At 31.9% G+C, this 124,583-nt stretch overlaps 2 protein-coding genes and 1 long non-coding RNA gene across 10 annotated transcripts; 2 read left to right on the top strand and 1 right to left on the bottom strand.

Moving 5' to 3' along the window:
* Positions 1 to 3,689: 3,689 nt before the first annotated feature.
* Positions 3,690 to 21,344, top strand: LOC132722068 (uncharacterized). Its single transcript, XR_009624570.1, has 3 exons — positions 3,690 to 3,772; positions 20,433 to 20,541; positions 20,834 to 21,344. It is a non-coding gene; the product is annotated as an uncharacterized LOC132722068 (long non-coding RNA).
* A 4,239-nt stretch (positions 21,345 to 25,583) lies between these two features.
* LOC132722070 (rho GTPase-activating protein 10-like) lies at positions 25,584 to 106,746 on the top strand. 8 transcript variants are annotated; one of them, XM_060706492.1, is made up of 30 exons: positions 25,584 to 25,847; positions 36,441 to 36,536; positions 48,329 to 48,390; positions 50,911 to 50,982; positions 52,192 to 52,293; positions 55,286 to 55,396; positions 57,429 to 57,471; positions 58,132 to 58,193; positions 59,812 to 59,886; positions 64,398 to 64,460; positions 67,811 to 67,840; positions 70,625 to 70,697; positions 71,203 to 71,300; positions 72,815 to 72,912; positions 73,848 to 73,926; positions 74,367 to 74,400; positions 75,270 to 75,332; positions 76,223 to 76,385; positions 77,124 to 77,182; positions 78,125 to 78,230; positions 79,384 to 79,543; positions 81,076 to 81,099; positions 83,686 to 83,974; positions 84,401 to 84,580; positions 85,190 to 85,240; positions 88,578 to 88,617; positions 93,613 to 93,660; positions 97,544 to 97,663; positions 99,054 to 99,133; positions 100,145 to 106,746. In XM_060706492.1, the coding sequence occupies exons 1-30, from the start codon at positions 25,694 to 25,696 to the stop codon at positions 100,234 to 100,236; spliced, it is 2,727 nt and encodes a 908-aa protein (XP_060562475.1). In that variant the 5' UTR covers positions 25,584 to 25,693; the 3' UTR covers positions 100,237 to 106,746. The 8 variants fall into 8 exon arrangements, with proteins under 8 accessions (XP_060562475.1, XP_060562480.1, XP_060562477.1 ...); XM_060706497.1 differs by lacking the exon at positions 64,398 to 64,460; XM_060706494.1 differs by lacking the exon at positions 67,811 to 67,840.
* Positions 106,747 to 116,478: 9,732 nt separating this feature from the next.
* LOC132722067 (uncharacterized) lies at positions 116,479 to 124,188 on the bottom strand. Its single transcript, XM_060706490.1, has 4 exons — positions 123,837 to 124,188; positions 120,601 to 120,691; positions 117,734 to 117,907; positions 116,479 to 117,142 (listed from the first exon to the last, which is right to left on the bottom strand). Exons 1-4 carry the CDS (start codon positions 124,158 to 124,160, stop codon positions 116,940 to 116,942), a joined length of 792 nt encoding a protein of 263 aa, XP_060562473.1. The 5' UTR covers positions 124,161 to 124,188; the 3' UTR covers positions 116,479 to 116,939.
* Between the last annotated feature and the right edge of the window lie 395 nt (positions 124,189 to 124,583).

Genomic DNA, 124,583 nt, shown 5'->3' with positions numbered 1-124,583 from the left:
CCTTATTGCTATGGATAAGCAGGCTAATTTTCACAAGAATATCTTGAAATGTGTTATATACAACTATAGTAACGCAAACCAATCGGGTTATCAGTTTTCGACTTTTGAAGTCCGCTATGAAATTTTAGCCAGATCTTATGTATTTATTTTGGAAAAAATTGAGTCTACAGTGTTTTCTACTTTTCATTCTTTGTAAATAACAAAATTATCTTATTTTTGGAAAACATGAAAGTTTTATATGCATTAAACATGGGAGATAATATTTCACACTTTGTTTGCAAATATTAACCTGGGGGCATATTTGCCAGTTTTCTATATTCGACTGATCCTACCTGTAATAGAATAGGTAATATGAGATGCAAGAAAAAAATAGATTAAACTAGAGAAGCCGACAATTCTGACGATGGCAAGACTGTACATGTTAACAAGCATTTTCTTAAAGGCCGCCGATTATGCCTCAGAAATGCTTTTACTTTTATTTCTCAAATGCTCTTTATTTTTTGTACACTTTTATAGTTTCCAAAAAGTTACTCATTTGCCAAATGCCTGAAACATCTTTATCATCTTCTGTTGTTGTTGTTGTTGTTGTTTTAATCTGTTGTTTTTTGTTGTTGTTTTTTTTTTCAATTGATAAGTTATAGTGATTTAGTATTTTGTATGGAAGTCAAAATACTACTTTGTTTACATTTTGCTACTTTCATTACAAATAAGTTCACATTTATCGCTACTTTCTTCATGTTATAAGCATCTAATATTCTCTAAAATTTAAAGAACAAATGTTTGCCCTTTCTAAAGAAGTAAAAAAATATTTATTTCTGAGGCAAAATGTGCCTATAACCTGCTGAATTTGTAAAATACTTCAGAAATACATTTCGGCATACAAAGGCAACATTTTCACTTCGGATGCCTTTAAATTTCTCCATAAAGACACAATTGGTTGATATTTTGCATTAGTGACCTAAAGTGATGATGACATGAATGAAGAGTTGCACAGACTTCAGTTATTCGAACCCGTATTGAGCCGCCTCCTATGATCATGCAGGGATAAACGGTGGCTGCCATAAGGGGCAGATAATCGCAACATGTAATGTACAGTCTATTGGCAGTAGAATATAAAGGCCCATTAAGCCCATGAACTGCTATCTTTTTTTTTTCAAAACCTTTTTATTTTTTAGTATCTTACTACAGTTTCAAAACAAAAACTCATTGGTAATATAGATTAACTATCTTTCGCTTCTTTTGGTCTTTGGCAACTGGTATAAGTATAGGGGGTAGTACCGGTAATTAGTATGGAAGTCAAAATACTGCTTTGTTTACATTTTCCTTCATTTACAACACATAACTGCACATTCAACACTACTTTCTGCCGTTGTTTAACATCTAAAATATATTAAAATATTTAGAAACGCATATCAGACCTTTCAAGGGAAATAAAAAAGTATTGATTTCAGGGGTATAATGTGCCTCTAGCTGTGTACAGTCATCTTGCGCTGGAAACAATATTGTACGTAAGGCAAATGGCGTGGCAGTATGACCGAGTGGTTCACATGTTGGACTAGTATTCTAAGGATCTCTAGCCGCTATGTTCGAACCCACTAAGGAACAAGCTGTTTCGCTCATTGTTCAGTACTTGTTGGTTCCAGGAACGGGTTCGAGAGTGTCTATAAACTTATAGTTTCCTATACAATAGAACTAAAATTTCTTCTGTGTAAACTAACGGTAAAATACATATGTACTGTAGTACAAATCAATCACATTTGCTTCATTACTCATATTCCGAGTATACTAAAATGATTTTTGTGTCATAGGACAATTAATATTATATTAAATTATAATATAAAAACAGAAAGAATAAATCGACGTAGCGGCTAACGCCCCACCCCACTCCGCCTTTACCATGCTGCAATCTGGCGGCCCTGTTTCTAAAGCTAGCATCATGCATTTCAAATTCAAATTGACGACAGCCTTCAAGCTGTTGCACGGAGTAAGCCGCAACGTACATGTATGTGTCAATGAGGGTGAGAGATAGTGTACTTTTAACGAAACTACGTGAAATTCACCTACTAGCAGACGAGATCGCTACAAAAGTCATAAAGACTTTAAGAAATCGCGGGCTTCTAGTGGCCATTGTTTCTTTGCGGAACTCCTTCATTTAATCACGTTTAAAAGAAACTTTTAATGTTTACTGTTTATTCGACCATTTGCTATATCAGGGGGGGCGGGGTTTCGGAAAACTGTGCTGTTTGCGAAACGTCGCAGATTTCATCTAAATAAAAAGACAATCTGCACTGACTATTGCAACATCCATGACTTGCAAGCACCTGGCACTTCTCTTGGGTTTGAGCTTTGCACAATATGTTGTCAGAAAAACGAGTCTCCAAACCACTGCATTGCCACGAATTCATAATTCGCTACGCTCAAATGTAAAAAAAATATCTATCTCATAAAGAAAGAACAACAAATACAAATGTACATATCACTTTCTGAATTGCACACACCTTATTAATGGTGCCATTGATGATAGATAGTTGCAGAACTGACAAAAATCTAATATTTGCTGCTTACGATAAGTAGTTTATAAACTTGAGGGGGTATTTTTATGCAAATATTGTTAATTTTATCAGGTAATTTCGGACTTGTTTTCTGACTTCATAAGATATTTTGAACGGGTTAAAAATGGCAGGTTCTTAAGCAAAATCTGCGAAAATGATTGTTATTGCTCAAAATAGCTTAAGTTTGAAATAAATAGAGGTGTTTCGTGTTTCTTTTATTGTTTTTTTTTTTCGTATCGTACGTTTATCCGCACTTCAGACTTTAAACTATCATTTGTAATATTTTTCTCATGACAGAAGAGATATTTATGCGGTGAAGATGCATCAAAATCTTTGTATTGACACACAGAAATTTACAGGACACAATAAATAAAGCAATTAAGATGAAAACATTTAATTTCCTGTGTATGCAAGTAAGCTTTATCTGTTATGTCACTCTTTGCTGAGTTTATAAACATAGGGTCATTCTTTATGTTTTTATGTAAATAAATGCAGAATTGCTTTGAATTGCACTCCGTTTCATTTAAATTACGTTTATTGCGTATCTTTTAAAAGTGTTTCTACGACGCACCTGTCGTTATTGTTACTGTAGCATCAGCCTTTAAACTTTCATTTGTAAATCTTTAAAGATGGAAGAGTTATCAATGAGATATGTGTATCGAAAATAATCGTTTGAATGGTACACTGTAGACGTAATTTAAAAATCAATCAAATATAAATTAACATTACAATGTATGGAGATAAGCAAACACCTGACGTTGTTTCGACGTTGTTTCAACGTTGGATCAAAGTTGGATTTATGTCATGACGTCAAAATCCTAAATACAACGTTGATACAACGTTGCATTTGCGACGTCGTATCAACGTGTTGGAATTACGTCGATAGGACGTCGGATTTCAGTGTAATCCAACATAGTAGTCTTGATTGAGTTACTTCCCTTTGTTCTGATTTATAAACCCGATAGGTGGCTCTAATTTCAGGTCAAGATAATCATTCGAATTTTGTTATTCATTTTTTTCACATCCATTGTATTAAAAAAAACATTTTTTTGTTATACTAGACCATAAAAAGGAACAATATTAGTATTTCAATTAAATAAACTGAAAAAAAATAATGGAAACTTGATGAATTTCAAAACGAGGCTACAACAACAATTTGTTTTCAAACAAAGACAAAAGGACATTATACACATCATAGAAGACAACTCGCATAGTGAAAAGTAAGTGATATTTTTGAAGGTAGATTACTATTAAACTTACTGCATGCATAGTATAATAACTATAAAAATATTAGTTACATTAGGAATATAATTATATTTTCATGATATTCAATTATCTCTGTTCTAAACCAGTTAATTAATGCAGCCTGATTCGCCCTCATTTAACTCGTACTTTGGGATTCGATTGATATATAAATTGTATGAAAATTCTGTCAAACATTTTGTTTTATTTGTGTTGTCATTTTAAGCCAAGATCCCTACATGACCTTAATCTCTAATTCGATTTATCAGATTAGTAGACCAGGGTTCTCGGGGACGCTTATTTCGGCGTCCCGGTACGCATGTTTATTACAGCTGGACGCAAATATTTCAGAGCAAGGATTCCACGTACGCTTAATTTTGCCTGGGGACGCATAAACATTACCGATTGTTTACAACCAGAAATACACAAATGCGTCAGCGCGTGTCAGTCTATAGGTAGGCGGTCCTATGCACACCGACCCGTGAAGCGATTAGCCAATCAGCGATAACGCTTACGATCAATATTACGCAATAGTGATCAGACTAATGTACATGTAATTACCAGATATAACACGAGGTGATAATTTTATATCTTTGATCAACAGTTGATTGGAAATTAGCAAATTTTACCGACAAAAGGAGAAAATTATCGACTATTTACGCCGCAAGTTTAAAGACTGTTTTCTCAAATTACAAATGAATGTAATTTTGAATGATTGTCGAATATTTTCGGCATTTTCTAGGCACAATTTTGCTTTAGTTTTATTCTTGCAAAAACTTTCGATAAGACTATTAAGAATTTAGGATATTGTGCCGAAATGCCAGGACAACAAACCAAAATACACATACGCTTTTCTTTGATATTTAGATTCTATCCGAAAATTGATCCCGAACATCGGCGATTTCACGTTCGCCAGAAACCCTAAAATTTCGCAAAAATTCTCGGTTTCCAAGCCAAACATGCGAATGAATTGTTCCTTTATTATTTAATCAACATTAAATCTTTAAATATCGATCTTCAATTTGCCCCCTTTTGAAGATATTTGCTAAAATAATTGTCGATCGGATGAATCTCTTACACACTGTTTGAAGCTGTACACGATTTTCCTATTCATTCCGCTAAACGCTGCCTATATACATTTACGTTTTTTTTACAAATATAAACTTTTTGTCTTTAGAGTGGACTTATTTAACCAGAATAAAATTTGATATGGTATAAAAGTGGAGAAAAAAAACGATTTCCATGTGTTGATGCATTATAATGAAATAATTTCATAATAAATATCAACAACAAAACAATAATTATACTATGTAGTTCAGAGTTTCTTTTGAATAACTATAAACTTTGGAAGTCTCTTGAAGATTCAAAATATCAGCAATGCTACTGTGAGCATTGAATGACTAATCTGTAAACATATTAATTACGGCGCGCTTTTGGACTCCAACTTTTTCAGGGTTGGGAGTCCATGGACTCCATGTTTTAAAGTCCTAGTGAGAACCCTGCGGGTATCTTAAGATTGTCCTAAGTCAAAACCGCTCCAAAATCAAACAACTTTTTGTTGAATTTTGTTTTGAAAACTATAATCTAGAAAAATAGATAATGGTCTAAGTAACAAAATAAATCCGAACACCAATAACTTTAATTCAGTCATTAACGCTGTACAGACGTTTAAAGAGTTGTTTACATGACGTCACAATGTAGCGCCAAATATCGCGTGCAAAACAAGACGCATCTATAAATAATAATATTACTGCGCGCTGTACAATTGCAGTTGCGTAGCAAGCAAGGGGGTTTGTAACAATTTTTTTACTATGAAATTAAATAAAACGGTTATTTTATCGTTTTTCGTGAAATATGGTATATATTTTCACTCACCATGATAAGAGGGCAATACATTACTTTTTATACTTGCTATAATCAATTACATAGTAAATCCAATCCGGGATTAAGCGCGTGCCATTGCATTTTGTAACTTTTTTCAGGAGAGTGAATTGGTCATAAGTCTTAAGTTTAAGACAAAAGATAGGACAGTTACTTGAAACGGTCTTAAGTGCAAAAACTTTTTCTCCTAAAGTTGGTCATAAGTCCTAGGATTTAGGATAAACTTAGGACTCTCCATGAAACGCAGCCCTGGTTCATGCACGCGTCACGGCTTCTCATAGTGGTGAACATTTGTATGAAGTTTATTAGAATCCCTCCATATGTGTAGGAGGTATGCTCTGGACAAAATCTCTAGTGACCTTGACAACCATCTTTAGTGACCTTGACCTTGCATTTATTAACCTAATAAATGTTTAACGCGGTAACTTTTTACGAGAATGTCTTTAAAAACAAAGTCACTTTTAAAAGTAATTGATTAATTACAAGGCACATTATAAATGTTTAGGACTTTGAATTTTAGTTGATTTAAACTTCTGATCATCATTTATTGCTCTATTAATCTTAACTTCACATGGGAGTAATCCTTTCATATGCACTTACATATGAGCCACATCACAACAAAACCAACATAGTGTGTTTGCGACCTGCATGGATCCAGACCAGCCTGCACATCCGCACAGTCTGATCAGGATCCATGCTGTTCTCTTGCAAACCCTATAACAAGTAGAGAAACTGATAGCAAACAGCATGGATCCTGATCAGACTGCGCGGATGCGCAGGCTGGTCTGTTTTATGCTAGTCGCAAACCCATTATGTTGGTTTTGTCATGGCGCGGCTCATATTTTAAATAACATATAGTATTCAGATGCTTGTCAGGAATGTGCTCATGCTCTACAAACATGCTTATGCCAATGGAAAACAAAACATTCAGGATTACAATTTTTATATATTGACTGCATCAAAAATGAAAAAAAAAAGTATTCAACGTACATATATATGTATTTGCTGCGGGAGGGCTTTTATCCGCCCTGTTATTTTCAGGGGAGGGCTTTTGTCTGCCCAGTCATTTTCAAGGGAGGGCTTAATTGGTCCACCCAGTCATTTTCACTGGAGGGCTTTTGTCCGCCTTTTGGACGAGAGGGCTAAGTATGTCTGGGAGGGCTTTTGTCCTACACTCAAAATAATTGAACAAATTATGAGAAATATACCTGACAATTATGGATTTGCTTACTTTTTGTGTTTCACAATGAAAAAATGTATTGACTTATTTTTCTTCCAATTATTTTACATTTGAATGAACATTGAAATGTTTGGAATAAAATAAGAACATTGCTAATGAAATATTATAAAATAATCCTTGTTTCCAGATAATGCATTAACACTGTGTTAAAGAAAGAATGTCATACCAATGGTACCATTCTTTACATGAAATCATGTACAAAATACTTTAGTTATATAATAAGATTTTTCTTTGAAAAAGATATGATACAGTGTGAAGTAAATAAGAAGTTTTCATATTGAAACATGATGCAGGCTTGAATTTCTCATTACTGAATACATAAATTATACACAATTAAAAATTTCATTAAAAATTATAAGTATTTAGTACTATCGATTTGATGAAATTTTATGTAAAATTATGTGGAATGTTACAGGAATCCTAATCATATCCTTTACTTACAAGTTTCTTGTAAGTAATAATTAAATGGGTCAAATTGTATGAAAATTTGCTGGAATTAATTGTTTGAGGAAAAAACAATTTTAATCAGGATGTCAAATTATATTTCTTTATTTGTTTATTTTTCATTGACTACATCTTTAGCCTAAAAAGTTTTGAAGTTCAATAAATCCTTTGACTTAATTGATCTACAGCTTACTGAATGACAGGCCTGGTAGTCCACTGTGTATATCACCCTTAATTGGCACCCCTACTGTTTTGTAATATATCTATAACCTACAGCTCCCAATATACAGCTCGTTAACTTCCAATAAAGTGCCTTCCCATTCCCTGTGTATAATAGTTGGGATCCATATGCCACTGTTTTATGAGGGACAGGGATACATGATTTGTTAACTATTTAAGGCTAAGAATTTGTTTTAACAATTGATATATAATCAGTTCAATAAAAACAAACGCTTTTCTTAAGCTTTCGACGTTTAGTTTTCTTCAGACAAAAATGGAGGTTTATAAAATAACAAATGACACATTGTCCGTTTAACTATACGCTAAACAGAACATGACGTTAACGCGGGAATAAAAACTTTGTCAAATAAATACAGAATTGTTCATGAATATAAATACAGCAGTATACAATAAATTACACATATAATATGGATCTGCACATGTGATACAAAAATTCTCATAATAATTATTAATTATTAATTAATTTTTTTTTTTTTTTAACAATTGACCAATTTTAATTACAAAGATACTTTCAACATCTCTACCATATGCACCCCTTTCTATATATCCTGTTTTGGATTTTGTGTTTGTTTCTTCTAGTTCTTTTTTTTTTTAAATATTCAAAATTGGGGTTTTGTCCACTATGTAAAATTGAAGGTGTGGGGTTTTGTCCACTCTTTAAAATTTTGGTGTGGGGTTTTGTCCACTCTATAAAATTTTGAGGTGTGGGGTTTTAACTGGTGGGGTTTTGTCCGTCTTCCGTTTTTTGCATATGTTGACCACTTTTTGGTAATTTTCTTGGATTGTAAGTGCTGATAACAATATGTAAATTGTTTGATTTGTTCATCTCACAATATTTTACTTTAAAATGCATTTCCAAAATTTTCATGAAAATTAACATGAATCTGGAGGCTTTAATGAAACTTGGCACAAATGTTCACTATTGTGAGCGCATAATCCAGGTACCTGCTACCAAAGTAAAGGTCACATAGAGTTGTCAGAATTAAGATAGAAACAGAAGATGAGTACAGGGACTATTTAGTCACTTTTATTGATGGATTGTATGACAAATGATAACTATCATAATTATGTCTACAAGTGTGACACATGTAATTTAGGTTAAAGATATACTGTACTCATTCTTGAGTAAAATATTGTAATCATAGGATTCATTGAAATCTACAGAATTCTTTATATGAATAAGATAATGGATAAACTGTGTATGGAAAGCTGTGTTCCCTACTATGGGACAAGTAATGGTGGTTCTTTCTTACAAAAACTTCCAGTTTTTTAATGACACTTAATATTCATATTGTGAATTATTGACTATTTGATTCAAATTGAAGAATAGGGGAGCTACTTTACTCAACCAGGTGTCACACTTTGGTTAAATTAATATCTTCAAAACCAAAGAAAGGAATTGGTTGAAACTTCATGCATTTACTTGAGAGCATAATATGTCACTTGCCAAAGCCAATAACTCTAGCATGAACTTTAAATTGAAAAATAAAAATTGTGACCTTTTCTAGCAATGAATCTCAGGTGAGCAATCCAGGGCAATTGAAAGATCAATGTTGCACATTTAGCAATACTTCAACCAAAAATTGTCTAAATTCACAAAGGGCCATAACTTAGTCAAAATCCATTTCAGAGGGATTGGCCTTGGATTATAAAGTGACCCCTAGTTATGATCACAAAAACATCTATTAAGTTTCAAGTGATAACCTACAATAGTTAAAAAGTTTCAAAGTTTTAAAAGGGCCATTATTCAGTCAAAATCAATACTAGAGTTATGGAATGAATAATGACCTCTAATTAGGATCACAAAGATATCTATTAACATTCAAATAAATACTTTTAGTAGTTGAGTATACAGGCCTCGACATTAGCGGTGGTCCGTTGGTCCCAGACCACCTGATTTTGGCAAGGACCACCTAATTTTAAAATGCACTGGTCCGTCGGACCAATTGAATTTTCTTGTTTGTGCAAGGCTCATTTGGGAGAATGGCGATTTGGTCAAAAATGTTATATACATTTTGTTTAAAACCATTTGTCCTAGCTATGAACATGTATAATTATGGTTCATTAATAGATTAATCTGATTAGAAGGTCTTAAATCATCAATAACTTTCATTTTAAATCGCTAAAATTTTGTCTTTGCAAGTTAAAAGAGTTAAGCTACGGTCTCACTTACTCCTGGCAGAGCCCAGGACCATCCCGGTAAGTTACCGGGACAATCCGGGGTGAAATTAATGTTGCCGTCACACCTACCCTGGCAGCACTACGGTAGTTCCCAACTAACCACCCAGGATGCGCTCCCGATCATCCAGGCAGGGCCCAGGTGAAGCTACGGTTCATGCCGGTGCTTCCACGGTCGTACCCGGATGACGCCAGAAGAGCCCCGGTCGATCCAGGCAGAGCCCCGGCAGAGCCCAGGACGATTCAGGCAGAGCCCCGGTGGATTAAAAACTCCCGAAAATGATAACATTGATACATAATTTTTATTTAATATAATATCTATTGTTCCAGAATAGTAATTCATGATGATTTTCTGAAAAATCCGTATGCATACTGGATAGAAGGGAAATGGGAAGGGTTTTAATACAAACAAGTGCAATCATCGCAAATTGTCGTTATTTTTTTTTTTAATGATCCGGGCTTTGCCGGGGCTCTACCGGGATCAACCGTAGCTCTACCTTTATCCTCCGGGGCTCTGCCTGTAGTCACCGGGGCTCTGTCGGCATATACCGGGGCTCTACCGTACGTAGCTCTACCGGCAATATCATACCCCGTATCATCCAGGACCAGCCCGGTGATATTAAATATTTTATTCCATCCGGTGCCGGATGTTCCCGGATCATCCCGGACGTTGCCGGCAGAGTTACGGTTGTACTCTGATTGTTCCCGGATCATCCCGGTAGACAATTCCCGGATCATCCCGGACGTCTACCGGGGCTCTGCCGGGATGTAAGTGAGACTGTAGCTTTAAGAATTTGTGATATTAAGCTAGGTACAAATTGCATTCAAATAATGCTAGTAATGATGCATAGTCTGATTACCACAGCGGAACCTTTAACATTTATGTTATGTTACATGTTAATCACACGTGGGTATCTGACGATGGTAATTATGATATTGTATGGGATACCATATGAACTTTAAATTTCATATACATGAATAATGGCAGCAAACTAAAGGAACTGGAAAAAAGACATCTAGTAATTCTTTGCTTAAGTTATCTTCACGATAAGAGATCCATTTCTTCCAGAGTTAAAATTTCTTTTTTTTTTTAAATAAAAGGTTAAAAATACTCATTGTAAAAAAAAAATATCAACCAACAAGCAACAAGGCGGTAAAAATTCTGTACTCATAATAAAACTGTGAGAAAAATAAGCTAAACTATAGTAATATATATAAATTTGTTTTTATTTTTTATCCTTTAGATGTTTCCTTGTTTTAAGATAATTGATTAGTTTTTATTAAAAATGTTAATCTATAAAAGATACATGTAATTATCATGATTATAAGACATACCACGTATCAGCAATAAATATTTGAATAACAGTAAGAAAAAAACCCAGACACAAATGGTTTCACTATTCCCTAACTTGAGTTGAGGGAGAAATCACTTCAATATAAAAGTTAACACAAATATTAGAGCCCTGTTGTGTATTTTTGAATGAGCTATGAAAAATAACTTCACGACAGAATACCTACTAACTTGCTCTCCTTAATTTATGATTAGATAAAAATATTATATCTAAAATGTCTGTTTTCTTTAAAGGTTAATAATACATCTTTGTCATTAATTTTAAGCATACCTTTTTCTAAACTTGCAGTAAACTGATATAATAATAATTGACCACTTGACTTCTGGAAGGACCACCTTAATTTCAAATCTAGTGGTCCGGCTTACCACCTGATAAAAAAGTTAATGTCGAGGCCTGGTATACATTATGATAATAAAGAAAAGGGAGGAAATTTTTTACTATGACAGAGAATTTGTTAAACTTTGCATGATTAACCACCAATTAATTGAAAAATAAATTGATGAAAAAATTGTGGTGGGGGGAGGTGTCTGGCCCATACTATATTATTGCCTTTGAAATGAAGGCGTGCATATGTCCAAAACCATATGAGAAATTTTGTTGAAATTGTGCCCTGAAGAGGAAAAATTGCCACCTAAAGAAAACATGTAACCTTTTTTTCAAATTGTCTTTTTCAGAAGTGCAAAGAAAAAGTGGAAGAAAAACTCAGGAATTACATTCTTGCATTATTATGATGATATGAGCAATTTAGTCAGATTGACAACTGTATGTGAAGATCTGCAATCGCCTGGCCAATATGTAAACAACGACTAGAAAGAAAAATAGGCTACACATATTAATCCAAAGGACAATTTTGTCAAAATGTGAACTGTCCAAACAGAGTACTTCAAGACAATGAAAAACTGTCAATTAACACTTTGGTAGCAGAGCAAGACTAGTGTTCACATGGCTGAGTCACTTCAAATATATTGTCCACAGTAGTTGACACAGACTCCTCCAAAGAATATGAAAATGGAAGAAAAATTACTCTACATTGTGTTAAGAGTTGAGAGTTTATTTTCTTAATCTTAAACATGGTCAACTTTTTACATGCCAATTTTCAAGGCACTACTCGAAAAATCGCAAAGAGTCACATTCTACTTTAAAAGTGAAATATTGTGAAGTAAACAAATAAATTAATTACAAACTGCAAGTGGAAGCGGGCCATGATGACTCTAATATCACCCACCTGAATGTAATTTTTCTCCATGACTTTAGGAACAAGTGATATTATAAACTATAAGCAAAAGCAGATAGATATCTATAAGTGTATATAACAAGAGCTGACACAGAAGACAGCGAAGCTCGACTTATAAAATACTGGACTCAGTAAGGAAGACAAAATTAGGAAAGAAAAATCAACTATGTACAATTATGTATTAAGTTACAGTAAAAAAAATAACATTTGTTAACATAAATTCCAAGTTCAAGGGGGAATAATTCTGGAAATTGTCATGCTAGAGATAGAACCTTGTCTCACAACATGTGTATCATGATAAGTAATATGTATTTGAAGTTTGAAGTAGATACCTTAAAAACTAAAGAAGTTATTTAAAGAAAATTGTAAGTTCAAAGAGAGCTTAATCTGAAAATCTGAAAATATTTCTTCCAGAGTTATGAACCTTGGAATAAGTATTTGAAGTTTGAGGTAGATCGTTACCGTTGAAACTAAAGAAGTTATAGTAAAAAATAACATTTTTCAAGTAAAATAATCTAAGTTTATGGGGAGATAATTCTAGCAATATTGATGCTAGAGTTATGAACATTGTCACATTAGATATGGTTTATGATAAGGAACACATACATGTATTTTAAGTATGAAGTATTTGAAGTTGATTCCTTAAGAAATAAATAAGTAACAGTATAAAATAATATTTTTTAAGGAAAATTCTTAGTTCAAGGGGAGATAAATCTAAAAATATTGGTGCTAGAGTTATGAACCTTGTCACATAAGATGTGGTTGATGATAAGGGACATATATTTGAAGTATGAAGTTGATATCTTAAGAAATAAAGAAGTAACAGTAAAAATTAGTATTTTTTAAGGAAAATTCTAAGTTCAAGGGGAGATAAATCTGAAAATATTGGTGCTAGAGTTATGAACCTTGTCACATAAGGTGTGGTTGATGATAAGGAACATATATTTGAAGTTTGAAGTTGATACCTTGAGAAATGAAAATGGTGGCCAGTCAATGGCTGCTATGAAGTCACTGGTTGCTATGGAAACTAAGGTTTAGTTTTTGTAGATAAAAAAGGAGTTGTTTTTTAAGTTTTTACTATAGACATATCTATGTTCCCCCGGGGCAAGGCAATTTGACCCGATCGAGTGCTTTTATTATAACAATTTTTGTAGAGGTCCAGCAGACAATGTTTCATATCAAAATTAAGGGTCCGTCTGGGCTCCTTGCCACTGGTTCTTGTTGCTGGGTCGTATGGGGGTTGTGTTCATTGAACGCCGCCTTTCCTTGTTGATCTTGTTTATCATATTTTATAGTCATGGTGGCATTCCCCTTGCCGTCAACAACTTTGTTCACGCGAAATGTCTGGAATTTTTATTTCACTAACTTTTCGACTTTCGAAAATATCCACATATACATCAGTTGCAGTAACAATGTAATTTTGAAATGGATTGTCTTCAAACTTGAACACAACAATCTTTAAGGATAGACCTTTAAGATAACTAGATACAATTGACCTTCACTCATAAAATTTGAATGACCTTAACCTTAAAGGTCGAATTTTTAATTCTGTCTGTCTGTCTGTCCATACATTTGTCCAGTTGTCCATCCGTCCCTCAGCCTTCACAGGTCAAACTACTGGTGGGATTTCAACCAAACTTTACAGAAGTGATCAGTACCATCCCTAGTTTTGTTACTGGCATGTTTTTGCTTCAATGCACAAAATTGCCGTCACAGTTATAAATAGAAAAATCTTGTCCATCTTTCACAGGTCACGGATTTACTTCATTTTTAAAGGAACATTCTTTAGGATAAGATCGTCATGAAAATAAAACTCAAATTGACCTGGGCTTTTGGATTTACTTTATTTTTTTAAAAGAACATTCTTTAGTATAAGATCATCATGAAAATAAAAACTCAAATTGACCTGGTGTCTTTAATGACCATGACCTTGAAGGTTAAATTATTGAATTTTACTGATATTTGCTATAATTGACTGTAACTTGAGAATTAATAAATAGGTTATCTTCATACTTTGACAAAACAACATTTTGGACAAGACGTTTTAAAAGGTTTGACTGACCTTGACCTTTCAATGATGTTGACTGTCAAGGTTCAATTATCGAATTTTGGTTAAATTGTCAATGATATTTATGTATGGATTTGATTCTAAAGTGGACAAAACAAACAGACATATGGAATAATTTAGATATGATCTTGACCTTGAAATGATCTGGACAATCAAATGATTGAATTTTTATTATATTTTCTTAACTTTGTCATTTATTTATGGAAAGGATTCATACTTAGACAAAACGAGAAGTGTGACTAGACATCCTATTGAAATTAAAAGAAGAAAACACTTTTTAGTCCCCTACTGATTTAACCGGAAGGGGACTTTAGGTTTACCCTCCGTCCGTCTGTCCGTCCCTCTGTCTGTCCTTCAGTCAGTCCACAAAACTGGATCCCGCGATAACGCAAAAAGTACTAAAAATATTTTTATGAAACTTGATATATGGATAGATGGCAGTATGGAGATTATGCACATCTTTTTTTTCTTCCTATGTTGAATATTCTGGTTCCTATGGCAACAAATAGTCTGAAAATATGGCAAATTTAACCCAGTGATAACTGAAAAAGTACTGAAAATATTTTTATGAAACTTGAAATGTGGGTAGATGGCAGTCTGGAGATTATGCACATCTTTATTTTCTTCCTATGTTGAATATTCTGGTTCCTATGGCAACAAATAGTCTGAAAATGTGGCAAATTTAACCCAGTGATGACTGAAAAAGTACTAAAAATATTTTTATGAAACTTGAAATATGGATAGATGGCAGTATGGAGATTATGCACATCTTTTTTTTCTTCCTATGTTGAATATTCTGGTTCCTATGGCAACAAATAGTCTGAAAATATGGCAAATTTAACCCAGTGATAACTGAAAAAGTACTGAAAATATTTTTATGAAACTTGAAATATGGGTAGATGGCAGTCTGGAGATTATGCACATCTTTATTTTCTTCCTATGCAGTGTTTTTTTTTTTTCTTTATATAACTACTACCCTAAAACAGTACTGTTCCCAATAGAAAATAGACATTAAAATTCCCAATTTCCAATGTTTAAATTCCCAAAATGGTTATTCAAAATTCCCACAAGGCCAAGAAATTTCTCTGAAATCATTTAAATCCAACATATTCATATAAATCACCACTTCATAGTTCCAACTTGACAGTGGAAGCTGTTAGCTTTCTTTATTCATGATGATTAATCTTATTTGTAGCTGAAAAAATGCATTAAAAAATATTCCCACTTTAAGTCAAAATAACGCATTTTTTCCTAATCAGTCTGGTACCGGCACCATTCCCAAAGTAGAGAAAAAAAACTCTGCTATGTTGAAAATTCTGGTTGCTATGGCAACAAATAGCCTGAATTTCAAGATTTCTGATTTAAATTTTTTCAGCTTTTTCACTATAAGTTCTTTATTTCTTAAGGTGTTAACTTCAAACTTTAAATATAAGTTTCTGGTCATCAACCACATCATATGTGACAAGGTTTACAACTCTAGCACAAAAATTATCAGTATTACCTCCCTTGAACTTAGAATTTTTATGGAAAAAAAATGTTGTCTTTTTTAAATAACTTCTTATTATTTCCTAATGTATCTACTTCAAACTTCATATATATGTTTCTTATTATCACTCAACATTTTTGAGAAGGTTAAATACTCTAGCAAGACTATTTCCAGAATTATGTCCCCCTTGAACTTAGGTTTTTTTCGAGAAATTGGTATTTCATTACACCAACTTCTTCATTCCTTATAGGATTTACTTTAAAATCCCACATCGTAATAATATGACAAGGTTGTATAAACATGATTTCCTTACTAGGCAGGAAAACTTAACACATTACTGTGATATAGACAAACTTAGAACTTTAAAGATTTAAGTTCATTCATGTCATTCATTCACTGGTAAAATTGAATGGCCAATGGCCCATCAGAATGTTGCTGGGGTTCTAAACGGTAGGGGACTTATGGATTGCTTGCAATACAATGATAATTGCTTGTTTTCTTTAATTTCTTTTAAAGATTTGTTAAATCTGTTTATTTGTTTACTTTTAGAAATGTAAGTAAGTAAAGTCTTTTATTGCCATCGGGAAGTGGCTCTCATTTAACAACCAATACACTCTTATTAATATATATCTCCATACATGTCTTTTGGGGAAAATACATAAAATCTATACCAATGTTATAAAAATCACTATTGTTATAATAAATCTTGCTTTAAACATTTTATGACCAATGTATATTTTTTTAACTAAATTTTCTTCCTAATGGTGTATTTTAGAGCTGTGATGAACATTTACAATGCTACAAAACTTTACTAATTTACATCAACTTAGCTACTTTTCAGATGATTTAATGTAAAATCTTCTATATCTTATTAAATTTCATATTATGATTTGTAACAAATTAATTAATATAATGTTAGAATGCAAATTTTGTTAATTTTATCATATATGGTAAACATTAAATTTAAACTGACAAGGAGCTTTGGATTAGTCAAGACTCAAAACTAAGGGGCGATTACACACACCATAACATAATTATATATGGTCACAAATCAGTGCCACCAATCATCCTTGATTGGTTTGTTTTGACAGCTGTGCTATACAGAATAAACAGTATGCCATCCTGTTTACCCCCAAGGTAATTTGCATTAATCAACAGGGTGTTAAGTCTATATATTTTTGTCAACATCATCTAATTCAAATTACATAATCATTTCCAATGTCATGCAGGAATTTATTATGTACTTTGAGTATGTAAAGCAAAATTAATCTAAGTTTGGGAAATTATTCTAGTACTCTAAAGGTACTCTTTTACTAAGAAATATCGAATTTAAAAACATTTTTAACTAGAAACATTTTGTAAGATGATGAATGCCCCTGCATGCAGCCAAAATTTCAAATGTTATAAAAATATTTATGGTAGTTAAAAATTTGTTTGTACAAACCATTTTTTCATTCTAAGTTCAAGTTGTTATATGTTGTTTGATTTAATCAAGTGTATATATAACTGTTAATAATAACACATATAAAATATGAAATATCTACAGAATTTGTTGTTTTTTATGATATAATTGTCTCCAGGATGTTGAACTGAACACTAAACATTAATGGTAATGATAATGTTTTTACTCTATCCTTCGGTCTTATTCATGGAATTATTTTGAATTTCCTGTAAGACCATTTGAAATGGACCGAAATTTAAAGAACCCCCACCCCAAACAAAAACCAAGTATATTCTAAAATGTACAAAATAATCCTGTATCCCTCTGTATGACCCTTGTGGTATTGTGTGTCCCCTGTATGACTGTATGACTCTCTGAGATTGACTAAAATGTACAAAATATTCCTGTATCCCTCTGTATGACCCTTGTGGTATTATGTGTCCCCTGTATGACTGTATGACTCTCTGAGATTGACTAAAATGTACAAAATATTCCTGTATCCCTCTGTATGACCCTTGTGGTATTATGTGTCCCCTGTATGACTGTATGACTCTCTGAGATGGACTAAAATGGTCAAAATATTCCTGTATCCCTCTGTATGACCCTTGTGGTATTATGTGTCCCCTGTATGACTGTATGACTCTCTGAGATTGACTAAAATAAACAAAATATTCCTGTATCCCTCTGTATGACCCTTGTGGTATTGTGTGTCCCCTGTATGACTGTATGACTCTCTGAGATTGACTAAAATAAACAAAATATTCCTGTATCCCTCTGTATGACCCTTGTGGTATTGTGTGTCCCCTGTATGACTGTATGACTCTCTGAGATGGACTACAAGAGCTGTCCGTAAGACAGCGCGCTCGACTTTTTTATTGCTTGCCAATAAAAAAAGTTTTTGCAGTAAAAGGCAATACAAGAATCTCTGTATTTTTAAAGTGAACAATGGCCATGAGCATTAAGATATTTAGTGAAGAATTATTTTACTGAATTGTGTGATACCCTTGAACACTGCAGGTTCAGTGGATAGGAATGAATTTTTTTAGATTTTTTAAGTTTTTTAGTGCTTGCCTATAATACAAAACATTGACAGTTAAGGGCCATAATTCAAATAAAATCTTTGACAGAATTACCTTCTCCTGGACATGTTTGGGAATCATGATTGTAAACAAGTATTCCAACTTTCAAATTAATATCTCAAACAGTTCAGTCAAAAAGTGGACTGGTACTAAAAACTTAACCAAGATTCTAAGTCGATAAAAGGCCTTAATTTTTAAAACAAATCCTTGACAGAGTTACCTTCTCTTGCGTACAGATGGGGGTAATGATGTGAAATAGCATTAAAAGTTTTCAAAGCAATATCTCAAAGGGTTAAGGCAATAGAGAATTTTACCCATATTCAATGTATTTTCTAAGTCAAAAAGGGGCATAATTCTGTCAAAAACCTTGACAGAGTTATGTCCTCTTGTCTGTTGATGAAGGTCGTGATGGTAAACAAGTATGGTCAGTTTCAAAGCAATACCTCCAATGGTTTTGAAATAAAGTGAGGTGGTACAAAAAACTTAACCAAGCTCAATACACTTTCTAAGTCAAAAAAGGGCCATAATTCTGTCAAAAACCTTGACAGAGTTTATGTACTCTTGTCTGTAGATGGAGGTTATGATGGTGAACAAGTATGGTAAGTTTCAAAGCCATACTTGTAATACTTCTGAAATAAAGTGGGGTGGTACGAAAAACTTAACCAAGGTGTGACGCCGACGCCAAAATTAAAACAAGCTTTTAAGAAGTCCTTCAAAATAGAAAAGCAAAAAGCACTTGGAAATACTGATAAGGCAGTAAAAGACCTTAATTCAACACCTGATCATTTAATTTTGTTCTAAATTCTATGGGAAATTTCAAGACTGGGGAATTTTGAGGACCAAACTGGGGAAAAAGAGGCTAGTTTGGTTGGGGAAGCAGCCTATATTCGGCCTCTACAAAGTAGGTTTTTTTTGGCCCTGCCGCCATTTTAACTTGTTAATTTTCAACTTTTCGCTTGTTGATGAGATGCACAACTAGACATGATATTGATCATTCCTGTAAAGTTTTGATGAAATTGCACAAGTAGTTTCTTAGAAGTAGTCCAAACAAGCTTTTGTGTAGCTGGCAGCACAAAGAACTACCTTTTATTATAGAAGGGCTATAACTCAGCCAAAAATCATTCAACCGGAAAACCTATGTAATATGCGCAAGTACTGGAGCTTCCATTCAATCTTGAAAAAAAATTAATTAAAATTGCATTAGTGGTATAAGATAACAATCATTAATAACTCTGACAACAAGAGCTGTTGGAGGACAGCAACTCTGACGACTATTGAAAAAAATGTCAAGGGTGTTTCATTGAGTATATTAATGCTTACCTATAATTATGAAAACATAAAATTGTCCAAAAATGTACAAAGGCTTGTTACTAAGATGTTTTATGGAGTAAATCATTGCTTGATTATTATGAATGCATAAAATTGTCGCAAAAAAAGGCACAAACTTTGACCCCTATGTGTGACCTTGGCCGCAGAGACCTAAATTTTGCACACAACATTCCGCCTCACAAAAGTGAACATTTGTGCCAAGTTATTATATAAAACCCCTTTATGCATGTAGAAGTTTTGCTTCGAACAAGCATTTTTCTGTGACCTCTTAAGTGTGACCTTGACCTTTGACCTAGAGGCCTGGGCTGCGTTTCATGGAGAGTCCTAAGTCTTAAGTTTGTCTTAAGATAAAAATTGTGACAATTTTGCGTTTCAAAGAAAGTCTTAAAAAAGGTCCTAACTTATGACTCCTATACTTATGACCAAAAACAGTCCTAAGTCTAGGAGTGTTTTAAAGGTATGATGTAGACTAGATAACAATAGGTATTTCACCACAACGTATTTGTTAACAAAGGGACACCTGTCAATATTTCAGATTTAATCTAGTGTTATTCAAATAGATCTACATGTAAAAGGTCAAAGTAGGGATCTATCAATACATAAGTATACTGTCAAAGTAAATTTATAACTTTTTGTCAATAATTATTGGTTTTGTTTTTTTTATAGACTGACACTTGTATGTGATGACAATTAGCTGATAAGATTGTATACAGGAAAAACAGTCGACATAAAACACCATTTGGACATAAAAGAATGATAAGGGCATCAAATTAAGGTAATATATGGATTTCGATTTTGCTATGTACTGTAATTTCTGTTTTGTCATAATTAACTGTTAATCAAAAGTAAAATAATTACGTGAAATGTCTTTAAAGTGCACCTTTACATGTTACTGTTTTGCAAATAACATATATTTGAAGTTACAGTTTTTGAGTGTTCTACATCATCAATCGACATGTGATTTTAATTTATGATATGCTAGTGTAATCTATGGGTAATAATATTTTAATTTAATTGACCATTTTGTTTGTTATGTACACCTATTTATTTCTGTTTCTTTTTTGCAGTTTCAAGGGGAAAAAAACAAGTTGAACCTCAAAACAAGTTTTTACATGATTATTTGACACAGTGTCTTCGTAGATGAAACTAATCAGGATCCAGTGGTGGATGTTTAGTGTACCAGAAATATTCACATGGAGGAGTATATCTCCAAATTCAATACTTTAAAGTTAGTTTTGAAAGAATAAAGATAAAAAATTACTTACCTTTTTTTAAGTGAAAACACATAATTTTGACAGAAAGGAATATTTTCCCTCACTTATCCGATTTTATTACTGATGAAATCAACTGCAAAAGAAAGCTTTATTTTCCATGATTTCCATTTTCTATGAGTTATTTATAAGAAAACCTTTTTAAGCATGGTGTAAACATGAATACTTGACATATATTGTAATAGTTAATGTATACTGTAGACCTTTAAATGAAAATGATTTGTTGATTGTTGAATTTTATAATTTAGGATTACACAATGTGTATTATTGTATTGACTGAAAGAGGTCTGCTAAATGTTGAACTTCAATTTTGAAAAGACATGTAGCTCTTATTTTTTTATATACAATTTATAAATGTCAAAATCAAACTTTATTTTATTATCACTATAAATGATTAAAAGTGAGTCTTTTTTGTGATGTTATACAAATGTTTTGGCAATATATATTTACTTTATATTAAGTTTTACGTGAATAGATAAATCAGAAACTGTGTTGTTTTATTTTGTTTTATTGTTTTTATGATAATTTTCTTAAATTAATAAAATAACCTTTCGAGTACAGAAAGTTTTGTATTTTCTCTTAATTTGGGAATTATTTAATGAAAACGGGTCAGATTTATGTTGGGAATTGGTTGGAATTACGTTGGAAACTAGTTGGTATTACGTAACTAACTGGTTGGAATCATGTTGGAAACTGGTTGGATTCACGTTGGAAATAGGTTGGAAAGTAGTTGTATATACGTTGAATAGAGGTTGGATTTATGTCATTTTATGACGTTGGATTGACGTCGGATTCTGACGTCTAAAAAACTTTCATATACAACTAAATTCCAACGTCTATCCAACGTCGAACTCTAACGTCTGAGCAACGTTGAAACAACGTCATGTGTTTGCTGGGAAATGTCTATGAACTTGAACAGTGTGTGACACACCGATCAAATGTCTTGCTTCGGATTTTCAAGTTTTATCTATTTTTTCTTGCAGCCCATCACATTATCTTTGCTAATATTGTTCAGAAATAAAATGCGTATTTTTACAAAAATGTCCCCTGGATAATATTTGCAATTAAATTGTGAAATTTATCTGCCATATTTAATCTATATAAAACGTTTTAGAAACGTTCATAAAAAGAATAACTAAATAAAACATTAGAATTTTGTTACTTTTGTATGTTTTTTTTTAATTCTCCTACATACGAATAACAAGTTCCTAATTAGGCTATACTTTAATTAAGGATTAATATTTTCAAAAAAAAAAAACAACAAACAAACAAATTTAAATAAACTATAAAGAAACTCACTCATAATAAAGAGTTTGTTTATATCATGTGGCTACCAAACCTAATACGAATTAGTTTAAAAGTCAAGTTAGGGTTTTTTCTATTAACCATCGCAAATATACCGGTCCAGAAAGTTGCGGTTTGCGAAGCATTCTACGGTATTGTCCTGGCGACATTTTATAATGTTCTACAAAAAAGGATAACTCATATACGTAGGAGATAAAAAAATGCCTAACAGAAGTCTATATCTCCTACGTAGGAGTTAATATGAACTCCTAATCTATTTTTTATCTCTTACGTAGGAGTTATAAAGTCCTGCGTAGTATATTATGAACTCATAATTAGGCTTTCTGGCCTTTTGATAGAACATTATAAATTGGCACCAGGTCGCTTTCATAATAATAATATTTAATACTCTTGATAAGTACTTTGTTTAGAAAGACCTAGACAAGGGAAGGAACTGTAAAGACTTAATGAACCACAAACAAGGACTAACTTACTCCGAAATACAATACGACCTGTTTAATATGCTTTATTTCTTTTTCTTATCAGGGCCTTACCGTTTATTGCCCAACGTTTTTGAAGAAATGGGTTCCTTCCGTCTGTTCGTCCGTCACACTTTTGTATCCGGTTCATAATTTTTTCATTGTTCAAGGGATTTTGAAATTACTTGGCACAAATTTTCACAATAATGTGATGACATGTCATGCAGAACACCCGAACCTTCAAGGTCAATGTCACACTTGGAGGTCAAAGCTAAACATGGTTTGTTATAAGACATATTTTGTGTCCGGTCCATAACTTGTTTTCACCAATCAAGGGATTTTGAAACAACTTATCCCAAATGTTCACAATAATAACAACATGTCATGCACAAGACACAGGCCCCTACCTGAAAGGTCAATGTCACGCTTGGAAATCAAAGCCATGGTATGTTACAGGGTAAAATGCCAAGTCAAGCCTTAGCAAATAAAATGTCGTTGGTGAATCGCCCACATACTTTGATTGGTGAAAAAGTTACGGACCGGACACGAAATATGTCCTGAAACAGACAATACTCAATCTTTTCAAATTTTTGTGTTTCATGTTAGGCGTTGGTAGCTCTATTAGAAATTCCTGTTAGTATAAAATTAATGCTTTTAATGTCGTTTATGCGAAACTGATTGCCAGGTATGTTCAAATTTAGATTTTTTGATTGGGCTAAAAAGCAATGAATACAGTTTTCGCCAGCATGAATGCTTTGCTTTCTTTTCTCCCGACACCCCCCCCCCCCTCATGTCTAAAACATTGCTACAACTTGTGCTGATAATTTGTTAAAAACCTCAAACTTAGGGAAGTACTATTTTGAATATTGTTTCAGTTTTTTGTACAATCCGGTTTTACCACCCAAAAACGATAAAGAAGCAAAGATGAAAATGGTAAAATATATTCTACAAATTATGAAGAATTGGAGCAAAAAATAAAAAGTATCCCGTTGATAACTACTTGAGACATTAATTCTTTCTTTAAATCACAATTATTTTGTAGGATTTTTAAGGTTATAAAAGTAAATATGTGCACTATTTTACAACAGTGGATTAGCATGCCTAACTGTTACTCCATTGGTGCAGTGAGTTCGATGTCAAGTAAATGAGCGCCAATGTTTTGTTCTTGGGTGATACAATAGAGGAAAGAAGAATTCCTAAAGAACATTCAAAGCGGCAAAATTGAAAATGTGACAGGCTCGGTTTGATTGGACCTGTTCCTTGGCGGTACTGGACATTGGAAGCTACCATCAAGCCCCAAAGCATTGGCTTAAAGTTATTTCAACATTTAACATGTATAGTAACATTTTGAACATAGAAGCATCCGCAGAAGTGTTCATACTGCGGTTATGATGGAACCTCAATATCACATGTGCGACAGCAAATCATTAAAAACGCTTTGACTTGACGTTGACACGCTAATGAGCTTAATGACGCTGTAATATTAACGTGCGAACCTTGTGCAGTCGTGTGCGGACATCACACTGACATACTTCACTTGGAGTTGTCTCTGTTGAAAATGTTTAAAAATGTTGACCGCTCAATGGATAAACTAAAAAATACAATTTTTACACCGACTTATTGCTTATGCCATTCGTACATCTGCGGTCATGCTTCTTAACGATCAGCAGCCTTCATGTTCCCGAGACATGTTCATTATTTACTTTTCAACCTTATGCATCCATGGGAAACACAGAGTGTATACATTGTATCTCTCAAATGATAGCTTTGGTTAGTACATAGATTTTATTTGTTAATTTACAAATGATTGAGGAATCAATTTTTTTTTTTAAAATCTATGGACAAATTCTTACACGTTTGCTCACGCCCTACAAACACCCACTAAATCTTTTTGTCAAGATTTTGAACGGATGCATTAAAATAACAATATATTTTCTTCTTTTCCCAGCATAACAACCTTAAATTATGCCGTATGTCATAAACCTACGTATTTGTCATATCGCTCCAAGATCTTTTCTCCTGTTGTAGCTATAGACTGCCTAAATTTCCCAAATACAAAACGATTTGGTAATCCAGTTCACTAAACATGGTTAAAAAACATGGTTAGCAAATATACATAACGAGGCTTTCTTGGTATGCGAGAAAACCGTTGAAAAAGAAATATACTGTATAGATATCATACAAAATGTGTCCGTTATGTATGCTGTCAAAATCACTTTCGCACGAAATATTTGGCACATTTTTTTTGGAATCACGTACAATTTCTTGTGTTTAAACCTGTACTATGAACAGTAAGCTAATTTATGAGTATAGATCTCAATATAATGATAAAACGCTAACAAATATTAGAGTTCTGCAGTACGCATTTAAAAATGGGTTGAATTCCATATCTCATGCGTTTTACCACGGATTTATATTACATCCGTGGTTTTACTACTGTTGTAAACTATTTAAGTTCTGTGAAATATATGTTGTTGCATGCTGTTATTAACTTTGAAATCTTTAAACAGCAGTGTAATCTGTAAATAATCGGACACAATATATTTTCAGGAAGGTCAATGATGAAGAGCAAGAAATGTAATAATTTACAAGTTTTCAGCATATGCAAGGTGTTACTGGTGTCCCCAGTACATCACATTTTATAATTTAGTGCTTTTTACTATGAATTTGTTTATTTTATATAATTATGCTATATGCCTGGTACATAATGTAATTATGATAATAAACCAAATATTTGTTCTCATTTTAAGGCTTCTGAAGAAACGCAAAGTGTATAAACGAATGACGCATGCGCAGTGTCATAACTTAAAATGAGCAGGAAGAGAGATTTGTCATAATAATTTTTGTAAACATTTCTATTTTCTGCAAATTTGGTTGGATTAAGCGATGTAAAATGGGACTGGATCCACTAGAGTTTTCGGACTGTCTTACGGACAGTCCGATTTTTAGAACGAAATTGCACGAGCATGAAAAAGAATTGGAAAGAACAAGCAAATCTATCAAAACATTAATCAACGATGGAAAGGATTTGTTAAGTGCATCTAAACGTAAGCGTTTGGCATTTTATAAATATTTAGATATTGCAAATATGATATAAACTCTGCTTATATTGTTAGGCAAAACATTATATGATATTTATAGTCTTATAGAGCAGAACATGTAGAAATTGTTGAAAAGTTGAACTGCAAAAATTTCAAAAAGGGTTGACAGATCTTTCTTAGATTTTATGTTTAAACTCATTCATCTCATAATTACATTATTTTTTCACAACCTTGGATTGCAAATTAAGGATTATGATGTTGTTTGCACTGTAATTTGTATATATCTGTACTGGTCGGAGAGATAACTCCGACGCATAGATAACCCCGACACTTGATAAATATAATTGTTTTAGCTTTGTTTTTCAAAAAATATGCACATGCTCACCTAACAGTATAGGAACAGGACAGAATGTGATGATTTGTTATAATATTAATTTGGTAGACTTTTTATTGTTTTTCAAATAACCTAAACTTTTTGTAGGCAAAAACTGCTTCAAAACGTTCTTTTTACTAAATTACATTAAGGTAGTTAGAAATGTATTGACCACAGGCCACTGACTTGGGAAAGATTTTTGAAAAATTGTTTAAATATTTACAAAAAATAGATAAACCATATAAGATGTAAAAATAAATTATTGATGCTGATTTTCCAGTCTTTTTTTACTTAAAAATTTAAGTGTCGACTTTATCTACTGTTGTGGGGTAAAAAGACCATGTTTTGTATACCTCATTCAAGACCTTAAAGAAGTACCAGATTCCATTTTCATACATAGTTTTTGTGGTGTAATGTAAAGTCTTTGAACTGAACTTTGTTTAGGTGGTTCAATATTTAAAATATACTGGAAGATAATTAAAATATTGCAAAAAATATGTGATTTTGTGTCGGAGTTATCTCTCCAACCAGTAGTCTAGAGAAATAACTTATAAATAGCAGGGCTTTTTTTCACAGGTTGGGAAAGCAGCCCAGCCCTTAATTTTGGGGAAAAAATACACGGTATATTTGCAAAAGGGGAAGAAAAAACTTGATGTAAATTCAATTTTTGGGGAAAACTGCATGATTTTAAAGAATTTTTCTTTGGGGAAGCAGCCCTATACCGGCCCCTGCTATAGAAGAAAAAAAAGCCCTGAATAGTCTACACCGACGAGGGTTTAACTGGTAACTTTCAGTTTCAGGTTGGGATTCAGCTATCTCTCGATTTGAATCTCGATAATTGCTGTATGATTCATTGTAATAATTTTGATAATTCTGGCTTAGTCCAACTAATTGTGCTGCCCGACGAGATATTGTGCTATTTTCGTGTCTGGGCAATATCTCGCCTCTACAAAAGTGATATTCTGCCTATAAATATTATATATATACAAATGCTGATCCCGATATTCACACTGTTACCCAGCTTCGCTCACTCCTTACTATACGAAACAGTGTACACATCTGATTCAGGTATTATATCCGGGTCAGCATTTGTATACATGTACAACTACAAGTCGGGAAATTTAAAAAGTTAGTGCAAATAACTACTGAAAGTGCCTACCTAAAAAATAATTTATAAGTGAAAATTTAAAAAATAAGTGGGCGTGGTCATGTACATGTATACTATCCAAACCATGCACCGACTGCTTTTGTCTTAAACAACATGTTTTGGTGTTTACTTTATAAACATTTTTGAGTAGATAAGTAAGAACGGGTAACTGATGGAAGAAATTGCTTAATATGATCAGAAAGGAGATATTTTGATTACAAGTAATTGAATTGAAAAATGACATAAGAAATCAAGATTCAGAATTGAATAGTTGGCTCTGAATTCCTGTTCAGCATATTCCCGGACTACTGTATACCAAGTCGAAGACAAGTATTACTTCTTCCTCAAGTTCCTGTCCTTCAGCAGGTTAAATGTACAAATGTATTAATTTTCCATTAATGAGACATGTCAATTATTGTGCATTAGAAAGTACTGGAATTGGATAACTTGCATGCATTGTCAGATATGTTTTAGATTACAATACATGTATTTCATCAGGTATTTTTTGTCATAAATTATGTCGATTAGTGACTTACCATCAATTCGTGATATAAATAAACTTCTTGTTCAAGTGCTTGTGCAACAAGTACATCATCAGAAAACTACTTAAGATTTAGAGGACACTTATTGGACAATATTATCTAATCAAAATGCATAATCATGCAGGTGTAAATCTAACCCTACAATCAATTTGATGATCTACTTGCTTTGTTATGTTGAATGTTGATTTAAAATCCAACCTAGTAGCATAAAATATTCTGCAAAAATTTACTCAAGATTCTGAAATATATATTGATCATGTCTGACAGAAAAAAACCTAGTCTAACACCTATATCTTGTTGATGTCACTGTGAATCGGATCTCATGAATTTAATGGTAGGTGACCGTGTCCAGCTGAGTTTGAATGCAGTCATTGTTTACATGTTGAACAGTACACATGTATGCTGTTCTTTGAATGTTTGTTTTTAAGAAAAACATAATTGATATTATTATGTAATTAAAAGTTTATGAAATCAACATATTGAATTTATTTAACAAAGCATATTAAATTGTTTTGTATATTTGAAAATAATCGAAAGGTGACCCAAATTAATATAATGATCTGTATGTGACAAAAAGTGTGCAGACTTTATAAGCGTGGCCTTGACACTGATAAAAGGAACACACTGTCACCTTAGTGCAGTAATGGGTTAACTCCAATCAAGAATTGAAAAGAAAAATGTATACATACATTTGTTAATAGAAAACTATGAAAAGAAGAGAAAAGTAACTTGATTTGGAAATTTTGTATTGTATAAGTTTTCTGTAGTTTGAAGTAGTACTAACTGTACATGTAGTAAATTCTTCTTACATATACTTGAAAAAACTTGCATTGTAGCCGGACATTTCCCATAAGTGTGCAAGCATAAATTCTACTGAATGAATTACATATGTAAACCTCTACTTATAAAGTTCAAAATGTCAACTCATAATTATAGTAAGAAAATTTATTTCCTGGTAAAAGGTTGTTATCAATTGAAAATCTGGCTGCTGACTTGACCTTTTCAGATTTAAAAGTACCCTAAATTGAGGGAGTAAAATAGTTTCTAATTTTGCTTGACTGATTAGTATCAAATTTATAATCTACAGGAAAGATGAAAAAAAGTTGCTACATGTATAGGTATTTTATTGTCATTAGACTTCAGTGCTGCTGGTTGTCTTTTGTTGTTGTTTTTTCAGTCATTTTAGAATGGGTTCCAGCATGACCGCTTAATCTTTTATGTAAAAAATATATGAAGGTTGACGTCTGTGTCATAAGTTGAAAGGAGGAGAAAAAATACTGGCTCTCTAGTGTTTCTACACCCCCCCCCCCGCCCCAATATTTTACATCGGAATAAAGGCTGATTCCCCTAGCCTAAAATTATAGGGGTCATTTGAGAAAAAAGGGGGCCCACACTTAAAATGAACATCAAATTCAAATAAGGTATTGTATCTTTTAAGTTACTTGTTCACGTACCATATTTAGACCAAAAACGGTTGCAAAATTCCAAAACAACTCAACTAAAAAAATGACATTAGCATTGATACAGACTCAATTTTAAGAACTGATTGGAAAAGAAACGCGATGACATAATGTTCAAAGAAAAGTATTAATCTTATTTTAATGTTACCAGGGATATTTGATAATGTTCAGTTTTTTAATCAGCGCCCGATATATAAAGGAAAATCATATTTTGAAATTAGCTTTGTTTATGAATAATATAAACTTACAATAGTCGCTAAAAACATTTACCCTTCTCAATGTATCCAAGCGAAAAGCAAAGTGTCAACAGGTGCTAAGACACTGTATATTGACATACCGGTACCTTTGATCTTTTGTCAGGGCAGCAGTTTTTACGTCACGCTTAAGATGTCTGTGTTGATTAATGATATGCACAATGTTTTAGCGCCGACCAGCCAAAGACCAATCAAAGTTAATTTACTTAATTGTCAGACACTCCCTAGCCAATCGTGTTTGATTGCTCCATCTTTAAGACTTTTTTAATTGGATGGAGGCGTGTTCGTAATAATTTATGCACACTTCTCTATAATTAACTCGCACTTTTCACAAATATATATATATTTTTTTTCCTTTGGAAAGTTATTACATATTTATTTGTTTTGACCGTGAAAAAACTATAACTACACGCAGGTATTGGATTATCTGTGACGATTTGTTTTGCTTATAAGAACTGTGACTCAAAAGTAAGTAATAGTTACGGTACGAAGAACAAGTCTACATAGTATTTACAGACGCGGACCGAGAGAGCGTAGCGATAAAGGTTTTAAATGGGTTCCCGAGTGCGGTAAACTATCTTACCAACATGCTCTTGTTTTTCACTACAAACTTCAGTTATTAATATTATTCACAAGAAACTTCTTTTATGTACTTAATCAGGTTTAAGAAAGCATTCTAATGTCATTTAGGGCATTTTCTATGAGTGCGCCCGTTGGGCCCACAGTTGATTTTGTTTTGCGCCGGCGGCCTTTTCAGGGGGTCAATGGCGCAATGGCGCGCTCTAGATTGAACACTGCATTCTTCACCATAGAACCGCAGACTTAACAGCAGCAGACTTATACCTGAAATACAGTCTAAAGTTGTCCTTATAGATAGCCTCTATGTACCAATGGTCCTTTCATGTTCAATTGAATTGAAATTGAAAAATTTTATGAAATTTTGGGGTAAATTCAATAAAAAATTTTGGGAATTTGATTTCAGGTTTACCCCATTTTCTGATTTATCGTGTTTTACATGTATTTCCCCTTCAGAAAGCCATATAAGTTGTTCTGAAAATTGAAAAAACAAATCACTGCTCTCAACTTAATGCAAATACATGACAAACATGTATAATGATAAATAATATATGACAAGATATCTGTCACAAGTTTAAAGTGAATTAATTACTAATAACTTGATTAACCACTAATTGATTTATGTAACTTTGAATACATACATGTACATAGTTTACAGCATATTACTCTCCTGATGTAATAAATAGTTAAGTACATATTATTAGCCAACATGGATAGTTAATAAGCTACGTTTTAAAGCAGGGTGCCTGCAAATTTAAACTGATTTTCATGAAAATATTAAAAATGTATTTTAAAAGTAAAATATTGTGAAGTGAACAAAGAAAGTTATTTAAACATTACAAACGGCACTTACAATCCACGTGAAAAACAAAGTTTAAAGCAGCACGCCTCCTGATTCATACTAATTTTAATGAATATTTTAAAATGTATTTAAAAGTAAAATATTGTGAAGTTGACAAAGAAACTTGCTTAAATTTACACATTGCAAGCAGCATTTACAGTCCATGTTAAGCACCCAAAAGAGGTCAAAATATGCAAAAACACCCCTTTTTAGCTCAACTATTCGATAAGAATAAGTACATGTAGAGCTATTGTAGTCACCCGAGCGTCAGCGTCGGCGTCTGCGTCGGCGTAACCACTTATGTTAAAGTTTTTGTAATAGTTTTAATATTTTCAAAGTCCATTGACATATGGCTTTGAAACTTTGCACACTTGTTCACCATCATTACCCCAACCTATAGACAGGAGGAGGTAACTCTATCAAGCATTTTGACAGAATTATGCCCCTTTTTCGACTTAGAATTTACGTTAAAGTTTTTGTAATAGTTCAAATATTTTCAAAGTCCATTGACATATGGCTTTGAAACTTTGCACACTTGTTCACCATCATTACCCCAACCTGTAACAGGAGGAGGTAACTGTATCAAGCATTTTGACAGAATTATGCCCCTTTTTTGACTTAGAATTTACGTTAAAGTTTTTGTAATACTTCAAATATTTTCAAAGTCCATTGACATATGGCTTTGAAACTTTGCACACTTGTTCACCATCATTACCCCAACCTGTAACAGGAGGAGGTAACTGTATCAAGCATTTTTTTTTACTAAGCACTAAGAATAGTCGAGCGTTGCTGTCCTACCGACAGCTCTTGTTAGTCCCTACCGGTTTACCGGAGGGGACTTTAGGTTTACCGTCTGTCTGTCTGTCAGTCCGTCCGTCCACAAAACTGGATCCCGCGATAACTTGAAAAGTACTGAAAATATTTTTATGAAACTTGATATTTGGATAGATGGCAGTATGGAGATCATGCACGTCATTTTGTTTTCTTCCTATGTTGAATATTCTGGTTGCTATGGCAACAAATAGGCTTAAAATATGGCCAATTTTACACATAAACTGGATCCAGTGATAACGCAAAAAGTACTGGAAATATTTTTATGAAACTTGAAATATGGGTAGATGGCAGTCTGGAGATTATGCATGTCTTTTTTTTTCTTCCTATGTTGAAAATTCTGGTTGCTATGGCAACAAATATACTGAAAATATGGCAAATTTTACACATAAACTGGATCCTGTGTTAACGCAAAAAGTAATAAGAATATTTTTATGAAACTTGTAATATGGGTAGATGGCAGTCTGGAGATTATGCACGTCTTTTTCTTTTCTTCCTATGTTGAAAATTCTGGTTGCTATGGCAACACATAGACTGAAAATATGGCAAATTTTACACATACACTGAATCCAGTGATAACTCAAAAAGTACTGGAAATATTTTTATGAAACTATAAATATGGGTAGATGGCAGTCTTGAGATTATGCATGTCTTATCTGTTCTCCCTATTTTGAAAAAATATTGGTTGCCTTGGCAACAAATAGGCTTAAAACATGGCAAATATAACATTATTTGTGATTAGTCAAAAAGAGCTAAAATTTTTTTATGAAATTGCATCTTTAATTCAAGAGTTATCTCCTCTTTAAGAATTTTGCTTTTAAAAATGTTTTATTTTGGTAACAGGGATGTTTCAAATATTAACTTTAGAGTGTCCTTCAGTCCGTCTGTCTGTCTATTCATAAAAACTGTTTCCTGTGATCACTTTTAAAGAATTTTTCCAACTAATTTACTTAAAATATAGAAAAATTGAAACATTAGTGAATGGCCAATGGCCCATCAGAATGTTGATGGGGTTCTAACCGGTAGGGGACTTATGGATTGCTTGCAATACTATGATAATTGCTTGTTGCTTTAGTCATACATACATGTATAAATATGATGATAAATACTGAAAAATAAGTCATTAATCACACAAAACTTATTAATTATTACATGAACCATGAATTGTTTTACTTTTCTTAAAGTTTTAAAACATTTTTGTCAAGTTTAAGTTCCTTGAAATTTTTTTCTAATCTGGAGGCATAAAGCTTTAAATTTGGTCTTAAAATTGAGCCTAACAGTGTTGTTTTTTTTGTTTAATCTGAGTTCAAGCTATCAGATATTTTAAGTTAAAATGTTAAGTAATTAATTAACATAAATTCCACAATTATATACTGGTGAAAGAATAGGTACTAGGGAAATTTGCATTTTGAAGGAAATAAAAAGTGACCCTTTTAAACTTCAACCTTAATTACTTTGTACTTTAGTAGTTCAGTATCATAAAAACATTCAGTAAATAAATTAAACGTGATGACAGGCACCTTTTGAATTAAATTATGATTGCCACCAGAATGAATAGTTAAAATATCTGTAAAATCCCCATTGTGGCTGAGGGGTTGCCTTAAAAAGTTAAACATTTCAGTCAACGTTTATTCCTGACAGATCATGAAAGACGCGACTAAATAGACTTGAATTACTGGAGTCCTAAAATGCATCTCTTAGCTCATGCGGATGAGGTGATTTTGACCTCTGATGTTGATTTAAGTTTGTAACACCCGAGGTTAGCCGAAATCACCTTTCCTGTTTCAATGGCAATAATAAGCTAAATTGTATTGATGCACTGCTGTAAAACCAATAAAACATACAAACAAAGATGCTTTGATGTTTGTAGATAATTCTTCTGATTATGAAACTGTTTTGCTATACCATTCAGTCTTGGTAATACTCAGTATACCCATAACCCAACAGTTACATCTTGGTTAAACCATTCATTGCTGTATCCTATTACACCAGTCATTTTGTATTAACTAGTGCCTACACTCTCCTCCTTTTATACAAAAAAATACATGACATGATTTGTTCATAGTGGCAAAAAAATAGTATATTATGTTTTAATTTGAGAAAAAAAGTAACAAAAAAAACCCTAAAATAAACAAAATCAAGAGCACAACACATAAGAACTCAAGATGTGGAACTATGCAAACTCAAATTTATCCTATTTATGGATGCTCAATTGCCAAATAATGGAACACATTGATCTGACATCACAGGAGACTATAAGTGAATAAGTCTGTTATCATTTATATTAATTATTAATGGTTTATATTAATTTTTAATACAATACTATTATGCAATTACATACTAAAGTATATGTATATACAGCAGATATCAATCAGCCATGGGAGTAATTGATAATTATAAAAATATTTTTATTTTTCTCTGACCTTTGGTTGCAACATTTTCAGACTAACATGACACAGATAAAAAATTTTTTTATCTGGTTTATTGTCAGCTTCAGTTTATTGTCTGCTTCATGGTTGCTTTAAATTGGTCTAGATGAATTAATGTACCCCAAAATTAACATCTTTAGGTTCCAAGTTCAAAGCCAGATCAACCATAGAACTGATGTCTTGGAATAGTAATGGGGAAAATTTACAAGGAGTGCTATATGTTTAAGAGATAGTGTATGCAACTGTTCAAGCTTTATTTAAAGTCTTTAATATATATATATATAGATATGTAGTATTTATATATATTGTAAATAGGAAATTACTTTGAATAATTAAAGGACTTTTGTCGGATGAAATTGCTTACCAATTAATAGACAGGAAAGACAAACTCACTACAGATTTTATCTGAGCTTTAAGTCAAATGACTGTGTGAGAGTGTACTACATTGTATGTTCATGGCCAGATATACATTTTAAATTATAATATTATTTGTTTCCAGGGACTTTTGTCATTGACTGGGGTTGTCATTAAATGTTTTCTGGGATGGTCTATTTTGAATTTGAAGCATCAGATTTTGTTTTATTAAATGTAGAAACCAGAGTGTTTTCAAATTCTTATGGTGGCTCAAAATGCATTTGAAATTGGTATTTTGGCCTTAATTGGTTACATGTACTTATGACAAGCCCCTGCTTTCCTAGCTGTTTCTGTGGTCCATCATTCGTACATTGTATACAGTACGTGAAATTATAAATGCGGTAATGTGAAGGTAGCAGCTGCCTGAATTATTGCCTATTGACTAACAGTGGCTTTAATATTATGCCATATTGCACAAATAAAGTGAGCATGGATTTTTCAGATGGAAAACTAAAATGTTGCCCAATGACCTCTGGATCACAGGTTTTAATCATTTAAGAGCCATTGTACAAACATTACACTTAAAATTTTATGTGATGAAATTAGAGCCTGCAGGACTGGTGAGTTTAAGCAAGAGGCCCAAATGAGGAATGGCATAATGTGACTTCTGGAAGTGACAGAGTGTGGCTTATAAATATTAAGAAACTATATTAAGAATTAATGATTGTTGCCAGAAACAAACAATATTTTAATATTTATCAACCAATTCTTGGCCATTGTGATGTACAATGTGAATGGTATAATGTACACTGTATATATTATAAGTAGATAAGTGAGAGGTAGGTGTTTGATAGGGTCATCACAGCACTTAATATCATTTCCGCCTCTAATCGTCACTGTATCTTTATGTGTACATGTACAGATCATATTGTTCTGAGGACTTGACTTCCACTTTCTTAGTATTGGCCTTGAACAGACTATTAATTATCGCCACCTAAGCCCTTGTAGTGCACTAGCGTGTTAACTCTAGTATTTAATCTCTTACTGCACTAAGGTGACAATATAATGTTATCTATGTTATCTGGTAAAAAATTCTATTTTGCTGTTGAAAAAGATATGTTCAATTAGTTCATATAAAATTATAGTTTAGATTATTCTAAAACTTACTGTAAAGTAAACCTGTCTGTAGATTAGATTAGCAAAGTAAATATTTTGTTAAGTGCACTCACATTTCTTATATCAGTAAGATTGAATTTAAAATTCCATGCCAAGATTATCTTGAGATAACTGTTTTTTGTTGTTGTTCTTTTTTTCTTTGTAAAATCCAATTCAGTCCAAAATGTATTCTTTATGAGTTCAGCTGCTTGTTGTTAGGATAGTCAAAATGTGTTGACTTGCAACACCTAGATTCAGAGATACTTTTGCTGAGGGTCAGAAATTATCTCCCTTTTAGAGGGGAGTACATGGAGAATAAATTTTGGACAGAATGGGCGACCAGAGTTCCATTCACAGGGCGGCAGGCCACTTTCGTTTCCTTTCTATGGTCGTTTGCACTCAGTACCTCTGCTCTGGCATGTACAGAAGTTATCAGTTCCTTGAGAAATTGAGATAAACTGCTTGACAGCCTGCACAGAAACAATTGAACGACTATACCATGCTCTGAACTAAACTAAACTACCAGCACTCAGTGCTGAGATTAAAATAAATTATAACTGGTGTTTTAAAATTTTAGAAACCATCAATTATGACTTGATGACTTCACATTATAGTCATTTATGTTTGTATATTTCAGATCTGGCAAAGGCTCAGAAACAGTTTTCCAACAGTTTAATGGATTTTAATTTTGAATGTATTGGACAGCAACAGACAGACGATGAAAGATTAATTTGTAAGTTAAAAATATTTCTGAACCGATATTTGGTTACATATTCTACACAATTAATTGCATTGGTATGTACTTATAATAATATTTTGGATTATAATTTAAGGTCACCCATTTTTAGCTCGACTTAACGAAGTATATGGAGAGCTGTCCCTCTCGCCCCGGCGTCCGCATCCAGATTTCAGATAAAAGTTTTGGTGCAGTAAAATATTTTTTACTATAAATTTTTCATTTCTTAAGGTATCAACTTCAAATATATGTTCCTAATATCATCAACCACATCTAATGTGACAAGGTTCATAACTCTAGCACCAATATTTTCAGATTTATCTTCCTTTGAACTTAGAATTTTCCTAAAAAATATTATATTTTTACTGTTGCCTCTTTTTTTTGAAGCGATCAACTTAATACCTTCAATATAATTATGTTCCTTATCATCAACCACATCTTATGTGACAAGGTTCATAACTCTAGCACCAAGAATTATCTCCCCATTAACTTAGATATTTTTTACTTGAAAAATGTTATTTTTTACTATAACTTCTTTAGTTTTAAAGGTATCTACTTCAAAGTTCAAATACGCATTCTTTATTATCAACCAGATCTTATGTGACAAGGTTCATAACTCTTGAAGCAATATTTTCAGATTTATCTCCCTTTGAACTTAAAATTTTCTATTTAATTAGTGGAGCTTCGCTGTCTCCTTTGACAGCTCTTGTTATGTAAGTTATTCATCTTAGAAATTGTGATCTGACAACAGCCCTCCTTGACAGAAGCAGTGTTTTCAAGTGACAACTTGTTAAGAGTCGAGTGCAAATCTAAAAGTTTATCAGTTATTAGTCACTTTATAATAATAGTAAAGGAAGAAATGAACTAGGTTAAACAACATGTCAACTACATTGTAATAGGTTAAATTAATATTAATGTACTATTTTCTATCATGATCTGCAATGATCTTCACAAGGAAAATAAGAAATGTTAAGTTGAAGGGCCGGTTAATGCTATTTTTGAGAACTTTCATTAATTATGCTAATCCAATATACTGCATGACTAACAAAGAAACACAGGTACAATATTTTTTGACCACATTTCCGTACCTCAATAATACGGTATTTTCATCGATTTTTTTTTTTTTTTTTTTTTTTTAGGACTAGAAAAAAACGGTAGGGTCGGCGTATATTATTAGGTAGGGTCGGGTGACCCGATCCAAAAAAAATTTTTTTTTTAGGCCCAATGAAGACAGTCATTATGCCATATAATATATTATTCAACCAGGAGTGATGTGTGAATTAAACTCAGTTATTGTGAAAATCAGCTAAATTTTGTATTCTTTGTAGAGGGTTGTAATAGAATGCGAAATGGACTCCATTTCGCGAAATGAACTTACCGCCTACGAAATGGACATTTGTTTGTTTAACCATGATGAGTAATATTATTTTTTATTAATTTATGTTTAACATATGACATAAAACTACAGATTGAACCAGTTAAAATTACTATTTTCCTATTTTATAGTCATATTTCTGAAAATAATCTGGCCTCTACGAAATGGAGTTTTCGGCCACGAAATGGAGTTTTTGCTTACGGAATGGACATTTGCTTTACAAATTATGGTGTAACTGACATGTCACAAAGGGTATCTTTTCTATTCACTTACGTTTATTCTGGGACGACAAAAATATTTTTGTCCCAGGTTAAACATATGATATAATATAAAACAGAATCTTTCTATTTGAAAGACCATGTATAAAACACTGAACTATGTGGCATTATTATACGATTATTTTCAAATGTAAAAGCATAAATAATGAAAAAAATATTAACAAAATTGTTTAAATCGTAATTATATGTCATATATCACTTGTTCATTATTAAAAATGATATTAAATAGTACACTTAAACCAAAATTAAAGAGACAAATGTCCATTTCGTAGTCGAAAAGTTCATTTCGCGAAATGGAGTCCATTTCGCATTCTATTACTACCGCTTTGTAGATATATCTTGGCATTTTAATTTCTCAGCTGGAAAAATAAAGCTTTAAAAATAGAAAGCGAGCCGAGTGCAATGCTATTATATTAAAAGTTCAATGGAAAATCTCTTCTAATTCTGGCATCGTTCTAATCGTCTTGCATTTTCTTCGATACCTGTTTTTTTGCATTTTCATGCTGTATTCACTGAAAATAGACAGCTCAAGCTGTGCATAGTGAAACTTGAATGCACATTAAAACTGTATAAAGATAACGCCTGAAAGAATAATGCATGCTGGGATATTAATCACATATCTTACGTACAGCATTGTCGGAAATAAATTCAAAATTTTACACTAACTGATAAAGACTGAGATGTAGTAAGCATTTTCATAAAATACAAATATATTTCCCATTTCTGTAAAGTTTCTCTTTGATTCAGATTTTTTTTATCAATCAGTGTGATGTTAATGCATTTAGATAAGAAAAGAAAGTGAAAGTTTAAAAGAATGATACTGTAAATAAGGATTCTGAAAGGTGTTCTTTGTAATTGTCTTTCTTTTTTCTCTCTAGTTGTTACTGGTGGTAGGCTGAGTGTTTGTTCTGACAGGTTTAAGTGTCTGTTGAAATGTGTTACTGTAAATTGTTTGAGTCTGTTTGCCAGATGTCAGATTTTAGCAGAAAATGTAATTATTTATTTGAACTTTTTAGAAAAAAAAAAAATTTTTTCTGTGTGGCTTAAATTTTATGTTGTTTTAAAATTTTATTTACCAGTACATCACAATATTGTAAAGAAGAACATTTTTCTGTACTATAGTTAATATGAACTCGAATGATATTTGAAAATGAAATTAAATGTAAATATATTTTCTCCTTTATTTAATGCAACTTTTAACAAAGACTTAAAGAGTCCTGCCTGTGCCACAAGTTCCTTTTTTTGTCTGCATAAATCAGGGGCTTAATGTATGGGGTTAATAATGATTTGTACATTTACTGACAAAACTGTTAAGATTTCCATTTTCTAAAAAAAAAAAGAAAAAAAAAAATTTTTTAAATTTTCACAATTCTTTTATGGCTGCATAATAAATGTACCTGACCAAAATTTTAATTTTAAAAGCAAGGAATGTTGCAAAAAAATAAAAGAAAATCACAATTGTGAGAAAAAAAATGCACGGGAATTTAATTATACCCCGACCAGCAGTGTATAGAATATGCTCAGAAAATTTATAGGTGTATTAAATTATGCAATAGGTAAAAAGAGAATTAAAATTCAAGTTTTGATGAAATATACCATTAAGTTTGAATTGTAATACAACAATGCAATTGATAACTTATAAAATGTTCAAAATACCTTAAAATGCATCATAAAGATAAGGATAATTGCATGATAATAATATTTTTAGTAGAATTCTAACGTTATTAAGATTTACTTTATCAGTCTTATTATCATAAATCTTTGGCAATGAAGATGTAACAAATACAGAGGAATGAAATTGAGAAACATTTTAATATATGTGTTGCATTTTAGCTCACAGCTTACTTATATACAGTGAACTTAAAATTCTTAAATCGATAAAAAATTAAAAGCAGTTCTTAGGGTTGTTTACATGTAAATAACTTGTAAATTTAGATTTACCCAGCAAGATTTGTGATAAATAGTCTGGAAGGTGTTTTCTCTGTTAATTTTATAGATTTCAGTTTTAAAATGCTGAAATAGTTTTGAAACAATTAAAGCTAGTCATTTAGTTTCGGAGGAGAAGAGTAAATAGTATGAACTCAGGTTCAATCTTACTCCATTTAGTATCCACCAGTACAGTGAGTCAGGTCTGAGCTGAAATGATTGAATAAACTTTTTACTGTATGGAGTCAGGTCCGATAAAAAATACTTGATTGAGTAGCCATCTGTATAGAGTCAGGCCAGAAATTACAAGATTGACTAACCCAGCCACAAATACAGTACGTTTTAGGTACAATAGAAAAACCTATAAAGCCCCACAATATAGTATCAATAGGGTACCTGCTTCTAGTGTACTTTATTTTATGGAGCAAAATTTAACATTCACTCAAACAGGGGGAAGTACACTTAAATTGCAAGTCAGAAGGGGATTAAGTTACGACCATTATTTAAAAATACAGATTCAGTTTAAAAGCTACTCAATTGAGAAGCCATTATAGTAAGAAGTCTAGTTAGAAATCGGATATGTGTTTAAATGACCAAGAATTTACTTCGGGTAGTAAGGAATCAATCAGGTCAGATAGCGTGGTAGAGGAATATATTATAATGATATATTGTTGTTGAAAATAAACTTTCATGTATTAATTTTATATCTCTGGAGAAGATATTTTACTATTAATATTTCAGACCATACATTCTGTTGCTCTAGTGATAACTTGTATAATTGCCTTGCTGGAAGTGGATAAATATCCCTGGGAATGCCAAGCTTTACTTAACCCCAGTGATTTCTTGATTAAATCTTTTGAAAATCCATTTTATCAGATTATTGTAAGCAGATAATAAACATCATAGAGCTTCGAAAACTTGAGAAAAAAATATATATATCGGTCAATGTTTGATAATCTGAAATGGTTTGGAACTGTTCAAACAACACAGATAACAGAAATATGGATGGTGCTTTTGAGACTTCACAGGTTGTGAAGTATTCTAAGACTTGTTTGTGTTATAGGAAAATATTTAGAAGAGATTTTCGAAGAATTTTCATGAATTTTGTTTTTCCAATAACCAGCACAGCTAGACTAAAACTGTTGGACTTTGCCAAGTTTTATTTTGACTAGATTTTGAGATGTGATGCTATTAAAGCTGTATTCTTTCTGAATAACAATGGAGGTCAGAGTTGGCCTCATGGTTATTTATAGTGTCCCCCTCCGTCTCAACCGAGGAATCATTGGTTTGAGCCGTAAGAGCACATCAAGCATTAGAAGACGTAGGAGTGGCTTAAATAAGTCACATAATATGATTCCTTTGAAATCAAACTATATTTAAGAAATAATATCAGTCTTTAAAGCGGTGTTTATCGGCTATTTAACACAGGTTTGGAGTTTTGATGCGTAGGAATTGATACAAGTAGTCCCTTAAACCAGTGTTTATTGGCAGTTTAACACCAGTTTTTTTCCTTCTTTGTCTATAGTGACAAAATCACGTGGAGTGTTAGGATATATATTAACTTTTACTATATGCTAAATAAACTTATTTAGAATTGAAAACATCTCACATGTAAGCAACATTTGACTGGATTTTAATTAACATAATAGAATGTTTAATGATTGTAAGTAAAGCACTTCATGGGCTGACGGCAAGTTTTCTTGATATCTAGAATTACACAATGTAACACATTATATTTACCATTAGTCAGGATAATGCTTCACCAGCCTTGAAAGTATGATATAAAAATCTGAATTTAGTCGATTATGATTCAAAAAGATTCTTTTTGACATATTTTATGTCATTATGAAATTAACTTGATAAAATTTTGCTTTGTGGCTGGTTATAAAATAACTTGAACATTTATGTAAAATTTCTTTGCAATCAAACATCATTAAAGACATTTGAGGCATGAGTTGAAAATTTCTTGCACATTTTAATTTTACAATGCTGCCTAATAGCTGGATGGTATCTGATTGCAAGAATATGGATCCTATGTTCCCAAAATATTGAAATAAAAACCCCTGCTAAGTCTGCCAGTTTGCAAAGAATTCAGGTTGTAAAAACGAGTAATGGGAAAAAAAATTGCATTTAGAATAATTATCGGATGAATTTACCCCGGATATAACATATATATACTTATGTTCTTCCAAGACAACTGGATTAGGAAAGCTGCCCAGTTCTTACATGACTGAAACACGGACAAATACAAGAATATACCTTGTAAACAAAGTCCAACGGTTGCAATGTTTAATAAGTTCATGTCACAGGACGATAAATTGTATACTTGTTTAATAATGCATGAATAAAGAATTATGAATATTAGAACAAGTGTCATTGTATTGGAAATCAAACAATTATGCAACAAACATGAAATATCATGTTATGTAAAAGTAGCAGAAAAAAAAGTCAATTTTCATTAAAAGTCAAAGCTACCATTGGCAAGGACGTAAATAATTATTTGAAGTTTTATTGTTCATTTTAAACCTCAGATATTAGCGGAAGAATTGACCCATGCACCCTTTGCAGATGACTTTAAATCTGTACTGCAATGTTCACTTAAATCATTGACACTCCAATGTTCCCTAAAAATGATAATTTAAAATGATTTTGTCCTGGTTGAAAGATTAGACCAGTGAGTCCAATTAAGATAATTAGCTGGGTACCATTATAGAAAAAGACTGCAACTAAGTGCTGGATGATGACAAATTTTTAATGGCAGGGGAGATAATTGAACGTCATCTCCATTAGGGTGCTCCAAACAGACTTCCTTTATATTGACACAGTAACTCACAGTGTCAATTTTTAACAAGAAGTACCAAATGTTGTTTTTTTATGGAGACCCTAGTCTAACACTAAAACATGCATGAAGAACTTAATAAGAACCTTGTTAACATAAAACAATACACGTACTGTATGGAATGGTATTAAACATGTTATTTTAGTGATTTGTAAGAAATGGTTTACAAAGTAGTTCCATGTGTTTGGCAGGAGGTATGAAATGTTGCGTCTAGGTCATGATAGTATAACATCGGCACTTGCCGCCTTACAGAAAACTGTTAACAGGTTGCGTAGGGAAAACAAAAAATGGGTTATAATTATTCGCAAGCATTATTTAATGTGTTTACCATTACATCATTACGTAACAGGTAGGAAAGGGGAGTGTACATTTGTGTTATGAATATTTGAGTTATGTGATAATGTTGTGGAGGAGGCAACAGACTAGTGGAATGAAGATGTTGTTATTATCTGGAAAATTTTTATGCAATGAAAAGTTGTTAATTGAGAGCTGAGGGTGTTGACACCAAATTTGCATTTGTGCACTATGCATGTAGAGTGCCTAGCTGATCCGTTACACTAAACTGTCAAAATGTACAATGAAAACGGGACCCTTAATAGCACAAATGTTTGCCATGTTGAAGTTAGAAGAAATATTGTTAACCTTTGGTATATTTGTGTTCAGTTCAGTTCAGGTTGCTTTTGTGAGGGGGCATTTTTTTTGTGTTAACCAGGCATCCTTGTTGTCATTACAAAATAATACTTGTTTAAAATATCAGGAAAGAGATGCTATCATTTGGTACAGAATGTTGCATTATGTAACAAATTAATATATCAAAAGAAAAAAAAACAAAACAGTAATTGTTACTACAATTGCCAATATATAAACACCGGTCTTCTACTTGGTGCTCTCGTCTTCCTTTTTACACTCTATTCCCCACCATCCGCCTGCCCCCTCCCCCCAAAAAACAACAACAAAACAACAACAACAGAAACAAAACAACAACAAAAAAAACCCCAAAAATATAAAATTCTTAAATGTGTAAAATAGTTTGGTATCTTCTTTTAAAAATTTGTTATAGAATTATAGGATAAAATTATAAAATGATTTTCTCCTGTGTTGGTGGCCAGTTATATGGCATCCAGCTGTAGAGCGATATCAGCTGAAGGTTTTAATTTGTCTGAGAGGAATTTGATAACTATACTTCAAAGGTGCCTAAAGCCTGTAGATTTATATTGAATTATAAATACATAGATCTTTCCTCTATGCTGGTTATATCATATTGAAGTTATATAGAGTAATGATATAAACGATTTTGTTTGTGAGACCATGGGTATGATGATGATATATTACATGATGTATTACAGTGTACAATACCGATACAAATGTAGGTTTATTTACAAAATATGTTTGACCTATATTATTATGTTATATATCTATATTAAATTGAGATTTACTTTCCCTGTCTGAAGTGTGGGGGGTTATAGATCACTTTTAAATAGAGTGACCACAAAATTAAGACTCTGTGATAGAGTTCACTACTGTTCTGTCTCGTTGATGATGAAACCATGATTTTGGCTGGCGTGACAAACTCTAAATAATTGATAACAAATATTGCCAAAAATGGAAGTCCATTTACAACATATATTGTAATTGTAAGGTTATGGTAAGGTTAATTTCAGCAGATATTAGCTAAGAATCATGTAATTAGAGCTGCAATTTATTTGATAATTAATTACTCCTGCATGCTGAGCTTTTAAAAGCGATATACATGTATACTTGAAGATTATTGGATAATCAATTCACTTTTAAAGAATAGTATCATTAATTAACTTAAATCAGGTTACTATTTGTATTAATATTTATGAATCTTATTATTTTATAATCATCATGTATGCTTGCATAAAATCTTGTTCCTTATTTCAAGGGCCGCAATTTTTATCTCCCATACGGAAATTTCATTAAAAATGAAATATATGAAAATTATGAGATAGGTGAGTGTGCTAAAGGCCTCAACAGACGGTAGGATTTTGAAGTACAACACCAATTAAAACTAAGATGTACAGATAAATCTTAATGTGTGAAGGCTACTATTTTTTGATTTCGGAAACCTTATGTCTAGATGTAAGGGATAGGACATGTTCTATTTTGAAAATCTTGTCCTACCGATTTTTATAGACCTCCCACAATGACAAGTAACAGATAAGCAAATTATCTCCTGATAATGGGTGTTATGAATGAAATTCCAGAACAATTAGGGCTAAAAGGTAAACATAGTAGTAAGATGGGGTAAAAATGATGTTGAAAAACTCTTCAGGAGACCCAAAGTTGTGTTATGTTTGAATCCCAAATTATTCCGAAAATGATTATGTCACGGTATTGAATTGTTCTCTAATTAGGGGAGGGGAGGTAGTTTGTAGGCGGCCAGATAGCTTAGTCAGCAGAGCCGCAGTACGGTATTCTGAGGGTCCCAGGTTTGAGTCTCGGTCAGGCTTCACATTAAAATTTTTTTTTTTTAAATGGATGTCTTTCAATCATTACTCATGGCGAAAAAAGTATTTAGTGAGTAAATGTATGTAAAGGATCAATGTAAAGGGGTCCTTTTTAGGGGAAACCTCAGATGATTCTTACAGTGTAGAATTACCGTCTGAATGCAAGTGTTGTATAGCTTTGAAAATTGTACATCTTTTCTCTAATTAGTGCTGTACAACTAAATCCTACCGTCTGTTGAGGCCTTAAGTCACCTTTTTTTATGAAAATTACGATAACCTCAGTTGTTTGATTGTACTCAGCGTTTAACTATACTATTTTCAAAACTAATGTCACGAGAGAACGACAAATCTACTTCACATGTTATCTCAGTCACGATAACTGTATTGACATTTGGTTCACAAAGTGTTTGTTTTAAATGATCTCATTGTATTTTTATGATCTTCGATCATGATCTTATGAAACAAGTCTTCAAAAATTGGTATGTGTGAGGAAATTTTTCTAAGAGAAAGAATTGATCATAATTTTAAGTTGCAGCTTTTACCATACATCATCATCCATAGTAATCTTATTTTTTCGGAAAAAAAGAAATTTAAGCAGATGGAGAAAGAACTAGATGTTATCAATGTATAACTGATAATTCTCTAATGGTTTGTCCAGCTATGAATTTTGAATTTTAATTGGTCCATTATGATTATGTAAAAATGAATTAAGGGGTTTTCATATTGAAGACAGTGCTGAAATTGTGGAGTTTCTTAGCATACTTTTAGTATTAGCTGGGTTAACTGGAATGACACTACAGAAATAAATATATCTTGTCTTGTTTCTCTTAAAAGTTAAAACTTTCATGCTTGAAATTTTCATTATGTTGACAAAAGAAAACAAAATGTAATTTCACCCCTTCTTGGCTGCCATCCCCATTTACAGAAAAAAAAATGCAAATTTCAAGCATGGAAGCTTAAGCTTGTAACTTGAGTTCAGGCTTAACCTGTACTGTTAGGGAGTCGAACCGGTGTTGCCCAGTTCGCATTCCAAAGTTTTACCTATTAAGCTAACTCAGGATGGTACACTGACAATTGCAGGGCTCAGAAGAGCTCCCTTTATGGTGCTGATATTGGGCAAGACATCCCCTAAGTTAACCAAAATTTGCAAATTGGCATTTTCTAAGAGTTACGAGTTTTAGTTGTTACCATTCTAATCTTGTGTTGGAAAAAGAAATTCAGGCTGTACTTCAGCATGTACAGAAATGATCAGTTCCATGGTAAAGTTAAGGCAACCAGTACTCAGGTAAACTGCTTGACAGCCTGCCCAGGAACGATGCTGACTGGATGAACTGTGCTCTGGTAAATTCAACGTTGCTTACTTCCATGATCTGGAGGGTAAACACTAAACTACCACAGCAATAATTGTTACTTCAATTGTTATTATGAAGATATGAAAGCATATGATTTTGGTTATTATATGCTCTGGGATGGTACTGAAAAGCAAGTGGGTTATAGCAAATCAATATAGGCCTATTTTCTGGGGAAATTTGACCTATCAATGATTGTGAAGAGGAAATGAAACAGTGTTGGTGCAATTTCCATTATATTTATTTCGATTAATAATAAGTTATGGCAATCAAACCATATTTTCTCCACAGACTTGTTGTATATTGCAATAATATTCATTAAAGTCAAGTGTATGCTTTTTGCTGAGTCTGTAACATATATAATATAAAATGTATTCTTTTGATCAACCTTTTAATCTGCTAAATTTTGCATAAAAGTCTTTTATAGTCTATCCCCCTGCTTATAAAGAATGGATCCCTTGTTTGTTGATCTAAGAGATTTCAATATCAAAATGTATAAAGATATATATATATATATCTCATATATATATATCTTTGCTGCATGCAGTTTACAAAATATAATGCCAAAATGCATAATTTTATTGTTTTTAAATTCTATTAAAATGTTTCATACATGATTGTAGCTTTATACAATTTAAACTTTTAGGATTTAATCTTAAACAGCCAACATTAAAAAAATATCCCCCCCCCCAAAAAAAAAAAAACAAAAAAAAACAAAAACAAAACAACCCCATATGATTTGTATTCATATATGTTATTAAATAAATGAAAAATTCATATATGTTATTAAATAAATGAAAATCTTTTAGTTATTAAATTGCCATTGCCCTGCTAAGTTTATATAGTCTATGATTGTATTAGTTTAAATAAGTTGAGTTAGTACTGCAGTTTGAATTTGGACCTGATCTTTGTTGATTATTATACTCATACAGTACTAAAAATTATAATTAATGCAAAGACAGAAAAAGGTAATGCCACATAGATATGCAGGTTGCTATAGGCTTAATTGCTGTGCATTCTAATGGTGTGCGTTCACACATATTAGCTGCCAGAGAGTTAAAAGATTGCATCAAAAGAAGGGAAAAAATGAGAAGGCAGATTCATGTTTTCATGAAAATTTTTAAACATACATGTATTTAAAAATAAAATATTGTGAACTGAACAAAGAAAATAGTATACACATGGCACAAAGCACTTGCAATCTATGTAAAGTATCAAAAAGACATCAAAATAAGCAAAAAAAGCCATTACCCTTACTGTGTTAGTCACACAGTAGAAATATACTGATAAATACTACAAATTCAGTCCTTAATTACACATAACTTGTAAATTATTTCATGAAATTATTTCTTGATTCTTATTTCTTGAATCTTAGTGCATTTTTCCATAAAATTTTAATTTTGTCATGATTATTTTTTAAAATATTTTCGCTCATCTTGAGGCATGCAGCCTTAAAGTATAACAAAATACCTAAATATTTATTAATGAGTTCAGTAGATATTAAATAATGATTGATGATAAATAAACAACTGAAGTTTGTCTTTATTTCAGCGGGAGCATTAAAAGAATTTGGTTCATTGATGAGCAGAATAGAAGATGAAAGAGAAAGAATGGTAAGTCAAGTAACCACATGTATAGATTTATAAATATTATATTCTGTTCCTATAGTAACACTGACATGTTGATTAACCTGCGCACTACTAAATTTTGTGTAATGGATTTGTCCTGCTTTGAATTTGGAACAGTCCATTGTGAGTTTAGGGTTTTTTTTGGATCAAATATAGAAACTTAAAGCAGCACAGTAACAAGTGTAGTGACGGTTCAAGCATTCTTGCATATGCATTCTTGCATATCGGACAGGATTATCTACAGGTTATATAGACTGGTGCTTAGGTAAAACCTGTCTTAGTTACACAAGGGGAAAGCCTGTCTTACCCTGGGGGAAAACCTGCCTTACACAAAGGGAAAACCTGTCCTGAACACCCCATAGATAAGACAAAACTGCATGCGTTAAATGATCATTTCATAACTGCAAACCTTTTAATTATGAATTGCTGCATTCTGGGGATGACATCATTTTGCCGTTTATAGATGAAGTTGTGAATTTCAACACTTTCCTATAAGAAAAAAGTGTTAAATGAAAATTTAAGTTTTCATAATTTCTGTCTGAGATCTGATTTGTAAGTAAATAAGCAAGAAAAAGAATCAAACACAAGCTGTCGTCACAGACAGGGATATCTAACTCTTGGGTAACTAGATATCCAGTGCTTTAAAGCTTATAATCTGGTGAGCTCATTATGTAGAGCTTTGGACTGTGAATCGGGTCGACCTGGGTTTGATTCCTGGAAGGTGCAGGTCACTTTCGTTGTGATTGATCATGAAATCTTTCTACGGTCATTTGCACTGTACCTCTGCTCTAGTATGTACAAAAGTTCCAGTTCCTTGCGAAAGTGAAGGCAACTAGTACTAGGGTAAACTTCTTGACAGCCTGCCCTTAGGAATGATTCGGTGGTTAAACTGTGCTCTGGAAAATTCAATGTGGCTTGATTCGGAGTGAAAACTACCAACACCACCACCACTCCAGTGCTTTTCAACTAAAGATTCTAAGCAGCTTTAACAATATAAGAATCTTATTCTACGGAGAAATTAAACATCTAGTACTTGTCCAGATAACAAACAGTTGTTTATTGGTATCCTGCTTGACTCATTGTCATTATTTAAGTTGATTAAGGAAACAATCTATTTCCTTGAAGCTGACCTTTAAACAATATTTTGTTTACTATAATCATTTCATTAACATAAGATAAATATGATTTGAGTAGGAAGCTAAAAAAACCTTTTTTTTTAACAATCTCTTTGAAGTTATTGTTAGACATAAGTAGTAATTGACTAACTCACAGTGATCACATGATATATTTATTATCATGTCCGTGTGTGTAAAAAGAAGTCAATTATCCAAACATGAACAATGACAAATCGTTATCATTTTAATATAATTTTCTGTTTGTATTTTGCACAATGATAAGTCACGGTTATTATGTTGATTTTAACCCTAAAAGGTCAATTTGTCAATGATAATATTCATGTATGCCACGACTACTATTCATTATAAAAGTAAGGTCAGCTGAATAAATATATTTGTACTTTTACTGAGCAACCTAATATAATTTTTTGGCGTACGTGGCCAAGTGGTTATGGTCTTTGACTTTAAACATCTTGCGTCTCTCTGCAATGGGTTGAAATGCCGACAGGGAACTTTGGATTCTTTTATGCGAGGAAGCCTTCCAATTAGTTTATGGAACGTTGGTAGTTCTACTGACAGGTGGGTGTTCGTGCCTGAAATAATGCAAGAAAGGGCACCTAAGATCTTCCTCCACAAGTATTAATAGTAGGAAAGTTGCCCTATGACTTTAACTGTGTTGATGTGACGTAAAACCAAAAAATAAAAAAAATCTTTTTATAATTGGTCGAAATTAGACCTTCCATATGAAAGGGAAGGCAAGTATATTTCAAGATTTTAGTAAGATAATGTGTCCAGCACCTTGTTCAACGTGTATATCCTGAAGGCCGGACCTGATATTTGGTTTAAGAGTTTAGGGACCTGTTAAGTTAGATAAAGTAAGGGACTTCAATATCAAACGTGAAACAATATTACAGTCGACAGTGAGTTTACATACTGTATATACAGACTGGCTTGTCTTTATACTGGTTACATAGTCAAACTTTTATTATCCAAGTTTCTTAAAAATTGAGGCTTAAATTTCATTTGTGCATATGAGATAATGTCCCACAACTGAAACTATCTTTTATGAGAAATTTGCATTCTTTTACTGAGAATCATCATTTATTAATGACATAATCTTAGTTCTCAATGCAAAGAATGTTAATTCAGTTATTTTATAATGCATCAACAATTCTCAAATGTGCATACAGGAGAAGGCACTTACGTTGTTACAAAGTTTTGCTAATAGTTCTTGATGTTGTAATTTTGTGGAGAGTTACTCAAAAGTAGAGAATGTCTAGTATACATGTTTAATTATGTTTTCTCAGGAAAATATCCAAACTAAATGTTGTAGGTAGAATTTTGAAGAAAAAATAAAATTTTGTTTATTTATTTATTATATATTTTTCAGCTTGAGAAAGCAAATGAGCAGTTCATCAAACCGTTGGAACATTTTAGAAAGCAACACATTGTTCAAGCAAAGGTTTGTTTTAGGTTTTATATACAGAATGATTTATTTCACCCTCAGTATTAATAGAACTATGGCAATGTTTTTTTTTGTCCAGTCTTTCTATATGTTTGTTAATGTCTGAAGACATCTTGGATATTGGCAACAGCATAGCAGAACTTTCCATTCTTATGCTGAGAAAAACATTACTGCAAAAGGAATTCATTTAGATTATTGAATTTTGACCTTGACTTCAATTTGACCTTGACCTTTGAGGTCAAGATTTCAAAATTTAATTTTATACTGACACTGTTATTATGTGTTTGTTTGTTTCATTTTACGCCTTTTCCAAACAGTATTTCAGTCATATAGGTGGGTAGTTTCCTAATCATCGTTCCTGGAGAGTTACACCAGTACTAGACTACCTTCCTCTGCCCTTAACTACCAAAGCATCTCCCGGGAATGGAACCCACCCCAGAGAGGTAACTGGATAAGAGGTCATCGACTCTAACCCCTCGACCATGGAGGCGGTTGACGCTGTTATTGTCATATGGTGACATTACATTTTAACTGGTGGCGGAAACAATTTTTTGTATGCCATAATTATGCCCCTATGAACATTACTTAAGGCAAAACAGCAAGTACACAAGTTCTATGATTGAGTTCTTTGCCTTTGAATAACTCACTTCTAAGTTTTGTACCCTTAGGTTGAAAATCGCCAATATTATTTCTTTTTGGGGGGACGGCGGGGGGGAGAGATTGTAAGGCCTTCTATTGTGTCCGCATGTGTCTGAAATAATGCCTGAATTTATAAGATTCATAGGACTTCTATTATGAATAAAAGCTGGTTTTATGTGCTACCCAAAAGTGTGGGGATATAATATCTGATAATTGATTTATTTTTTTTCATGCAGGTGTTGACCTTTAAATACATGTATATTTTTTATAATACATAAAGAAAATAAAAATAATCATCTTCTATAAGATTTCTGTAATTCCTAAGAAATATTTCTAAGAACATACAATGTAATTATATGATTTAGGCTTTGGCAGAGAAAAGAATTTTAAATTGGGAAGATACACAAATATATGTCAATCTGTGAGAGAGATATACTTATAATAACCCCGTTATAACGCTCATGTTTGTGTCCAAGGTGTTTTGAGCGTTATACCTGAGGTTAACGTTGCAACAAGGTAGAATCGTACAATGTATTATGATTCATGTTTCGTTGTATTATATTACAGGAAGGTAAGAAGGCCTTTGACAAGCAGACACAGAAATTCTGTGCATCATTAGACCGTTACTTGAGTTTAAAAACCAAAGTTCCAGATTCACAGTTACAAGAGGTGAGTGTTTTGAAAATTTCTTGAAAGTCCTCCGATTTCCTGATTACGACAGTCTCTTCATATAGCTGTTTTTCTATTGGACTGTTGATGGACATTAGTTTCAGTGTCTATTCTAGGATTTGAAAAACCGGGGGGATTTTTATTGAAAAGTGAGAATTTACTACATTTGTTGATTTTTGTGCCCCCACGTTAGTGGCGGGCATTTAGATTTACCCTTGTCCGTCCGTCCGTCCTTCCGTCCGTCCGTTCACTTTTGTGTCGCATGTAACTCAAAAAGTATTTGACCTAGAGTCATGAAACTTTACAGGAATGTTGATCAGCATGTGTAGTTGTGCACCTGGGTATTTTCATCTGGATATTTTTAGTATTTTCAGAGTAATTGCCCTTGACTTAGTAAAATTTTGCAATTTTCAACTTGTGTCGCATGTAACTCAAAAAGTATTTGACCTAGAGTCATGAAACTTTACAGGAATGTTGATCAGCATGTGTAGTTGTGCACCTGGGTATTTTCGTGTGGATATTTTAAGTATTTTCAGAGTTATTGCCCTTGACTTAGTAAAATTTTGCAATTTTCAACTTGTGTCGCACGTAACTCGAAAAGAATTTTACCTAGAGTCATGAAACTTTACAGGAATGTTGATCAGCATATGTAGTTGTGCATCTGGGTATTTTCATGTGGATATTTTTAGTATTTTCAGAGTTATTGCCCTTGACTTAGTAAAATTTGGCAATTTTCAACATGTGTCGCACGTAACTCAAAAAGTATTTGACCTAGAGTCATGTTACTTTACAGAAATATTGATCAGCATGTGCAGTTGTGCACTAGGTATTTTCGTCTGGATGTATTTAGTATTTTTAGAGTTATTGCCCTTCACTTAGAAAATTTTTGCAATTTTCAACTTGGATTTGACATAGTCATTAAACCTTATGGGCAGGTTGCTCAGCATATTTTAGATTTGCACCTGGGGTTTCGCTTGTGGATTTATCAAATATTTGTAGAGTTATTTCCCTTAACTTAGTAAAAAGATTGACAGAACAGTGACGCAGTGGGGGCACCCGTGTCCTATGGACACATTTCTAGTTTTCTTCTTTCTCTATGTAAAATTTTCCCCCTGTTTCTGAAAAAATAGGGAGGAATTCTCAAAAATATGAGTGAATCCCCCATCCTAGAATAGACACTAGTTTACTCAGGCAATGTTTTCAATTTCTTGCTCAGCCCCCTTTGCTCAATAGAAGGAACGTTGGATTTGTAAGGCGTAGGTAGCAAGTTTGATCCTCGGTTGAGGCTAAATTTCTCTGTGACAATCTATTTCAGATATAAATTGAGTCTTCTTGTCATTTGTTACTCACTCCTAATTCAGAAATCACGCAAGATTGATAGTCCAAGAAAATCGTAATTCATGGTTTAGTTTGTTAGTTATCCAGGAAAGCTGGTTTGGTTGACTAACTACAAAGGTTATGACTAAAATCGTTTTAAAATTGGCGTAAAAACTAAACACTTACACAATTTCATGTTTAATTTACCAGAAATTCAAGTTATTAGTATGGTTGAAACCAATTAATATTTAATGAACGAAAGAAAATTAATTATCTTAATTGGTTTTGATTGTAAGGAAAGGAAATTATTGGCATTAAATATGTATCTGTGCCGGTGAAATAAAATGATACATGATAATGTTTTCTCTTTCTTTTATTATGTATAATGAAATCAAGGATGGAGGTCATCAAAGACATTAGTAAAGCAGCATGCCTTCAGATTCAGGCTAATTTCGTGAATATTTTGAAAATGACTAAATATTATGTATCTAAGTAAAATGTTGTGAAGTGAACAAAGGAGGTAATATACATGATGCAAAATGTCACTTACAGTCCATCTACAGACCAAAAAGAGGTCAAAATAAGCAAAAATACCCTGTAATGAATAAGTCAAACTGTAGAAATATGGTGATAAATACTGCAAAATCAGTCATTATTCACACATAACATTGAATCTTTTTACTTCTCTTACAGTTTTATTTAAGTTTGTAACATCCAAGGTAGGTCAAAATCATCTTTCCTGTTTTGGAATCATATGACCTAAATTGTGTTGGTAAGCCATAAAACCAACCAACCAAACAAACAAACAAACAAAATAGTACATTTTCCTCAAGTTTGATTTTCTTGAAATATTTTAGCTCATCTGCAGGCACACGGCTTTGAAAGATTTTGTCAATTTGTTAAACAATCTGCACTCGTATCTGGGATGAAATTTTGTTATAATCCAATTATACCAACAAGTAAATGATAAATAAGTTCAAATATGATATACAATAATTTTTCATCCTCTCATACCTATTAAGGGGTGAGAAAATGGGAATACCCGGTTGGGGTCTCAAAAAAAGAAAGTATAAAAAAAGTTTTCTAGTATTAACTTCTTAACATATAACAAGAAATTGGTGTTGATGGTGCAAAATATAGGTAACCATATATGCCCTTCTGAATACATGTTATATATTCATTTGTATAAATTATATCTCATATATTTGCCCCACTCATTGAAGCGCAAAGGTTATATAAACATCAATATTGTCAAATGAAAATTATGTATGAAACATAAGCATTATGTTTATATATTTATATTTAAATAAATTTATGTCCACTCATCATTATAGGTAAAGCATCAAATTTGTAATTCATGGTTTGCCAGTTTAAACTTTGACTCTCAGGCGAGGGGAAATTCCTCACTGATTATTGTTATTGGACATTTAGTCTTTTGGCCATAATTATGTCCCTCACTCCTGATTGAGAAATTATTTTGAATAAGTAGTTTGTAACTTGTGGAGAAATTAATAATGACTAGTTAGTTATCCAGAGAGGCCGGTCTGGTGGAGGATCCATTGCTGAGATATGGCCAAAAATTGTGTTAAAGTCAACATGAAATGATGAACAAACAAACAGTTTAAATGATGAAAATTTTTATAATTATTAACACTGTATGTTTTTTTTTCAACAGAATGATGCTCAGTTAGAACTGGAAAGACGAGGGTTTTATGAACAGTCTATGAAATATGTGTTACAGTTACAAGAGGTGCAGGAGAGGAAAAAATTTGAATTTGTTGAAATAGTAAGTAGCGGGGACTTCATAAGAGATATGCATGGGAATGAGGGACTTTACAAGGTGATGTGCCTTTAGTCACTGTGGGTTCAACTCCTGACTGGGCCTTTTGGGCCTCTATGTGTGGAGGATACCAGCTGGTTAAGGGATGTCAGTGGTTCTACCTTGAAATAATGCATATCAGGTCTGCCTCCTGTACAAGTAGAAATTTTTCACTAAAATGCATCTTTCACTTTGTTGAGGCTTGTATTAGTGCACAAATTTGTCCTTAGCAGACATTCATAGAACTAATACTGCTTAATGTCAGGAGATTTAGTAGTAGTAGATGCTGAAATCCCTTCAAGTTTTAATGGACTGCTCCAGATTTGAAAACGAATTAGTCCATTTCACAAAGTCTGCAGGGTAAAGGTTCAAAATATGATTCCTGCCAGACATAAGTGAACATTACAATGAAATTTTGCAAGTTAATTAAGGCAGTAATCATGGCTTTATTTGAAGTATTTGAAAACATAGTAAATAAGTATTGTTTTAAATCTTGCATAAGTCTTGGAATAAGTGTATTTAATACTAAATAGATTTGCCCTGATTTAAAGATAGATCTTTAAATCTGGACAAAACCATTAATCATTTTTTGTGTCGCCTCTACGGAGTAGTGGCGACATATAGGGATCACTTCTCCGTCGTCTGTCTGTCCGTCTGTCCGTCTGTCTGTCTGTCTGTCCATCCGTCCATCACAAAACTTGTCCGGACTACTCCTCATAAACTACTGGTGCAATTTCATCCAAACTTTACAGGAATGATCAGTACCAAGTCTAGTTGTGCATATTGTCAGCATTTTCCGGTTCAATGATTTTTGTCAGAGTTATGGCCCTTTAATATTTTTTCATTTAAAAGTTTGTCCGGACTACTTCTCTTATACCACTAATGCAATTTCAATGAAACTTTACAGGATTGATCTGTAGCTCAAGTCCTTGCGCATATTGCAAGGGTTTTCCGGTTGAATGATTTTTGGCCGAGTTATGGCCCTTTGATAAAAAGGTTTCTTTTTCTGTGTGTTGCCAGATACACAAAAGCTTGTCCGGACTACTTCTCATAAACTACAGGTGCAATTTCATCCAAACTTTACAGGAATGATCAGTACCAAGTCTAGTTGTGCATATTGTCAGCATTTTCCGGTTCAATGATTTTTGTTTGAGTTATGGCCCTTTAATAATTTTTATTTTTAAAGTTTGTCCGGACTACTTCTCTTATACCACTAATGCAATTTCAATGAAACTTAACAGGATTGATCTGTAGCTCAAGTCCTTGCGCATATTGCACGGGTTTTCCGGTTGAATGATTTTTGGCTGAGTTATGGCCCTTTGATAAAAAGGTGTTTTTTTTCTGTGTGTTGCCAGATACGCAAAAGCTTGTCCGGACTACTCCTCATAAACTACTGGTGCAATTTTATCCAAACTTTACAGGAATGATCAGTACCAAGTCTAGTTGTGCACTGTCCGTCTGTCTGTCTGTCCGTCTGTCACAAAATTTGTCCAAACATGAAATTGGCCATCATGAGGCGACACATGTGATTACTGATCGCTCTTGTTGTGTGGATGATTTCAAAATGAGTACAGACTGAAAAGCGATCAGTGCAGACCATGATCCATGGCACAGACCTTATGGTTGGTTTAAACATATTTATTTAAGCTTGATTGTGAAAACAAGCAACTTATATTTATCACTTCCTGGAACCGACTAGTAATAGTGTCATATGAAGAAACATGGTCGTGACCCAATAAGGGGTTCAAACCCATGATCCCTGGGTTGAGAGGCAGACACCTTAACCACTAGGCCACCGCTCCCCTTTAACCTAATGGTTAAAACCAGTTACCATTAGCAGGCATAAAATAGATCTTTTAGAATAACTCACATTATCTGTATAAATCACATTATCTGTATAAAGTCTTGCTCATTTCTGGTGGCATTAAAGATATTTTCTCCTATAATCACTATTACTGATCAAGGAGTAAAGGAATATTTTAACTCTATTTCATTTCAGCTTCTTGTGTTCATGTACAGTTTGCTTACATTTTATCATGAAGGTAAGTGCTAAATTTTTATATCTTTTTCAAAGATTTTCATCAAGAATGTGAAATGACTAATATTATTTTGCAAATACTTGTTACCTACCCATGTTTATGTTTCCTTTGCAACAACAGGTCCCTTTATAATGTTTATATTTTCATCTTGTAAATTTCCTTATAGTTCAATGGGGCATCTGTGACCAAGTGGTTAAGGTTGTTGACTTCAAACCACTTGCCCCTCACTGCTGTGGGTTTGAATCCCAACAGGGACTCTGGATTCTTTCATGTGAGGAAGCTTTCCAGCTAGCTCACAGAATGTTGGTGGTTCTACTCAGGTGCCCGTTCATGCCTGAAATAATGCATTGGAGGGCACTTGAGGTCTTCCTCCACCAATAAAGCTGGAACGTTGCCACATGACCTAAACTTTGTTGGTGTGGCGTAAAACCCAATCAAACAAAGCAAACAAACTAAAGTTCAAATTCTATCCTTGTCTTCCGAGGTAAATATTTCATTATTCATTGCTAAATTGTTAGTGTTTCAACCACAGATAACAGTTTTCTTCACATGGTAAATGTTCACTGCCAAGTTAATATTATGTTTCTTTGCTCATGTTTTTGTTTCCCTCCTATGGTTTTTGATTCCCTCCTATGGTTTAATGTTTACATTGTCTTATTTCAGGTCATGAAACAGCTGCTGATAGTAAACCATATTTAGCCACCCTTCAACATACATTACAAAAGGTAAGTACACTACTGGACATGTGGTTTTGTCACAAAGAACATTTTCATGGGTACTTAAATTTGAGCACTGTTAATTTTTCCAAAAGGTAAAATGTAAATAATGTGATGCAAAATAATCTTACAGCAGACGAAATATAATTTCCTTGGAACTTAGATTCGTGACTTGACCTATCAACGAAAACCATGAAAATTAGTGCCCCATGAATAATGATGTTTTTGCAGAATTACATTAATTTTCTTTAGACAAAAAATAAATAAATAAATAAATATCCAGGTTTTAGATCAAATCAATAGTATAGCTTATAAAAAGTACTTACACAAAATAAAGTGAAAAAAAACCCCTTCTACTTGAGGTTTATAGACAGGGGAGGCTTCTCATACAGTTGCTCAACTCATCAAAATTGATTTGATGGTACATATAGAAGCTGGTTTTGTCCTACATTCTTCTCCTCCTTCTGTAACACTTCATTTCAGTTTATCATACACCTTATTCTGCTATCCTGGCATGGTTTCTGGTTGGTTGATTGGTTGGTCAAGATCACTTATACCCAACTTAATAAAAGACAGGCCTTCTTTTTCTCTTAGAAAAGGAATGCTTTTAGCTTGGACAATACAATATCTAAAGCATCCAGCACTGAGCAGTGAGCAGTGTCCTTGTTTTCAAATTATACCATATTCTGACAATTTCTAATCCAAATCAAATACAATGAATTGATTTATGATCTGATTTAACCTGAAATATTGACACAATATTATTCACCCATAATATTGTTATTATAGAACTGGTATAATTGAGTGATAATATTATGTCACTGTGAAAGAAGCAGACCTCTTCTTCAAAAAGCCCTCATTTTGTCACTGTAAAAGACCTATATTTGCCAAATCCAGTCTCTCCTTCAAAAGCTCTAAAATTGCTTGAAACATGAGATTAGTCTTAAGACGATAATGTGACCACTTTTATACCATGCATGTTGGATACACTTACAGAGTTTAATTTCCTCTCAAAACTTATTGATTTTGTAATGTACACCTTTTATTCCTCATGAATATTTCATAAAGCACATAAAGATGTCACTAATTGGTGTAATATTTATAAGATTTTCTGTGTTTGTACAGAGAGTTCTTGTCATGCATTCGGTAAAGATTTTTTATGACCTGCTTCAAGGAGCTATGATGTGAATAATACAGTTTTCACTTGGCATAGAGAGCTTAACTTATACGTTGGTAACAATGTCAAACTATAACAATCAGTGGCCAGTTTGTTAAGGTTGTTGACCCCAAATCACATGCATTTTACTGCTATGGGTTCGAATCCCATTAAGGACTTTGGACTCTTCCATATAAGGAAGCTAGCCAGCTAGCTTACAGAAAATTGGTGCTCTCTTACAACTGAAATAGTGCACAAAAAATACCTGAAGTATTGCTCTATCATTAAATCCTGAAAGTTTCCACATGGCCTTTGCATTGTTGCTGTGTCTTTAACCCAACAGCATTGATTCTGAAAATGTTTAAGTAGGCAGTCCATTTGGCAAGGCTCTTGGCACAGTTTGTTGTCACCTTTACATTGAATATAAACTTAAATTTCATAACAAAATTTTGTATGATTATTGTTTTATAGACACGGAACAATTTTGAGACAACAAGGGAACAGGCAGAGAGTCTGATGTTGAAAATGTTGGATTGCCGTGGCAACGTAAGTATCCAGTCAGATGTCCAGAATTTGTTGCAGGCTCAACTTCCTATTAAATCTTCTCAAGTTGGGAATAATTTTCCTAGGGAGGGGTAAACTTTTAAAATGTTACGCTTCAGATGATTTGAATTTAAAAGTTATTTTTATTTTGTGGTGATTTATTTTTTTGTTATATATTCAATGCCAGTGCACAGGTGTTAAAATTCTGTTTTATGGATAACATTTTTTTCAAAAACTTGTGCCTTTTACAGGTTAAAACTGTTGTGTAACAAAAGGTTTATATGTATCAGATATAAAAAATCAAAAGCGGTTTTCGTACACCATCTAACCAAAGTCATATGTGCCATGAAACCTGGGCTAAAGAATTGAAACTGTAAGAAATTAATCTCATATTTGAGAAGTTATATGGATGAGTTGAGCTTGCATTATCTACTGGCCTAGCATTACATATGTCTATCTGAAATATATATCCAAGAAGGAATTGAGTCATTTCAGTTAAAAAGGTTAGTTTATGCTAGTCCTGGATTGACGTGTAATTAAGATGTAACCTCCATATAAAATTGCTAGTATACTGCTTTGCTGTTTATATGGGTAGAATCATATAATTTTCATGGGTAGAATTATATAATTTTATATGTATTTAAAATCATGTAAAATTGTTGAAATTAGCTTTGTGTCTTTAGAACAATATATGGGAGATACTTTCAAATTTGGTTGTGTCTGAAAAACCATATAGAGAAGGTGTAAAATTTGGCCATATATTTGGAATTACACAAGGAAAATGTCAAATTTGGCCATATATTTTGAATTGAGCAGGAAAAATGTCAAATTTGGCCTTACATTTAGAATTCTTTTTGATAATTTCTATAGAATAACATAATGACAATGAATATAATTTAGGTTTCGGGCATAAAATAAAGTGGTTTGGGGAAGACTAGTGTCTAAGCCCTCTTTTTAACAAACTTCTTTGCAATGTACTTGACCTTCTTAAAAATGGTCTGTTGATTTTGTCTGAGATTTCAATGTCAAAATATAATAGTTATGATTAAATTCAGCTTCAACTGCTATATGTGTGTTTTGGCTGTACATGTAAAATGGAACGCGATAGCTTGATCCTGTATGACTAATGTTAGTCCACAAATTCACCATCACTCGTAGAAAGTTAAACATTGCAATGTACACGGAACATTCTTTTATTGAAAATATTTGTTCAGTCACTTGAGTTAGCTACGGAATGGGTTTTTATTTTGGCTGAGTCATCAAATTTCGATATCACAACATGCAGTGATGGCATTATTGGAAAATTGTTGTTTTTTTTGGCTGCATTCTTAGTGTATTTTGGGTGTCTTTAGTGGTAGAGCAAATTGTTAACAATGTTTGAAAAGTTAAAATTGATATTTTGAAGCCACAGTGGTCACATTTGCATGAATATTTACTGTGTTTTCCTTTTATTTTCTTTGTTTTTATTATTTTATTTCATTATTGTTTTTTTGGCTGTTGAATTCAAATTCTTGATAGCATAGAATAACATATTTATTTTTCACTGTTTTTCTGTAATGACCAATTTTGTTTAGGATAAACTGCCCATTGTTATTAATTAAAGAGGAACAATATCAAAATAACAAATTATGGCATTGATTGTAACAGTAAAGAGAGGGGCTAGACAGTTTAGTAAAGGAAAATTAGGCTCATCTTGCTCTGTACAGATGTGGATGAAGAGTCACATTTTGACTGCCAGCATCTAGAAATATTTAATATAACATAATATATAGGCCGGATAATTTTTGTGTAGAAATTCAGGTCAATTTTTATAAAATGAAAAATGAGACAAAAAATTATAATTATCCCTCCCAAACTGAGCCTTACTTTAGATGCCACTTGCCCCTCACTTTTGTATGTTCAAATCCAGCAAGGGCGTTTGGATTCTTGTTTGTAAGGAAAAATAAGAAAAAGGCCTTTGGTTTTAATTGGTGCCTGGTTTGGCCTGAAATAATGTAATGGATGAGTGCATGGCGTCTCTCAACCATGGTAGTCCTGAAAATTGCCTTATGTCACTTCAACAGCTTGTTAAGTAAATTGAAATCTTTTAGGGTATCAGCTTTCCAGTAATATTTTAAAATCCCCAACCAACCTCTTAGGATTTAAAAGTTAAGGCCCTATCCATCTACTTGTAGTTTGAATTGTGCTTAAACAATCCAGTTTGTTCATATTTGAAAAAATTTAATCCCATATAGTATTCTTAAACCTTGGAAAACTTGGATTTACCCCAAGCCTGCTTTTGGCAACTATTGGACCTCTACCCGTGTAACCAGTGCAGACCAAGAGCTGCTGGCACATACATACTGTCTTATCATGGTCTATTCAGTCAGTATATATTTGGAAATTTTCCCTAAAAAATGATAAATGGTTTTGTCCACATTTAAAGATGGACAAGTCCATTAAAGATGTTTAGTGGGGTAAGGGTTAAAATCTTTACATGTCATTGGTTTCTTTATTTTATTCCAGTTATTTCCTTTTTTTTTGCTTTCAACATTAATTTTAATAGCTTTTAATTTTCTGTATTTTTCATAAAATGTTTTTTGTTTTTTTTACACTAATATTTTGGTTGTTAGGATATTTTTCTATTTATTTTAGTGTTTTAGATAGAAATAGTCAAGCAAACAACTTGTTTGATTTAGTATTGAAAAAGAAGTTGTGTATGTGGGGGGGGGGATGAAGGGACTGGATTTTTTTCTCAATAATTCAATAACTTTTTTTTAAAGGTATGCAATCTTTAAGCATAGAATAAACTGTCGGCAGCTAACAATTCAGTAGTTTTGAATCTTTGTTGTGAGAAAGAAAAACTTTATAATGCCTGTTGTTTAAATTCTAGTTATGAGAAGTTTTGTATTACCTATTAGGCCACTGCTTTGAAAGCACACAGCTTTGTCATGAGGAAAGGCATAATTAATATCACTATTGCTTTAGCCATAGTTATAAGGAGTGATATATGAGTTAGATGCAACTGCCCTGAAAGCACACAGCTTTGTTATGAGGAAAGGCATAATTAATATCCCCATTGGTTAAGTTGTAGTTATGAGAAATGGTATATGTGCTATGAGGCCACTGCTTTGGAAGCACACAGCTTTATGAGAAGAGGCATAATTAATATCCCAATTGCTTAAGTTATAGTTATGAGGAGTGCTGTATGAGCTATAAGGATACTTACACTTACAGCAAACACAGCTTTGTCATGAGAAAAGGCATAATATTCATATTGCTTTAGTTATAGTTATGAGGAGTAGTTTATGAGCTATGAGGTCACTACACTTAAGGCAAACACAGCTTTGTTATGAGGAGTCTCCTCATGAGAGCCACCTTAGATCACATGCACAGTTGCTGCTTGATTAAAGCCTGATAAAATTACCTTTTGCGGCTTGAAAAAAAGAACAAAACCACTCATGAGGAGCAACAATGCAGATTGAACGGCCTATAGCTTCTATAAATAGATTATCGAGGAGCAGCTAAAATTCAGCTTAGCCAGTAGCTTTATATTATGCTCATCCGAGGGTGGGCAATTAGTAACATGAATTTAAGCTTACCTTTTGTGCACTGTTTATGAAATAAGTAGGAATACTTAGGTATCAGTTCTTGATCTAAAAAGTCCTAATTGTGACATTTAGAAGGGAACAAAAAAACAAAAACAAATAAAAACAGCAACAACAGTTATTGTATTTTTACCAAAATTTTGTTCTGTGTTGAACCTTAAGTTATAATTGATAGGTAGATATATTTGTCACTGATTGAATATTGACTCAAGGCATATTTAGAGACATTTAGTTGGCCCAGGCTTTGGGTAAAAAGTAGAACATGGTATTAAAGGCACATAATTATTGTTGTCAAATGTCACCAATATACTGTTGACATTATGTAGTTATTCAATTTGAGTGTTATGAAGTAATAAATTATAAAACAATACATAAATATTCATATTCAAATAAGACATAAAAAATTATCTAAATAAATGAAATTAAGATAGCCTTATGAACTTATATACTATAAGTTATAAAGATTTTTGATAGGTTATATGGCCCTATATAAACGGTTGTTTGGAAATATAACCCCAACCGCTAGGTGAGTGTTATATCACAAACAGATGTTTATATACGGTAATATAACCTGTATGGAATATTTATAACAAATTTATAATACAGCAAACTTCCTTTTTTTTTTTGAAAAAAAAAAGAGATTTCTTAGAAAATTGACAGCAGCTGTGTATATAAAACTATATAAATGTCACGATTATCCAATGAAAAATGACGTTACATATAAACGTGCAGTATTATAAAAGATCAGTATATAGTGCAGATAGTGAATTTATCTGTAGAAACCAGACATATGAAATGACTGGATTCAGGCATATGAAAAAATCAGAGACTAGAAATTTAAGCCATATTAATCAGACGTATATAACAAAAAATCAATGATTGAAATATATAAATAAAACTGTATTATTTTACTATCATCATTACCAGCTTATATCGAGCTCATACCAGAATTATGCATGGCCAGATTTAATCAACCAGACTGCAGAGAAGGTATCAACTAATGCTTTGCTTGATTTATTTTTTGTTAATTTCAACATTTTTGGGTGTGTTTGATTGGAACAACATTGAATTGGACTTGCTACTGTAGTTGCAATTACGTTTTTTGTTATAAAATAATTGCATAGAAAATGTATGAAATTTAATATTAGCTGAAAAGTACAGTTTTAGAATGGGTTTACAGTGATAAGGGGCGAAGAGTAATTTGTTTATTTTCTGCTGATAAACTTTGTTTTATAAATAATGTGTAAAAGGTAGGCATAATACTTGAAATTAACAGCATTGATGATCTGATAATGTTTTGGAAGGAATCGATAGGAAAAATTTAGATTGTAGATAAGATTGGGTGTTTAAACAAGCTCAGTGGTCTTTCATTTTCATTCATTTTTTTTTTACGAAATGTAAAGGAAAAGTAAAAACAGAAAGATAGGTTTTCAAGCAAAGTAAGGCAACAGTAAGAAAATTCAGTGTTGTTACATGGTTTTGGTTAGCCTAATATTAGTTGTAGCATGGTTTTAGAGAGATTTTAGATAAACTCATTTCATAATGCATGGGTCACTGAAATTTGCAAGCAGTCCTTACAGCATGCCAGGGTAATTTGTATATTTTTGTTGGCATGTGAATGCTAAAAGTTGTCTTGGTATAGCATCATGGTTTCTTGTATTAGTATGATACACCTACCCCTTATGTATGAATTGCATGCTAAAACTTGACTGTGGGCACGTCACTTAATATATGAAACATCAAAACAGATTTTAATTTTGATTGTATTATGGAAGAATAATGCACAGTTAGAGTTCAAATGCACAGGAATATAATCACGAAGGCTGATAGCCCAGAATGATTAATTACAAAGCATTTGAACGATAAACTGTGCATTATTGTTCAATAATGCAATAAAAATTGGTTCAATAATGCAATAAAAATTAATATCTTTTTCCATTCTTACAGAAATTGATAAAATTATTGTGATCTACATTGAGCGTTGTTTTGGTTTATTGATGTCATATATGACAATTCATATTATGTGTGAGCATTCCTTTTTTATACTGTGCATATATCTTGTAATAATGTTCTTGATTTCCTTACCTGTTTTATAGGGGAATAGTATGAAATGTGTTAGAAATATAGATAATTGCCATTATTCTGTTAGGAGGTTTAGAAATTAACATTATTCAGTTCTGAAGCCATCATTGGAACCCATGGTACACATTCCGTATATACTACGGTAAATAGCCCGGGTTACCGAGGATGTTTTGAAGCAGATTTACTTAAAACTAAAAGAGAGTAATTGGGGGAATGAGGAATTGATAACAGTTGTTCAGGGACAAATTCAGCAACAATTAAAGTCAGTATTATCGAAACAGATAATAGCAATAGTAATTCACTGAGGTGATAGCAGATTAAAAATAGCAATAGTAAGTGTTGACGCTGAAGTTCTGAAAAATTTATTAATAGCAATTTTAATCACTGAGGTTATGAAATTTTATAATAGCAATAGAAGTCACGGAGGTGATGAAAGATTGATAAATAGCAATAGTTGTTGGTGATAAAAGATTTATAAATAGCAATAGAAGTCTGAGTGATAAGGTTATGACAGTTAAATTAATAGCAATAGTAACATTATTAAGGTGATAAATATTTTTGTATAACAATTGTTTACGGTCACGAAGGGATTATTATGAACAATTTTTGTAGTTGTTGATCATAAAAGCAATAGAAGTCTCAGGGGTAATGAAAATTTATAATAGCAAAATTTTCACCAATGTGATCAAATATTTATTAATATCAATAGGTGTTGGTGATAATAGATTTATTAATAGCAATAGAAGTAATAGAATAGATGAAAATTTATGATAGCAATAGTGACATCACTAATGTAATAAAGATATAATAGCAATAGTTGTCTTGCAGATAAGATATTGATCAATAGCAAAAGTTTTCACTTAGGTGATAAGAAATTTGAAATGACGTTTATGATGAAAAGGGGCAGGGGAGTGTGTGTGGGGGGGGGGGGAGGGGTCAAATGATATCTGTGTCAGACACAGGGCTCAATAATGGTTTAAGTATTTGCCCCTAACTAATGCAATGGTCCTGACCATGTTACCTGGTATAATACTTGTGCTGGAGAAACAGAGAGTGGCTTTTGTTAGAGTTATGAATAAGTTATTGAATATGTTCAGGACTTTTATCACTGTTAACCAGAGTTGTATACTGATTATTTTGTGAGCTTTAAATACAGCCTAGTGTGTAATATAGAAGCTAGTTTTCACACGATTTCCATATTTATAAAATTTCAGGCATTTGATACAATTGAAATATTGGTAAAGGTTTTCCAACCATTTATTTATTAGATTTATTGCAGTAAAGTTCACTTTTTGAATGACATTAATTAAGTGGCATAAAAAGTATGACTTACTATTGTGATAATATTTTCTACCTGATTAAAGCCTCTGCAAGTTTATTGTCTACAGTTAAACCACTACTGCTTGTCTGCTACAGTCAAACCTGTTTTGCTAACTTATACAGTAAAACCTGTACTGTTTATCATCTTCAGTCAAACTGCTTCAGCCTTTTTTATACAGTCAAACCTTCACTGTCTATCCTGTACAGTTTAACCTCAACTCTATCATGTACAGTTGAACCTCAACTAATTATCATGTATAGTTGAACCTCAACTGTCTATCCTTTACAGTCAAACTTCAACTGACAATCACCTGCAGTCGAACCTGTACTGTCTATCCACTACAGTCAGACCTCTACTTTCTATCCTCTGCCTTCAAAGTAACAGAAGAATCTTGACTGCCAGATCTCCTTGATGTCAAATTTTTAGTATAAAATAGCTTTACTATCAAATCTCTATTCTGTAAGACTTCTGTCAAACTTATACTAGTCTTCCAATTAGCAAACCTTTCAATAGTTAAACATCTACTGTCCAACTTTTACTGTCAACAATCTTATGCAATTCTTTTACAGTTAAACCCTTTCTTTAAAACACAGTCATACACTTAAACCTGTCCTGTTAGACTGATATGGTCTCTTCTTTCAAACATCTACAGTCAAACCTCTACTGTCTATCCTCTACAGTCAAAAAGCTATAGTTAAACCTCTATAGCAGTCATACCCTTTCATTCAATATTGCACAGCCAGATCTTTATGTAAATTTAACTTCTACAGTAAAACCTGTAAATTGAGAGTACCATTGAGTGATCTTTTAAAAAGCAATTAATTTCTCACTACAAGCTATTATTTTCTGTGTTGAAAATGGTTGGAAAACCTCAAGGTGGTGGGCTAATCAATATGGTGTGTCTTGATTGATAGATGATTGTTATTTCTATATTTAGCCACAATCTTTGAGCTTAACATCAATGGTGGTAAGGCATTTGTGAACTATGTATATAAAATCATCAAATATCATCTGACAAAATAAAAATGCTTTAATTTGTTTTTTTTTAACACAAAGGAAAAAAAAGATAAATTATAGAATAATTATCATATTCAACTTTCAACTTTCTGTGTACAGATGGTCATGAATCAAAATTTGAATAGGTGCACCTCTTTAGAAGGAGAACTTAAAATAGGATTTCGGGGCATTTAATATGGGATAATACAAACGACTGCATTTTTTGTCATATGATGTTTGGGGTATACATAGTTCTGTTTAGTTTAAGATGTTGTAAATTGTTCGTTTTTTTAAATCAAGTGTATCAGTCAAAACATTGTGCACATATATTTATATATACATATATATTGTCCACATACAAATGTATATTTATTTTATGTTCTTTAGTGTAAAAAAATGTCAACATCCACATCCACACATTCCTACACAATTATTATAAGATAGTCAGGTTTTGTATTCTATTTATTGTAAGTTGATCGTCTTAGTTTTTTCATGTACGTGATTTTAACTTGAAATTTCCTTGATATCGCACAACCTATTAATTTGTATTGCACTGTAGATTTATTGCAGTTATTATAACTTGAAAGTATTTAATTAATCATCTTTTTGTTATTATATTAAACTTAAAAGACATTATAAATTATGCTTTGCAAATTAAATTGTATTATTAGTTATATCCCAAACTATGATTTTATCGCTGAATAAAATCACTGTTTGTAGTTAAAATTTGTGGAAATATATCATGAGGGTGTAGCCCAAGTGATATCATGATTCGCATCCAAACGACAAACAGTGATGTTATCAAGCGACAAAATCACCGATTTAGATATATAATTTCTATTCTAACACGACATCAACAAATAAATGCTGTCGTAACTGATATTATTAGCTAAATTGTGCCTCAGATTTGGTTTTGTTCTTATAATATTTCCAGCAGTTCGCATTTTTTGGTGGTTACGTCACATGCATAATGATTACGTCACATGTCTAAATATACAACAGTGATTTTATTGCATAATAACACACACTTTTGGTTCTTCTATGTTCAGTAGGGAAAAATGCGGGTCGTGTTAGAATCTTTAACATAGCAATTGATTTCAGTGATTTTTTTTCCAATTTTCAAAACAACCTGTGGCTTTCTGAAGGAGAAAATATAGCACGATAAATCAGAAAAGGGGGAAACCTGAAATCAAATTCCAACAACTGAAAATGGAATTTACTCACACATTTTATGAAAAAAATTAATTTCAATTCAATTTAACATGCATGGTATATAGCAGAGGCTATCTATAGGGACAGATTTCTGTCTTCTAGCTGATGCTGTTAAGTCATGGTTCTGGTAAGGAAGAGCACAAGGCATTTTAAGGGAAAATATATGCATTTTTAGGGGAAAATTTACCTATTTTGGGCTAGGGGAAACAGCCTTTCTTCAGCTGTAAAATACAGTGGAAAAAATCACTGGATTTTAACAGTATGTGGAACGCAGATCGTAAAAAAATCATAAAATACAGGTCATCAGACCACTAATTTTCATTTTTTTTTTCAACTTTATTCCAGCTTCTTATTTATAGTATAGTGTCTTAGTCTTAGTCATACTGTTTTATTTAATATGCTTAATTGTAGTTGATAAAGGTCATTGTAAAGTGTTGTTGATTGTCTGATTTATTTCATATCTAAAACTTTGACTTTGCATAAAACTAGACATATAGATCATATAGGAACAATTTTATATGCCTATATGGAATAAATATTTTAATAGGAAAATTATGCTAAAGTGGCAGCAGTTACGTGCCTTAAAAAGCTAAATTATGTTTTCATGATTGACATTTAAATCTTATGGATTTGTATATTACACTGCAACATGTCAAAATCCAATCCTTTTTAATCTATAATGACTTTTTGTTGTTGATATTTTAAGGTTTTTAATAATCAGGCCTGAGAACTTCTCTAGGGAAACTGATGCCAGTAGTCGGTCATGAAAATACCCCTTGAAATGAAGAAGTTTGATATTCATAAATTAATGTTATACTCGTCTGTTCAGAATATTTCGAACATCAAGTTCACAGTATTGCCTGAAAAATTCCAGTCAATATTTTTTCAATTCTTACTCAGATCATCTAAAAGACTTTAAACTTACTTTTGTGATCAACTTTTCTATATTCTTTAAGGAATGCACCTTAATTTTCTGTTCCTGATGTAACAGTTTTCTTTGTTTTTTTATCGGGTTGTTTAATTAAGCAAGTTTTAGTTTTGTAAATTATCATGGTATTTATTCTCTTGTTTGAAAGTCAGGCTGTTTTAAATAAATTACACTGTTAGGAAATGGGATAAAGTAATTATCCTTTTATGTAAATTGTTTAATTAGTATATTTTATGGAGTGAAAGAACATAATTGTTAGTGTTAATTTAAATCCATATATTACAGTTAGAGGAAGTTATTATAAATTGGAAAATTTAAATGCTAAATAATTAAAATATTTGATAACGATTTAAATTGTTAATGTTAATTCATATATTTTATTAAAGGGAGGTAACTAAAGGGATGCAATTGTTACATTTATGTAGATTCCTGTAAATGTGAAGTTTTATAAGCATTTTAATAATATAAAACTATGGAAGAAGAAGGTTGTCATATTACACTATTTTTAAGCATTCTCTTTATTATATAATGCCATTTTTCATAATGATGGTGTAAAAAATAAAATTTCTGTAGCACATGTTAATCACAATCAGGATTTTGTTGGTTATTTTTCAGAGACCGATGGACCAAACTGGGTCATTACGTGGTACGTGGACTAGACAAGGCTATCTCTACCTCATGGAGAAAAGTAGGTCATCTTTGTGATTTTTGATAAGAATTAGAAATTGGTGTTTTACTATTTAATTCATTTTAAAATTCATTTTAAATGACATTCTTATGAAAACCTACAATTTAATCAATCATATATTGAAAGAATAAATTATTATAATATACGTTTCTTTTAGATTATGATATAACGTAAATAATATCCACCTTTAAAATGTTAGAAAAAATGAATTTTGAAATACGTTTATTTATGATTGGACATGATTTAATAGGACAAGTAACTGGTGATAAGCATTTTTGTCCAATATGGTGCAATAAAAATTGCACCACCATTTTGCTTGACATGAAATTTTAACAGTTAATAATAATTTTAATGATCATAACATTTTGTCAATTGAACCCCAACTTTAAAGACCGCTTATCAAGCCATTATATTATGTGATTGGGCATCAACCATGTAAAATAGTTGTTTGCCTACAAAAACCATTTGATTAGTTTATTAATTTGTTTCAATCTGTCTGTTTCAGAGGCATTGGCGAATTCCTGGACAAAGTACTGGTGCTGTTACAATAAAGACACAAAAAAATTCTACATGTTGCCTTTTAATCAAGCTACTGGCAAAATGGTGAGTACTATTACAGCTTGTCTATAGTACTGCTTTTAATGACCTGTACATTATACTTTTTTAGTCCCCTACCGGTTTAACCGGAGGGGACTTTAGGTTTACCCTCCGTCCGTCTGTCCGTCTGTCTGTCCGTCCGTCTGTCTGTCTGTCAGTCCGTCAGTCTGTCCGTCCACAAAACTGGATCCCGCGATAACGCAAAAAGTACTGAAAATATTTTTATGAAACTTGATATATCGATAGATGGCAGTATGGAGATTATGCACGTCTTTTTTTTTCTTCCTATGTTGAAAATTCTGGTTGCTATGGCAACAAATAGTCTGAAAATATGACAAATTTAACACATAAACTGGATCCAGTGATAACTCAAAAAGTACTGAAAATATTTTTATGAAACTTGAAATATGGGTAGATGGCAGTCTGGAGATTATGCACATCTTTTTCTTTTCTTCCTATGTTGAAAATTCTGGTTGCTATGGCAACAAATAGCCTGAATATCAAGATTTCTGATTTAAATTTTTCACCTTTTTCACTATATGTTCTTTATTTCTTAAGGTATTTACTTCAAACTTTAAATATAAGTTTCTGGTCATCAACCACATCATATGTGACAAGGTTTATAACTCTAGCACAAAAAATATCAGTATTACCTCCCTTGAACTTAGATTTTTTAGGGGAAAAAATGTTGTCTTTTTTAGATAACTTCTTCATTTCCTAATGTATCTACTTCAAACTTCATATATATGTTTCTTATTATCACTCGACATTTTTGAGAAGGTTAAATACTCTAGCAAGACTATTTCCAGAATTATGTCCCCCTTGAACTTAGATTTTTTTCGAGAAACTGGTATTTTCACTCCAACTTCTTCATTCCTTATAGGATTTACTTTAAAATCCCACATCGTAATAATATGACAAGGTTGTATAAACATAATTTCCTTACTAAGCATGGAAACTTAACACATTACTGTGATATAGACAAACTTATTTTATTATGTTTTGTGGTCGATATTTTCAAATACAGACTTCATCCTCAAATTCATTATAAATGGCAATACACAGGAGTGTATGACAATTAAAGAACTTTTTGAGGGACCGGTAGGGGACTACTGTATTGCCCGCAATACTATCAAATGCTTGTTCATCAAAATTTTACCCCCCCCCCCCTTTTCTCCAACAAATTGGTTTGAATACTTGTTGGTCAACATGGGAGACAGCTATGTCAGACATTCTATCTTGGTGGTTCTACCTTAAATTATTCAAGGAAGGAACATGTATTTCCTTATCAAGTAAAACAGAAAAGTGGCTACATGTCATTAGACTTAAAAAGCCAACCAAATTAATGAATAGATTATGTTACAAATGTCTGAAAAATGACACATTTTACTTAATGTCAACACATTAAAAGTCTTCAAAATAATACAATTTTAATTAAGAATTTGAAAAGAAAAATTATATTATTATACAGTACAGTAAATATATGATAACAGTTTTGACGTTGCTATATTTATTTTCAGATGCCAAACGGGGAGACTGTTACCTTGCAGTCTTGTACAAGGAGGGCGTCGGACTCTATAGATAGAAGATTCTGTATAGATCTTTCTGTGATGGAAAAGTAAGTCTTATATTGATAATGGTTTTAAAATTGGAGCAACATGATTGTCATTAATATTGATAATAGTTTTAATAATTAGAGCAACATGATTGTCATTAATATTGATAATAGTTTTAATAATTGGAGCAACATGATTGTCATTAATATTGATAATAGTTTTAATAATTGGAGCAACATGATTGTCATTAATATTGATAATAGTTTTAATAATTGGAGCAACATGATTGTCATTAATATTGATAATGGTTTTAATAATTGGAGCAACATGATTGTCATTAATATTGATAATAGTTTTAATAATTGGAGCAACATGATTGTCATTAATATTGATAATAGTTTTAATAATTGGAGCAACATGATTGTCATTAATATTGATAATGGTTTTAATAATTGGAGCAACATGATTGTCATTAATATTGATAATAGTTTTAATAATTGGAGCAACATGATTGTCATTAATATTGATAATGGTTTTAATAATTAGAGCAACATGATTGTCATTAATATTGATAATGGTTTTAATAATTGGAGCAACATGATTGTCATTAATATTGATAATGGTTTTAATAATTGGAGCAACATGGTTGTTATTAAGAGGCGGCCGTGGACCAAAATGACCGTCTGAGATCATCAGATGTATTTTTGGCCACTAAAAATTTACAAAACACTCATTGTTGTATATGATAAAACCAGATATGACAGCTTCAAATTCAAAAAGGACCATTTTAAATTCGAGAAATTGTTATATAGCAAGCTGAAAGTATAAAGTGAACTATTAGCAAAATTTTTCATGAAACTCGTCCAAGAAATTCTATATGTGCAATAGAAAAAGTACGAAATTGTTGTATTACATGGAAAACAAGCAATGTGATATAAACAGTATAATTATATTAGACAGAAAATATGGAAATGTTTTGTTATATAATATTTTACAGAACTAGTGTTCTAACATTCCAAGCATTATCGGAGGAAGATAGAAAGCTATGGATGGATGTGATGGATGGTAAAGAACCAGTAAGTTATGAATGTTATTTCAGGGATTCTTGGGAGATTCTTGATTTAACAAGGTCCTCAGTAAGTCATACTTTGGTTAAGTTTTTCTGTGCAAGTTGATATCACCAATACTTCTGAAGGGAATTGGTTGAAACTTCACAGACTTGTTCTCTGTGATGATCTAACATGATGGGCACAGGCTCCATAACTCTTGAGTTAACTTTTTAAATACTTAGTATTGTCCCTTTTATTACTTTTGTGCATTGAGAATAGTCAGGCGCACTGTCTTGCTGACAGCTCTTGTTTGAATATTTAAACATGATTCACCATCCCTTATAGTAATTGTTGATTAACACTTTTGACTCTAAAAAAGATTAATTAATGAATATTCATATTTCATGCAACAAAAACACTGATTGGGAATTGCTATTTTAAGAACTATTTTTTGTGTATTATTTCAGATATACAACAAGCCTCATAGTACTACAGAAGATTGTAAGTATATTCTAGTATTTTTTCTACAGTTTCTTGTTACACCCCTAGATACAAAGTTTAGGGGGGGTTATATAGGAGTCTGTTGGTCTGTCGGTCAACTTCTTGGTTTCCTAACGATAACTAGACTTAGGAATAAGTTATATTAATCAAACTTGTTATATAATTTCCTTATGTCCCTGGGGTTAAGCTCACTATTACTAAAAATAAAAAAATGGTTTCTGGACAATAACTAGAGTTAGGAATGCAATATTTTAATCAAACCTGGTATTTAGCAAGCTTATTTGAAGACCCCAGTTGATATTGCTTTTTGACCCCCTGGGTCAAGGTCACTGTTGCTAAAAATAGAAAAATGTTTTCCGGACAATAACTAGAGTAAGGAATGAGATATTGCATATAATTTTATATAGTCATGATATGTAAATCAAGTGAAGAAACACAGTTCATGCAAGGGTAAAAAAAATTCTTGTACAAAAGATAACCTTGTTATAGATGGAATGCACAATTGTAATTTTAACACTTATTGAATAACTGAACTCTTAAGATGCATTATGTCTATTCTATGAACAGAGTATATAGGTATGTAGAGAAATGATCTAAGTGCAAACTGTTTGAATATTTACCGAAGTCTGCCCATACATGATAATTATAACCCTAGTTGTGTTTTATGGGGTGGTTGTTTTGAGAGTAAAGTGTTTAAATAGAAATTAAGATCAAATGTTTATTGGAGTATTTTAATATTTTTTCTTTTGGGGCAGTGAGGGGTAGGGACTAGGCATACATAATTATAATAATTTGGCTTTCATTTATGATTCTGAGATACATGTATGTTTGTTCAATGGAAGAATTATTTCTGTTATTTTATATTTCAGCATCATTGGATGAAGTAGGATTTAACTTTATCAAAAGATGTTTGTGTGCAATAGAAAATAGAGGTAAGTTTTAGATCTTCCCTTTATGAATATGACTTAATTTATGCTAGTGTTATAAGTCTAACAAGAGAAATACTGTAAGCGCTGGTGATTTTAAGAAATAGGTTTTAAGCGATATTAACCCCACTGAATTCTGGTAAATGGACTTGACCTGCTTGGAATTTGGAACTGTCTATCGATTAAAATTTATGGATTTATTAGCCTTCTATATCATGTTAAAAGAAGTTATTGCCATAAATATTGTTAAGTTTGCCACTGGCTCACTTATATACATTAATGTTTATATGAAAGGAAAACAAAATTATAAGGTTCTGCATATATTGTAATTACTACTCATGCTAATGCTAGGCTTCTAATGTTGTTATGCCTAATACATACAGTTAAACTTGAACTTGCTTTAACCAAAAGATAAGCTTTTTTTAACACTGGCGCCATGCCAAAATGCAGGCTGACCAGGCATTATACTTTTGGCAGCTCAATTTTGTGAAATCCATTAAACTTCAAATGGACTGTTCCAAATTAAAAGCAGGAATAACCAAAACATAAATTAAGGTTTAAAATGGAAGATATTATACGTATATATTTGACCGCCTCCGTGGTCGAGGGGTTAGAGTCGATAACTTCTAATCCATTTACCTCTCTCTGGCGTGGGTTCGATCCCTGGGAGATGCTTTGGTAGTTTAGCGCGGAGGAAGGTAGTCTAGTACTGGTGTAACTCTCCAGGAACGATGGTTAGGAAACTACCCGCCTATATGACTGAAATACTGTTGGGAAAAGGCGTAACATGAAACAAACAAACAATGTATATATTATTTTCTGTAAGTAGATAATTTCCTTTTCACTATAATTATGTCACTATTATAAAATTTATGCATTTCTTACATTTATTTCAGGTCTTGATGACCAGGGTCTATATCGTGTGGTGGGGGTCAGTTCTAAAGTAAACAAACTTATAACATTAGGTCTGGACAGGAAGAAAGCTGATAAACTGGATCTGAATGACCCGACGCAGTATGAGACTAAAACAATAACTAGTGCTGTAAAACATTATCTCAGGTAGAGTTTTTACTTTGCTATATCAGGTTTTTTTTACACTTAACCAGTTTAATTTATGTAAAGGATTTTGCCTTTCTTTGGTAAAGTCAATTCAAAGGTAAATGGATTTCAATATTAAAATACAAAAATTGTGCTACCAAACAGTTTCGAGCCTTGTTAGTCTGCATGAATATACAGGCTTGCCTGGCTCTATATTGGTGGCAAAGGGGTAAACATTGTTGGTTCCAACAAGTTATGGGTTTATGTTATACAGATTTAGTCATTTAAATACATGATTTATGGTGGGACGTCCGTACCCAAGTAATTAAGTCCATTGACCTTAAACTACTTGCCCCTTACCACTGTAGGTTCGAGCTGTGCAAGTGTCATAAAATTCTACACATGAGAAAGCTATCCAGCTAGCCTATGGAATGTCAGTGGTTCTACTCAAGTGTCCCTTTGTACTGATATAATGTACAGAGGGGCACATGAGGTCTTCCTCCACCAGTAAAGCTGGAAAGACCTATATTCTGTTTGATGCGACAAAAAACCCATCGAAAAAAAATTAAGAAATAAATAATTTAAACTGTTCAATTTATTTTAACAACTTTGTAGAATGTAGGTAACTTTTCTTTGATAACAGATTTTAAAATATGTGTGTAAATTAATAACAAGACTAGGGTAAATTCAGTTAATAACAATTATTATAAAATCTATATGGTACAGCAGTGTCTGACCTACTGATTTTCTTGATTTCAGGACACTTCCAGAACCATTAATGACATTTAAATTACATGCTGACTTTATATCTGCTGCCAGTAAGTATAAACTATTGTAATATCTGCCATATAGTGAAGATTAACTATAGTAATAAAGTGTACTATTATTAAAATTTATTAATTAAAGCTGAATAAAACAAAATGTTAAAATGGGACTGTAGCAGACAGGTTAATGGTCATTGACACCTCTTTTCTAAGGGTTTTCATTTCCACCAAGGAGTTGAGATTTTTTTCATGTGAGGAAGCTATTCATTTATGTTAAGAAATTTCACTGGTTTCTATACTTGCTTGGAATGATATACAGCCTGCCGCTGGAAACTGACCCTATGCCTTTGACATTTTTGAATGCCTGAACTTGACTAAAGAAATGGCTGGTGTCTACCTAGAGGCATGAATAGTGTTGCTGCTGTGTAAGGAATCAGTGCTGTGACCCTATTCAGACTCAAACTCATCACCATCTTGTATGGAAGATAGACACAATGTTCACTAAGGCTCTCCTCCCTTTTGTCCACAGCTTATGGCATTAAAACAGAGAAAATGAAATATTTAGTTGGTTGTAAAGTTTAGGATATTGTGTAAAACACTGGAAAATCTGCTCAAATATATACTGGAAATATGAAATGGCTATTTTTGAGTCAATGTTTATAGCTTTACTAAAAAAATTATATGAATAATACTGCTGAGCTTTAGACCTCAAGAGTTGTCATATTTAACTGTGTAATTTTTCTAAGACGTACAGTTGATTAAATTTTGCTTAAGATACTGAACATAAATTTATTAACAGATATTTGTTTACAAATGTATTTATAATTTTTATTGTTGTATGAATGTCCTTTTCATATTTTTGCTGTTAGCCAAAATCATCTTTCCTGTTTCGATGTCGTATGACCTAAATTGTGTTGGTGTGCGGTAAAACAAAACAACATATCATTGTTTGGTATAAGTTTTGATTGATATTAATTTTGAGGTATATTTTTGCAGAACGGGAGTCCCAGAATTTACGACTGCTGGATATACACACTCTCGTACATAAACTTCCAGAGGCTAACTTTGAAATGTTAGATCTTATAATAGCTCATCTTAGAAGGTAAGGAGTGTCATGTTATTTAGAAAAAAATGTCACATTTAATAGTGTGTGTTGGCCCAGTAATAGAAAGTGCTTTGAGAGAATTGTACAAGAGTACTATTAGGGTGCTTCATATTAGAGAAGTATTCCTAGAAATATCAGGATGTCACATGTATGAAAAAATTGTCACATTCCCTGAACATGCTCTATATGCAGGATTATTATGTACTTTAAAATATCACTTAAATATATATACTGCATAATATTATTATAATGAAAAGCTGATGCTGATTAATTTATTGAAATGTGTCATTACATAATAAAGGGTTGGTGGTGATTATTTAGAAAAACTGACTTAATGGTGGTTGGTCCTCAGTATGGGTTTCAAATTGTACAGAGGCTTTTGGATTTCCTAGTAAAGGACCTATCAGCTTGCTTAAGAAAAGTTAATGTTTCCTACCTAACTGCCTCCGTGTTGAAGTTATGAGTGTACTTTAATTCCCAATTAAATATCTTGCTGCCAATGGAAAGCTGCTTGGTAGTTTACTGAAAGGTGTTCTAATAAAGGTGACTCTCAGGAACTGAAAGGGTTAGGAAACTACGCCGCCTATGCTGTGAAATACTTTGGAAAGAGGTGTTTTTCATGAAGAAGCTATCCAGCTTGCTTACGAAAAAACCTGAGGTGCCCTTAAATAATCAAAATAATGCAAAGAAGAGCACCTTAGGCTTCCCACCACTTAAGCAGGGCTGTCAACTAATGACCTTTACAAAGTGTTGGTATGACTTAAAACCCAACCAAAGTTCAAACATAAATAAAAGCTTTCCTTATTTGGTATTGTTATAGGATTTAAAACATATTCTAACTTTGAAAGCATAGTGTAACCTAACAATATGCTATTCAAAAGCCCTGTTGATTCATTACTTGTTAAGTTCTTTTGAATAATTATGCCTTATAGTACTATCAAGAAGGAGATACAAAGAAATCTAATACTTTATTTTAAACTTCCAGAGTTGATGAGTTAGACTTAAATAATGTCAAAGGTGATATAAAACCATTTCTGGAAAGAAAATGTGGTAATGCCCGTATTGTGTTAAACCCCCAACATGTGTCACATTGATTAATTTGTTGACTTAAGTGAAAGGAACATGATAAAGACTTTTTTTTTGCTTTCAGAGTGTCCCGAAATGCTGATAAGAATTTAATGACTGTAGCGAATCTTGGTGTTTGTTTTGGTCCGACGTTGATGCGGCCGGAAGAAGAGACTGTAGCGGCCATTATGGACATCAAATTCTGTAACATTGTGATAGAAATACTAGTTGAACATTATGATATGGTGAATATTTATATGTTATGATTTTGAAAGATTAATGTAACTTTTGTTTATAAGGACTATGGAGACCTTGACTTTTTTATATGCCTGTTTTAAAAACGGGTCATATAATAGGAACACCCGTGGTGGGTGGACAGTCTGGTGGGCGGCCAATATTTTCCATAGCATATCTCCTACACACATTGAGGGATTTTATTAAAACTACGTAGAAATGTTCACCACTATGAGAAGCTGGTCTTGGGCATGACGAAGGTCTCTAGGTTATAGGTCAATGTCACACTTGGAGCTCATTGAAAAACACTTGCCCAAAGCAAAACTATTACATGCATTAATGGATTTCAATATAACTTGGCACAAATGTTTACGATTTTGAGACAGAGTGTTACAGGTAAAATTCAGGTCCTAGCAGCTAAGGTCAAGGCCACAGATAGAGGTCAAAGTTCAGGTAAAATATGAAAATTTGTATTTGGACCATTAAGTCATCATTTATTTAAGGATTGTAACACAAATGGTCATTTTTATTACTACGGCTGTGACACTTGTAAATAAGGTTAATACATGTACATTGTATATGCAATGTCAAGGTCACAAAAGATGATAAAATATACAGATTTTATTTGGAGCATATCTTCTACATGCATGGAGGAATTCTAATAAAACTTCATAGATATGTTCACCACTATAAGAAGCAGTATCATGTGCATAAACTAGGTATCTAGGTTAAAGATAAAAAGTCACACTTAGAAGCTATTGAAAAATGCTTGTTCAGTGTGCAAAATTTCTACATTACTAGGGGGATTTTAATGTAACTTGGCACAAATGTTCACCATTGTGATGCTAAGTGCTGCACGCAAATCCAGGCCCCTTCAACCAAAGTTCAAGATTTAACATCAAAACAGAATATGTGTACAGGGACCATTTAGTCATCATTTATTGATTGATTGTCACACAAATGATAACTATCATGACTACAAGTGAGACACATGTAATCTAGGTAATTATTTGCAAGGTCAAGGTCACTAGAGACTTTAAAATATCCAGATATTGTCTGGGTATTGCCCAGAGCATATCTCCTATATGCATGTCTATAATGTCCACATCTCTGTCAAAAGCTTTTGTGACAGGCGTATTTTGCAACAATGTTGCCCTTGTTGTACATGTGCTTTTCATCTGTACATGTAAAACGAAGATCTTTACCTCCTTAGTGCAGTATACTGTAAACAAGAACTTTTTGGAGACAATTAGTTTGATTGTTGCCAAGAGGTGTTGCTGTAGAAGGGTTTTATTTATTGTAAAGTTTTACTTTTTTTGGTGGTACCAACCATTAATCAGTACCAGTTGGAGAATTTTCTTGGGCCTAGGTGAATGGTACTGAAGATATAAGAAAATTGTTTTTAATTTTTTGTTTTTGAAATTCACTTTTCAGGAATTTTTGTTAAAAGGATATTCTTGAGTTGAATTTTTATGGCTTCAAGAGTCAGAGTTGTCTTAACAAATCAATATAAGAGAATCAGATAATCTTATTTTTTTGGAAGGTTCTCTTTTGCAAGGAATTGACAGTATGTATAGCCTGTTTAATTTTATTTGAATAAACTTAACTAACAGTTTTAGATTACATATCAGTGATTTAAAACCTATCTGTAGATGAAGATCTGTGATTGGTTAATTTTGAAATTGTTATTTTTTCTTTCTAGATAACCAATCATTTGTTTAGAGTATTTGACTGGTCACTTTTTACAACAAAATACTACTTGTTGATTAATAATGGAGGTCTTTAAATTAAAATCTTCTCAAAATTTGCATGAATTATTTATAACATTTTGTTCCTGTTTTTCTTCTTTTCAGACTTTTTATTTATACTTCAATTGTTCTTGTTAATTTTAAACATTTTAATTTTGTTAAGAATAAATATTTCATAAAATGTTAAAAATTTTTCAATACATATGTAAGACAATTTGCTGAACTGAACATTAAAGATCATTTTTATATGCCCGAAAGAATTTCGGACATATTATGTTATACCCCCTGGCGTCCGTCCGTCCGTCTGTTAGCAAATTGGTTTTCGGAGCATAACTTAAGTTCCATTTGGCCCACAATATTCAAACTTCATAGGATGATTGTCCATATTGGGTAGAAGACCCCTATTGATTTTGGGGTCATAAGGTCAAAGGTCAAGGTCACTATGACCTTAAAACTGAAAACAGTTTCCGGAGCATAACTTAAGTTCCATTTGGCCTACAGTGTTCAAACTTCATAGGATGATTGTCCATGTTGGGTAGAAGACCCCTATTGATTTTGGGGTCACAAGGTCAAAGGTCAAGGTCACTATGACCTTAAAACTGAAAACAGTTTCCGGAGCATAACTTAAGTTCCATTTGGCCTACAGTGTTCAAACTTCATAGGATGATTGTCCATATTGGGTAGAAGACCCCAATTGATTTTGGGGTCACAAGGTCCAGGGTCAAGGTCACTTGACCTTAAAACTGAAAACAGATTCCGGAGCATAACTGAAGTTCCATTTGGTCCACAGTGTTCAAACTTCATTGGATGATTGTCCATATTGGGTAGAAGACCCCTATTGATTTTGGGGTCACAAGGTCAAAGGTCAAGGTCACTATTACCTTAAAACTGAAAACAGTTTCTTGAGCATAACTTAAGTTCCATTTAGCCCACAATATTCAAACTTCATAGGATGATTGTCCATATTGGGTAGAAGACCCCTATTGATTTTGGGGTCACAAGGTCAAGGTCACTATTACCTTAAAACTGAAAACAGTTTTCGAAACATAACTTAAGTATCATTTGGCCTACTGTGTTTAAACTTCATAGTATGATTGTCCATATTGGGTAGAAGACCCCTTATGATTTTGGGGTCACAAGGTCAAAGGTCAAGGTCACTATTACCTTAGAATTGAAAACAGTTTCTGGGGCATAACTTAACTTCCATTTGGACCACAATATTGAAACTTCAAAGGAGGATTGTTATTTGAAGGAAGTTATACTTTATTTAATTCCCCTGTCTTACAAATGTGTCATCTTTACTAAAAAAAAATCACTTTCGGGCATATAATGCTCCGCCTAGCGGTGCTCTTGTTTATTTGGCATGATGTACATAGTAACATTCAAAGCAGCATACCTCTAGATTCATGTTAATTTTCATGAAAATTTTTAAAGTGTATTGAAAAGTATCATATTGTGAAGTAAACAAAAAAAGTATTTTACACATTGCAAAAAGTACTTACAATCCAGGTAAATTACCAAAAAGAGGTCAAAAATAGCCCTTACTGTGTTAGTCACACAGTAGGAATATGGTGATAAATACGGAAAATCAGTCATTGATGGCACATAACATGTAAATTATTACTTGAATCTTGAATTATTTTACTTTTCAGTTTCAGAAGTAAATTGATATATTTCTACCATTTATTGTGTCGCCTCTACGGAGTAGTGGCGACATATAGGGATCACTTCTCCGTCGTCTGTCTGTCCGTCTGTCTGTCCGTCCGTCTGTCCGTCCGTCACAAAACTTGTCCGGACTACTCCTCATAAACTACTGGTGCAATTTCATCCAAACTTTACAGGAATGATCAGTACCAAGTCTAGTTGTGCAAGTTGTCAGCATTTTCCGGTTCAATGATTTTTGCTTGAGTTATGGCCCTTTAATAATTTTTATTTTTAAAGTTTGTCCGGACTACTTCTCTTATACCACTAATGCAATTTCAATGAAACTTTACAGGATTGATCTGTAGCTCAAGTCCTTGCGCATATTGCATGGGTTTTCCGGTTGAATGATTTTTGGCCGAGTTATGGCCCTTTGATAAAAAGGTGTTTTTTTTCTGTGTGTTGCCAGATACGCAAAAGCTTGTCCGGACTACTCCTCATAAACTACTGGTGCAATTTTATCCAAACTTTACAGGAATGATCAGTACCAAGTCTAGTTGTGCACTGTCCGTCTGTCTGTCCGTCTGTCACAAAATTTGTCCTAACATGAAAATGGCCATCATGAGGCGACACATGTGATTACTGATCGCTCTTGTGATTCCTTGTTTGTAACTAATGATTATAAAATTTAAGATTCATTATAATACAAGTACTTAAATATATATTGTTCAAGAATCATGAATCAAACTTCAATACTTTTTCAGATTTTTAAACAAGCCCCTGAGGATGCTGAACTACGCACTAATTTATCGAAGAATCAGTCACAAGAGCAAAATGCAAACAGACGTATAAAATCAATGGCTCCCGGCCCGCCTGTAAATCATATGAGTAAGCCTACACATGTCACAGCAACTGCACAGAGTGTGCCGCAGTCGCCTCGGCAATATGCAAATATATCTTCCGGTCTTCCATATTCACAGCAGCAACAACAACCGCCGCCGCCTAACAGGGGAAAGTATAGGCCTGTAGATGTGTATAATCCTACTACAGGAAGTAAGTCTAGTTTTAAAGATAATGAAAAAGATTTTTACAACCTTATAAGGAGATGATTTTTATTTGTTATTTACTTTGGTAAAAAAATTAACATTGACAAAAGGATTTCCCCATGTTGTTTTTGTAGATTTTTTTATTTTATTTCTCGATGTCTTAAATTTTGGGGGTTTTAAAAGAAAAATTGTAAAATTTTAAGATTCTGCTTTTTTAAAGACAGACGTGGAAGGTTAAGATTTTTCTGTTTACAATTTAATAGACAGATTTTGAAGTTTAAGCTTCTGCTGTTTAAAAGACAAACTTTAAAGTTAGAAATCCTGCTTATTTACTATTCAGACTTTCATGTTTCCATAGAAACATATTTTGAACCCTTGACAATAAATTTACTTCGCAAGTTTCTACATCTTTTTTATTAATATTTTCTTTAAGGTTTTGAGACTCAAACAAATAATAGCATCAGTGGAAGCTCAGAGTCCCTGAACTCTAACCAGTCTAACCATGTGAACAGTTCTCCTGCCTTAAACCAGTATGACCCGTCGCGGCGGGGCTATCCTGTGCGAGGCCCCGGTACAGGGCCGGTGTACTCTAACATCAACGTCAGTGAATTAGGTAACTGTTATGATTATATTTTTTAGTTGATTTAAGCATTTCAAAATATTTATCTGCTTTGTTTTGTATTTAATATGAAAATAGATATGCATTTCACATTCTGTATTGTTTTTTATACGCTTTTTTGTATGAAAAATGCTAGATGTGAAAAACATGAATATTTACATTTTGATTCTTCTATGTGATAAACATTATGTGTAAGATATATTAGAAATGATAAACATAAACATATATGATAAACCAATATTGCAATGGCTTATGATGTACAATGTAAAAATGTATGCCTACTGAAAAGAGATAATATATCTCAAAATAAAATTTCAGAACTATTTAAGCAGTGATATTTTAATATGCTTTTATATTGAATCTGTTTGAAAATAGTATTTGTTTGACATGTTAATCTCTTTGATTATCTGTATCTACTATTAGCCAATTTCTATTGTAGTACGTACTACTATACTTAAAGAATTATACTTTTTCCATAATGTTATTTAAGTGCCTTATGTACTTATACAAGCATTTAAGTTGCAAAACTTCTTTGTGACTGTACAAGCAAGCGTTTGTGTAACATTGAATAATCCTGTTTAAAAACATTTTTGAAATGTACAGGTCACAAATGCCCTGTTGAAAAAATAGAGTTTGAAAACACAAAATTAAATGGTAAGTTGTGATGAGGAATGTTGATCTTCCCATGTATCTTTACATATTTTGAGAGCTCGAGGCAATACTGTACTAACTTTATGTTGGAACCATAGGAACTTAATGCACCAGTCAGTTGAAATCCTGCCCCTCCTTTCACTTCCACCGACCCTTAGGGACAAGCGAGAACTTCCACAGACTCTTAAGGACAAGTGAAAACCTCCCACTGACTCATAGGGACAAGCAAGAACCTCACACGGACCATTAGGGATGAGCTAGAACCTTCCACTGACCCTTAGGGACGAGTTAAAACCTCCAACCAACCCTTAGGGACAAGCAAGAACTTTGAATTTAGGATTATTAAACTTCACTACAGTGTCAGTCAGATAGTAAAATCTCAAGTAGATTGTCACCTTGGTGCAATAACTGGTTAACGCTTATGAAATTTAGGAGGACTTAACCCATTTCTGCACTAAGGTGATGATAAATGACCCTTTGCCCTGCCATTTGGACATATCTTTTGCTGCTTTGGCACTGACACGAAACTACCATACTGATGCAACAATGCAAGGAGGTACGGATAGGATATTGTCTCATTTCTTTGCAAGAACATTGAATCTGTAATCCAGGGCTAGCTGGTTATGATCCTTGCACAAGTGGAATTTTCTCTATTACAATTGATCCCAGATATCCAGTTTTAATGTCATTTGTTTGAACACCACTTTCATTCATTATATTAGAAAAAATATGCTGGATTGTCAGTCACTTGTGGAGAAATTGGTAAATACTTGTTAGTTATGTAGGAAAGCCAGTAAAGTGAACTGACCACCGTGATAGGACTACAATGTGTTAAAATCTGCGTAAACAACCAGACAGCCAACAAACAATTATTTTCCCTCCTATATTCTGCCCTTCCCTGCCCTGCCAAACTGCCCTGCCATATTCTGCCCTGCCTTACTTGGGGTTTGGGATAGGTTAAGAATTGACTGGTGCATTTTAAAAATACTTGTTATCTGTATTGCACTGAACTGTCAAAATAATGCCACATGTCTTTTGTCTCTAACAGCTCTTTGCTATATAATTGTTCTAATTTTATACATCTGTTGACAATTTATCCATCTGGCATGGAAAGGAGAAATATATAAAAATTGCTGTTTGCTTGATTTTTTAGAAAAATACATGTATTTTGGGGGTTTTAAATTATTATTTTATGGGCCCCTGTTTTAAATCTATTTTTTCTTCCTTACTGAACGTTTTATTTTTCTCTTTTTATTAAATTTGGGTTAAGCTAAGCAAACTATGATTTTAAACATACAGAAAAATTCTTAACTAGAATTTTTTTTCTAGATTTGTGTATTATAGTTAAACTTGCTGTAAAGGCACCATTAATTAAAGATCAACCTGTATTTAAAGAGCAATCTAAAACTATCCTTCATTGATTAAATAGAACAGAGTAACCTCCATATAAACACCACTGATGTCTAAAGGCCATGTTTTGTCACTCCTTTGTGTGGCCTTTATTCACAGCTTTGACTGTATTTGTTCTAGGTCTTGCTCTTAATCTTGTGTACAAAATTTCTGATCATTTGCTCTCTCTGTTTTGGCAGATTAATCATTTTCAATGGGAAAAAGTTAAAAAAAAAATTTAAACCATTAAAATGTTACAAATTCAAAAACCGCTGAGAATCATACAAAAATTGATTTTCAATTGAATTCTGATTATATTTCTGAATATTTATTGTCTTTGCAGTGACCAAGTTGATCCATATAAGAATTACAATAATTATGTTTTTAGGCTTTTGGACCTTATAGTGGAGTTCCTTAAAATGCATGAGAAGAAAAATACAAATTAATTAATTAAACCCTGCTGCCCTCAGTTTAAATTTGCATGGATATAATAGGCATTTACTGCTACATAATATGCAAGCAAAAAGTCTAGAATTCAAAGCGTTAATAAGACATACATCCCTGAGATATACATATCATGAACATGTAGGATTGTGTAACTTCATAATCTTATAATTCGGAAATTGCGACAAATTTCTAATTTTTAACTTGTCCGTTTCGAAGAAAAAGTCTAGCTTTTTGGTTGCTGTGTTGTTGTCATCATCATCATTATGTCGTGCAAAAACGTTATTATTATTTTATGAATATACATATATATTACATGAAACTTGGAATACATGTTATATCATGACAAGGTGCAGTTGTTAGACGAGTGGCATAATAATTAATTCTGAAAGCAATATTAAGTTATGCCCCCTTTTTAACTAAGATTATTTAACAGATGATTGTGAACACCTGAAGCGGTGCTCTTGTCGTACAATTAACGTCACAATTATATTACTATTTGAAACTCACATAACTTTGTTAAGATACATGAAATTATTTTGTATGTAGCATCATTAGTTTTCCTAGAGCAGCAGAAATAATTTTGCAGTCCAAATAAGAAAGCATAAAGAACATGGATGTAGTCATTTGCTAGATGTCATGATCATAGTTTCATGAAAGGTCTTAGCTTGTGTTTTATGGATACAAATATCTGCTTCATTTATGCATTTATGTGCCCAAACATTAATTGATATACCAAAACTAAAGATTATTAAATAAACTCCTCAGTTCTCTAATAAATGCACCCTATACTCACTATAATTAATGCCCTTGTTTTGGAAAAAATGTAAGGTCCGATAGGAGCGTTTATTAGAGTATATAGTTACCCTCATAAGGTTACAAGTCCGATAGGAGCCTTTATTAGAGTATATACTGTACAATGAATGTTTTTGTCCTGCCTGTCTCATGTTTCACTGTCTCTGCAGACAATCTTAACCTGCTGAATGTCTTTATGGACTTGTCCGGCTTTTCATTTTGGAACTTTCCATTATTTTTTGGGGGGATATCAATATGAAAATGTTAAGCTGGTCAACCAACAGTATAGAGCCTTGTCATATGGCATGGAAATGCTTACTGGTCCGGCTCTAAACTGGTGAAGCTAGGCTAGTTACTTTCAGTACACACATTGTCTTTACAGTAGCATCTTTATTCTAAAAGCAAGAACCTTCATATTTAAAGCTACATTTTATACATTAAATTTTGACCTTGACCTCTAATTGACCTTTAACCTTCAAGGTTAGATTTTGCTAAAGTAGAAAAATCCTAAAGTAGATAATTTCTTTTTTTTGTATTAACAGATTTAGGACAGGGGTATTAATTCTGGTTTTCACAATGTGATTCTGTTTATTTTATTTAGTAAAAATACAAAAAAACATGTCACTGGCATTCTTTGAAAATTAGATTTTTTTTTACATGAATAGTGATAAACTGACTATATATATGTTTATCCTTTCTGTTTACCTTTCAGCAAATCGACTGATTTTGTCAACTTCAGATGTTCCTACTTTGTAAGTATCTTGTTTTTATAAATATCCATTTGGTCTTAATAAGTGCACCCTGACATAAATTGTAATGTGGAAAGGTGCAATTATTTGGAGAAAAACGATGGTGGAAAATAGACAGAATTCTTCATTTTAATGAAGCAAATTTTTCTGCCATATTACCAAGTAGTGCTTGGGTCCTAAAAATATGTCAGTGTTCTAAAAAAACAATTAATAGACGATTTTAGTTTTGAATTTTTTTTGCTTTTAGTATAGAATAAAAACTATGAAAATAATTATGTTAATGGAAAGGTGGCTTGTAATGGTAAAATTGAAATCATAAAGTCTTTTTTTGTTGTTGTTTTTTTTTAAATACTGAAGTCGGGACTTCTTTAAATTTTTATTTAGAATTTGGAGCACTGACTAAAATTTGTTTTTATTTTAGGGGAAGATTCTTATTTATGAGTAGTAATTTTTTCCAGAATGCTTTAAGCATAGGATTATTTAGCATATTACTTTACAAAGCTGGATTTAGGCATTATCATTAGTGCTAGAATTTTTTGTTTCGAGGTAGGGTATATTGACAGGGATTTTTCCATTTTAGAGCAAATTTTTAATGTAAAAATAGACAAAACACGAAGTTTTGCAATTGTAATAATCGATCAATATAATCTTATAATTATTTCATAGCTTGTTTTGATGATGCTTAGTACTAAGTGAGAAAAAATTTGATTTGCGTGGCCATGTAAATGATTTTAGTCTATTTTACAGATAACTGAACTAATAATTTGCTGTATTAATTATACAGTAAACTTCACCCACTGTATAACAATTTACCATTCCACTTATAACGATATAGTCCCCTTTAAACAATGCTGTCGCTGGGGTCCTTATTGATGCGCTCCTTCTTTATTTCATGTTTACCTTCTGCTTGTAATGACAATCAGACACAGTGATATTTCGGATATAATGACGCTTTTTTCTGTTCCGATCGCAATCTTTTACTTTTAAATACGCTTAATTTTGTACATTGAAAGGAGTTAATGATTGTTAGTAACCAGCCAAAGATTCAGGCTTTAACATTTATGACTTTTACTCGAATGATCACAGTAAATTGCTCAAATTACTGTCCAATAGGCAAACTTCAAATTACTTGAAAACAGAATTTTTTTGTGAATGACTAAATGGCTTGAGTAATAAATCCTTTTTTACATGATTATAACATTGTAACATTGGATATATAGAAACAAAATATCAAATAATATGTGACTTTTAGATAATAGCGATAATGGGATATAATGAAATAACGATAATGGGATATAACGATAAAATTTGTCAGTCCCCTGAATATCGTTATAAATGGAGTTTACTGTATATGTATTTTATTACGACTATTTATAGCTGAATAATTCAATGGCTAAAACTGAATGGCTTGTTGTATATTTTTCAATTTTAAAGTGATGACTTAACAAAGTACTGTTATTAATAACGTTATGTTTCAATCAATGAGAATAACAGTTGGTTTTTGCTTTATTAACTGCTTATTAATGATGCTAATGTAAACCAGAAATATTTTAGATTATTACAAGTGTGACAAAGAACTGTAATTGTAGTCTTAAAAGTTTTGCCATTTGTTTTTTTTATGCACAGATATTTTGATAGAATTGCAGTCAGTTTAGTGTAGAATTGCTGTCAATTCTCTATGTGTGGTTTGGCCTTTGATGTGGAATAGTAGATCACTGAAACCTGTGTTAAATTCCAGAGAAAATGGCTGACAAGGCAGTGTCCTGTTTTGTATAATATAATATTATGTACAAATATTTCTGGTTTACAGTTTTAAAGAATTGAACTAGTATTTCACAAACCAGCTTTTAAGCCGAATATTTAACCAGATAGAAGAAGCTTGCAAGCAAAGACAAAAAAAAAAAATTAAAAAAAAAAATTGAATAATCTTTGGATACATGATCAGTAGCCTAAAGTTTACATAAATTCTATAGGGATTAAAGCATTGGGGCAACAGAGTTTTAATGACTGCTTTTAATAACATTGTCCTTGATACTGGCTCATTTTTAGCTCGACTATTCGATAAGAATAAGTAGAGCTATTGCAGTCACCCGAGCGTCGGCGTCGGCGTTGGCGTCGGCGTAACCACTTATGTTAAAGTTTTTGTAATAGTTCAAATATTTTCAAAGTCCATTGACATATGGCTTTGAAACTTTGCACACTTGTTCACCATCATGACCCCAATCTGTAGACAGGAGGAGGTAACTCTATCAAGCATTTTGACAGAATTATGCCCCTTTTTCGACTTACAATTTACGTTAAAGTTTTTGTAATAGTTAAAATATTTTCAAAGTCCATTGACATATGGCTTTGAAACTTTGCACACTTGTTCACCATCATGACCCCAACCTGTACACAGGAGGAGGTAACTCTATCAAGCATTTTGACAGAATTATGCCCCTTTTTTGACTTAGAATTTACGTTAAAGTTTTTGTAATAGTTCAAATATTTTCCAAGTCCATTGACATATGGCTTTGAAACTTTGCACACTTGTTCACCATCATGACCCCAATCTGTAGACAGGAGGAGGTAACTGTATCAAGCATTTTGACAGAATTATGCCCCTTTTTCGACTTAGCATTTACGTTAAAGTTTTTGTAATAGTTAAAATATTTTCAAAGTCCATTGACATATGGCTTTGAAACTTTGCACACTTGTTCACCATCATGACCCCAACCTGTAGACAGGAGGAGGTAACTCTATCAAGCATTTTGACAGAATTATGCCCCTTTTTCGACTTAAAGTTTACGTTAAAGTTTTTGTAATAGTTCAAATATTTTCCAAGTCCATTGACATATGGCTTTGAAACTTTGCACACTTGTTCACCATCCTGATCCCAACCTGTAGACAGGAGGAGGTAACTGTATCAAGCATTTTGACAGAATTATGCCCCTTTTTCGACTTAGAATTTACGTTAAAGTTTTTGTAATAGTTAAAATATTTTCAAAGTCCATTGACATATGGCTTTGAAACTTTGCACACTTGTTCACCATCATTACCCCAACCTGTAAACAGGAGGAGGTAACTGTATCAAGCATTTTTTTACTATCAAGCACTTAGAATAGTCGAGCGTTGCTGTCCTACCGACAGCTCTTGTTAATGCCATTGTTCTTGAAAACTTTCTCATTTAATGTATTGTCCTTAATACTGGCTCATTTAATGCCATTGTTCTTGAAAACTTTCTCATTTAATGTATTGTCCTTGATACTGGCTCATTTTAGCTCGACTATTCGATAAGAATAAGTAGAGCTATTGTAGTCACCCGAGCGTCGGCGTAACCACTTATGTTAAAGTTTTTGTAATAGTTTAAATATTTTCAAAGTCCATTGACATATGGCTTTGAAACTTTGCACACTTGTTCACCATCATGACCCCGACCTGTAGACAGGAGGAGGTAACTGTATCAAGCATTTTGACAGAATTATGTCCATTTTTCGACTTAGAATTTACGTTAAAGTTTTGTAATAGTTCAAATATTTTCAAAGTCCATTGACATATGGCTTTGAAACTTTGCACACTTGTTCACCATCATGACCCCGACCTGTAGACAGGAGGAGGTAACTTTATCAAGCATTTTGACAGAATTATGCCCCTTTTTCGACTTAGAATTTACGTTAAAGTTTTTGTAATAGTTCAAATATTTTCAAAGTCCATTGACATATGGCTTTGAAACTTTGGACACTTGTTCACCATCATGACCCCGACCTGTAGACAGGAGGAGGTAACTGTATCAAGCATTTTGACAGAATTATGCCCCTTTTTCGACTTAGAATTTACGTTAAAGTTTTTGTAATAGTTCAAATATTTTCAAAGTCCATTGACATATGGCTTTGAAACTTTGCACACTTGTTCACCATCATGACCCCAACCTGTAAACAAGAGGAGGTAACTGTATCAAGCATTTTTTTTTTACTATCAAGCACTAAGAATAGTCGAGCGTTGCTCATTTTTAATGCCATTGTTCTTGAAAACTTTCTCATTTAATGTATTGTCCTTGATACTGGCTCATTTAATGCCATTGTTCGTGATACTGTTGAGCTTTTGTGATCGCTTTTTGTCCGGTGTCTGTCCGTAAACTTTATCTTTAAACGACATCTCCTCATAAACTGCTAGGCCAATTTAATCCAAACTTCACAGGAATGTTCCTTTGGTAGTCAACTTTAAAAATTGTTTGAAGAAATTTGATTGTGTGTAAGAACTCTGAGAAAAACCTTAAAAAGTCTTCTTTTAGAAAATCGAAAGAGCTAGAGCTTAAATATTTGGCATGAAAGATTGTGTCGTCAATGTCTACCAAATTTTTTCAAATAAGCCCTGGGGTCAAAATTGGTCATGCCCCAGGAGGTCATAGATTTTCCTTATTTGTATATAGTAAAAAATTAAAAAATCTTCTTTTAAAAAACCCAAACAGCAAGATGAGCAATTTCAGGGTCATTATGACCCTCTTGTTTCTTTTTTCATCCATATGTCTCACTGGATCCTTTTGTATTAATTTATTATTTATTCAACTTTAGATCTAGCTGTTCTATTATTTTGGTTCCAGGCTTTGGAAGCTGTCTATCTTGTTACTGTGTGGGGAACCAGTCAAGTGGCCTTAAATGGACATTTGAAATGTGATGTAACTTGAATTAACCTCAATGTTAATAAGATAAAACTTAAGTAGGGTAACACATAAACTGTGATTAAAATTATAGCTGGAAAAATTTCAAAATTTATCAATCTTCTATAAGTACTGTATTTATAAATTTCATTGATAAAATTTTATTTTGAAATATATTGAATTAGCATTGGACTGTTCCAAATTTAAAGCAAGTCTAGTCTATTGTACTATCATATTAGGTTAAAGGTTAAATGCAGATGAATTTGTGTCAAGGCCATGTGGTTCCCCACACTGAATATTCATTCCCTCATAAGATCATAGGATATGTATACATAAAGTTTTGCTTGTTCCCTTTATCCCAGTGGAAGCATCAAGAAAAGGACATCTAATGATCACTCAACAAATGTTATGTAAGAATTATATGCATGACCTATATTCCTATCCATATCACCATCTGTTTGGTACTTACTCTGATCTCAACTTTGTGTAACTCTTGGAGTGACCTTGACCTTTCAAACTAATTAGAAGATACTGAGAACTGGTATATAAATCATGATTTTTTGGATGTGTTTTTTTTTTTCTGAAATGTGATAGAATATCCTTTATTTTAGAATATGCATTAAAAAAACATAGGCTGTTTTATATGTCTTAGATATTTGGAGGTAACTGTTAAATCAGTACAAGTTTTGTGATATTGACCTGTTTGTTTTCTCTGAATAATACACAGTGAGTGGCACTGTTCATTTAAGCATATAACCTTTGTTATAAAGGTCATAATGTAGCAGCAAACTACTAGATGCTGCAGTAAGGTCAAAAGGTCAAGGTCATTCTGTTTAATATTGTTATTAAAAGCACAAGTTTGCATGCATCATTATAATTATTATCAATTACCCTAATATACAAGTATTATTATTATTATTATTATTATTATCACTACCACATGTACATCCATAAATAATTTGAAAACTGTTTGAACACATGATAATTATAGACCCATAATATACACGTAAAAAATGTAGTACTACTGTTAATTGTACAGAGAAATCAATACCTATTGAACTTATTGATGTAAGTTCAAACTAACAGACATAAAATATTGTTTACTTTATATGACATAAATCATTATCCGACATAAATCTTCAATATGTCTGTCACTCTTAATTGTTGTTGTTGTTGTGGTTGTGGTTTATTTTATTTTTGATATTACATTTATCAAAGATGTGTCAAACTTTTTCAAAAACACTGTAGTTTCAAAGAAGTTTTGACTTCAAATGTAAAGAAAGGCGATTATTAATAAATAATTCTAATGACATGAAATTGACCATACACCATACACATACAAAGTGTTTACTAAAAAAAAAGAAACACCACTGTAAGTTTGGATATTGCTTATAAAAGTTTCTTAATATTAGAGGGTTTTATAATGCACCATTTTTCATACATTTACATCTGCAGATGCGTGATGATTCATTTTAAGCCTGAGCACTCATGGCATGAGATACAATAAAGATGAGCGATTGACTGCAGATATGTAAATGCAGAAGAAAAAATGTATTAGCACTTATTCTGGCATCAATTTAAAATATATATGTCTAAATGGGTAATGTCATGTTGGGTTATCTGTGTTTCGTATAAAGAAACCATTGTATTTGCCATGCTTTTCATGGGCGATAGTAAGATGTCATTTGACAGTTATGTTTTGATAATAAAACTATCGGGCCATCATTGCATTAAGCTGTTTTACATTGTGCCCAGATTTAAACATATTTTAAAAAAAATGACACGTGCAACAACAGTGTATGGTCAAAAGAATCTATCCGTTAACGCATGTTTTCTTCTCCGTTAATGTATACTAATTACTTGCATATGCAGTATCTATGTAAGAATAAGCAATAGTCTGTTAAATGTAAAATAAATGGTAGACCTGTTGGAAATAATCATATAACCATAAAAAGATACAAGATAGAAAGCTTATTATATCCCATTAGTGTTATATTTAGAACCTTAATATTTACATTGTATTAGCTGAAATGTAAACATGTATAATACATAATGCATACCAAATGTAAAACTTTGTAATATAAGATAAATGTTATCATAATTATGTTAGCATGTAATTTATTACATTAGATATAAAATGTATTCTATAGGGTTAAATGTAAGCCTCATGGTACCTACATGTAGTTACGGCAAAATAATAATTATACAATATTCCAACAACATATATTATAAACTGGTAGGAATACCGGTGGTGATACCATAAATAAACTTTATACCATTAATAACTTTATACCATTAATAATTTTATACCATTAATGACTTTATACCATTAATGACTTTATACCATTAATGACTTTATACCATTAATGACTTCATACCATTAATGACTTCATACCATTAATGACTTTATACCATTAATGACTTTATACCATTAATGACTTTATACCATTAATGACTTCATACCATTAATGACTTCATACCATTAATGACTTCATACCATTAATGACTTCATACCATTAATGACTATACCATTTATGGCTTCATACCATTAATGACTTCATACCATTAATGACTTCATACCATTAATGACTTTATACCATTAATGTCTTCATACCATTAATGACTTCTTACCATTAATAACTTTATACCATTAATGACTTCATACCATTAAGAATAAAAATTCTATTGAACAGTTTTATTTCTGCCTATTTGTCAATTTGAGAACTCCTGAAAACGTCCTTAATAGTAAAAGTTTGTATCCCTGTACAAAATGTGAAAAACTCCTATTTACCAAGTTCCAAAAAATTACGTCCTATTTTTGTTGTTGTACAAATTAATGTTAAAATTAATTTAATTAAGTCATTTACTGGCAGAAGAATGTAGATTTAGTCTACGTTTATAATATTAAAAAACTATTAACCATTAACCGTTAGCTACTAATTTATCATTTATTAATAGTTTAATACACATTTAATACACATATAACATACAGGGATAGATGGAAACAGTTTTACTCAGGTTAAAGGGATAGTGACTTAGTACTTGTGTGAAAAAGAAAGCAAAAAAAAGTATATACTAGATATCAATTATAAATTATAATTGTTCACCTTAGTGCAATAACTGGTTAACTCTTATTAGAGTTTGAAGGACTTAACCTGTTACTGCACTAAGGTGATACTATGTACACACATAGGCAAATTTATTTAAAAAAAACGAAAAAGAAAAAACAAAAACACTTTGAATATGATAAATACATTAAAATGGCAAATTTCAACAAAAGACTTAAAATCACAGAGGCTTAGAATGGATAAATGGCCCATGTTGTTGTTGTTGTTTAACCCATTACTTCATGAGCATTTTGTGAAAAATGGCTGTTTTCATTGAAAAGTCTCCCGTTACAAGTTCAAATTGCTATAATACTATTAAAACTGCTTCAACACTAATCAAACTTGGCACAAATGTTGACTGGACCATTTCCCTTGCAACAACATGCTCAGGCTTAAATTTTCTGTTACCATGGCAACGAGGGGACATCTCAAAATTGCCAAAAATCACTATTTTGCGTTGATTTTGTCCATCAAAATTGATTTCAAAGTGCTGCAATTTCTCAATGGATTGAGATAGAGTCAAATGCTTTTCAGCGTTGGTTACACGTTACCTTATGATCAATCTGGGGTCATTTACAGCCTCTCACAAGTCCAAATTTTCTTGGCGATGTATCTTTTGGTTGGGGGGCTGCGCCGAAAAAGAGGTCACTTTTTTTAACAACATTTCTCAAACAAAATCAAGTGTTTGGGGCCTAAATAATGCATTTTTTCATCATTTGAGACAACAAAAAGGGGGGGTGTGAAAAAGGCGTTAAAAGGCGTGTATATGAAGTAATGGGTTAAGTATTGTTGTTGTTGTTGTCACTGGTGTCTTTCTTCTCAATTTTACTGTTGTGGAACGGTGTTGTGTGTACACTTTATAATGGCACTTATCAAAATATTTATACCGTATATGAAGTCATGGATGACCATTAATTGAATTTCTAAGACGCCTTGATAATTGTTATACATGTAAATTTCTAGCAATATCTTAAGTTCCAGTTATTGAAGATATATATTTATATAAACTCTAAACAGGCATATATAAACTCTAAACAGGCATAGTAACTGTTTCTGTAACTGAGAATTTCAACAGTTTTGCATGAATTGCCTAAACTAATCAACTAGCATTTAGATAAATATTTAGATTTCTAATCAACTTTATGGAAGAAAATTATCTGAAGGTTATGTGTGTTTATGTTTGAAGGTCAACATCTATGCAAGGTACGCCAACTTCAGGAAGGACTTCAGTGAGCATGACAGGAAGTGTTTCAGGAAGTCTGGGAGGTGGTTCTACAAATAGTAACAACTCACAGTCGAAAAGGAGGTTTGAGCTGAATTTCAATTTATATATTAAGAAAATTCCAGGGCAGGCTGTCAAGCACTGTACCAGTTCTAGTTGCCTTCACTATCGCAAGGATAACTTCTGTACATGAACAGGAGGTACAGTGCGAATAACCGTAGAATGGATTTCATGATTAATCACAACAAAAGTTACCTGCACTATCCGTGAATCGAACCTAGGTCACCCCACTCACAGTCCAACGCTCTACCTATTGAGCTTACCAGACGGCTAATCAGTTGCCATTTATCCAGAGTAGAGAAGGCTGCTTACTCGGCGGAGTGGTTACTGTTGTTTACTTCAAACCACTTGCCATTCCTGCTATTGGTTTGAATCCTGTCAGGGACTTTGGATCCTTTCAAGTGATGAATCTATCCAGATAACTTAAGGAAAATTGGTGGTTCTACTCTGGTGCCTGATCATGCCTGAAATAATGCACAGAGGGGCAACTGAAGTCTTCACCGGTAAAGCTGGGATGTTACCATATAACCTTTACACTGTTGGTGTGACATAAAAACTTAAAACGCAGTATCAAATTATTTAATTCTAAAAATTTAAAAGTAAGAATAGTTCTGTAGATTTCTGAACTCGGAAAGTTAATCTTATTAGTTGTAGACTAACTCGTCTAATTATGACATAACTAGTTACTACTTTAGTTTTTAATACTAAGAGGATGTTTTTTCGTTTGCGTGAAATATGGAATATATTTTCACGAAACATGATAAAATGCCACATATTTTCACGAACCGGTACGGCGAGTGAAAATATGTGGCATTTTATCATGTTGAGTGAAAATATATACCATATTTCACGAAAAACGAAAAAATAACCTTTTTATTTAATTTCATTATCAAAGAAAATGGTAACGAATCCCTTTGCTTGCTACCAACTGCAATTGTACAGCGCGCAGTAATTTATGCGTAAGCACGCGCTGTTTGGCGCTACATTGTGCCGTCATGTAAACAACTCTTTAATCGTCTGTACAGCGTTAATTACTGAATTAAAGATATTGGTGTTCGGATTAATTTTCTTAGTTAGACCATTTTCTATCATGCTAGATAGTTTTCAAAACAATATTCAAGAAAAAGTTGTTTTGTATTTATCAGATTTTTCAAACAAAACGGCGAAAGAAGTCCCTTAAAATAAATATTAGTTTTGACTCCGCCCACTTTCATATTTATATTTCATATTTATTTTTAAAAAATATGAAATATATTTGACTTATATAGCACCATATTTCATGGGTAAAATTAAATAATAAATGGTATCCAACCAAATATTTCATGTGTGACAATATTTTGGTATTTGATTGTTTAACCATAATCAGAGGTTATCATGTCATACTTTGCTGACATTTATTTTTTCACTATTACAGAAATGTACGGACATTATACCACTGTGAGGCTGAGAATTCTTCAGAATTGTCGTTTGAGCCTAATGAGATTATTAAAAATGGTAAATGTGATAAATACCTTTTATAATCACTTTATTTATAACATGACAGGAGTGTTGGCCTAGATAAGATGTCTGCCTCGCTTGGTCAAGGATAGTGGTTTCGAACCTTGCTAGTGTCACAACTCCGTTTCCTGATAATGACTATGGTTGGTTCCAGGAAGGAGAATTTAAAGATTGTTCAAATAAGCTTCAAACTATTATAATAATTGAGCTTTAAAAGATATATGTAAAATAACAGAGCATTAAGGGGCGTCCGTGGCCAAGTGGTTAAGGTAGTTGACTTCAAACCTCCGGTGTAGATTCATGCCCCGCCTGCATCTTTCAGTGAGAAAACTATTGAGCTAACTTAGGGATGTTGGTGGTTCTACGTAGATCTGATGTCTCTAACCAATGCAGTATATTGATGCTGATTAGCTTGTATATACTTGCTGTCGGTGGATTGGAAAGGAATTGTTTATACTGTAATTTAAAAGATTACATAATACCTAGAATGAAAGAAAAATGTTAGTACAATTCATTGAAAGTGAAACAGACTTAAAATAGCCGCAGAGTACTTTGTTTATTCTGTTAATGTACAACATTCATGTGTATTAAATTACCCAAATGTTCTAAATCGTTCAAGAAATGACACATAAGGTTATGAAAACTACCTAATTTAACTGCTTTTTGTAGATAAAGAAAAATATTTTTGAGAATGATGTTTTTTTGCGGAAAAAAAATCAGTGTTTCTGTGAATTGCTGAATGTTAAAAGTTTTAAACATGCTTAAAACTTCTTTAATTTGTATGGGTTAGTCACTATATTAAGGCTGTACACTTTATTTGGTAAATAATTGAATGTTAAAAAGTTATAGAAGAAAATGCTGCTAATAAGATCATTATTTGTATTGGTATCATTATTTGTATCGGATTTCTACCTCAAGCAGTTAAGATAAAGTCAATTGGTTTTAACACTGTATTATTGTCTGATAACCAATTGTATTTAGAAATTAAATATGCTGTTTTCTCTGCAGTGAGACCATCCAAGGAGCCGGGCTGGCTAGAGGGGTCGCTGAATGGCAAAGTTGGCTTGATTCCAGAAAATTATGTTGAGTTTATAGACTGACAAGTGTAAGACTCGACTCATTCTGCCAGACATACTGTGAAGTGACTTATATAGCAGTACAGTATAGACCTGCTGTATTTAAGAAACTTCTAGATGGTCACCCCTCCCTGGTGCTTTTTCATTTGGAGTGAAGCAATATGTGAACATGTTTGGATATGTTCTTTCCTTGTGGGTCCTGCTTATGTAATGACTGTGTATTGAAAATAGTTCAAGGCCATATATTATATTAAGACTGGCCAAATGTTGGAATTGTGAAAGCCACAAAATAGGAAGTATTGAACTATTGTTACATTTTTCTCTCACACATAAATTAGCCATACAATGTTCAGTATATTGTATAATAAGTTACTGTTGAACTGGTTATATTCTGATTAGATAAATTTTCACATTTCTTCATTCATCACTTTCATTTGTGAATAAATATGTAAGCTTGAAATTGCAAATAAGTAAATACACTATTCAGCAATACTTTCAGTTTTTGAATAAGATGATAATGCAAATTCATAAATAAAAAAGACTCAACATTTTGGTCAAAAATGCAAAATTATTGTCTACATGATATCAAGGTGTCCTAAAATGTTTTAGAAAAGTATTGAAAAAAAAATGTACAAAAGTCATCGTTAATGTATAATTTTTAAGCATATAATTGAATTTGGTGTATTTGAACTATTTTCAAGAAATAATGAAATAAGTTTAAGACACTGTTTTCTATTAATCAGTCATTTTACATTGTAAGAAAAACATTTATTTTATCAATAATAATATTATAATACTCCCTAAAATTTGATCATTGTTTTATTATTCTTGAGTTATTGCAGATAGTACATGTAGTAAGGTTAATTCTTTGTTGATAATGCAAATCAAGGTAGATATCAAGTTTTTAATATGTAATGTGAAAATAAGTCATCAGTTTCATTATTATGCTGCCAAGATAGATAACTCTTACATCTGAAATAAGCAGGTTATTTTAGAGTGACATCCCTTTGATATGATAAAATTCATAGTAAATACACATTCACTTTCCTTGATTCTATCTAGTGTAGTAAAATCAAGGCAAATAATGGTAAAATTGACATTTCATGCATTTAGTGTGGCCAGGTATATGTAGTGTTCAGTTTTTGAATTTACTTAGCTATACAAAAATATATAATTAATATATTACAAAATATATAATAATTGTAACATGCATGGATTTTACATGAAACTAAATGTGTTTTATTGCTTTAACAATGAATGTAGACACCTGAGGTAAATTAAAGAGTGTCTCAAATTTTTAAATCGTTATTTACATAGTACATACATACATGCTGTGATATAAACACTGTGTAAAAGATTATTTTGAAAGCGGGTCCTAAAATGAATGTTTTGCCCAAGTCACTTGTTTGAGGCTAAGCCTCGAGGTTATCAAACTTTTTTTCTAAGTTATGTCTTAAAGGAACTTCACTGAGGTCCAAAAGCCAAAAAAATATGAAATTAGAATTTCTTACAAATACCGGCATGAAAACTCGATAACTTGAAGAAATATACACAGAAACATGTTGAAAGTTGTGTTTCTGTGCTATTTTTAGCCTGATTTAAGTTTCGGGTCATTTTCAACATTTCGAATAATGATTCTGGAGTCAGCCAATGATCTGAAATTTTGCACATAAGTTATTGGTCTAGATCTACCTCAAATGGAAGAATAATCTCAAAAACTTATTTCTAGTCCTGTCATGTAAAAAAAAAATCTCAGTGGAGTCTCTTTAAATCTCAGGATTTTCATTGGTTAGTGAACATTCTACAGCAGTTTCTGACCAATCAGATACTCGAGATCTGAGTTTGAGCTGGGAGGATTTCTTTATAAACCTTTGACCCTGGAGTAGATGGCAGTCTTCATTTTTCTTCAGTAAATCTCCATGATCTTAGAATATTCAACTGACTAACTCTAAGCAAAAATGAAATGAATTCGTATCAACAAGGCAAAGCAATCCAGTTGAATAAACTGATTTTTTTAATTTATTTATATTTTACACGCATTTGTCATTTTGTAATATATTCTGATATGCAAAATAAAGTGTATATAATTTCTAGGTGATACATGTATGTTGTAGGTATCATTTCTATCAGTAATGGGTGTATTAAAATTGTGGCCAGTTTATCAAATATAGGTTTAGATATTTTTTTTCATTAAACGTTACGTTTGTTTATTGCTAGTTTTGATATATAATTGTGCTATGTTTTTCTCCACCGTGTTTCAAACTTGTATGTGTACAAGGCACGTGTAGGGAGAGCCATCTTATTTTCACGTTCCACTAGAATACAGAACTCTTGCCATTAATATTTACACAGTTATGTCCCTTCATTCTTTCTTTCAACTTGAAATTCTGTTTCTGTTTTTCTGTACTTTGACTTTTTTTCAAGATATTGCTTTGAAACATTGTATACTTACATGAAACATGCATACCAATTTTATTGTAAGGGTAAGTAACTCTGTCATGTATTTTGACACAATTTTCCCATTTTGATTTTAAAATTTTCATTGGCCTGATTTAATTCTAACGTCAAGTACTACAAAAAAACAAAGTGAATTGCCTTAAAAACTTTTTCCGCTCTTTCAATGGATAATTTTACAACACACATTTAACTTGCTGGTTGAAAATAATGCTACAGATTTGTGTGTGAGTTCTTTATTATGGCAGAATTTTTTTTATCATTTAATTCATTAAAGAGGGGTAAGGATTAATTACAAAATATTAAACAAAGGTAATCGTTGATATTTATGCTACAGATTCTTGTGTGTTCATTATTTTGGCAGAATTTTTCATCCTCTGGTTCATTAAAGAAGGGGTAGGGAAATAAGTTTAACATATTAAACATAGGTGTTCATTGTACAATGCAATAATGCTATGGAGGGAACAAAGAAAGCTTCATGAAATATACACATTTCATTTTCTTTCCTCGTATTGGTAAAATGTGAGAATACATGAAAAGTGTTCTTTTGTATTTGTTGAACTTTGCTTTATATGAATTATACAATTGTAGATACTTTTACCATTATGTCACAATACTGTTAAAACAGACATTTACTCACGTTCATGAAGTTTCAAAAGTTCTGAAATTCATGTAACATTCATAACTTCAAGTTTTATTTTTCTTGAAATATATTTGTTGATATATCTATCATGCAACCAAGAATATCAATGGGTGCTTTTTAGGCCTAAAACATTTCTTTTCTGAACACTTTTGTACAATACACAATATAAGTATCATTTGATAATGGTGTTTTGTAGAACCAAAACTTAAAATGTTGTCAGTAACTGATCTTACACTGCATCAGGGTTGATGTGGTCCCCCTCCCCCCATTTTCTTGAGATTTTGAAGATTATAAAATTCTCTATTTTTCAACCATTTATCAAATGAACAAATATTTCTGATTATTCATGGGAATCATAGCTCAAAATGTTTAAAATTTGATTAAATGAGAAAACAGTCTAAATTTTTAGTTTCTGATTGGCTGAAATCTGTCAATGATTTGAAATTGACCAATGAGAAAGAAGCAGCTCCAAAGTGGTTCTCAGATTATGTTTTTCTATTTTCATAAACATACTTGTCTGTATGAACATCATTAATTTACTAGTCTCTGATATTCCATCACAAGCTTTAAGTGCAATGTTTATATTTCTAATTGTAAGGAAAAACTAAAAATATGTGTAATATTTGCATTGTTTTTCTGTGAAAGAAGGCATCTTATAAAAATGCATTTATTATTACCATGCAAACTTCCCAAATTTTTGTTTGATGTGATTTTTTGTATAGGTTTTTTTATCATGTTTTTTTTTTTTTTTTTTTTTAACATTTTATTATCGAGTGCTCTAGCCGAGATGTTTCAGCTTATTAAGGCATTTCTGAAGATTATGTTTTAAATTATTGTCATTTGTTATGAATAATATAAAATCGTTCTGTTTTGAGCAGATTCATTTTATGATTTAAAAGTGGAATACATGGTTTTGTTGTTAGTGAGATATTACCCGGATCCACCTGAACTTTTAAAATGGACTTGTCCAGCTTTCAAACTTGGAAGTGTCCATAAGAAATTTTGGGGATACTATGATATGATGAAAGTTTAAACTTCAGGTCAGCTTACAGTATAGAGCCTAGTCAGACTGGGTGGATGTGCAGGCTGGCCTGGTTTTATTCTATTGGTAAAGGCTGATCATTTTTCAGGGTCTAAAAGAGTAAGGGATTAAAATAGCATTAAAGTTCATAGTTACATATAAAATTTCACTTTTCAAATTTTTGAAATAATTCAGGTAAAAAGAAAATACTGTAGGTGAAATGTATTGACATATGTACAGTGAAACCTTTCTACAAAGACCAGTATCATGGAAATAGTAAAGGTGTTTGTTTGGGTCAAGTTGTCTCTGTAAAGAAGTAATTTTTCACCATATTAATTTTTATTTGATTTGGGTAAAATACTGGTTTAAAATGACAGGATTTTATATGATATTGTTTATGTCTTTTTTTGTTCAAGAGTGGGGCCTCTATGGTAGTGTGGTTATTTGTTTTTGACTATGAATTTCTGAAAATTATCTCTAGATAGCCAGGTTGAATTGTTTCATGGAAGGGACCTGCCATACTGGCTACGAAAGATTTAGTTTTACTCCAGTGCTTGCTATTGTCTGAAATAATGCACCAAACTTTTTCCTCTATTAGTAGAGCTGTAAATTCCCCCATAAGAACTTTTACCATAATGGTGTGATTTAACAGGTATCCATCCAACCTTATTTGGCAAAAGAAGCAAAGTTTTGTCTGTGTTTAAATGATGCATAATACTTTGAAAAATGATACTTAATGTTCTTTTAAAGTTAGAATAATATATTTTGAAATTTTTTGTTCTCTATATTATAGGGATTTTTCTGTTAAAATGTTTTGTTTATGGTCTAAATGTTTTCTTTGTATGGTTTGTATTTGCCTAACAATTACTGTTGAATCTTTGTATGACATGGGAAGACCGCATTGTTGTCCCAGATATAAAAGGGGAGATAATCTGGTTGTATCAACCATTATTCATTGAAGTCTCATTATACAGGGGTGAATGTTTTGAAGTTTTGTGTATATCGGCAGATGTCTTCATTTCTTTTTCTTATATTAAATGTTATGTAGAATTTGTAAATTTTAAAGAATACATTTCATGATGATTTTCTTCTGAAATGTCTCTTTGGGGACAAAATTGCACACATTTGTTGTTCTTGTAGCAAAGTAATTTTGACTGTAGTTATTTTAGGGTCATAGACCTGATCATCTGTGACAGGATGATTTGGTACATATCTGTGATATTTAAGGCCGAAAGAAAAATCTGTTTGATTTCAATATGTTCAATGTATTGTCTTTATAGATTCTTTTTTTCAGATTTGAGCTCCATGTTTTGTATGGGTAGGTGTAATATATCTTTGGTGATGTCTGTGCATTTTTGATCACCTTAAAGATCTGTAACTCATTTTTTTATGGTTTTATATCATAAATATAATGCTCAAATGAAGATTCATGTATATTGTAAGTTCCAAAAAGCATTATTTATAAAGATATTACCGAATTTACATTTCATGTTAAAAAGGGAGGTAATAAGTTTTTTTTTCTATAAAGTCTAAGTCAAATTTTTCAATAAGAAATGAATGCACATATTTAATGATTACATATAAAATATCAAATATTTGCAGTACATATTGACATATTCTCCGATGTTCGAAAATTGTTTTAGAAGCATACAGTAAATATATATATCCATATGTTAAATTTCACTCAAGTGTGGTTAAAATCTTAATTAAAACATACAGGATCTTTAAAACTTTAACCCAAATATAATTCATGTTTTAGATTTGGTTAAGGTTAATTATAATCTGTTACTAAAATCGGCATATGTCAATTATATAGATTTTTATATCCCTCCTAAATTGTACTAATTTGATACCATTTCATATTTAATAGTTTTGTTTAATTTATTAATTGATAAGGAGTCTTGATGTTAACCTGTTATTATAGAAAATATCTAAAATTGGCTTGTTCATCTTTTAATCTGGAACATTCATCATTTTTAGGGAAAACTGAATTTGTACTAACTAAGTAGCGAACAGTGTTGACTATGATTAGTTTACCTGGATGTCCCAGCGGAGTAACCTATATAAACTTGAGAAAACTTATAATGTTATAGCTCTCTCCCCAGGCTGCTCTCCTCACGTAAATTTTGTGCTATATTAACATATATTCTATATGTAACGTTGCTTCACCTCGTTTGTTATTTCAGTTTTCGGGTTGCTAATATGCACTTTTACCCCGGAAGACACTTATTACATGTACAGAGTATTAATAATATAAAAATTACGTCATGGGCATTTACTAAAAATTCTCATTTTATCATATCCATTATCTTTGTTGGACTACAATCATGTACAATGTATTTCAGTCTCATTTTGTTTGAAATTTACAGATTAAACAATGTTGCTAATACTGATATGAAATTTATTAACTGTCAAAAATATATATATATTATTCCATTGGTCAATATACATGATGTGTGGAATAATTTGAAGTAATTACATATTATCCCTATGGAAGTTAAAGGGAATTAACATTTGCTATCATAGTGTGCTATCTTTTTTTGTTATCTCTAATTGCATCTTCACCCTATTACATACATGTGACATCCCGGCGGGATTTAAAAAAATCCCGATATTTCAACACTGATCCCGATTCCCGATATTACAGCTTGAATTCCCGATATTAAAAAAAAAAAATCAACATAAAAAAAATCAAACACAGCACCAGTATCTAAAATGTAAACCGTGCCTCCGGGCATTGATTGTTATCTGTCCATATCCTAAATTATAGCGGATTAAATGTTGAGTCGCTAATTGACAGCAAGGTGACGTAATAAACAGTTCCAATACCCAAAGTTATTCTCACATGTTTAACTTATCACGTGTGGTGTGTCAATCAATTTGAACTCTTTTGTCATTTGGCAGTTAGGTATTACACGCTACGTCATCAAAACTACCCTGTAAATTTACATGTATGAATTCGGCTCAACCTTTGATTTTCTTTGATTAGTGCCGCACTGATAAAGATAAAAGGTGAGCAGAATCATTTAAAGTGGATCATTCAAAAACCTGTTCGAGATGTCTAATTAACCTACTGTTAGTGAGTGGGTAAATTTTTGTTTTGTTTAGGAATTACACAATCATCGAGGCAAAAATGTGGATTTAATTAATGGAACGATTCTTGCATTTATTTTGAGTCTTCTACTTATGTTACGTTATTTAACTGTCATAGTCTTGTGTTCATGAATAGTTGTTGCACGTTTTCAAATAGCTTGTGTTTAATTATTGAATGACTGAAAAGACAAATAATTCTTCAAGCTGAAAATAATGAAATGTGAAAATGTGACTGTTTTAGAAATAGCTTGTATGACTACACTTATTTATTTATCTATTTTTTTTTTTGTGAAATGAATTCATATTGATCAACAAAAAAATCATTAAAAGTATAATCATTTAATGATTTTGAGGGTAATATAGATTCTTTGAACCAAATGTGCCAAACACGCATTGAAATTCGAGTCGATAAAAAAATCCAGTTTTGAGCCTCAAAATCCAGCTGAAAATCCAGATTTGGCCCATTTCATTTGTCACATGTATGCTATTAAGATAAGTATAAATTTGCAGATATGAATAAATATATTGGAATCAAATGGATAAGTTTTTCATGGCCTCATGTTATTAGGTACCTATACCAAGAGACATTTTATGATCTGCGTTGGGCAGGGAACCATTACTATATATGGTCCATGTTATATTTTCTTCCATTATGTTTCAATATTTTACTTTTTAATTACATAGAGTATTGATACCTCTAATAGGATGTCTTTTGATTTAAATAGTAGGAAGAATTTTTTTTTAGAAAATTGAAACAGCATGTTTTTTATGCAGTGTCAGTTTACGGAAAACATTTTTTTCCAGGCAACATTATTTGTATGGGTTCTTTCCAGGCAACATTATTTGTATGGATTCTTCCGAGGCAACATTATTTGTATGGATTTTTTCCAGGCAACATTATTTGTATGGGTTCTTTCCAGGCAACATTATTTGTATGGGTTCTTTCCAGGCAACATTATTTGTATGGGTTCTTTGTTTGCCTGAGAGGGCTCTACACTTCATCCCATAAAAAATGATAAAATATTTAAAAAGTTATGGCAGAAAGTAAATTCTGGACCATCTTTTGAAAATTTTTTTTTCTGCCCAATGCATATCACACTGATTCACATTTTTAGACACCGTAGTTAGATATTTTTAAAAAATTTGTTGAAAAGGGCTTTTATTCTTTTTTATTAAAATTTAGGGTAATTAAAAATTTTTTTTTTTTTTAAAATTCCCAATTCAAAACCTTTTAAAAATTTGGTTTATGTGTTAAAATATACATGTATAGTAGAATTTTAAAACTGTTTTATAAAAAAGGGTTTTTTTGTAAATTTCTAAAAATTGATAAAAATAAAAATTAAACAAATTCTTACCACCTACAACTTTGGTTTGTTGTCATATATGATAATGTTATTGTGGTTTTAGTGCACATTTAAGTTCACGAGTAATGTATGTATTGTTATGGCATAAAATGCTTTCCGCATCAATGCTTTCCTCAAATTACAGCATACATAATTAAATGTTTGCGGGTCTGTGTGAAGTGTTTTTAACGTTTTCCTCGTGAACATTTAGTTAAATATTTGAGCTTGCATGCACAGTGATTATGATGTCGCCATAAAACTTCTTGTCAATAGTTTTGGCTGCGTATTGTGTGATCGACCAGTTACCGTGTTCGCAGCCTCAGCAATATTCAGTCTCAAAGTTGGCATTGTCTATTACGCATAGCCTGTTATTATAGTGCAGAACCTGTAATTATAGTGCGTATGTACATGAATAGCATATTGTGTGTATATATATTATTATATGTACACCAACTCTGTATCGTTTTTTCTTGCGATTGTCTTAACCTTCACACTGTGCAACCGCCTGATCTTACCTTTCGGCCATGATGATAAATAATTGTCTGAATTCAAACAATGATGTCTGGCATGGCTTATCAGTATGGGAATGATCACTGATGGTGATTAATCAAAGTTATTTCACAATGGTCTATCAAAAATGCTGATTAATACCAAAGACTTACAGCTAAATATTGTTGCATGTAAATCCATTGCATTTATTGCAAAACCAGATGGAGAGGGTTTCCGCTTTCAATATGAAAAATCCAAAATACACTTGTAATGTACAAGACTGTATAAATGCTCATTTTCAACTGCGTTTTAGAATTAAAGGTTAACTTTAATTTTCATCTACATTTTAACAAGTCAATTGACATATAGAATATGACAAGTGCTGCGTAAACTTGTAAAATTGATGTCAAAAATTCATAAATGAAGTTCGTTCAGACTATAGCAATAAAATGATTTGAAGTGCAAGTTATAAGGACATAATTATGTATATAGATTTTATTTCTGCAGTGACCCTTTAATATAATACATTTTAAAAACAACATGCATGGTACAAATACAGAAAGCCATAAATGAGAATTTAAAAAAAGCAAGAAAGAGAGACTTATTTCCCATTTGTGAGTACCTGTGGTTTTGGTGCCATGGAACATAAGGCCTTTATCCATAGGCAAAATGAAATTTTAAAATTGTTTAAAAATTATTTTCAACATATTTGGACAAGAATTTTAAGCATTGTAACCCACATTATTCAGTTTTAAAACAGATAAATAAAAACTAGAAAAGCAAATGATAATAAGCATTCGATATTTTATCTTAAGACAAACTACAATAAAGACAAATTATCATTTTTCATAGTAAAAAAAATAAACTCAATACTAAAACATTTGACAAGATACAAATACGTAAATATGATAATGTAGGACTTAGAATTTAAAAATAAGTAGCACTTAGAGTAAAAGAAATGCAGCATTCCATATCAAATGTGTTAAAAGATAGACGAAATGAGTTATAACCATTCTTGTACCAAAACAAAATGTTGTTAATTTAAAAAACATGTAAAAAGTATTGAAAAATTAAAAAAAAACCCTGTCAATTAGTTACTTCTTAACAGATATTTTGAAACAAGGTAACCTGCCAATGCTAGATAGATAATCTGCAAAACGAACAACTACGAAGCAAAAGGACTTGGAACTAAATCTTAGAGCTTTGGAATTACAAATGTTCATCAGTTACTTAAGAATGAAAAGTGGCTTGTGGGATGAATTGTTTTTCCATTTCACCAGGAGACAGACCATTTTCTAGTTTATACATACCAAAGCGTGATCTGATCTACACGTATGTTGACTGGTAAAAAATTGAATGCAGCATAAACAGCTTGCAGGGTGATACGTTTGTTTATTTGTATGCCCCAACACACAGACTGGGCAAGAACATATAAATTTGCCTTTGTTCGTCCGTCCGTCCGTCACGCTGTTCAATACATTGAAAGAAGCTTGAATCAATTGTACATATATTTGTGACCAAACAGTACAATATGGGTGCTCCCCAACCCTCTTCTTCAGAATTAAGCATGTAGGCTTATTTTGAAATAATTATGATCGCTTAAACCTAAAGTTCAATAGTATACATATGAATTTAAAGTTTTTAAAAAGTATACATAGGTAGAATTTTCTGTGTGTCAAAAACTTACGTTTTTTCGTCAGTTACAAAAATGTATAATAATAATACAAATAATAATAATAATAATAATAATAATAATAATAATAATAATAATAATAATAATGATGTTTATAATAATAATATGATAATATTGATAATGATAATAGTAAAATCTTATTCAGAGAAGGTAACATACAAATTTACACAATAAGAGAGCATGCATACATATTTTTATTTTCATTCATTCTTTAAAAATCAAAAGTAAATCGAAAATCAAAATAATTAAAAATGTAATAAAAAACAAAAAAATTTACACTCGCCCCAGCCCAAAATTTATAAAGGGGGTAAATTTTTCATAATGTTTTTAAAAGTAAATAAAAAAATAATTTTTAAAAATGTTTTAAAAAGATTGTAAAGTCAAACCCATTTTTGAGGGAGGGGGTTTCAAAATTTTCATACCAAAATAAAAAAAAAGCCTTTAAATGTTTAAAATTTTTTATTTAATGGGGGAAAAGTTTTGGGAAAAAAAATAAAATTTTCATTGAGCCTAAATTATGAAAATTTTAAAAAGGTTTTGAAAATTTTAAACATTTTCATTCCCATATCCCAACCCTTGCGCAATTTTAAATTTTAAATTTGTCCCCCATAATTGCGTGTCTCACACAAAAAATTTAAATTTTAAAAAGCCTTTAAAATATAAAAATTTTGGGTAAATTTTCCCGGGTCTATTAAATTTTTTTTTGGTACCCCTTTTGGGTTTTAATTTAAACTTTTTGAGAAAATTAAAATTGGGGGGCGCTTTCCCATACCTACAAAAATAATAAAGAAAATGGCAGGATTACCTTTGTAAAAAGTATGTCTTTTTTTTACTTTCCATTTAAGGTAAAAAAAACATCATTTAAAAAAAGGGCAATTTTTGAAAATAGTTTTATTTTTGGCAAACTAGTCTTTTTGATAATGCCATTTAAATACATGAATTTAAAAAATTTTCATAAAGGGTTTTTCCATTTTTTTTTGGGCACATCTCTTTTTTTTAAATTTTTTTGGGAATTGGCATTTTTCCAAAAAATACAATTTGAATAAAAGGGAAAAACCCCAACTTACTGGAAAGGTCTCTTAATTTGCCCTTAAAAAGATTTTTTTAATCAAAAAAAAAAGGGCTTTCAAAATTTATGAAAAGCGGGCCTTTCTTGCCCTTTAGTAATAATACAAAGAAATCCCAAACCAAAAAACCCATGAAAACTTAAAACCCAATAAAAAAAGGGAAAGATGACCTCGTATCTAACTGTGAACATTTTAAATTTTTAATATTGAAAAAAAGGAAATTTTAACTCAGGGAAAGTTTTCATTACAAAACCCCTTATTAAAAACTCTTTGTAAAACAAATCAGGGCCCCCCCCGGGCCCAAAAATTTGGGGCCGGGGGAAAATTTAAACCTATGATTTTTTTTGAAAACCCCGGGTTTTGGGTCAAAAATTAAATTAAAAAAAATCAAAAATTTCCCAAATATTTAATCTTCAAGAAAAGGTTTTCCCTTTATTCCGTGGGGGGTGGTTTTAACAATTTTTTTTAACTAATCTTTGTAGATGTAGAAAAGAACATTAAAATTAAAAAAAAAGTTTTTTAAAATTTAAAAAAAATGTTGAGGTTTCCTGGTTTTCGCCCTGTTGGGCCCCCCTACGGGGTGTGCGTTCCGTGTTTGGGTTTTAACCCCAAAAAAAAATAAAACCAAACGACTTTTACAAAACAGTTTTTCTCGTAAAATAACGATTTATGAAATGTTCGTAGGGGAGCAATGTCTTCTGGTAATTACATCCCTTTACGCATTTGTTTTGTAAAACGACTTCTTTGACACCAAGGGAAAGGAGATCCTTTAAAATTCAAAGGACAACAATCTTTTATCTTCAGAAAGCACGTTCTATAAAACATTCATCCAAAAAATTGATATTAATTGTTCCCCTTTTCCATCGTCATTACGGGTCTCCGAAATTATAACACCCATCTGTGACGGAAAAAAAATTTCTGTTCATGGGCCCTGCAAAACTGAAAATGAAAAGACGACGATCTTTTTTCCTTGAGTTTAATAAACAAAGAGGATAACGATTTATTACATTTGTCCAAAACATGTTTTATTTCATATCTTTTTTTGATACATGCCATAGATATATGCTCTTGTCACATATATATTGAGTGACAATTATATATGTCATGGAGTACAGACCCCAGACTAGGGACGGAGTGGTGATTATCTATCTCCATGCAATTGAATATATATACTGACTGAAAACAACAAAAATGTTCAAAGAAACATATAAATAATATTATCTCAGAAATTGAAGAGCACAAAATATCACGCCAAAATATAAATAAACAAAACTTAAAATGCTATGCTTACAAATAGTTTTCTTTCTTATTACCTCCTATTTCATTTATAACATCAATACTCTCACAAAACTACTTGATATATGCTAAAAATCTATGCTCTGCATGTTGTTTGTTGGCGGAAAAGACTTTTAAAACACTTATACTATATAAATCTGTTTACATGTAAACTGTTCCACGCCTACCCACCCCGACCAGCCCACTGGGCACAGTCATTTTTTAATATCAGTGAAATAATTTTGGGAACAATTGCAATGTTCTTTATGTATGATGCATGCCAAATAACTGAGAATTGGGCATTTGTAACTTTTAACAATAAGAATACGAGGGCTTGCCCGGAAAGTTATGTAGACAAAGCTAATAAAATTATAATAAAGCAGTCATATGAATATGATGATTGAAAAGTTTGCTTAAGTATTTTATCTGCCTACATAAATTTCTAAATTAAAAAAAAAACACAATACATGATAAAAAGATAGTTTCGGCAAAGTTGGCCATTCATCATGGCACCATGATCAACGAATCACGGAGCACTTTTGATTTCTTTAAAAATAGCTACTCGAATGATAAGTTGCTAAAAATGCCATTTTAACGCAAACCATCTCGTTTTTTAAACTCATTACAATCAAAATAATACTATTGGCATGAAATATTTAAATGAAAATTATGACGTCCCATGGGCACATAAACAGCTTGGTTACGACAGAAAGAGGCAATGACAGTGCCGGTAAATTTTGTTTGCAAATAAATTCAAAGACGGAGCAACGTAATGTTATTTAACTGCATAGCAACGCAAGTATGACACCAACTGAGATTTTAACATTTTAACCTGTACTTAAAAAACAATATCAATTGCACATTGTTAAATGCTTCTTGTGTTCAAATGTCAAGCAAGATTAAGAAGCGAATATAGTATATCGTATAAAAAATGCCCCAGACGACTAAACGTAGCATGGCCGAAATATTGTAGAATGCGTTACAACAATCTTTGAAAAAGACAGATATGTCACATATACGGTATTGGAACCTGAGTCGCATCTTTGTTTTTAAATAAATTGTAGCATGACAAATTCATAAAGTAATGGCACAAAATATCACATGTATTAAGTATACGCAAGACAGCGACCATGGCTGTTGAAATTGGAAGAAACTGAATAGTGGGGTAAACTGGGAATAATTTACGCCGTTTATGTTCCAAAAATGCTACTTGAGATTATATTGTTTTAAAGAAAATAAAATGTTTAAAAACAAAAAATCACAGCCCTTAAAATTTTTGATAAATGTGTTTCTAGATATTATCATATATTTTTGCTACAAAAAATTTTTACAAAAAATATGCATTAAAAAAAAAATGAAAAAATATACTTTTCCCCGACATCCCCCCGTACAAAAAATGAAAAATAAGTTTTTTTTTTTCTATTTAACCCAGGAGGGAGGGCCAAATTGATCCAAAGATAAAGATTTAATTAAAAAAAATTTTAAAAGTCAAAGGGGGCTTTATGCCCAAAAAAAATTTTCCTAAAAAATATAATTAAAAATTAAAAATAATTTTTTTGGGATAAAGTGTCCCAAATTTCCTTTTTGTCATTTTAAAACTTTTTAAAACAGGGAAATTAAATGAAGTGGTAGGGGATGGGTCAAATTTAAAAATTTTTTTCTCCTTAAAAATATATATTTTTTTAAATTTAATAAACAGATACAGCCCCTTTTATCAAACCTTCAAACCCCCAAACATTCCCTTTTAATTAGGGGGAGATGCCCACAAAATTTTTTAAAACAGTTTTTTTCATTCCCAAAAATTTTAAAAAACGTTGGTATTGGGATTATACCTTTTAAATCCGGAAACAAAAAGCCCGTAAGCCTCCCTTTAATTTTCCAGAGCACCCAATTTAGCCACCGCACCTTTTAACAACTATAAACGATTAACACAGGGCCCTTTATTTGTAAAGGGAAATTTAAACTTTTCTGCATTAAAAAGCAGACCGGGGTACAGTGGGGAAAGAACCCTTTGAAAAAATTTTATAAAGTCCCAACCGGGAAAAGGGAACCCGAAAACCCTCCGGGGAATTTGAAAATCGGGGCCCATTTAGAAATTTCCAAAAACTTTACCTTTTACTATCCGGAAAAGGGTAAAATTGATAAAAAAATATTTATGCTTATGCCCTCTTTTTTTCAACTTATTTTTATCAAATAAAATACTTTCTTTAGTTAAAAACAGTTTTTTAAAAAACAATTTTTTATTTCAATAACAAAAAAACCCTCAATTAAGACCAAAAATCGGGGGTGGGCCAAAGTTTGGGCTTAATTGGGGGTTGGGGCTTTAATTTTGGTTTTCCAAATTTTTAAAAATTTTTGACCAAAGGTCTATTTTATTTATTTTTGGAAAAAAACAAATGTATTTTTAAACCCGGCCCAAATTTTTAAAGTATATTATAAAAAGTTTCATCTATGGGGGAAAAAAAATATTTTTTCTGAAAGGAAAAAATTTTTTAAACAAAAATTTAAAATTTTATCTGATATAAATTTTTATATAAATTTTCATAATACAACCATCCACTAATGTCTTAACCCCAAAAACCCTCTAAAAAATTTCTTTCTCAACCCTTTTTCATAAAAATATCCCAAAAATATAAAGGGGGTTTTTACTTTTAAAAAAGGGAAATTTCAAGGCCCCCCCCACATTTTAAACAAAAAATAACCATAAAAAAAAATTTTAAGAAACTGTTGACTTTAAAATGGTCCAAATTTGTGGGGGCAAATAAAGAAAAAATTTAATTTAATTTGGGCTGAATCTTGGGGGTCTTTAAAAGGGAAAACGATGGCAAAATTCCCATTTAAAACCCTTGACATAAAGAACAGAAAAATCCGTTTTTATTTTAAAAAAGGTCTTTAAAGTAGCGGGGGGGTAAATTTCCCATATAAAACCTATAAAAATAAAAGCTCTTAAACTATTATTATCTCAACAGGTAATTAAAAATACAATATATGAAGTTTTATAAAAAGAAATAAAAGTTAATATATTTTGGAAAATAAAAAGAGGTAAACACATATATATTTGGAGGAAACATATTTATAAATTCATATATTGTCATTTCCCTTATTGTAATATATACGCGTATATAAGGATTAAGAATGACTCAATGTGACCTTGACCTTAGGCAGTCCAAAAACTCCGCTCTGTGAACTCATCTCAGTTATATAATTATTTCGTCCAAATAGATTTAATTATTTCATACTATTGATACTATTGGTTTAAAAGAAACAGAGCGGACACAAAATTTTGCAATGGATACAAAATGAGTATGTGTGACCTTGACCTTGACCTCAGAAAGGTCAAACCTGCGCTCATTATGGTTAAAATTTCTGCTAAGTAGTTTCAATTTCCTTCCACCGGCTCAAAAATACAGACCGGACAAGAAATCCGACAACAGACGGACGGACAGACAAACAACCAGATGCTTAACAACATAAGCCGAAATTCTATCGGGCGTATAAACAACTAACTATACACTTAACTTAGAACAACAAAACGAACGCAATACCAACCATCATCGGATACTCAAGGCCGAACTATCAACATTGATTTATATCATGTTTAATCAACCATGGGTGTCCGTTTATGAATGCCAGCATACTTGACTAAGACTTAAGCAACAAAAATTAACATGAGAGTTGAGTTTTCCATTGAATGCATCAAATAAAAAATGTATGATGCAATACCTTTGATACAATTCTTGGCATCTGCGTCGTATCTATAGAAACGGCTACAGTAACATCGTTCTTTTTTGCACACTGCACCGGTCTCTTTACAATCTGAGTTAACTAAACACGCCTTTCCAATTGTTTGTTCTACAAAGTTAAAGATATATAATTCAAGTTTTAATACTAGAAATGAAATAAAAAAATGTTTAAACCAAATTTCGTAATGATAGTCCAAATTTCAAGCTGAATGAACTGCTGAAGTATTGCAAACTTTTAAGTTGTGAGTTTAAGTATGATGTTTCAAATTAATTTAATAGGACTTTATCGCCGCCGAACAATCAACTTTTATGTCAACACTAATATCTGTTTTGATAACTTTAATATCGCAAAAAATATCTGTTTTGATAACTTTAATATCAACAATGATAATTATATGTTTTGTTATTTTTAATTTTACCAAAAACTATAATTATTTTAATAACTTTATCACCAATAATATCTGTTTTGATAACTATAATATGGCCTATAATATCGGTTCATGTTTTGATAACTTAAATACTAGTATCATCATAAATATCTGTTTTGATAACTTTAATATCAACATTCATATCTCTTTTGATAACTTTAATATCAACAATAATAACTAATTTAGTACACGTATAATACCATTGCTCAGTAAAAACTATTTTATTGTTACATGTATCTAGTGCATTATCAATATTCCATGGGTAGACAAACCTTGGCAGGTAGCCTCAGATTCTGTCCAATCACCATTCAGTTTGCACGTTATGTTCTTGTCACCACTTAGGAACATATTATCTGGACAAGCGAACACGTAAGAACGGACAGTGCCAGCAATGACCGAGGCATGTTCCTCAACCCTTTGATCTGAATGCTGTGGAATCTTGCACGCTAAAAATCAAAGAATAAAACTTAATTACGTAGTGTATTTAAAAAGATTACTCAGGTTTATTTTTCAAATATGCAAAAATATTTATAAAATAAATACCAAAAACGAAGATTATCGGAAAAGAAAATTCTCACTCACTCACTCACTCACTCACTCACTCACTCACTCACTCACTCACTCACTCACTCACTCACTCACTCACTCACTCACTCACTCACTCACTCACTCACTCACTCACTCACTCACTCACTCACTCACTCACTCACTCACTCACTCACTCACTCACTCACTCACTCACTCACTCACTCACTCACTCACTCACTCACTCACTCACTCACTCACTCACTCACTCACTCACTCACTCACTCACTCACTCACTCACTCACTCACTCACTCACTCACTCACTCACTCACTCACTCACTCACTCACCCACTCACTCACTCACTCACTCACTCACTCACTCACTCACTCACTCACTCACTCACTCACTCACTCACTCTCTCTCTCTCTCTCTCTCTCTCTCTCTCTCTCTCTCTCTCTCTCTCTCTCTCTCTCTCTCTCTCTCTCTCTCTCTCTCTCTCTATCTCTCTATCTATCTCTCTATCTATCTATCTATCTATCTATCTATCTATCTATCTATCTATCTATCTATCTATCTATCTATCTATCTATCTATCTATCTATCTATCTATCTATCTATCTATCTATCTATCTATCTATCTATCTATCTATCTATCTATCTATCTATCTATCTATCTATCTATCTATCTATCTATCTATCTATCTATCTATCTATCTATCTATCTATCTATCTATCTATCTATCTATCTATCTATCTATCTATCTATCTATCTATCTATCTATCTATCTATCTATCTATCTATCTATCTATCTATCTATCTATCTATCTATCTATCTATCTATCTATCTATCTATCTATCTATCTATCTATCTATCTATCTATCTATCTATCTATCTATCTATCTATCTATCTATCTATCTATCTATCTATCTATCTATCTATCTATCTATCTATCTATCAATCAATCTATCAATCAATTTATTCAATAAATTTAATCAATCAATCATTTAATCTCTTACTAGTTATTCTGCAGTACGTTTTGTTTATACATGTATAAAGACATGTCATACAAACAACATGATATCTCGATGTATTACGTACACTAACCTTAACCCACAAATAGCTTAAAATAAAATGTTTTAAAACATTTAAATCGTCATTTAAACTTAAGTAGGAGAATTGTTTTATGCCGGAAAGTTCTTTTTTATTTTAAATAATGTTTATAGTTTTGCTTAATTCCGAAGCAGAGGTAATTTTAACAATACTGAACAGTTACGGATGTATATAATGCAATTTCCTTATTAATATTTTCGCATTTCTACGAGTGTGAGTCAAAGAGACAACACTAAGTTTGTCGTATTGATGTTTGGCACGCCTGAAAGGAATTGTCAACATTCATCACAGAATAAAAAAATGAAATGCAATAACAGCGAAACAAACATAATTTTAAGGAACTACAATAACATATTATATTGTGTGTTTAAATCAGACATTATTAAGATTATGAAGTATTTCCTACTTTCTTTTGAATGGATGAATTAAATTTCCTTTTTTATTTTATAATCAATAAAATGTATTTGTTTCGGGTTGGGTACAAAACATAGTCTTAAATTTATGCATTTGATAAATTATTCACTACTTTTATATTGTTGTTGTCAAATGGTATAATTATTGACAGTGTCGTGTAACAGTGTAACAGACTGTAAAAATATATTGCAAATTTTCAATAATTGTCCAATTCACATATTGATTTGAACTTTTCGGACATACTCTTGGTTTTTGTTTTAAACAACGCATACATTGGACCATTCGAAAATATCGGAGAACATTATTTCTTTTTGTTTTGTTGAAGTCCGATGAAGATACTGTTTCACTACCCAGATTATTTATTTATCTATTCATTCATTCATTTAATCATTCAATCATTCATTCATTCATTCATTCATTCATTTGTCCATTCGATCTTACTCATAGTTCTTCAGTAAGTTTTTTTTTGTTTATATAGATACAACTCTGTTTCATGTTTGCATTGTCATACTACAAATATTATATCTAGATATATAACGTAGAGTCGCCTTATCTGCATTTAGATCTAGATGCAAAGGTTTTAAACATTTTAAACTTTCATAAAACTGAAGTACGCAAATTGTAATTATGACCGAAAATGCTATTTTTATTTTAAACGATGTTGCTTAAAGGTAAATAAAGCCCCAGAAATACATATTTTTTATTTTTTAGAAATGTAAAACAGGTGTTAACTTATATTTCAATAATGAAATTAGTGCATGATACATGTTTAAATACTGAAAAAAGTAGCCCTCAACAAGCCGTACTGTGCCATCAAGGTAGCACAATGTACACATAACAGAATTTTGAGTTTCATACAAAATACTTATTTATTATGATTATGCCATTGCTCATAGAGCAGAAACAGCAAAAGATAGTCCATGTTTATGTAAAATAAAAATATTTTAGAAACTGTTACATAATACAAATCAAAGGTTTTTGAGATATAAATTTTATAGCATTTCTGAATTATAACGGGCCTTTAATTTCATAGCAGAGATAGATTTTACACACATTAAAGTTTTTTATGTTTGCAATCTACTTACTGATATTTTCGCATTTATACGAGTCAGAGTCGAGAGGAAAACAACGCTGAGTTTTGTCGCATTGATGGTTGGCACACCCTCTAACCATGGCCTGAAAAAATAGCCCGAATCCATAATAGAACAGAACAAATCTTATTACATGTTAACTGTACAGTGTGTAGTGTTTAAATAGCAATGAATAATACATTGAATTTTATATAATACAATATTGGACGATACATATAGGATGAAAACATGCATACATTACAGAATGAATACAAAAAATGCATCATGTAATTGCATGTTGAAGAACAAAGAAATAAAAACACATACATTTGCATTATGTGATAATGTTTGAATTCAATTTTTTTTATCTATATTAGATACTTAAAATAGAAAATAGGAACTATTACATTATACCTAATCAGTCTTAAAAAGGAATTATTAAAATGTGAATATAATGATAATGTAAATGAACTACCATACTTCAAACAATTACATTTGAAATAATTTCATTTTTAATTTTAAAAGCCCCGAAAAAATATTTTCTAAACGTAAGTAATTCTGAAAAATTTTGACTATTTGAAAGGTAACTAATTTACACATTCTTGTTTTTTGTCTGAAAAATGTCTTTATATATTTCGACGAATAACAAAGAAAAACAAAATGGTATTCATCTTCGATTACGTTTGAATTACAGATTTGACAATATCGTTGATCTCTTTCTTTTTGATTATATCCCAACCTTCAAGTTTGGATACGAAGATTTAACGTACTTTTGCAAAAGCTGTCCTAACGTTTTTTTTAAAGTAATCTTATTAAATATGGTTCAAAAGCAAACGATTCGTTAATAGCTTTAAAAACGAATAGAGAACTACTTCTCTCCATAACCATTTTTCAATCCTGCACAAATCAAGCAATCAGTCTCTGCTAAAATGTTGAAATGAAATTAACAATTTTGATATTACGAAAATTGTACCATGCCTCTAAAATTCCAATTTGGCTAACATACATTTAACATTATAAAACCAATTTGGCTGATTCATTTCGGCATCAGCTATGGAACTGTCAACGATATGTTTTATAATTAAAATTTCGCTGTTACATATTTTAAAGCAATAATTAAGAAACCGTACATATATATTAATATAAAGAGGGTACCTTCCTAATTCCCCATATTTAGCTACATTGCAGGTAATGTTTTACAAAATATCAAATGTAATGTTTCTAGTTCCTTTGATTTAGTGAATCCCGATATTACACAACCGTATGTAATATTGGATGCAACAAAAGCTACAACTAATTTTGAGGCTAGTTTTGGTTAAGTATTGTATCTTTTTTAAATTTGAAACACGAGCATTCATTGCATTTTATTCTTTTCCACATAATATTTGTGTGTTTAAGATAAAATTCCCAGCCTACATCTAATGAAATACCTAAATAGTTGAAATCATTTACAACTTCTAATTCTTTATTTGCATAAAACAAATGTTCGTCATTTTTCAATTGGCTTCTTTTTCTGAACACAACTATTTTTGTTTTTGGAACATTTAAAATAAACGCCCCGTTTTTTACAATATTCATAATTAAAAATTTCTTTCAAGAGTTTTGTAAGTCTTGTGGAGTAAGTGCTTAGACCATGCCATCTGCAAAGAACAATGATATTAAACAAATATCTTTATATTTTACTACATAGTCTATTCTATCTTGTAAAACAGTTCCAAATCCCCTTCAAATAAAGAAAACATAACTGGCAAAATTATTTCCAATTGCCTTAGAACCATTCAAAGATCAAAATAATCTGCATAACTATTAAAAGACTTAACACCCGATTTTACTGACTGGTACATATTCCGTATGATACGTAACATTTTATCATTCAACCAACTTTGTAAAGTTTCCACTAATTTTAAAAGAGCATTTCTGTTAATTGGACCAAAGCAATAAAACAGCAATATAATCTGTTATTGTCATTTATAAATGTTTGTATGAGAGAGTGGAGATAAAAACAACATCTGTAGTTGAATGGCCCCTTCTAAAACCAAATTGGGCGTCAGATATGACGTCATTTTTCTCGCACAGGCAGTTATTCGCTAGTTTAGAATACATGTAAATAATTTTCCAAAATTACTTAATAAAGTAACGCATCTATAATTCTTAACATCACATTTATCTCCATTTTTATGCAATGAAATAATTACACCTTTGGTCCAAGCTTCCGGAAATACAACGGCGTTGAAACTTGTATAAAATAACTCGGTAATCAATCCAGCTAAAATATCACAACCTTCAATAGAATATTCATAAAATATTTAATTATAAGATTACCTTCGCTGGGAGATTTATTATACATGTATTTCAGTTGCGAAATTGCTATACAAACTTCCTCAAATGTAATATTTCTATCTAAAAAATCGAAATGAAAATTTATATATTCAAATCATCAAAATTATGAGAAACGTTAAATTCTTCCGATTCAGTATGTGGTATATGATTAACATCAGAAAATATTGATTCAAAATGCAATTTAAAGTCTTCCAAATGTACATCTGGGTCAATACAGTTTCTCTTAGTACGAAAGTAACACCAGATATCTCTTGAAAAGCATGACATCTTTTAAATTCATATTTTTGCTGTTTCGTTTTAACAATATTTTTATAATATTGTTTTAATCTACATAATTCTTTCCTGTCTACACTTTGTGTGTATCATTTAAAATAACTAATGCAATTCTGTACAATTTTTTCTTTACATTCAAAATCAAACTATTATTTACTGCTATCTTCAATTTCATATTTATTTCACATTTACGTGATGATGTGACATAACATAATAAACTAAAATATAATATTACAATAGTAGCTTTAAAACCTTTTTTTCGAGGACCAAAAATAACAAAATATAATTCTCTTGTGTTTAAATCAGACCTCGTTAAGATCATAAAGTATTCAGGTGTTTTTTAATGGATGAATAAAACTGCCGTTATTTTCGTTCATAATCAATACAATGTTGTTGTTTAGGGTTTGGGACCAACGGATGAATTTCTCAAATTTCGACGGATGATAATCCCAAATGTATGCCTTTTATAAATAATGCACTATTACTACTCTGTGGTTGTCAAATGGTATAATTTTGAATAACTTCGTGAAACAGACTGTAAAAAATATATTGTTTATTTCTTCAAATGATGATTCTGCAATTAACGTATTGATTTGAACTTTTTCAAACAGTTTTTTATACTTTCAAACAACACATACCTTTGGCCATTCGGAAATATCAGAGAAAATTATTCCTTTTGTTTTTTTGAAGTCTGATGAACGACCTGTCTCACTCCCTGCTGAGTTGAATTCACAAGTTTTGGAACTTGTTATGAAATTGATAGACACACAAGCTCCCAGTAACATGCATTCTTTAGCACATTCGTGATGTGACATGACATTCATGTCAAACAGCTTATAACCAAGTAATTGCTTGTTTAGATGTTCGGGCTTTACCTGGAAAGGCTTGCATGATTGTAAATAAGCAATTCTCGCATATAAAAGAGCGAAAGTCCATAGACGAAGTGTAACGTTGAATCTCATGATTGACACAGTGATAAGTCTCTTTTAGCTATCTGAAATGATAATAGTACCAACTATTCATCAAAAGTACACACTATATATTCATGAGTTGATTTTTACGTTTCGTGGCACTGGATAAACTGATGATATATTTCCATAACTTTCGAATACACATAGGCCTATTTATAAAATTAATACAACACAGTACTTTCTATCCGGTTTATTCGTATACAATTTTAATATTCTTAACAAAATAGATTGTTGAATTAAAACTTTTCATAAACCCATTCTCACACAAACTTAGAAAAAGAATTCCAGTGATAAGGAAACCATTCCGTTGTCAAACATTGAAGGATAATCTCTGATATTTGGGAAGCCACTAATAATTTGTCTTTTAATTAATTTGATTTAACAGACACTATTTAAACAACAATTAACCTGAGC

The sequence above is a fragment of the Ruditapes philippinarum genome, unplaced genomic scaffold, assembly GCF_026571515.1.
Source record: "Ruditapes philippinarum isolate M1 unplaced genomic scaffold, ASM2657151v2 ctg4506_1_1_1_1, whole genome shotgun sequence".
NCBI classification, from domain to species: Eukaryota; Metazoa; Mollusca; class Bivalvia; order Venerida; family Veneridae; genus Ruditapes; species Ruditapes philippinarum.
This window is presented reverse-complemented; position numbering and strand designations above follow the sequence as displayed.

Excerpts from the sequence above, each read along its gene's own strand:
- LOC132722070 (XM_060706492.1), top strand. The coding sequence starts at position 25,694 with ATGGGACTGGATCCACTAGAGTTTTCGGACTGTCTTACGGACAGTCCG. Across the intron at positions 50,983-52,191 it reads AACACATTGTTCAAGCAAAG|GAAGGTAAGAAGGCCTTTGA; the intron begins GTTTGTTTTAGG and ends ATTATATTACAG. Across the intron at positions 77,183-78,124 it reads TGACTTTATATCTGCTGCCA|AACGGGAGTCCCAGAATTTA; the intron begins GTAAGTATAAAC and ends ATATTTTTGCAG.
- LOC132722067 (XM_060706490.1), bottom strand. The coding sequence starts at position 124,160 with ATGAGATTCAACGTTACACTTCGTCTATGGACTTTCGCTCTTTTATAT. Across the intron at positions 117,908-120,600 it reads GTATAAATGCGAAAATATCA|CGTGCAAGATTCCACAGCAT; the intron begins GTAAGTAGATTG and ends TTTGATTTTTAG. Across the intron at positions 117,143-117,733 it reads ATCTGAGGCTACCTGCCAAG|AACAAACAATTGGAAAGGCG; the intron begins GTTTGTCTACCC and ends TTAACTTTGTAG.